The following is a 129194-nucleotide window of genomic DNA, read 5'->3' as shown; positions in this document are numbered from 1 at the left end:
TTATTATTTTATAAATATATTTTTTTTAAATACACAATTTGTTCCATGAATGAAACAAGTGTCAAGTGTCAATGTGAGTCATTGAATCATTCATGCAGATGAATAACTCAAAAAGGTACTCCTCTCAGAAAACGTACAAATAAAAAAAAAACAACATTTTATATGTTTAATTACTATTGGGAGCATTGGGATTGCTAGATGGCTAAATGAAAGTTTTCCACTTCTTTTGCCTGTAGCTCAAAATTAGAACTGTGCTCATTCATTCTTTATAAATGAACCACTGAATTTTCAATCATTCATTCAGCAGATTCAACCCTGTGGACATAAAAACAACCCACGGTAACCGTGTTAAAGTAGCCCAATTCCACCGGAAAACCACAGACTTGGCAAGCCTGATATTACTTGATAGATACTTCAACTGCATTACATGGCATGTGGATTGTGCGCTTGTATATGAATTTTAACATGGATAATACACACCATATGGGTATGTCACAAGCTGCTGTGTCTTGCTGCTACAAAAAAAAAAAAACATTCCTTGCCAGCAGCATTAAACACCTGCCATAGCACAAAAAGCTCTCACTCCTGGCAACCCAACTGTGTCCCATAAATAATCACAGAGACACACTACAGAGAACACGCATTTTCGAAACAATGTACTGTAATGTATGATCAAAAAGACAGAAAGAACAAGAGAGATGCAAAGGCTGAAATCTACTCCCTTATGAATCTGACGTCAACATCTTGTTCACGGCAGACATTACAAGATACAAGAAGTCTTGCTTGCAGGGTCAGCCATGTAAGAAAGCCCAAAGAGGCTATGCATTATTTATTTTTGTCAGTCTTCACAACTTAATTTTCTTTCTATTTTCTCTCTCAAGTCTTAAGAAACAATAAGCCTTTCCCCAGATGTTGCATACAATAAATAAACGGAAAGAGGCTTGATCTTTGTAGAAAAGGGAAGTATTTCTGTCTTGGTTTATGTTGATGTGTTGTCCTCACCCACTGGTGGCTGACAGCACGCTGTCTCTAATTGCACTGCAACACTGCTCAAACTGACATGTTAGAAAATAAGCTGTATGTTCACATCCCAGTTCAGAAAACAGCCAACCTACTACCGATCTGGGGGAAAACAAGGCCTTACTCAACCTCACTCCACACAATGTTTCCAACCACCTTAAAAGGAACGGTCAAGTAATGTGTTTATGCTAATGAGCTGCTGTTTGATTGGCGGCTAGCACTCCATAGCCAATTGAATCATTTTAAATTCGCTGCTTCACTCAACTCTGTCAAAAGGCTCATTTGAAATGTCAAGCACTTGCGATGTCAATCGGCTCTTCTTTGCACAGATGAATATATTTCATTTATTTGCTGCAGATTATGGATGCTTTTGAAATACTTGAATATGATAAACAAGTCAATGTGTCTAGAACTGAATTTGGTTATTTTGTCACTAGTATTTCAGCTTCCAGCTCCCACAGATGGTCTTTTAATTCATATTTAATATGAAGTGGGGTAAACTGCTGCCCCATGGTGAGCAGGAGGTCACATTTTGCCCACTTGAGCAGGAAAAAGGGCCATTTTGTTTATTTCATCCATTAAACTGGGCTTGTTTCTGAACGGGTGAGTTGATGGAAAAAACTGCTTACTACAAAAACGTTTGGCAGGCGCTTAGTGTGCATGCTATTTCTCGGCTCGATATTTACATGGTTGTTTTAAGTCCAACGTTTTTTAATCATTTATCCTTGTCAAAAGCAGCCCCCAAATGTCTGTTATGAATACAGTCTGTGCACCCAGGAGGGTTTTATATGGAAAACAGCACCTTTTACTATGGCTCATACTCTAGGATAGGAATCTGAACAAACTTCAAGGATAAAATATTAAACTCCGGCACATAATTCATACTTCACCAATTGTACATGAATAAAACCTCAAACACCTTGCTGGGGTTTTATTTTTACAAGCAGACTTTTTAAGCATTTTCTCTGACATGCGATGGAACAGATGGCAAAAAACTCTACCAAGTTGCACTGTAGGATGACAATCTTTTATTATATTAACATCAAGTATGAAAAAAAAAGTAAATTATCTGCAACAGTAAAATAACCTTGTCAGCACTGTCGACATGTAGCATCCTTGCGCTTTGAGCGTCCCGTGTTCGAGTCCCAGCAGATCTTTCCTGATACTGCCCCCCCCCACTTCGTTTCCTGACTAACTACTATCCTATCAAATGAAGGCAATACATTAAATACATAAAAAAAGCACTGAAATAAATACATTAAAGCTAAACTGAAAATATAAATATTGAAAGACTGCCAAAACTGCCAAAAGCAAATAACAATTACTAGAGCTAAATGTAAAAAAAAAAACTGAAAATCTCAGAATATTAAAATAATATTATAAAAGCCAATTCAAAATATCAATAAGTACTATTATAGTCTACTCTATAAATAATATATCAACACTGAAAACTATTTGGCTATTGAAAAATGTTTAGTAACAGATAACTAGTAACTGTCAAATATAAGTCATTATAGTATTAGTTGACTGTCTGCTTAATATTTGCTAACACTTTCTTTTGATAGTACGTAAGTTACTTTGCAAGTATGTTAAGTACTTCTACTAACCATAACCTAACACTACAAACACTCCAATGAGAGTTAGTAGACATGTAGTTGCAAATTAATGAATGTTAAGTCATTTGCAAACTAACTTATAATTAGAAGAACGTCTAAGTGCACTATCAAAATAAAGTTTTACCAAAAGTTACATTACATTATAGAAGTTTTGAATGCCATATTTACTGAAGCCTTCATTGTACCCTATAAAGTGTGGATTTTTGGCCATAATACTGCACATTTTTTGTTGCAGTGTTTTGGTCTGTCTGATCTCAAAGAACTTAAAAACCTTGGCATTGTGTGGTTAATAAGTTATCAAAGTAATTAAACAAAGTATTTAATAGAATTTAAAAAATACATTTGCAATACTGCACATTCTCTTACCTCCGCAATACTGTTGTGAATATCCACTGATTTATCTTCCCCCTTAAAAAACAAATAATAAAATAAAAAAAGCTTTGAATAGGAAAAAACGTTCTGTCGCATAACGACACAACAACCTTCACTGCAGCGGCAGGATATCTGAGTGACACTCCGACTAATTAAATTTCTCAAATATCATCAGCCTGACAGCAACAGCTTTCAACTCCTCTGATGAGGGGCTCTACTAGAAAGGTCCTTCTGTATGCAAAAGTGCGAAAAGATGCCTTCAGAAATCAATTGATCGATTAAAGTAACTGGGTCGTTTAGAGATCTGAGTGCTGGTTTAATTGCTTGTGAAAAAAAAAGGGGAAAAGAAAATGTCATCGTGATGATTTGGCACCAACACAATGATCAAGGGAAGACTAATTCTGAGTAATTGTGAAGTTAAATTCAGCGTCTGTTATGAATAAATAAATAAGGTTGACACTTTGAGGTAGCACTTTTGAAAAAACAGTCCAAGCCAGGTGCCAGCCGGAAAGACCTAATTTATTTTGAAACATATTTGTTTGGCTAAAATCTAGAACAGAGTGATAAAGCCAATCAGCAGATATGGGGATTGTTAGGACTCAATCATTGTCAAAGCCCAAATGGCAAATTTGGCTAAGATGCCAATGTCACACCTCTACTCTTTTTGAAAGACATCCTGGGATTTTTTAATGACCACAGAGAGTCAAAACCTCGGTTTAATGTCTCGTCTGAAGGATGGTGCTTTTTGACAGTAGAGTGTCCCCATCACTGAACTGGGCTGTTAAGACCCACACAGACCACAGGGTGTGGACCCCCTGCTGGTCTCACTAACACCTCTTTCAGCAACAACCTAGTTTTCCCAGGATGTCTCCAATCCTGGTACTGACCAAGCTCAACCCTGCTTAGCTTCAGTGGGTGACCAGTCTTGGGCTACAGGGTGATATGGCTGCCGAAATGAAAAAAAAAAAAAATAGTAAAAAATTAACTAATTAGTGATAATCTATTCAGAAAGCAAAACATTGGCTAAATATTTACATGATAATGGGATGATAAATACATCTAGAGATTTTCATCAATTCTGTGTAATTTCTATCCCTCCAGTTTAGATGAGCAAAAATGACTTTACATAAAACCCTAAATGACTCACAAAAACAGAAGAGACTTGCTCTCAATGCCTGTGCCTCTCTTTCTCTCTTATATTAATACATTATATGAAAATGTTGTATTTACAAAGACAATTAACATTAATAACACTTAATGCTCCCATTAAATGCCCAAGACATACTGTAGTCTTTGCTTCAAACAAAAATGTAAAAAAAAAAAAAAAAAAAAAAAAAAAGGCAACATACAGAGCATTTTTCAAACCAGACCAAAGCTGTTACCACAGAGTTGTGATAAAAACCACACAATGAGAAATACAAACCACTTATACCCTTGAGTAAACAGTATGTAAGCAGAGCTCTTTTCTCCTGAGCACCAGCAGGCGTTAAACTCAATAGGAGGCAAAAGTGTTGTGGGCAGCCTGAAGATCCTGCTGTTTGCCTGAGGGCCGTCTAGAGCTAAAGCAAACAGTATGTGTGTGAATGAGAGAGAAAGGAGACTGATAAAGGCCCCCAGCTCTATTCTTCATGCACCACTCATGATGTAATCCATACCACCGGCCTTCATTTCCATACTGATAAATATCACAGTCATTAGATACATTAGATTAAGATACTTAAAGACCGCAGATTAACCAAACAGAAGCTAATCAATCCACGGTAGTCATCAAGTGAACAAACAGAAAGTAATTCCAAGAAGAATTTAAGTTGCTATTCATGAATAATCTACATTACTAAACTGAGTCTGAATCATTCAGGTTTGTGAATTGATTCACTGTAATGATTCAACTCGAAATAAAGATCATGAATCACACATCCTTTTTATAAAAGCACCCAACAGAAACTAGGCCAGATGTTGAGGTTAATAGATAAAGATGGCTTAAATTACTGTTTGTTTCTCACACAAAGCTATCATATGAGTCTTATGAATCACCTCTAGACCTTTTTACTTGCATTATATTGAAAAGATATCCTGTTCACATGTCTCATCATGGTCATCTGGTCACTTATTACTCATTATGTTATCTTCAGACTGTATTGCATTACGATCATCATCCTCCTCTTAGGAAGTGGCCTTATCATGTTTATCATCATAATAATGATCCTAATTTCTAGATAATGACTCATTTATCCTGTTACCTTTTGGTTTACAGTCTATCTGGTTTCCTGTCCAGACACCCACCAACTGAATGACACCCAATATAAGAAAAACCTTCTTAGACGCTGACTGCATATTAAAACAGGGCAGCGTCAGACAAGAGAATCATGTCTCTTTAAAGACCTAAAGATACAGGCGTAGAAAGCTGATGGAAATAGGGCTTTCAGAAACAGATGTGAAACAGGAGGGATCGACAGAGAGTGAGAGAAAGAGAGAAAACGAACAATAGCGGATGGAAGTGAGAAATAATGAGGTGTGGGAAAACCAAACAAAACAACATAAAAAAAAAAAAAAAACGTACAATTATATCTGGGATTTTTGGTAGAGATTTCCACTTAAAGGGAAAGTACATGCAAAAATAAAAATCTGTCTCTTTTATGTTCACCCTCATATTGTTCCAAACTAATTTGCATTATTCTGTAGAATAAAAATTAAGTTTTATGCTTTAAAATTCTTGACTTTTTAAAGAAGCATATATATTTTCTCAAAATTACTGACAAATATATTGACTTTGTATTTATTTACCCAAATCTTGTTATTGTTTATTAGTTTATCAACATGTGTGCACATAAATCAATAAATACATAAAGACAAGTTTTGGGTGTACTGTTCCTTTAAGACTGTGTTTGAGTGTATATGTGTGCATAGGTGGATCTGATTAGCATGCCAATTATTCTGAGATTTCATGTTTGCATGCCTTCAGCATGTTTTTGACCATACTATTCATAAGCTAGCTCATGAATATTACCTTTATAATTACCCTCGGCTCCACTACAAACTGCAAGTGACTAGAGAACATAATCAAACTGAATATCTGTGCAAGGGTCCCACTTTGTACTCTGGGGCCCTCCGTCTTACATTGTTATTCACACAGAGACAGTGTTCATAAGGCAAAACGTGAACAGACAATAATTTAGTCCATTTAGCCTCCCCTTCAGTGCGTAGCAAACAAATTTCCACCTATAAATCAAGAAATGGAGGAGGAGGGAAATTATATTTATTTTGCAGTGCTTGGGTAATTCCACTGAATGCCTTAAAAAGCCAAAGGTAGAAAAGTAAGGCACCGTTAAAATGTGTTTGCTTTTCAGCACAAAGCAGCCATTTAGATACAAAGAGCTAAAGAACCTCCATAAAGACATATTTGCTCTTTTACAGCACTTGTAAAGATGGGAAAGTGGTATTATTACTAAATTTGAAGCACTTTGGGTGTTCGTAGACAAGGGGGCTTCACTTACTCGCAGTCTCTCTACAGACACAACAAGAGCAGCGCACACAGACATCGACCACCCGTGGCAAGAGCTGATAATTCTTAGACCGGTAAACAGTGGCATGTCCCAGTGGAGAGAGATTAAAGACCGAGAAACCGTGTGAGAAGTAGACCGAGAGAGTGAGAGTTGCACTGAGTGCCACTTGGATAAATGAAGTAAACTCCATACTGCAGTTGTCTCGATAAGAAAGGAGTGGAACTCACAATACTATCAAAATCATTCTGTCTACCAATATAACATCAGTCTGCCTCACTTCTGTTTTCCCCTGCTGATCTTGAGACATGGGATCAAACTTTACCAGCAATTAATTTTTAAAGTAGCAACATAGTAGCACTCTAATTAGTGAATTTTCTTAAAACCACATTGTCATGTTTTACCCATTGAAATATCCATCTGTTCTTAACAGTTCAAGTAGATTAAAAATAAATAAATAAAATGCATCCAATTAATTGCACACAATGCTGAATAAATTAACTGACTGTGTATATCAAGGTATGCTAAGAATGGAGATATTTTGACAGGCAACTACACTATTTTGAATGGACAAAAACATCTTTATTGACATTGATATCTTATTGTTGTTTAAAATACATTTTCACTTATTTATTTCCAAAAATAAATAAATGATGGTATCATCCACTACCCCTAAAACATAGATCTGTTCATGCAAAAAATGAAACATTGTTGAATCAATTTATATGCTATGCTCAATAGATTAATTGATTGTTCATATATATATATATATATATATATATATATATATATATATATATATATATATATATATATATATATATATATATATATATATATATATATATATATATATATATATATATATATATATATATATATATATATATATGTGTGTGTGTGTGTGTGTGCGTGTGTGTGTGTGTGTGTGTGTGTGTGTGTGTGATCAGAAAAACAGCTTTAAGGCTGTAGTTTAAAATAGATTAACTTCTTTATTTCCTAAAATTTCATAACATTACATAATCCCTAAAAAATCCATCTGTTCATGATGATTAAAATGACTAATTGTTAATCAATTAAAAAACAAATCCAATTAATTATATGCTATGGTCATTAGATAAATTGATGGTGTATATCAATATCCTCCCCAAGATTTTGGCAGGCAATTAAACTCTCTGAATGAATAAAAACAGCTTTAAATTTCAATATGTTGTGTTTTATTTGATATGATGTTTATTATCAGTCAATTTTGGAATCAAAACTATCTGTATGTGTTCTTGTAATCTGTCTGAAAAATTTTAATTATTGTACAAAGTGAGATTTTTGGCTTCTTTTATTAACTCTAATTGTTTTTCAGCAGCTTACACCGGTATTTTTTTCAAAGCTGTACTACTTTAAACTTGACACTTTAAACTTGATGTGCATTCGCCTGTGTCAAGTTTAAAGTAGTAGGCTACAGCTTTGAAAAATACATAAATTGCATATGTTTCCTCCAATAAGTTGATTTTGAACTTATGACTTGTGCCTGCTCTTACTAACTAAATTGTCAACCCTAATTCAAATAAATATGAACTTAAAAAAAAAAAAAAAAAAACTTAATCAAATATCCTTCAGAAACTGATTTCTAACACCTTTCCCCAACCTTTCTTCAATCCCCTACTGGTTTCAGGGTCCAGATTTAGACCCAGGAGCAGCACACTTCACATAAAAGCGGTCTCCATGGTAACCTGCAGCCCGCAGCCATCTGTGTGAGTATTGCATTAAGGTCCGTCGGTTCAGGAGTTTAGGGAGCTGGTAATTCATTCGACAGCAACAGGGACTGAACTACTGTGCGAGGTTAGACCCATAATCCCTCAAAAGGAATACCGGTGCTCTTTGACAGCGAGGGACAGGGATGAGGGAAATAAATCATGCCGACCATGCTTGAGCTGCATTTTGGAAATGAAGTGGCTGGTAAAGTACAAAAACTTCACCAGTCTCTATAAAGTTCACCCAAGGTGCCACAGACTCACAAGAAGTGATACTGCCATAGTGAAGGTGCCACTTTGTTGAGTGTCTAAGTGAACAACGGATGCTGAAAACACATTGAGCAATTAGCATGAACTGGTTTTCTGATTTATTTTTATTTTTTAAGCTTGACCAGACTAGAAGACCAGCTAAAACTGGCAGGTTGGTTTGTTAATGCAGGGTTTAAAAAGGGTGAATAATTCACCCAAACACAGCTGGGAAGTGAAAAGGTTGATTGCATGTTGACTTAAATCAAAGAAAATCAATGAAAACAAACCCATATTCTTCATATCACACAGATGCCCAAAACAAACACTGAACAAGAAGAAATAGAGCAAGAGCAATAAACAACTCCAATGTTTTGGTGATATTGATCATTGAAAGAAATGCCATTACAGCTCATTGATTTAACTTCTCAGCACCTATTAATCACGCATAAGGGTTTTTACTTCCGTCTGCATCTAAACTCTCATCAATCATCTCTCTTAAGCTTGCAGTCAACATTTAATTATAACCTAAATATTGGTCAACATCAGCAGTGAAGTTTATTGATCCTATAAGAAGCCTTCTGCAGCCATTTTCTTCCAATGAAAATAAATACATATTTCATTTCCTAAATAGCATGGATATGTGAATTCATTATTAAAGCTTGCATGAAAATTGCATGCACAGAGAACATTTTCTGAACGCTTCTTTGTGCCTTTTGTTCTAATGGAAGAGAATATTAAACTGCAGACATTAACACAAGCCCATTAGGATTCCCACACATTTTACTAATGACATTTCCAGTTGTTTGTGATTACCAGACAAGGATATTCAAATATCATTTTAAAGAGACTACACTCACAAAGAACAACTAGCTGATTAAATATTTTAGACCGGTTAAAATAACTAGAGAAATGCATGTTCCCTTCAAATATATATATGACTGCAAGACATGCAAATTCATAATAAATAAATAAATGTGTTTTTTTGCACCCTATATCCATACCTTCATTGTCTTTTATTGTAAAGTTAGGGTTGGCAGGAACTCCTCCAGGAAAAGAGAAGGAAAATCCCTTTCCATTGGCAAAATCATCTTTATCCACAGCCGTGATTGTCTGAATGACCTGCCATCAACAGAAACGAGAGAAGAAGAAAAAAGACATGAGAAACACTTTCCTTTTATAGTGACGTTTGTTAGCTTTGGTTTAGCTTTTGGGTGTCTATGGTGATGCTTGACTGATAAAGTTTTTATTAAGATGCCTGGATTGTAGAGTATATATGGATTCACCAGTTTCCCATGCGGAAAACCCACCATCCTAAATAAAAGTTTAATTAGCTGGGTTCAAAAGCTCAGAACATAGTTTTGCTTGATTCCTTCTGTTCCCTCACCCACCCCCTCTCGTTCTCTTCTGAAATCTCTGCTGGTATCTCAGCATCTGTGGGATTCTGAGTGCTTTGTGCATTAAAACCAGCTGGTTTGTTGGTCTGAGTTGTCTTGGAAACCCAACAGGCATTTGATTCCTTGAGTGTGGTCCATTATGAGTGGCACATCCCTGTGCTCTACTCCCTGCAAAGAGCGATAGCTTCCAACTGAACAGGTTCAGACTGAAGGAAACTTTAACTGGATTGCCTTTCATGTGTTTGAAACCAGTAATGATAAAAGTCTGACAAATTCCCAATGCTATTTGTTAAAGTTAATGCATGCACATTACTCTGTCTTTAAATCCTTTTGTGTGTGTGTGTTTATTGTGTTAAATTTGTTATATTTTATAAAATTATAAATTATTTTATAATTCGATTTTATAAAATACTTAAAAACATTATAAATTATTATAATATTGCTTTTGATAAATGCATTTATTTATTTTTTCCCCTTTATTTTTATTTTATTTATTATAGTAGGATTAAAAAAACTGTACACTGACATGTAAAATGTTACAATAGATAACAAAATAAAATTATATGTCGGTTTTCACAAAACTGTTAAGTACCAAACAACTGAGCACTGATGATAACTAATAATAAGCATGCAGCAAATCAGCATATTAGAATGATTTCTGAAGGAACGTGTGAACATATACTTGCACACGCTTCACCTTTAACACTGAGTAAACGTATAGTCGTATAAGCCGTAAATTTGCCCTTCTTATTAACATCAAACTTACAAGAACAGTTAAAACAGTTATATTTATTTATTACATCTTAAAGGGATACTCCACCCCACAAATGAACATTTTTTTCATTAATCACTTATCCCATGTTGTTCCTAACCCGTAAAAGCTTTGTTTGTCTTCTTTAATATTTTTTTGGACTTTAGGCTGATTTTGGCATAATGTCTAAACAGTGTTTAAACTGGCGCAGTCAAAACATTTACCTGTTTCTTTGAACCTAGACTCAGGCTCAGCATCACCAGATCAACAAATTATGTGACTCTTGGGACGGGACCATCTGTTTTTTCAACTAATGGTGGGCAGGGGAGTTTGCATCACCTGTTTGAAAATGGTCTTTATTTCTGAAGTCAGTTTGATGATTCTAGTGGTGCACAAAGTACACATTCCACTTAAATCACATGCAAAGTGCACAGAAGCACTTTAATTGGCTACTCCCGTAATGTAGTGTGGATAATTTCTGGAATTGGATGTACTGTTTTATGTTGGGAACACAGGGGATATTAAAATAGGCTCGACCTCATCTGTCCTTCATTTTCTCTCGCTCTCATCCCTCTCTTTCTTTGGGCTGCTGGTGAAAAACAGCATTTCAAAATTAAATGGAAAAGTGTGGGTAGGAAAATAGGAGTATGCTTTAGTGAGTCAGAGCTGTCACGCTTTGTTGATCAGATTTTTATTCTCATTGAGAGATGATTAGCATTCCTATAACCCCCTTCCATTTTTCTATTTCAGCCCCTCTAAATATTCACACTTTCTTCTCTACACCATTCATGGCAGGAAACTGTTCCTGTTTGTAAGGGACTTTTTGTTTTCTTTTTCGTGCAGACTGATATGTATTGATCAAAACCATATTATAATCTTTCAGATTACCAATTTAACAGTAACAGTAACAGTAACTGCTTGTATTTTAACCACATAAATACATATTTATGCATCACTTTCATATTAATAAGCTCTTTAATAAGTAAAATGATTAAAACAGCAGTTAGTTTCTGTACTTTAGCTGTTATGTTCTGTACGGCATTCCTTGTTTCTCTGCCAGGGAATGAAGGAGTCATGGAGAATGTGAGACAGAGAAACAGTTTGACCGTTGTGGGACTTGCCTGTCCTGCCCTGGTGCTTTCACAGATGATGATATCGTCTTCTGTGTTGATCATTGGAGGATTGTCGTTCACATCCAGGACCTGCACTGTAACGGGCACATGGCTCTGAAGACTGGGATTGTCTGATAACAAAAGAAAGCATTGCAGTATGTGGAAATCATCAGAAAAATATGTAAACAACAAGAAAAGTTCTTCAGGAACATCAATCAGCATTTTTGCAGTGAAGATAATGGTAATGGAGATTTGACTATCCATTAAAACATGAATTAGCCCACCGTCTCATTGATCCATCCTTTTATTTATACATTAAACCCATCTATGGTGACTTTAAAGTGCTTGAGCAAAAAAAAATCACTTGGAAAATCACACGAGAAGCATGACTTCTCAAAGTTCTTAGAAGGTTTTTCCACATTGTTTTCATTGATTTAAAAAAAAAAAAAATCAGAAGAAAATTAAATCAAGATAATTTGAGTTAACCACAGGTTCTGTGTGGACTGGGACATTAGTAAACTGGAACATAGTTTTGCTGAATATCAAGTGACATTAAAAATAACATGGCAATATCCAATTAATTCCTGATTAGCAAACACAGGTCATGCAAATTTCTATCAAGTCTGTCTCAAAAGAACACACATCTGAACTGTAACTTCTTAGAGAAAAGTACATTTGCATGCACTCCTCGATCCCTGGGTGGGATCCGGATAATTTTGCTTACAAATTGGCTAAATCATCTAATAGCAATTCTCAGTGAGTCGGACTCATACCGATTACATTAATTTGAATCAAAACACTATAAATGCAAAAACGCAGGAATTAACAAGACATTATAATGCTCATAAATTAAAAGCAGGTCCACAAGAAGGACATAAAAATATTCTGTGCAGTTACACATTGAGTAATTATCAAGACACATTACATTCTGTTAGGGTCTTTCCAAATTACTTGGAGATTTCTGTCAGACTGAGAATAGCCCCGAGTGCTCTCATAGACTTTCACACAAAGATCTTTTTTTTTTTTTTTCAAACTGCAGGCACTGCAATGCAATCTCTATGAGTTGTGGGAGGGCTTTCGTCATCATGCTTAACCTTAACTTGTGCAAGGATTGGCAGGAACAGTGACATCCAATAACATTCTAAAAATATTTTGAATTTTCACCAAAAAAAAAAAGAAGAAAAAAAGAAAAACTACTTTAATATCTTTATCAAATGTGAAAAAAAATAAACAGCTATGCCAACTCAAATTCAGTTGTCAGTTGAACTTGATCGACATCATGAGAACGTTACCTCAGCGCAGATGAATTCTATTGTGTCACTGAAATAAATATAATTCAGCCATCAAAGCAATAGGGATAAATTGGCAATTAAAGAATTACAGTAGAACCACCAAGACCTAATTTAAACAACAAACAAGCATCTAAAAATGGCAGGAAGTCAAATAAATGGGGATTTTCGAGGACAGTATAGTATGAGCAAAAAAAAAAAAAAGATCTCTAGTGTGCTGCGAGCTAGCTAATGCTTTTTGTTACCCCTGCATTGTTTTGCATTCCGACAGCGTGACACACATCGCATGGACAACTACAGGTGTAATGTAATAGTTACTTCTATTATTTACCGTATTTTACGGACTATAAGTCACACTTTTTTTTTTTCATAGTTTGGCTGGTCCTGCGACTTATAGTCAGGTGCGACTTATTTATCAAAATTAATTTGACATGAACCAAGAGAAATGAACTAAGAGAAATGAACCAAGGGAAAACATTACCGTCTACAGCCGCCAGAGGGCGCTCTATGCTTCCAGAGATGCTGCTCAGTGCTCCTGTAGTCTACACTGAACACATAGAGCGCCCTCTCGCGGCTGTAGACGGTAATGTTTTCTCTTGGTTCTTGATTCTAAATAAATGCGACTTATAGTCCAGTGCGACTTATAGTCCGAAAAATATAGTACGCAATATAACCATGAAAACAACCATCCCCCGCCTACTTTATTAACTTAACTAGCTTTATGTTTATTCCATAACTTAATGATTAATGAAGCTGCCTTCAAAACATAAACAAAACACGATGGTTCTGTTGACAGTGGTTTAGTTAAACATTTTCAGCAGTATTTAAATGCAGTTGTCACTCCCAGAATTTTACAGCGTGTATAAGGCCATATCTGATTCATCTTAAAGCTGGTTTGGTAGTGTCTTTAAGACATTTTGAACATTTTGTCTCTCACTGTTGTGCTTTATTGTGTTGTTATCAGACCATAGGTTGTCTAAGATCTGGCAAAAAATGCCACATCTATCAGTTTTATAATGCGAACACTTATGCACCACAACTGGCTAATAAAATAACATGCTATCTTGTCAATAGCACAACTACTGTTAAATGCAATATAATTGCTGAGACGTCTTATAAGCATCCAGGCCAAGTGAGTTCCTCTCCCTCGTCATCCTCACTAACGAGCACTCTAACATGAATTCACACCCACAGCGGGACCACAAACGAATATTTCTCAGACGGAAGCCTTTAACGGCAAAGCCATCGCCATGGCAACAAACTCACCATTAGTAAAAAAATAAATACAATTGACTTCCTTCCTTCAATGTATCTGTGATTGCATACAACAATGTTAAACACAAACGCATCAAAACAACATCAGAAATGTGATTTAGTGTTCTGTCATTTTCCGTATTTACCTTCAGGGATATTTGTTTTGTGTTTACACATTTTATTGCACTTTCATAGCTCAGATTTGATTGTGATTTTCAGAAATGTTCAATATCAAATTCAAATGAGACAACTGTTTACAAAAACTACAGTTTGTAGTATAGTGATACATATCTCAGATAATGTGGTTATGAAATATACCTTGAACACAGCAAAAACTAAAGCATCTGCTGAATGCATAGATGAATTGGATCTAAAATGTTGATGAACACAGATCTGAGCACAGTCTGAGAGAGTTAAGATGTCTTCTGAGCCTCTCCAGGAGATTAATGCATATCTCTGAGCAGCAGACTTATACAAAGTCTCCATTTGATCTCATTGTTGTCTAGGGAAAATAAGTCAGATATTAAAGCGATGTTTGAATTTTCATTACCATGCTGGATATCTGAACATGGTAGAATATGATTATCATATAGAAGACTGGATCTGTTTCATTGGTGCTGGGAGTAAGGGTAATTACTCTGATAAAATTTGCAGCAGGAGAGTCACATGACTCCATTTACATTACTGCCTGTGATTTTATCATCTGAGAGATTATATACAACCAATCTTTCACTGTTTTAGTTCTCTAGCATGAGTGGCTGCGTTAAAGGGCTATTTCACTCAAAAATTTCAAGTCTGTTGTCATTTCCTCACCCTCATTTTGTAGCTTCTCCGCCCAACACAAAAGGAGACTTTGAAGACTGTGCTGATCGCTATTTTCCATAAAAGCGCCATAATATGAAAGATCCAGTAATAAAACAGACTGAACTGGTTCTCAAATTTAACAATCAAAGATCTGGATACAGATGATTTTAATGATATTTTACAGTGCTTCTGGATCCATTTTGAAGTTTGAAAGCGATTGACCCCATTCATTTTAATTGCTTGGGAAAACAACAACAACAACAACAACAACTCATCTTTTTTTTTTCTCTTCCCACAGAAGAAAGTAAGTCACAATACGTTTGGAACAACACTAGGAGTGAGTAAATAACCACAATTTTCATTTTTGAGCTAACTTTTCCTTGTGTGCTAAGAGGTGCAATCTTTGACTATTAACAGGCCAGAAGAGTTGCTTTCACAGCAGCGGGAGGGCGAGCGATTTTCAAAGATAGAAAGCGAATGGCAGACTGTTTCTCATGAGTGCACGAGCCGTTTATTGCCGAGACTTTCTTGGCAAACCAATTTGCGAGTTATTAAAGCTCAACCAGCAGGGTTTCTGGTACCCACCTTCCTCTGTTGCCATGACAGTGATGTTGTGCCAGGGCGTATCCTCGCGGTCCAGGAGCTGAGTGGTTCTAATGACTCCGCTGATGGATTCGATATCGAAATACACCTCTTTGTCTTCTCTCCGCTCGATGAAATACCTAAATATAGAAGAGAGAGCATGAATACTGCATGAACTTTTCCATCTTTCACCCCTCTATATCATGGCAGTGGCATTAAGAGCAAAGACAGTCCATAATTGTCCTATAGCTTCTATTGCTAAACATGATTGGGATGTGAAACCCAGAAAGAAAGAAAGAAAGAAAGAAAGAAAGAAAGAAAGAAAGAAAGAAAGAAAGAAAGAGCAAGGAGAAAGAGCAAGGAGAAAAACTGCAGCAGAGAAGCATTAGTTGGACATAATTAACAAATCCAAAGTGACATGCTTGGTAGAGATGCTCAAAGGACTGTCAGATTCTCTTTCCAAGCATGAATGTGAAATTAAAACACATTTGCATTTCCTAAAAGAAATACTAGAGAGTGCAAGGCAGCCAAAATTAACGTTAACATTTAATGTAACCATAAGATTTGAGTTGTAGTTCTGGATAGTGGTTCTGCTATTTTGGTTTTGTGGCAAAGGAGTTAATCAAGGTTTACTGGTTAGCAGGGTTGGGTTAGCTAGTAGATACCAAAAGATTGTTTCTGGTTAACAGCAGTTAAAAAATCAATAATAACAGAAAGAAAAAAAAAACATAAAATAAAAAATATTTTATGTATATATATACATTTGGAGAAATTTTATATATCTCAATATGCCATTCAAATTATATATACTTGCTGAAAAAAAGGCATAAGTGTCTAAAATTTGTTTCTGTTTTTAGTTGCTTTCATCATGTTAACTAGGGAGAAATACAGGAAACACAAAAATATTCTCAAGAAAACAAAAAACTCATCCCGAAATCCTGTTAATGCACCACCAGGATGTCTACTGTGAAGAATATGCCTTTAAAAACCATTTTCCCTGCAAAGTCTCATGAGACAAATGCTTTACATGAAATATGATAATGATCAGATGCATCATTATAACAGTTAGGAACGAAACTAAGGAGATAACAGTGACCTTGTTTATTTTTCCATAACGCTAATGCTGATTCTCAAACTTCTATGCCATTTTATTTTTATGCTAATGCTGCAGTATAATTTATTTTATGGAAAAGAAATGCCGTTTTTTTTTTTTTTTTTTTTTTTTTCAGGGAAACAGAAATGCAATAAATGGACTGGGAAAAAAAGGAAAGTTTAGTGTTATCCTAAAAAAATGTAAAAAAAAATAGGCCAGGGATTTTTTATGAGACTTTTCTCTTGTTTTCTCTTATGCATTTTAATTATTTATTTATAGCAGTGATAAATGCTGATGTAAAAAACATTTGTATGAAACCGAGGATCTCACATTAACCAATGAGATTTGCAGCATTTGCATGAAGGCTAGAGTTACGTCCTCTCCGTCACGCATGGACTGTGCAGCTTCATTCAAAGATGGCTTGAATACACACGTCCTCAAACCACCAGTACAGAGAGACGCTAATAAACCATACAGGTCATATCTCATTACCACAAGAAAATGTGCACCGTCCTTGACTGCATGAGAGGAGATGAGGATTTTACACTTTAGGCCTTTTACTGCCAGAGAAAAGAACATTCTGACATTCTGACTTGCATGTCATCCAAAAATTATTTTCCCCATGTTCTGCAGACTATAATGTGCACAACATTTCATTTCATATTGAGAATCCTCATCATCTTGTGTTTACTAAACTTTAATTTATACATAGAATAATTCTTATGGACTTTTCACACTCGAAATACACTACCTTTGTGCTTTATTACACACTCTTCATACATTATCATTAGTCAGTAATTAATTCTGGGCAGTTAAATTTATTTATTTCTCACTGTGTGTTTCTAAACCCATGACTAATGCATATTGCATATTTGCATAATTATATACATATACATTTAAAACATTGATCTGTCAAGTACAGCCCAGAGCATGCAACATTACCTTTGTGCCATGTCTAGACTGGACTGCTTTTTTAATAGATGATTCTATCTGATTCAGTCTTCTCAATTTCCAATAATAATAATAATAATAATAATAATAATAATAATAATAATAATAATATATGTAAACATGTAAAAATTGTGAATATAATAATACAATTTAAATAATATAAAAATAAAATATAAAGATATCAAATTATTTCAAATTATTTTTTTCTCCCCCAAACTTTTGATTTTAGGTCACTAGGGCTGTCAGTCGATTAAAACATTTATCTAATTAATTGCATGATCTAATTAATTAATCACAAATTAAATTTGGCTGTGAAATTACCCACAAAAGACCAATTAAAGTCATTATTGTGTTATTATAAGTAGTATCTTTATAATTTTATTTTATTATTATTATTATTATTATTTATTTATTTTTTATTTTTTTTTTGATTAAGCATTAAATTTATTACACATACATGTTTAGAATACAATGGCCAAACATAAACTATGGAACCTAAAAAAAAAAAAAAAAATATATATATATATATATATATATATATATATCTTGAATTTTATGAGCATAACTGCATTTTTGCTGTTATTGTCCTGCATCATATGTGTCAACAGTCAACTGTGTGCACTGTAAAATGACGTACAGGTCTGTGGGCGGGGACAATGCATTGACTGCGTTAAAATGTTGTAATTGTGTAATTTTCACAACAAATTAATTAACGTTAAATCGACAGCCCTAATATATATAAAACAACAAAAAAAAAAAAAAAAAAAAAAAAAAAAAAAGACTGAATGAATGAATGAGGCATCAGTGATGCTGTGTTTTCCAAGTGTGATGAAACAGGAATTCTAGTTCATCTGAATCTCCATCAGCATCTCTGGGAGGCAGCATGATATCAGCACTGAAGCAATGATGTTTTTATGAGCTGGCCTGCTCACACCTCTCTTTCATTAGAGTGTGTGGAGGCAATTGAGCCTTTGGCAACAGTGTTTCACTACCATGCTAACATGGGGTGCCTTAACTACTCTAATTAACAATATCCTCCATAGACAGAGCAAGAGACAGAGAGAGAGAGTCAAAGCAGTAAAAGATGCTTGTATGTCATATCAACTCAATGTCATCCTATTAAATTTGACCTTTACAGAGAGATGTGAGAAATGGGAGGGCACGGAGGAGAGAGACAAATAATGTCAGATTTTGCTGTAGCATTGCATTTATGCACACACACCATGATTTAATAAAAACCTATACAAACAGTAGTGATTTGCTGGTGCAAATTCAAGCAAATTGTGTTTTATAGGTGTATTGCAGGTGACTTGCTATGAATTGCACAGATTGCTACACACACACACACACACACACACACACACACACACAATCTTACCTGACAGGACTGTTTTTGCTGTCTGGGTCTCTCGCTGTGACGGCTCCCACTTCAGTTCCTACCCTGGCGTTCTCATAGACCTCCATAATGTAATAATCCATTGAGAAAATGGGAGGCTCATTTACGTCTCCGACTGTGATCTTGAGCGTGGCGTCGTCTTTGAACGAGCTCAGATAGGAGAAGCGTGGATCCAAGTGCGTGTTCTCAGCAGAGATGTGAAGACTGTATTGCTTCTTCTTCTCATAGTTCAGTGGCTAGAGAAAAGAGGAAAATTAACTAATTACAAATAAGGGTTATTATCTTTAAATAAAAAACCTATTAAATCATAAAAATGAATAAAAAATAAAGCTTTACTGAAATAAATAAATAAATAAATATATATATATATATTTCAAATTTTTCATTAAGTTTAGATTGTAGTAAAATAAAAGAATTAAAACTAAATAAACAAAAAAAAAAAAAAAAAAAAAAACAAAAAAAAAAAAAACAGACATTTTTAAATACCAACAATTTAACCTCAATTAAAATAAAAACGGCAAATCTAAAAATAAAATCTAATTCAAAATATTAACAAAAACCATGAAAACAATATATGCTATAACAACGATACCAAAATAACACTGCAACAAACATACATAATTGGATCACAAATAAATCTGTTAACTAACACCTTGAAAAATGAACAAAATAAATTGAGTACTTTAATAATAATAATAATAAAAATTGAAATAAAATAACATGTTAAGTTTTCATTTCAGCTTATTTCTAATTTACACTTAACATATGCAATTAAAATGAAACCGAAAATGTAAAAATTAATTGTAAAGTAAAATATCATTGAAATTATTATAGTAAACACTTTATTATTCAAAGAATCCTGAAAAAAGTTTTTCGGGTTCCAAATAAATAAATAAATAAATAAATAAATAAGAAACTCAACTGTTTCCAACACTGATAAAAAATCGGCATATTGAAAATAAATCAAAAAAAAAAATCAAAAAAAAAAAAAAAATGACACTGAACACTGGAGTAATGACTGATGAAAATTCAACTTTGCATAACAGGAATAAGCTATATAATACAATAGAAAGCTTCTGTTTTACATTTTAATTATATTTTTCATATTATAGTTTTTCTGTATTTTTTATTAAATTAATACAACATTGATGAGCAAAATATATTTCTTGTGTACTTTGCTTTCAGTCAGTTTTAGCCACTTTCTTGGTGGTTTCTAGTGGTATTCCAAACAGTTAAGAGCTGAGATTATATCGAGGTCAGTGTTTTTTGCTTCCAGAGCACTGAAGTTAAATCGCTCTCTAGATGGGTTCGCGTCTGTAAACACCATGACACCTGCCCGACCTTCACAGCCATCTCGCCGGACAGATCTGGCAGGCATTTATTTACAAGATTGGCTTTTGGAAGACTCAGTATTCCCTGAATTCACAGCTTTCCTGACCCTCTGGACTGAGTGGGGAAGCTCAGAATACAGAAGAGAGAACATTAATGAGCATCTGAGCCCCAAAGAGCACCAGATGCCTGCTTGACCCAGTCTAGCTGCACAGATTACATATCTCTCAGTAATTTCGGTGTGAGCAGATTCAGATATTACGCTATTTGGACAACATCTTGACTTGGATATCTATGCCATCCTGTTTTGTTCTTTTGTTGATGGTCTGCAAGAAGCACCCGAGTGAAAAACTGAAAACCCCCTTTATAATCCAGGGGTTATTCAGAGTTGTGAACCTGTAAATGAGGTTTTGTGCATGACTGAAGATTTTTCCCGTTTACTTTTGTATTAGTTTTTTCTTTTTTTTTATTGTTTGTCATCTCTACAGGAGAAATCAAGCGTTTACGTCTTCTGAGATATTCACTCTAATAATAACAGAATAAAGATGTTCTACTCCCCAGATACAGCTTATGTCCTCTTCCAGTGCAAGTCTGGGATTTTTTGGCCCATTTTACCGCACACCTAGTGAAAGTTTGATTACTTAGAAAAGTAATAGCACACCTCTCCTCAATAAACCACAACATTTGAGACATCATTCATATCTGCAGCATCAGCACAATAACAAATGACAAGTTTAATAGTTGGGTTTTTCTACTACAGGACATTTTATTTCCCAGGGGCAATTTTTATTAAACTAAAATATTTTTTTATACAGATACAACTTTTTTTTTGTAATTATTTTTTATATGAAGTTCACAGAAATGAACTTGGAACTTTATATTACACACACACACACACACACACACACACATTTTTTGCCATTATTATTAGAATTATTAATGTTATGATTATTATTGTTTGCACAATAAAACTGACAGCAGCCAGTGCTTCAGTCAGAGATCTGTTCTCACCATCATCCAGTCTGTCTGGAATAACATAAAGAAACAGAACTAAATGAGACTAAATCCAGTAGAACTGTGGATACATCCAAGATGCTTCAAGAAACCTACCTCGCAAAGCTCCATTACTGTTAAAAGTTTTAGGCACTTGAGTAAAAATTTGCCTTTGTCCTAGGTGCACTTGCGCATTGTTTTCAGGCAGCTTTGCAGGTCGGTTTCTTTAAGCTTCTCAGACAAGTTGCAACAGTTCTTCTGGATTTAGAATGTGTCAATCTGTTCTATCTCTTATTGTTAAGGGTTCAGGAAAGCCTCTAACCCTAGAATGAGCAATAATAATAGTGATTCTTGCCTTGGAAAGCACCAATAGAAATGACAGCAATACCTTTCTCAGCGTGATCACACCCTCTCTAGTGTCTTTGTCTGTGGAGATGGAGAACATTCCGGCCCCCTCGGGGTTCAGGATGCTGTATTTGATCTCTGCATTGATTCCGATGTCCTCATCGTTAGCTTTGATCTTCCCCACTGGTTTCCCCACCTGTGCTGACTCCGGGACAAACACCTGGTAATTCTCTGCAGACACACACAAAAGCCTGCATGGAGGTTTGTTCGATTGGCTGGATGAGATTTTTGAAGCAACGCTATCATGATGCCTCGATCCGACCGTGCCTCTGAAAAAGCCATATTGAGCTACTCTGGAAGATTTCAATACAGCTGTCAGACCCCAAAAACAGCCACAACCACAGTCCCACACAACCTGATTAAAAAAGCTGGATGCAATGGAGATATTGTTCCAAAGTATTTCTGGGATATATATATATATATATATATATATATATATATATATATATATATATATATATATATATATATATATATATATATATATATATATATATATATATATAAATTATTAAAATATAAATTAAATGAATATTTACTATAAAATGCATACATAACATATAATTAACGAATAAACAAATAAACAAACATTGTAGCTATTTACAGAGATTTTAGTAAATAAAATAAGATTTAATAAAGTGGACTCATTTAAAGACTACAGAATGCATCTACAGAAGCACATACTGTGTCATTGCTTAGTCACAGAGCTCAGAGTCTTAAAAGGTTTCTATATTATTCTTAAAAATACTTTTTTTTTCTAGGGAGAAAGTGAGTGAAAGTGGGAAATTAATGTGATTTTACTTCCAGAACCCTGCTGTGGTGCTCTGCTTCTGTGGATAAAAATAAGACTACAAAAACTCAAGAAACAAGTCTCATAATTGGATGCTTATACACTATAACATGCTGGTCCTGCCTCTGTTCTCTTCATGCTAATTAATGGTAAAAAATTACAGCACAATGCACAATTTATATGTTGAACCATCTGAAAGCGAGACTGCATCTGAAGTATGTAAGGTATAATTCCATCTCTTCCATATAATTATGTAGTGTCCATAAGAAGCCCTTGAGAAAATTTTGAAACAATGCATGATAACCTACTTTGAGAGAGAAAATGTGCATTACAACAGCATACTGTATGGTTCACCTTCAAACAGTAATGAGGATTTTTGCAGCAGATCAAGAATTGGTAAAAAGCGAGGGCAAGCTATTTCAGTTCTTTTTGCCAAGATCTAAAGAATAATAATCAAGAAGTCCTTCAATGTCTCATCTATTCATTTAAGATTCAACCAGGACGGAGTGTTCAGGAGTGAATATCATTCTGTATCTTAAAATAACCCCAAGACCTTCAGTAAAAGACCAGCGTAAATCTGTGGCAGATCTGGAACTTTGTACATAGACAGCAATACAAATACTGCCTAACTAGTTTGTTGAATAGGCCTTGGAGCAGATGTCTGATGTCCATTCCAAACAATATGTTGCCACTCAGTTTTATTTTCACACTGGTTTCACATCACTCACTCTGGGGGAACTTGGGTGGGTTGTCATTGACGTCGGTCAGCGTGATGTTGACGGTGGTAGAGCCCGACAGCCCTCCCACCTGCCCCGCCATGTCTTTGGCTTGGATCACCACAGAGTAATGTTCTCTCGCCTCTCGATCCATGTCTGTCAGCGCTGTTCTGATGATTCCTGCAAAACACACACAAACAAACATAGGGCACACATTATGTACAACATTTGCACAATTAAAGCTATAAGCCATAAGCATTCGCGTTACAGTGCTTTATGAATATAATGACAAAAAACAGTGTTTAAAAAAGGCAACATTCTTCTTATGTATATACTAATAATACTAATAATAATAATAATAATAATAGTTACAATTATTAAACCATTTCTTGCATCATGTTATTATAAGAACAGCAATATGAATATTGTTATTATTATTCTTTGATATGATAATACTAATAATGTTTCTATTATTAAACTTTTTTTGCATCATGTTGTTTTTCTATTCTATCCTTTTTTTCTTTTTTATGTATTATATTATTTAAAAGCCCATTAAAAGCTACTTGTACTGCATCTAAGCTAACTGAGACTTGTTACAGCACTTATATATCATTGCTCTTTTGTTGATTTTGATTGCTTCCATTGTCCTCATTTGTCAGTTGCTTTGGATAAAAGCGTCTGCTAAATGACTAAATGTAAATGTAATTGATGTAACAGCAATATGATGCAATCTTTCTGTTGTTATTAATATTCTTAAACATCAACAAAAATAATAATAGCTATATTTAAATTTGTTTCTCGCATCATGTTGTTATAAGAACAGCAATATGAAGTACTTTATTGTGGTGTATTTGTTGTTATTGATATTATTTAGTAATAATAATAATAATAATAATAGTTTCTCATAATTGTTTTTTGTTTTGTTTTATTTTTTATTAAAAATGTAGCAGAAACGTGTGAATTTATATCACTGTGGCGAGTGGGGCGGGGCCGAGAGGCGTGGGAACGAGGAGTGAGGCCAGGTGTAGTGATTGGAGATGAGCTACACCTGCGCCCCACCGCTGGTATCGAGCCCCATGTAGGAGATGGACGGATATAACACTGGAGCGACTATAGTGAAGGACGAGAGATGACCAGGCCTGGGACATTATTTTATGTTTTGGCTTTTATTTGTGCGCGTCAGTCGCCGTGAGGGGCTGACGCGCTGTTTTGTTTATTTTCAATTATTAAAGTGTTTGGATTGTGCGCCGGTTCCCGCCTCCTTCTTCCCGATGAGTATGGAGATTTTATCATTACAATCACATTTATACACCACTGGCTCATATCTACACTTCATTCTTGGCTTTGTCTAATTTCAAATCAATTGTACGCAGCAGTGACAGTTAGTATGGTTTGTTCAAATAAAACAGATAAGCGCTCGGGTCTGTAAAGTATTTTCTGTGCCAAGGACAGTTTCTCTACTGGTCTGTTTTGAAATGAGACAAAGCCAAGGCTCACAAAGGTGCCACACGCGGCTGCTTCAGTGCTTGCCTCTCCAGTGTCTGTACTTTTTTTTTTTTTGTTTGTTTATCAAACACGATCAGTTTCACCAGGGATGAACTGCTGAACATTCGGCAGAACACACCACAACCTCTTATACCAGATTCCCATTATTCAGACATTTTACTGAATGTTGTAGTCGGTGGAGTGGCTGCGCTGATAAAGTGCTTCAAGGTGCGCAGACGGGGGAAGAGAGCCGGCGCACTCGTCAAGCTCAGAAAGCGTGGATTTTGAATGCCGTTGCCTAGCGTCCATCTGGAAAATCTCTGCTCTCTACCCAACAAAACGGACAAACTTGTTCCGCTCCCCGGACTAATAAAGATTTGTCACACTCTGCTGGTCTGTGTTTCACGGAAACCTGGCTGTATGATGCCATTCAGGTGTCTAGAGCAGATCGCGATGCAGAATCAATGGGGAAATTGTTCGGCAGCGGGACATGATTTTACATCAATGAACTGTGGTGTACAGATGTAACTGTGTTAAGGAAGATGTGCTTTCCTGATCTAGAAGCGCTCTTCATTAACTCCAAGCCGTTCTATTCGCCACAGGAGTTTCACTCATTCATTCTTGTTAGTGTTTTAATTCCTCCACAAGTGCACATGAGCTCAGCTTTACATAAACTTGCTGATCAGATCACAGAGACAGAAAACCAACACCCAGACTCTGTTTTAATGATTCTTGGGGACTTGGGGAACGCAAATCTTTCACGTGAACTATCAAAATATAGACAGCATGTTACACGTCCCACCAAAGACAGTAATATACTGGATTACTGATAGACAACAATAAATCTGATCACTGCCTGGTTTATCTCATACCGTCCTACATGCAGAAACTTAAATCTGCTAAACCTGTAGTAAAGACTGTAAAGAGATGGACCAATGAAACAGAGTGGGTTCAAAAAGCCTGTTTTGACCTCACTGAGTGGAGTGTTTTTGAAGCTGCTACCACCCATCTGGACGAACTTGCAGAGACTGTAACATCTAATCTTAGTTTCTGTGAGGATATATGTATTCCTACCAGAACTTATTAACATTCAACAATGATAAGCCAAGGTTTACAGCAAAACTCAAAACATCTTCGTCAGGCCAAAGAGAGTTTTGTACAATCAAGTCAGGAACACACTGAATAAAGAGAATAGAGTGGCTAAAAGACCTACACTAAAAAGTTGGAAGATCAGTTCACTTCCAATGACTCCACTTCAGTGTGGAAAGGTCTGAGAGGGATCACAAACTACAACACACCAACCCCCTGCACTGAGGTGAATCAACAACTTGCCAACGACCTGAACGAGTTTTATTGTTGATTTGAAACCCCCACACCCATTCTGACCATCTCTCCACCCAACCATTAACACCTCCTGCAATCCCCCTCTCCCCACGTTCTGCTCTTCAAATCAGTGAGTATGATGCATCCCAGGTCTTCAGGAAGAACAAAAGAAGAAAGGCACCAGACTATCTGAAAACCTGTGCTGACCAGCTGGCCCCCATCTTTTCACAGATCTTCAATAGATCTCTGCAGTTGTGTGAAGTCCCTTCCTGCTTCAAACGCTTCCCGTTCCAAAGAAACCCAAGATAACAGGATTAAACAACTACAGACCTGTGGCTCTAACGTCTGTCGTCATGAAGTCATTTGAAAAACTGGTTCTGGTTTATCTGAAGGACATCACTGGACCCTTACTGGACCCCCTGCAGTTTGTCTACCGATCAAACAGGTCCATGGATGATGCAGTAAACACGGGACTGCACTTCATCCTGCAACATCTAGACAAAACTGGGACTTATATGAGGATCCTGTTTGTGGACTTTAGTTCGGCTTTCAACACCATCATCAAAACAGCTCTCTAGAACAAACTGACCCAGCTCTCTGTTCCTAGCTCTATCCGTCAGTGGATCAACAGCTTTCAGACAGACAGGCAACAGCTAGTGAGAGTGGGGAAATTCATGTACAATGGCCGCTTCACCACCACTGGTGCCCCTCAGGGATGGGTTCTCTCCCCACTGCTCTTCTCCCTGTACACCAATGACTGCACCTCTAAAGACCCCTCTGTCAAGCTCCTGAAGGTTGCAGATGACACTACAGTCAAGAGGTTGAGCAGATGGCTGTCTGGTGCAATCTTAACAACCTGGAACTAATCATGCTCAAAACAGTGGAGATGATAGTGGACTTAAGGAGAAGTCCTCCTGCACTCCGCCCACTCACTATCATAGACAGAACTGTTCAGCTACAAAATCAGACATGAGAAGACTACAGAGAACAGTTCGGACTGCTGAAAGGATTATTGGTGATCCCCTGCCCACCCTTCAAGAACTGTTTACATCCAGAGTGAGGAAAAGGGCTCAGAAAAATCCCTCTCAGCGCTTCAGAGCTGCAAATACCAGGGCAGCCAGGCACAAGATCAGTTTCTTCCCCCAGGTAATCTACAGTACCTCATGAACAGTTAAATGTTCCCCACTTATGCAATATTTTTTTTTTATTTGTTACTACTTCCATCCAAGAACATCCCTACATCTCACTCTATTCTTTGTCATTATCATCTATAGCACAACTGTTCATACATTTTTTTTTTCAATTTATTTTTCAATATTTTTCACTGTATTTACTTTTTTTTCCTTGGTTTGTGTGTTGTTGTTGTCTCTGTGTACTGGAAGCTTACATCACCAAAACAAATTCCTTGTATGCGCAAGCATACTTGCCAATAAAAGCTCATTCTGATACTACCTTACACTAGCATTCAAAAAAAAAACAAAAAAACACTGAAGTACTGGTTAACTGAACCGGCATCATCTGCTGCCATTCAAATCACACACACACCTTAAAAATGACACAAGCGTGTAGTTACACAACATACACACAAACAGACTAACAGAATAGACATCAAACAATAGCTCCTCAAAATCATGTCTCCTAACTGTTTAAATTTTATTTAAATCATGCTTGTTTATGTAAAATGTAACCTCAGGATAACAAACTCATTTTTTACTCACAAAACTCACACTCACAAAAACATTTTTCTATTCCAGTGTAACATGCATAAAAGATAATATTGCTATTAGTTTTAATTTTATTAATTTGTTAATTAATATATATATATATATATATATATATATATATATATATATATATATATATATATATATATATATATATATATATATATATATATATATATATAATTATAATATATATTATAAATATATTTTTTATAAACAAACTTGAAATAGCCTAATTTTAAATATGAAAGCAAACCACTAGCAGACAGCAGCAAGTGACTGTCTTATTGAGTTAGTCATTGAGTCATTCATTCAAACAATTTGTTCAGACAGCTAGTTCATTCAAGAATGAACTAAAATGGGTAACTAAATCCTTGATTTGTTCAAATTGATACACTGAATCAATAAGTGACAACAAGTGTGTTTTTCAGACATATATGACAATTGCGATCTTTGTTCTGAACTATTTTTGTTCATTCGAGCACAAAAAGTCATCACTGACTGTGTTTCAAATGTAGCCTAAGTCACTCAATAAACTAGATAGTTGTTTGAACTCTTGCATAAAATCAAGGTTAAATTTGCAGTAGTTCAGGTTTTCAGGGTAAACTGCACTCATTTGGTTGTGTCAGTTTGCTTAACTAGGTTATATCACACGTTACAGAAATATAAAAGCTAAATTTTTACTGCAGTAGTGTGTTTCTTCTGTGTGCACTTGCATTCATTTGTTTTGCTATCTTCAGGAGATTCTTTCACACACAGACAGGCTGCATGAGCCTTTACTGCACAACCTTGTCAGTGCCAGTACATTATCCACTATTGCCATTTGCCCCAAATGTAATAAAATCAGAATCATTGTAGCTGAAATGTCTATGCTTCCCTATATATTTTTTAATCAAATTTGTTGTCCGGTCAGGCAAATAAAACTTTTTCCCTTGCCCATTAAAAAACTCCACTTGACCCAGACAAGCATTAATGTTGAGCTCTGCTACTGTATATAAATTAACCCACCGAAGTGGCTAGTGTTACTTGCCATTGCTAAAATATGGCAGGGGTTAATGTCAAGCCCTGCACACAATGTCTTTCCTCCATCCCGTTATATCACATGGTTTCTTTTTCTTTCTTTCTCTCTTTCTTTCTTTCTCTCTTTCTTTCTTTCTTTCTTTCTTTCTTTCTTTCTTTCTTTCTTTCTTTCTTTCTTTCTTTCCTTTCTTTTTCTCACACACACTCACAATAAAAGAAATGACTTCAGATAAACCAATAAAAAGGACTGCTTTCTGGCAAACCTTAGAAAAAGGCATTTTTTCCTGCGGAGGTCACGCATATTGCTCTAGAGAACTATGCTCACATTTTTTTCTTTTCTTTTTCAGTTTTTGAAAATTAGAGTCAAATTGACAATTTGTTTGTTTTGAGGAATTGCTTAAAAGTGGTGCCCAGAAGCAACATCGTGCCACAGTGTAACAGATATGATGCTGCATAAAAGAGAATATTGCTTTCTTTCTTTCTTTCTCTCACACACACTCACATCTGCCTCCATATCCTTCTCACCTTTGTTCTGTGTCTCAGACTAAAGTCCTTATTGATGAATAAACCTGCAGTCAGATGGAAATCAAAGATCCCAACTGCAGTAAAACCCAGAACTACATTTAAGTAACAAGGAATGACAGGTAACATTTAAGAATAATATTTTAGTTGATAATCTAGTCTGCAAAAAATGCTTTTCTAGCTTAGATGTTACAACATTATTTTTAAATAAAGAAGGATTTTATAGAGACAAGAAAAAAAAATGTCAAAATTAAGAGAGTTTTTGCTTGAAACAAGCATAATAATCTGCCAATGGGGTAAGCAAAATAATCTTGTTTTCTGTTTGAAAAAAAAAACAAAAACAAAAAAAAAAACGTAAGAATGAGAGTTATGTTATTCATTATATAGATATTCACTGCTGTTCGAAAGTTTGGGGTTGGACATATTTATTAATCCCTTAAAATAATTATTATGTTCTGCAAGGATTTATCTGATCAAAAATACCATACAGCAATATTTTATAATATTATTGTAATTCAAAATGTTTTCTGTTTTAATATTATTTAAAAATGAATTAAAACTCATTGTGATCGCAACACTGATTTTTCATCAGCCAGTCCTCCAATCTTCAGTGTCATAATCATTCTAATATGTTAAATCTGGTGCTCCAAAAATATTTATTCTCATAATTAATGCTGAAAGATTTGCTTCTTCTGTGATAACATCCCGACAGCCACAGAAACTCATCCAGATGGGCCAAATATGTTGATAATGTTCGATTTTATTTGTGTCAGATTTGAGGGATGTTCAGTCAAGGAGGAACGGCAGGAACAATCACTCTTTACAAAATGGAAGTGTTATCAGACAATCCAATCCTGCTTTATATTTGCTTGAAAACAATAGTGCTGGTAGCCTGCGGCTTCCTCTGATAGAGGGCTTCGACTGGGACACTCAGTCAATACACGCAAGCCATTAAAGAACAGATTACAGACTCATGAATAAACAGGCTGGGTGTTGGAGTTGGCCTCTAAACAGGACTTCAGCTTGCCGCTTGCATCCCTATAATTGACTGATCCATTTTTCACTTTAATTTATGAAGTACAACCAGAGAGAAAATATTGATTTGTCATTATTACAGTGAAAAGTGGTTTTGCATAGACCATAAATAACCATAGGGTTTTCCCGGTTATTGTCTAAAATCTTTTTTAAATGCTTGTTTGTTTCATTTCCCTCATGATAATGAAGAACCAAAATAAACACAGAAAATGAAGAGGATAGCATGTGAAGAGTGTCGGGTTGACAGCCTCAGGGTTAGCTGTGCGTAGGCAGGTTAGAACATTAGGTGTGGGTTGAGGCACGAGTGACCGCAGGCGATGGTATTAACATGCAGGGCAAGTTTAGATGACCATTCTCACTTGTCACACTCAGAGCAGGGCAAAGGCTGCTGAATGCACCAGGGACAGACCCAAATATCTTGTACAGTTCCAAAAATATCCAAGTGAAACACCATACAACTGAACTTTCTTGCTGGGTTTATACAGACAGTGTCAGCCAATACAAAACTGACCACCGTGATGCAAGGGCATTGAACATTGCTAGAATGTTAAAGTGGTTTCCAAGTGGCCCAAGTCAAACAAGATGACAGGAAATAAGGCCCATAGCATAAATAAATAAATAAATAAATAAATAAATATAATTTGATGATTAGACATGTGTTGCATTCAGTGGGGGCAATAAATACTTATTGTATAGACTTACACTGTCTTATTACATGTTGCTTTGCGTAAACATAATACCATATCTGCATTTGTGATTTAAGAAATAACAGACAACAAGCTTACTCATCACTGCTCTAAACTTGTGTATGAATCATCAGTGGCAAATTCTTTAAAAATGCAAACGTACTTAGACTGTGAGTCAGAAGCACCAGACTGTCCTTGCAAATATGGAACTGCCCCACTTTATATAAACAGACACCGGTTTCACAAGTTTGTCTTGCATGAAATAAAGTGAGAAAAATAATATGCATATTTGGCATGCTGCCTAAGGAGAGGGCTCCTAGCCTGGTATCAGCCCGAACGCTGAGCAGCCCCCCCACCACCCCCGGAATCGGTCGACAATAAGGAGTCGGGAGGTGGAGGGATGCTGGAAGACTAGAGAGAATGAAGGTAAGGCTGCTATGATTATTTATAGTGGTTCTTTCTCATGGTGAATGGATAGAGGATGTGATTACTGATGGCGAATTGGCCGCATTGATTATCTGCACATGGTTCTCTATCGAGGGGTTGGATTGATGGTGTGATTATTCAAAGTGAATTGGCCGCGTTGATTACCTGTGCATGTTCCTCCGGAAATTTGTTAATAAAAGATCACGTTGTAGTCTACTCTCACAGGAAACAGTCCCCATCCTCCGTAAAATGTGGTGCACACATATTTGGCTTTAACTGTTCTGGAACAGTGTTGTAAATCCAACTCAACCACTGATTTCTAGTTGTGTCCACTTTTGAAAGGCCATACAAAGACTTGGCATTGAATCATATGACCCCTTTAAGGAAACTCATCAGCACTTTTGTCAAGAGGAATTGGTGACATCAAAAGGTCGTGAAGGAAAGTCATTATACTCAATATGCACTACAAGTGAGTGTAGTGATGCAAGAAAACCAGATCACACCAGTTATTTTACTCAGAGAGAGAGAGAGAAAAAGAAAAAAAAAAAGAAAAATGCAAAGGTTCTAATAAGTACTAATATTTTTGCATCACTGATAAACTTTTATCATTTTTAAAGTCAAATTAAACCCTTCTGAACTTTTTAAAGTAAAAAATACTAAAAGTAAAAAAAAAAAATAATGACATAAATTACAATTAAAAATAAATATAAAACCACAATAAAAATAAATGAATAGATTAAAAATGTATTAATATTTTGAATCAGATTTAATTTTTATATTTTCCGTTCCCATTTAATGTAATTTAATTTCACTTAGGGTTTTTGAAATATTGTTAGTTTCTGTCCTTGTTTTGAATATATGTTTATAGTTTTTAATTGCAGTTAGTACAGTACTCCATAAAATAACTAAAAAAAAAGTATGATGATACATAAATTGATATATGGGCTGAACATATATATATATAATCTTCAGTGAATGCAAAAATCCCAAACCAAGTGCCCCCCCCCCCACACCCCACCATCAAACCAGTTGGATCTGTCACCAGCCCTTGTTCTGGGAGCTGATAAATTAGAGATGAGAAGAGGCATGAGATAAACAATGTCATAAATGCATCCAAATTGTCTTCTAATAAGCAAGTATATGCTGGAAGATTTCCCAGAATGCATCTCAGCGAACAAAAGCCTAGCACATTGGTACAAAAAGCGGTTTGTAAACTTTCCAAAATGAATCTTCCATCCATTTCTCCTGTTTTAAACGCCACAACTCCATTTCTTGTCTGCCAAGACTTGAGCCCGGCGGTGTAGCAGAGATATTACCCGAGCTGCAGCATTACTTAACCTAGGCTCCTAAGGCAACACAAGTCTCTGGCACAGAGCCATTCACTCCATTAAAACAACATAAAGACTAATGTTGTGACCTTTTCTTCATCCGTCAGGGGTGAGGGAGTGTCTCTCCGCAGCTATCACTCAAGTTTATTGTGTAGGATTGGTAAGTGCTCTTGAGGAAATATGAAACAAGCTTGCTGTAAATGAAGGAAAGTGTAGTATTTGTTATTAGGATGTACAAGAAGGCTTCCGGGAAGCCCCCAAATAACGAAAAGCCCCATGAAATACCATCCATCCTTCCATCAGAGGGCACTTTAGACCAGAGCCATTAAGAATCCCATAGTATTCTTGGAAGAAATCTCTATGGAAACCAGCGAGGAACAAGAAACAAGTGGCGAATCTGACCCAAGGTTAGCAGAGTGAGCAAAACCTTTTACTCATCTCTTCCTCACACCGTCTGTCAGTAATTTCCTATTGCTGCATCTTATTTCCTCTCGCTCCCTCACTTTTCGCAGCATGTGCTTTTATAGAGAAGGTCAGTCTAGGTGAGCAAAGAGGATTATGGGAAATTACCTTTGGCCCAAAAAAAAACAAAAACGTTTTGAATAATATTTATTTTGTTTTGTTTTGTCCAATGTCCAATGTTTTAAAACACCACAGGTTTCTATTGAATGGACAAAAAAAAAAAAAAAAAAAAAAACAGTGTTGTTATTTTTAACTGAAACAATTAAAAAATAATTGTAGTTCATTAAAAATAAATAAAAATAACTACAAAAAATACAATATTACACCCAAAAATCCCAAACTTATTTTTTTATTTATTTATGATTATTCTTTTAGTTTTATATAAAATAAAAAAAGGGTAAAAAAGTTTTAGAAAACTATTTAAAGATTTCAGAGGCCATTGATGTAAAGATTACAAAAAGCAATTTTACAATGCTTTTTTATATTTATAGTACTTATAGTACAGAATAACATGCATCAATGAATGGTACGTAATTAGACGGTTTTCTGATTTTAAGCTGATTTTAAAACAGTCTGGTGTGAACAGTAGAACACAAACTGCTAAACTTATAGGTTGTAGATGACAACACAAAAAGAAACAACTGCAACAAGAACAACTGCACCCAATTAAAAAAAAATGAAATGAAAACTTATGCACTCTTTTGTCTCTGGAGGTAAAAATAGTGCAGGAGGGCTTGGTTATATGTTGGAAAGCATTAGCGGCTGGGGAAGGCCTTGACAAACTGGCGTGCTTTTCTAAATTGATCAGAACAGGAAGTTGCACTAATCCTCTCTTTTAGAAAGTCCCTGATCTGTGTCAGAGAAGCTTGAAACTCACACACTGAAACCCTCCAGACTCCCTGATCAGCAGAGAAATTAGCCTACTTAACTGGCAGCATATGTGTGTGTGTACAAGAAAGAGAGATTGCTATGCTTTACCCATCATTGAGGACTCTGAAATCAGCAATCCTGATTACTCACTGGAACCTCTTACAAGAAAAGGGGTAGACGAAGATCTGACCTCACTTATTAACAAGCTTAAAGTCTGACTTGATGTGTGCCAGTGAGCGGGACGTGTTGGGCTTCTGCATTGCCACTAGCTTATAATGAGCTGTCTTCATAGAATGATGCTGGCTTTATTACTAAAGAATATGTTTAGTTTCAAATCATATATCAACATAAGGATGCAAACTTTCAAAGTGTGTGACGATTATCAGCATTGTTTGTAAGGGAAAAAAAAACATCACTATTACTGTTGCTCATAGTTTAGGCTATTGATTTAAACAAACTGTTTGTGCCACAGACAATGATAACTCAAATTGCACAGCTTGTTAGGAAAGGTACACTATACTGTTCAAAGTTTGATTTTTTTTAATGCTTTTGAAAGAAGTCTCTTATGCTTACCAAGGCTGCATCTATCTGATAAACACTAAAAGTAAAAACAGCAGTACTATGAAAAATTATTATCATTTGAAAGAAGTGTTTACTATTTGAATACATTTGTAAATGTAATTTATTTCTGTGATGCAAAGCAGTTTTTCCCCCAGCATCATTACTGCATTCTTTAGTCACCAAATCCTTCAGAAGGAAAAAAATAATGAATAAATAATTAATACATAATTTAGTGTTTAAGAAACATTTCTTATTATCAATGTTGAAAACATTTCTGCTTAATATTTTTGAAGAAACTGATTTTTTTTTTTATCTTCAGAAAGCTTAAACATGCAACTTTTTATAACTCTAATTCATACTTGCTGAATCAATTATTTGATTTCCATAAAAAAAAAAAAAAAAGAAAGAAAATTGTAATTGAAACAACAACAACAACAACAACAACAGTTTGATTTGACTTGTACTGAAGGAGAAACTTGAGAAGTCTACAAATCTTCCACTGGAGCATCATTTATTATTATCAATGTTGAAAACAGCTGTGCTGGTTAATTTGTTATTTATTGTTATTTTACTTACTATCACTGCAGAAACCATGAATACATTTAAAAAAAAAAAAGAAAAGAAAAAAAAAGAAAAGAAAAAAAGACTCGTAATTAGACAAATTAATGGACGGATGATTAAAGTGTTGAAAAAAAGAGTAAAAAATATAGACTTGTACTGAGGGAGAACTTCCAACCTCTGGAACAACTAAAACATACACAAGGATTCATCCAGAACACCTTATCAACCGCATTACAATGCCGGAAATGTTATGTGGCTTCAGCAAACCACACTTACTCTATTGCCTTACATCTAATTAATTATTCAAATTATTCATTAGAATGAATCACAATACTTGTTAACTGCTAGTTTATATGAGCAGAATAAATCCCAGCAGCTGACATTATATCTCCTCTATTGGAATGGAAATTAACTGACCAAATAAAGAAATCAAGCCATTGCTTTTAGTTAACCGCTCGCTATTTATTGGATTACAGAGGAATGTTGTGCACAAAGCCATAACCATGGCATTAAACTTGTTTACAGTGCCTCTATAACTGCCACCAGTTAGAGCTGAACTAAATTAAACCGTATATTACTAGTACAGCATTCTCCTCCTAAATGACATGTCCTTTTCTGGCTGTGACTTTGTTATTTTTTCTGGGTGCATCTGCTGACCTAATGACCACAATCATCTCATCCTGCTCAAAACAATACGGCTGCGCTTACCATATAATCAAAGCAAGATTGACTATTGACTAGCGCTCTCTCTGTTGAATTGATTCATGCAGGCTTCTCTTCTATCTCCCAGGGTGCTTTATCTAAAGTTTTTAATCCCCTTGTCGTCTATATTTGTGTTCTCTGACATCCATTTAACCGTCAATTACCAGTGAAGCCATTCACTAGCATATTAAATGGCGGAATAGCATCTCATTTCCAAGAGATGATTTGAGTTCGCCTGTAGCTCTGAGTTCACATTAGGCGTGTTGGAAATGAACAGTGTTCAACTTCCAAATTGGGAGTTTTCTGATTGAACATAAAAAAATGTCTTAACTGTACATGGAAACCAATAATTTCAGGGACTTTTAACCTGTGAATTATTCCACAATAATCCATTTAACACTAGTTTTGCTAAAACTTTCTTGCAACTATGACTCTGCATTCATATTTTGAATAGAACAGACAAAATAAATAAATCTAAGTTAAAATTATAAATTGCATAGTAATTCATAAACGGATAATATATAACATAATTTTACTTCAATCTCAGAAGGCTCTCTTTGAGGAGGAAGCCTTCACTGGAGCTTCTCACTGTGCCAGCCAGTGATTGTGCTCGCGAGTGTTTGCTTTCGGATCCGCTGGAAGGAATGTAGACGGGCAAGTCCCTATCTTCTTCCTTAACCACCAGATCCGGCACCCGCTCTCGTTAGATGTACAGGGGCTCTCGGGATGTAATTTCTCGTGTGAGAACATGTGTTTACCTCTCTTCCTCTGAGGAGGCTGCTGGGCGGACATGCCCTTTTCTGGCTATGACTTTGATATTCGTTTTGGGTGCATCTGCTGACATGATGACCATAATTGTCACAATCAGCCCCTCGTGCCAGGGGTGTCACTTTTTGTACTCCGCAGACGCTAGAGTCCCAGGCTGAAGGCTTCTAGTGGATAACATCCTGACGCCTAAGGCCTAGGACTTTTTGAGGGCCAGCTCCCTCTGGGGAAGAGCGGTGTACACCACATTACACGGTGCCCATCTCTCCTCAGTGCCCTCAGGACGATTGATCTGCCAACCCTGCCGGTGTTCCAGGGGGCAGCTGTGCTTCTCTCAGTTACCGCCCGGAAACGTAGCCGTGCTAAGAGGCTCTCTATGGAGGTCTCTAGAGCAGCTAGTACGGTTGTCCCCTGCCAATCAGCCACTTCAGGACGCCAAGCAAGTGGCTCTAGGCACACCAGAGGCCAGTCTTGTGAGACTGGTTCCCTTAGGAGGTCAAATGGCGGTGTGGGAGCCGCACGTCCTGATTTAGGCAAGTCCGATGTGTTCCTAGGTCAACATATTTTGTTGACCCTGGAACAACATTTTACTCCAAAAATATATTCTTAACCATATCCCTACACCTAAACCTAACCTTAACCATGAGTAATCCCTAAAATCAGTGGAAATGATAGATGAATGACACTGATGTACAAGCACCAAACACTGATTTTAAGCATAAACTTCAAAAAATCTATAAACTGGTTCTTTCAAATCTGATTGGTCAATCACAATGTTGTTCCAGGGTCAACAACGATGTTGTCCCAGGAACATGTCTCACTTGGTAAAATCAGGTTAGGCGTGGGAGCCCCTGCCAAGTGTGCTTCCTGGGGTCCTGCCCGAGCAGGCTCTGGTTAAGTCTTCCTAGTAGACGACGTGGGTCTGAGGACCGTCGTTTTTAGGAGTCTTCAGCTATGAGAGTCCTGATGCTGTGGCTCAGGACCTCAGAGGACAGGACCCTCTGGGGAAGAGCAGTTTACACCGCATTACACAGTGCCTCTCCTCAGTGCCCTCAGGAGATCGATCTGCCAACCCTGCCGGTGTTTCAGGGTGCAGCGGTTTCCAGCCAAGCGCTTCTCTCAGTTACCGCCCAGAAATGTAGCGGTGCTAAGAGTCTTGCGACCTCCTGGGAGGTTTCCAGAGCAGCTAGTTTGGACATCTCCTGCCAGTGCTCCGCTTCAGTGCACCGAACTGACTGCTCTGATGAAACCAGAGATCAGTCTTGAGAGGCTCAGTCCCTTAGTAGACTATTTGGCAGCTTGAAAAGTACTGCCAAATGTTTCTCTGTGGGTCCTGCACAGTGTAGTGAGAGGCCACATAATCCAGTTCTGGTGGGCTCCGAGCAGGCTCTGGTATTGGAACAGAAGTAGACACTCTGAGGACGGAAACCATCGAGGTGGTCCCTCCAGAGTCTGGGTCCAACAGCCGGAACTTCACTGTTCCAAGGAAGGATGAGGATATCATGTTTGTCAAGTCAAAGGTGTAACATGGCTCATAACTTCATGCTAAATTTCACAAGAGAAGTGTCAAAGAAATCCAGTCACAAAGAATTTAGAAAGAATTACAAAGAGTTGAGGTCGTTCACCTAGTACCATACACATTGAGGAAATCCAGAGAAATCACAGTACATGTGCAACTTAAACACTGTTACTCTAGAAGAAAGCGGACCCACTTTATATTAAGTGGCCTTAACTACTATGTACTTACATCTTAACCCACCCTTACACTTAACCATACCTCCAACCCTCTCCCTAACCTTACCCCTATCCCACCTCAATAGCAGCAAAAGTGTTTTACAATACAATATGAACACAATAAGTACATTGTACTTATTTTTTTATGTAAGTACATAGTAGTTAAGGCCACCTAATATAAAGTGGGACCATATATATATATATATATATATATATATATATATATATATATATATATACTAATACTACTAATAATAATAATCCAATAAAAATCCATAAAGACCCCACAATCACACCCAATACAGCAGAAAACATCAAGAAGAATCTATACATAAAAAAGCAACCCTCCTCCACTGTCTGTCAGAATATATTAAAAAGATGCAGATTATATGAAAGAAAAATCTCTAGAAAGTCTTGCTAACATGACCCCGGGCATCATGCATAAAACTTTGCATTACCTTCTTTAAATACATAGCAGAATCTGGATATACACCCACACCACTGGGTCACTGCTTCAGCAAAGCATCACCACAACAAACTCTTGACATGCACGTCAGAAGCAAAATGCTCTCTCAATCTAATACATCTATTCTCTCATCTCATCATGCCTTGCACACTTTGAGTTTTTTCAGCTGTCAGAGACTGTAAATCAGACGTCAGTGACAGTAATTATTTTCTACAGAGAGAATGGAAGAACTCTTCCATCTGATTAAAAGTGTTATGTTGAGTACTATATAAGCTGTCATTAGCAAATGCTTCTCCCGTTTGAAATACTTTAAGAAGTTCATTGAGATTTTGCCTGTACTGAGAGCAAAGTGCCATAAGAATGGAGTTCCTAGACTTATAATAAAACAATTCTAAATTATAATACTTTGATACACTGCATAAAGGTATAAATAAACACACACACACACACACACACAAACTGATGAATAATGCACAAAAAAAGCACCTTGAGAAAGAGAAAAGGGTAAATTACTATTCCATGTCACTTTCAAGGTATTCAAGATATGCGCTGCCACATCTCAGTATATTCATATACATCTCCAAATAGAAAATTTGAGTACACTACAGTATTAAATGTCTTGAAATATAGTTTGTGAGAGATTGAAAGTGAAGTATCACTAAAATACAATACACTAAAGCAAGGCTAAGTCAATCATTCTTGTCTTTTTCTCTTTCTCATACAACCCCCTAAATCGGTTCTCATGTCTCCTGTCTGAATGCATTAAGCCCTTGTACACCATCTAAAATAAACTCAGTCTGGCAAAAACTGATACTGTTTCTTGCCACAAATCCATTAAGCTTTTCATATCCAAAAACTCTCACCAAAGTCATTGATATGCTTTTCATCACTATGTCTGTGATATGAAAAGAAAAAAAAAAAAATTCCAAGAACTCACTAACACACCTGTTACAGCTGTTGACAACAGAAAACATCAGGAATAATCTATATAAAAAAGCAATCCTCCTCCACTGTCTGTCAGAATGTATCAACAATATGTAGATTATTCGAAAGGAAAATCTCTAGAAAGTCTTGCTAACATGACCCCGGGCATCATGCATAAAACTTTGCATTACCTTTTTTAAATACATAGAGTCTGCACATACACCCACACCACTGGGTCACGGCTTCAGCAGAGCATTGCACAAAAATATTTTAATATGAAAGGCTCAAAGTACAGAACGTCAGAAAGTGCTTATGCACATCCTGTGTGCAGAATGATGCACCTGATGCAACACGAGTCACAGCACTAGAGTTGGGTCCGAGTCCACCTTTGTCGAGTACGAGTCAAGACCAAGTCCACAAACATCGAGTCCGAGTCCGAGTCCGAGTCCAAAAGGGGCCGAGTTGGACTCAAGTGCGAGTTCTTAAAGGCCGAGTCCGAGTCGAGTCCGCCCGAGTCCAGAAAGTAATTAAATTAAAAAGATTATAAATTGGTATTGTAATTTTTTACATTCTATTAATATTTTAACCTTTCAACCCATTAAACCAATGGCAATATGAAAATGTAATAAAAAAATACCACTGTTACATGTAGTCATTGTCATTGAACATTTGTATTTTATGTCAACAGAACTAGTTTCCTATCAAAAAAGGTTTCAAAGGTTTTATTGTATTACAAGTGCATGAAAATACAAATGAACCTATTTTATTATTGTATCACACTATATTGTCCTCCAGTTAAAGATGACATTTCAGTTATTTAATGCCTCTCCCCCACATTTGACAGAAGTAAAGTGCAGCCAATGAGGAGATCCTTAATGATGACATTATGAATTTCTTGTTGTCTTGGAGAACTTGCATCATAAAGTTGCATTGCTTGTTTGGTCAGTTCTGGTCTTGCAAATCCTGCAATGCTGAGCTGTGCAGCATCTGTTGGTTGCTGGTGATGTCTTTGGTACTAGGTTGCATTGGTTTTCGGATCACCAGTACACTGAACCGAAAACCGTTTCTTTCGGAGGCGTCCGATTTGAGAACCGATGAACTGATGATACTGCGTGCGTGTAATTTTTCAAGTATTTTGTTAAACATCGGAAAGTGTGATAAAACTATATATATATATATATATATATATATATATATATATATATATATATATATATATATATATATATATATATACGTTTTTTTAAGATAGGGGCTACATGTTTCTAATCTGTATATTGTAGATTATGTATGGGCCAAAGGGGTTTTCAGGGAAGTTGGACAATAATTAAGACTCTAGACTCCATGTTTAATATGAATAAGGGATGATTTATGAAATATCTGTACTGTATTTATAGTTAATGATGACAGATTCACAAACTGAGTTTGTAGTAAACAGAACATGAACAGGAGTAGAGTAGCTGATGATACTGCGCAGCATGTGCCAGTGTCCTGACATTTTATCCTACCCTGTCAGATTTTCCTACCCCGGTTTTGAGCGATTCTCGTTCTCGAGTCAAGAACCGGTTGTATCAGTTTTCAGATCATCAGTAAACTGAACCGAAAACCGTTTCTTTCGGACGCGTCCGATTCGAGAACCGAGGAGCTGATGATACTGCGCATTCGTGATTCAGCATGAAGCCGAATGACTCACAGCGCGTCTGAACCGAACTGATTCTTTTGGTGATTGATTCTGAACTGATTTTGTGCTAATGTAATGAGTGCGGGTAAACCGAGGGCTTGAATGAAGGGCAATCTGACGAAACGTAAGTTCATTTAATAACAAATACATCGCAATGGATTATGTATCCGGTGAACTGTTTTTTTTTCAACCGGTTTATTGAATCAAACCGTCCGAAAGAACCGGTTCGCGGAAAAGAATCGAGCTTCCCATCACTAATCCACATTGATATCCAGTGAGTGGTGCGTGTGTTTCGTCTGCAAGCATGAGACTTCTGCCTGCCGGTGTGGTGCATTAAAATGACAGAAGGGGAGACATTCATTAATTTATAATTTCAATTTTATGCTGGTTTTATTGTTACACATGACGTGGACTCGACTGTACTCTGAATATTTTCCGAGTCCAAAATGTTCAAGTCCGTGTCAAGTCCGAGTACAAATTCTTCCGAGTGCGTGACAAGTCCGAGTTCATTCAAAATTGGACTCGAGTCCGGACTCGAGTCCGAGTCCAAGTTCGAGTACCCCAACTCTACACAGCACACAGCGCTCAACATAGAAAAGTTCAAAGCACAAAGGGAAGAGATACTGATGTGGTGTATTACATCTATGGATTAGTTTGAGCTGTTTCATTTAACAATTTTACATTTTAATTTTTTTTTATTTTTTATTCTTCACAGTTCCCCTGCAAAATGCTGCATTAGTCTTTAGTTAAGACCAAACATTTACAAACTGAGACGGTCTGCATTATCAAAACACTAGTTTGCCAGTACTGATGGAAGGGATTTTCAGGAGCCTGTGTGAAGGCTGTGAGATGTCTAGTGGTTATCATCAACAACAAATTATTTTATGCTTTTCTAGCAGTATTTTTCAAAATAGTCATTGTGTCATGACTATTCATTGCAGATGCTTGTGTGTGTGAGAGACTGGCAAAGTAGTGAAACATTGAGAGTTTCAGAACCATGGACAGTAACAGAAATTACAATAAAGGAGTGCAACATTTCAGGACCACGGACAGCGGCAGATAGTACCTCTTTGACAAATAAAATAAATATAACAGGATGTCATGTGAAACTGCATGTTAATTGTTACTTGCATAATGTCAGAGGTTGTGTGTAAATGTTTATTGCTTCAAGGCCAATGTGTTTGCAAACCATTTGACCGACTTTAAGGGGTCATCGGATGCCCATTTTCCACAGGTTGATATGATTCTTTAGGGTCTTAATGAAAATTCTGTAACATATTTTGATTAGAAGTTCACAATGGTAGTGTAAAACAACACCGTTTTTACCCTGTCAAAAACAGCTCTGTCTACAGCACGCTGTTTTATTGCATTCTGCTTTAAATGCAAGTTAGCTCTGCTCACCCCACCCCTCTCTTCCGAGCCGCTCTCTGAGAGACGATAAACTTTAGCTGCATTCATAATAAAACTTGCTAACTAGCACATTGTAAGTAAAGGTGAATTGCAAAGATTCATTAAAAAACCTTACATTAACTTTTCTAGACGTGAATCTAGATCACAAATGATTCATGCAAACATAGATGAATTTAGGTAGATCGGGGTCGCATTCCCTTCAGACACAAAGGTATTCCACTGCGTCTTCAGTGGCTCAGATTAAGTGGGTACATTACGACTGCTATGGTCATTATTACATCCAACAACAGCACACCTTGATCGCTTAACCTGTTAACTGTCACTCACATTTTTTAACATAGACTTTGATTGAACATAGAAGTGCATGATTCAAACCTAAATGTTTATAATTAATGACTGTAAACATTTTGTAATATGATTTTGATGTACAATTTTCATGATAATGCAATGTTTGAATTTAGAATGGGTTTCAAAGGATGAATTTTGAGATTTTAAATTTCCAAGTGATATATAATTTCTTTTGAAGTGTGAAAGACTTTTTTTTTTGACAAAGGTCAAAACTTCTGTTATGATGTATGGTTTTTGAGGTGCACTCTTGCCATACATTTATCTATTACTTTTCCTACATAATGTTTAACAAAAAAGATTGGTAAAATATCTATGTAAAAGTCTTAGACCTTTCCAAAGATATAGTTTGTCATGATTAGATTAGGATTTAATTGTAATAGAGTTAAGTACACATAGGCATACCACCGAGGGGACGGGTGACAGTTAAGAGGTTTTAAGAGTCAGTCTCATCAACATCTGCTCCGGCGGTGAAACAATGGCGAACTGATGACAGCTCACTTTGGTCACCAAGGTAAGATGCCAGTGTGTGCTGAAATGCTACTGTCAATCAAACAGTCATAGGAGGGGCCTTGAGATCGTGAGATCAGCTTGATTTGAGAGAGAGATAATTATTTAACGAGATAAAAAAATAAAATAAAAATCTTATCATAGGGTGGTTGTGTACACACACTGCCAACACACATTTCTGTTCAAACAGCTTGTAAAAGTGCATGTCACATTCGGTGACTCCTTTATCCTGGCATATCCAAGTGGGAGACTATTCCTTTTACACACAAAGCAGGATGCAATTATGTTTATTGAGAATAGGTTGGTTTTCAATCTTTCTGTCCTACATTTCTTTATTTTGTCTTTCTTTACTTCCTTTTGACTTTTTCCTTTTCCTTTTATCATTCCTTCCATCCGACCATTTTTTCTTTTTTCTTTTTCTAATACTGCCTTACTATCATTTGCTTTTTTATTGCTCTCCTTCGTTTATTAATTTGTCTGTTTCTTCCTTTATATTCTCTTACCTTCTATCACTTTGACTTGTCTTTCATTGCCCCTTTTCTGTTTAATCACTCCTTTGTTCATTTGTCTCCTTTGCTTCCTGCTGGCTTTTTCTTCCTTCCTCTTCACTTTTTTCCTTCCCAATCCATTTCCCATTCTTTTTTGCTTCCTTCTATGTTCCTTTCCTACAGTACAGTATATCTTACCCATCTCCCTTCCTTTTCTTCTTCCTGTCCTTACTTACTTGTCCTTCCTGTCTTTACATTTTCCTTATCTTTTTCATTTTCATTCCTTCCCATGTTCCTTTTTCTTTCCTTCTTTTTCTTCCTTTCTCATTCCCCCTTCCATTTTTTCTTATCTTTTATTTCTTAAATTCTGTCTTTCTCACTCCTTCCTCAATATATTTCCATCCTTATTTTTTCCCTTGATTTTATTCTGTACTGACTTATGACTTTCTTTTTCTTCCTTCTTTATATCTTGCCTTCTATCCTTTCTTTGTCTTTCCTGTTTTCTTTTATCTTCCATTCCTTATTTATCTGTCCTTCCTATATGACTTCTTCCATCCTTCCTTTGTCGTTCCTTTGTTGTTCTTCTCACTATCTTAACTTTTGCTTCTTGACACAAAACAAAATGTGTCTCCATTAACATTTAATAGTTCCTCGTAAAAACCCTCAAACAATGTCCACCTCTAATGAACACCAAATCCATCTCAAAGCACTCTGAATCTTGTTCTCTCTCCAACCGCCTGTCTTTATCCCTGAAAGCCTTTACACAATGTTCTCTCCACCTCATTCTCCAGGGATGCTCTCCATTATAGAGCCGGGATCCAAACAATGCAGCACACATGTCAAGCTTTATTTCTAAACAGTGAAGGGTGCCAGTGGTGAATTTTATTGCTCACAGCTGTATTCTGAGAAACTAACTTCACAGTCTAATGTGAAAAACTCATATGAAAAGCTAGGGAGTGTTGTTTTTAATTGTACAACTAAATGAAATGCGGCAGCAGTTTTAAACCTGCAAGCAATAAAAGCACTATTGATTCACTTTCACACACACAATGAAAAGAAGTAATACATTTACCAGTTTTGGGGTCAACGGAGAAGTATGGCTGTCCGTGCAGAACGCTGTACACCACCCGTGCACTGTTTCCATATGTAGGGTCATCTGCGTCGGTCGCTGTCACTTGAAAAACTGATGTACCTGCAGAAAGAGAAATAATAAAACATTGATTCTGTGAGTTTGAAGGGTGATTTGAATGTACCTAAAGGAATATCTTACACATTTTTAAATTGGATTGAAAATGTACTCAGTTTATCCAAGATTTAGATGAGTTTCTTCATCAGAACAAACAAATTAAATAAGTTTTTCATGAATGGATCCTTTGCAGTGAATGGGAGATGGGAGTCCGAAATCACGCAATAATCCACATGATTCCAGTACATACATTATTGTTGTGTTTAGAAAAAGTTGCATGTTTGTTCATGCTTGTAAACAGTGATTGGTCTGTATATATTTCTCTCCTGATTCAGATGGTAACAACTTATTTCCTGGAGAAAGCAATATTATGGATAGAAGACACATATCTTAACCAGAAGCAATGGATTAAGGTTAAAACATCTTGATGGGTGTGTTTATTATAAACACAAGACATTCATTAATGGTCTGAAGTCGTGTGGATGACTCATGTTTTTATCAGATGTTTGGACTCTCATTCTGAAGGCAACTTTTCACTGCAGAAAATTTACTGGTGAATAAATGACACTAAAAATTTCATTTTAATTTACATTTACATTTAAATTTAAATTTAGCAGATGCTTTTATCCAAAGCAACTTGGAAATGACGACAATAGAAGCAATCAAAACTAACAAATGAGCAACATGTACTGTAAGTGCAAATGACAAGTCCCAGTTAGCCTAACAAGCATTTATCTATGTGTAATACAATGAACTATATATATATATATATATATATATATATATATATATATATATATATATATATATATATATATATATATATATATTTGCCAATGTGCTGTGGAAAAAAAAAATACAATATTATTACAGCATATACTGTATGAACAAGATCAAAGACAAAAATAAAGACAAAAAACTGATTGATAAAATTATTTTCTGCAGTGTTCTCTTGTGGTGAGACCCAGTCAGAGCAAAGTCGAAAAGCCGTGTTCTCCCACAAAGACTTTCAAAAGATTTTCAATTATGGTCATCACTCAGCATAATACACACTAGAGAGACAAAGTTCACTGCTTTCTGCATAGTTCAACAGCATAAAGACCAGATAGCCGCAATTACTGTAACAACTACAGATAAGAGTAATTTTGGTTCTAATCCTGAAGCTTCAGTGGGTTAAATGAGTTATCTCACCCCTCTCTGTACCCTGTACAGCTCTCAGCTTCATTGAAAACATATCAGACTCTAGCAGCAGCTGGAAAGTTGCTGAAACAGCTTGTCTAGAATTTTCAGACGAGTGTCTCCTAGGACCAGCAGATGAACTGTTTGTGTGGAGGCAGTAATGTTTCTGCACGACTAATAAAGATATTGAGTTTTACTAACTCCTAATCAAAATCGTGCCCATATAAATAAATAAATAAATAAAAGTACAGTAAAATTGCAACGCAAGCAGTGAATGATAAGAGGGGAGCTGGGTAATATTTTGAAGTCAATACTGATCGTCTGCTGTTTAACATGGCTGTACACACTCAGCAGCCACTTTATTAGGTACTCCTGCTGAAAAAGACAAGCTTACACCAGCATGAATTTCCAGGCTGGCTTTGGTGCAGATTTTTCTACTTGTTTCTACGTGACTCAAAAGACACATTTACAAATCCTAAGATAATATGCTGACTTTCATAGACCTCTTATTTATATTTTCAAATAATATATAAGTGTATTTTGCTTTACTGCATTGGTGAAATTATTCATTAAAATACATTGATATTCAATATATAATTTCTTAAAAGAAGTATTAATATTTCATGCAGTTTCAAGTTATTTTGAGATAATTTACCTGGACCTTTTTAACCATTTTTACTATGCCTACACACCACAGTTATAGATATCACACTACAATGATAGATACGATAAATAGAATGACAGACAGACAGATAGACAGACAGATAGATAAATAAATGAATGGAAATCTCTTACATCTCTTACAGGTAACAGTTCGTTTGAATCACATGCAATTACTATTACCCACCCTGTTATCCACTTTGTAGTCCTTTATCATCCCCAAGGTCAACTGGGAAACTTCTTGAAGGAGTTGGATGTGTTACTATTAAGCTTTCCTGAGGATGGTACTCCTCTGTTACTGCTCGTTGACTTCAACATCCACCTAGAAAATCCCCAGGCTGATGACTTCAACACTCTGCTCGCCTCATTTTATCTCAAGCAAGCGTCTATTACAGCTCCTTATGTAACCAACTGGACCTCATCTACACACACTGTTGCTCCACGGACAACACTTTAGCTAATGCACTGCACACCTCAGACCACTTCCTCAACATTTCTAACTTCACAATTACTCCTGATACAGAACACATTCCTCCGCAGGTCACCTTTCGACACAACCTACCTTCACTCTCTCCCTCTCGTCTATCCTGTGTGGTTTCATCCTCACTTCCTTCAACCTCTCAATTTTCAGCACTGGACACAAACAGTGCTACTGACACTCTTTGCTCCACTCTAACCACAACTTTTGCCCAATGTCAGCCCAGCATGCACAAACCCACCAGCCCCCTGGCTGACCGATATTCTCCGTGAACACTGCTCTGAAGTTAGGGCTGCAGAGAGGAAATGGCACAAATCAAGAAACTCTACCGACCTCAGTGTGTATCAGTCACTCCTCAATTCCTTCTATGTAAATGTCTTCACTGCTAAAACAACATGCTATCACAACAGAATTAACAACTGTTCTGACTCTCACACACTTTTCAAAACTTTCTCTTCTCTGTTCTCCTCCCCCTCCTACTTCATCAACTCTTACAGCTGATGACTTTGCAGTTTTCTTCACAAATAAGACAAGAACCATCAGCGACCAATTCCCCACACCACAGACTGCATTCATAATGATTAATACACACACTCTCTCCTCCTTCTCTTCACTCTCGGAAATGGACATTTACAAACGTATTCTTTCCAATCATCCTACTTGTCCACTTGATCCTATCCTCACTCACCTCCTTCAGGCCATTTCTTCTTCAGATATATCTTCACTTACTCCCATTATTAATAGCTCTCTTTCCTCTGGTACATTTCCCACAGCATTTAAGGAGGCTCAGGTAAGCCCACTGCTTAATAAGAAACCATCTCTAAATCCAGCAGAAAACTACAGAACGGTAACACTTCTTCCATTCATTGCAAATTCACTTGAGTGAGTTGTGTTCAACCAACTCTCTATGTTTCTTGTACAGAACAACCTCGTGGACAGCAACCAATATGGCTTCAAAAGTGGCCTATCAACTGAGACTGCCCTGCTCTCTGCAACTGTATTCCTGCGACTGGCAAGAGCAGCTTCCAAATCCTCAGTACTTATCTTGCTGGATCTGTCTGCTGCTTTTGACAAAGTTAACCACCAGATTATCCTGTCCACCCTCAGAAAGATGGGCATCTCTGGAACCGCACACCTGTGGTTCAAATCTAACCTCTCAGGTAGGTCCTTCAAGGTGACTTAGAAGGGTGAAGTTTATAAGTTAGAGCTTTTTGCTACTGGGGTTCCTCAAGGCTCAGTGCTTGGACCACTTCTCTTCTCCATCTACCTGACGTCATGAAGATCTGTCATTCAGAAGCTGTCATTATCACTGCTATGCTGATGACACTCAACTCTACTTCTCATTCCAATCAGATGATCAGACTGTAGCTGCTCTCATTGCAGCCTGTCTGAGAGACATTTCTAGCTTGATGAAGGACCATCACTTTCAGCTCAACCTTACTAAGACACGACTGCTTGTGGGTCCAGCTAACCAATAATTTAATCACAACTACTCTATACAGATATGTTTGTCAACCATAACTCCTTCCAGGACAGCCAGAAACCAAGGAGTTGTGATCGATCATCAGTTATGCTTCACAGACCTTATTGCTAAAATGACCTGGTCATGCAGACTTTCTTCATACAACATTATGAAGAAATATACCCTTCCTGTCAGAGCAAGCCACACATCTTCTTGTCCAAGCTCTTGTTCTCTCCAGACTGGACTATTATAATGCTCTTGTGGCAGGCCTTCCTGCATGTTCTATCAAGCCTCTGCAATGGATCCAGAATGCAGCAGCTAGAGTTGTCTTTAATGAGCCAAAAAAGCTCATGTTACTCCTGTCCTCATCAGGTTACATTGGCTACCAGTATCCGCTTGCATCAAATTCAAGGTACTGATGCTTGCCTACAAAACGACCACTGGAGCTGCACCAATATACCTTAACTCACTAGTTTAAACTTATGCGCCCTCCAGAAGCTTGCGTTCTGCAAGTGAATGGTGCCTTGTGGTGCCATCCCAAACAGGTTCAAAATCACTATCAAGGACCTTTTCCTGGACTGTGCCCAGCTGATGGAATGACCTCCAAATCTCAGTTCGAACAGTTGAGTCTTTAGTCATTTTCAAAAAACATCTAAAGACACATCTTTTTTCACTAGCACTTGACCAAATAATACTAGTACTTACCTATTCTATTCTATTCTATTCTATTCTATTCTATTCTATTCTATTCTATTCTATTCTATTCTAGAATAAATTAACTAACTGAGACTTGCCATGGTAATTATATGCTGTTGTTGTCTTCTCGTTGGTCTGATTGCTTCTATTGTTCTCATTTGTAAGTCGCTTTGGACAAACACATCTGCTAAATGATTAAATGTATCTAAAATAGATATATATATATATATAGAGAGGTAGATAGATAGATGTGGAAGGTGGTATATGTTTGCAGTGGTGGTTCTTTCACAGCGCTTGGTACTAGTCTCTTAGAACTGAAGGTCTGGCTTTTATCCAGTCAATCAATTCAGACTGGCAGAGACAAACCATCAACACAGCTCTCCAACACACATTGAATATTGACATCACTGGACTAGTGCTGCATGGGGGCAGAAGTGTGAGCATCCAGACGGACTCAGTCAGCTCACAGATGATTACAGATAAACGCCTCCAAATGCTCAACTCCAGAATAAGAGGAAACAAGACTAATTATTCATTTGCCTCTCTTTCTGTCAATCCTTGTTACCAAGCATCTCTTCTCCACGTGTCTCATCAATACTAATCGACTGAGCATGTGTTCTTCGAGCTCAAACTGCCAGCCGAGGTGATGCTGTGCTGCTGGACCAACTCTGGCTTTGGTAAGTCTTACATTTCCAATAAAATGATAATGAAAAAGGTTTCACTGATAGTTTATATCCCTGTGAAACATACTGAGTGCTAATCCCAGTGCAAATGTTATATATTATTAAAAGTGGTTAGAATTTCAAACGTGGTTTTGGGTTCTGATTTTAAACAATTATTTAAAAATGTAATGGTATTTTGTAATATTACTGTTTTTTATAGTATTTTTGGTCATACACATATTTGTATATAATACATTAAAATAAAAATAATAGCTAAAATAAAAATTACTATAAAAGTGTGGCATCATAATATTTTCAATTGGGATAATACAATTGATACAAAAAAAATTCAACAATTTAAATTGTAATAATATTTTACTGTGTTGCTGTGCTTTTGACATAATTTTTGTTCATGTTAAAAATATTAAAACTACAATTTTTGAAATTACTACCACTGAACGGTTTAAATTAAATCAGAATGTTTTCCCAAACTTTATAAAACAAAAACATGGAAACGTACAGTATATTTATTATGTTACATTTCTGCTTAAAACAAGAACAATCACACATGTAATCTGTATTAAAATTCTAAATAATGAGACAATGTCAGGCTCGCAAATGGGAGTCATATGGAGCCGTACTTTGAATTTACAGTCACGGTCTTAATTCAAATCAAGTAGACCGCATTCATCTGTTTTTCAAATGGTGTATTTACAAGAGGAACAAATCTATCAGATTCCACTGACATCCTATGAAGGCAGAACATCAGCTCGAGAGAAAACTGTGATATGAAGTGGACAGTCCAGCAGCGTGTAATAGACTCCTTTAACACTGATTGCAGCTGGTACTCAAATCTTACGATACCACAAAGCATTGTATGGACTTCAGTTGCTATGGCAACAGCCAATTGGGACGTAAATAAACAATAAACAAACCTTTCTAAATCCACAGGCCATAATCTCCACTGAAAAGTGTTTCACACTGCCAAAATAAAAAGAAATATTTCATTTGTACAGCCAGGAATATATCTTTCAAGGCTCCCAGAGAGATTCAAAAACTGTATCTTGCGTGGCTGAGAGTGAGAACATAACATGTGACACAAAATATTTCACTTCTATTATATCAATAATATAATAGCCATTTTCTGGAAATCAACAGTGACATGCTATGTGTGGGCTGGAAGTGAGTTTACAGGAGAAACGTTCCTCTAAAGCAGTGGTTCATTACCTCTTCTGATCTGAACACAACGCGTTGTGCCATACAACTACTTTTGTAGGAGGATAAAATACATGGAGAAACAAATGTACAAAAGTAGCATGCTATTTACTGTGCTAAAATCTATATAAGCATTTGACAAATTTATATTTATATATATATATATATATATATATATATATATATATATATATATATATATATATATATATATATATATATATATATATATATATGAGAATGATGAGAAAAGTGTGAGTCGTTAATTTGAAATAAACGATGAAATGACTTTACCTTTGACAAGTGGCATTTTTATTTAGAAGGCGGGACTTATTATGCCATACAGTGCTTTGCAGTTTCTCCAATTTTTATAATAATATAATGAATGAACCATCTTGTTGTAATATCTAACATATTTGCTCAGGCTCGGCTTGGAGAGCACAGAGATGATAGCAATAAGTAAAGCTAACGTCAGAAGCAATGGCATTGGACGAGCAATCAAAAAATGCAAAACTGCAAATTCGCATTTGTCATCTGTCACCGTGACAGCAAGTAGAATTTTGAAGCTGGAATAATGAATTGATTGAGCATTTCAGTTGGCAAGAGAGGAATATGGATGGAACATGGATGGAACTTTCTTGGCAAGGAGGATTGTGTACATCATTGTCAGGAACAAGGGAGAAGGCTTCTTTCATTAGATAAGACAAAGTTTAAATTTCGCAAATTGTTTATCAATTTGTTAATAGCAATTTGCTGTGGAATATGAGCCGATTGGGTCCAATCAGGTCTGTGTCTTGCCAGCCTTGTTCAGGTCCAGCTTTCAAATAAGTGATGGTCCGCGTTGGTTCTGGGTCCATTTATGGGTCTCTTTGGGTTCGGGTTCAAAATTTTGGACCCGTGTAGATGTCTACCTGGTAAAACTGTGTTGTAAGGGAATCTCTCACTCTATTTCTCTCTGTATATATTTTCACTGTTTCTCCTAGTGGAAGTGGAGCGTTCTGGTGAAAGCAGGAGCACATAGTGCTCTCTAAGAGCTGTCGGGCTCCTGAGGGAACTCTAGCTGCAAAACACAAAACAACAGCATCAAAGCCATAGGCTGGATAGAAAAAAAAGCCAGCTGGAGTGAATCTGGGAGATCTGAATTAGAAGTGATGGATCTTAGAGAGTGACATCTTATGAGTTTGCATCAGTAAGCATCAGGTTAGAATATTTTCTGGACAGATATGCTTTAAAAATCCATTTAAATTTTCACTTTTGCACACAGACGGAAATGGACCGTATCACCTGAACCTGAGACATTTAAGTTGAGCAGTAAACAATTCACTTCTGCTAAAAGAAAAGAGCGAAACAATCTCATGGGTTTGGACACACAGAGCAGCATTTGTTCAGAACTACACTGGCACTATGTGGTTGCTGAGGTGTTCTGAGGAAAGATAACTTGTGGTATTTTGCAGCAACTTTTGTTTAGATCTGTAGTACAAATGGTGCTGGACGAGTTACACGCGAAATAATTCTCACAAACAATTTTGCTTCCATAATTTGGCATAATTTTAGTCTTAGTCCATTAACATCAGTCATCTTAGTCCATGGCTCCATGAACATGCAAAATTAAAGTCAATATTTTTGTTTTCATGTTGACATACATTACATAAATCACTAACTCTACACAAGAGCATAACTGCAAAACCACACCAAAAAGCATTAATAAGATTTAAATTTTATTTATTCATTTTTCATACTCAATTACCAGTTAAAAAAAAATTAAAAAATCAAAAAAAAAAAAAAAATTGCAGCCAGCATGGTGCTTCTGATCTGAAGGAGTCTTTACGCATCAAGTATTATCACCCCCTGGCCCCGCCTTCACAAACACGCTTCCCGACGTGTGTTATGTTCTCAGTCATGGTTCTCCTGTCTGATTTGAGGGCATCGGTGGTTCAACGCAAGTCATGGTGTTTACAGTTGCTGTTCTAGCCATAGATAGTGGATGTTGCAGTGGAGTTAAAAGTCTAAGGTGAAGTAGGCTAATGTCAAATTTCCATAATTTAGACAGGGCAACAAACACAAGTTAAAGAACGAACAAGGCTCAGAGTTAGACTTATTTAGAGTTAGAATTATTTGCAGGGTGGTATGTGGTATATCAGCTAGTCAATGAGGAATTCACCAAGGATATTTTCAAAAAAAATAAAATAATAATAATCACAATAAATTAAAAACGAAACAAAACTAACAACTGAAATAAAATATTAATTAGCAAAAATCAATAAACGTTTTCGTAATTAATAAGCTCTTTACTATGGCGGAAAATCTGGCCTGTGGCTGTTTAGGGAAATGCCTGTTCTAAGTTGCTGAGGCTATTAACTGCTCAATGAAGGACCGTAACTTTGAACACACGCTAACGTTGTTAGTCCTAAGCGGCTGATCATAAAGGATGCGTCTGTGGCAGTGAAATGGAAAATTACACAGGTTATGAGACAGAAGCTGAACTTTAAACTTGAGCACTGCATTTTTAGTTTATTGTGCGATACGCGGGTGCAACAGCAAAACAAGTCCATCAAGCACAAAACAAAAAAAACTTTATTGTAGTCTACTACTACTGTATGTTTGAGATGTCATATCTTTATGAAGGTTGACTGGCTGAAATGTGCTGTTATTATCTTTGATTTTTACAAAAAATTGCTAATAATATTATCATGCATGTGGAGACACATTTCCCCACAATGTAGAGAATACCAGGACAACACACACACAGGCACGCACGCACGTATACTTTAACTTGGTCATACCAAAGAAAAAAGAAAAATGTATCTGCCAAAACATTGACAAAAAAAGAAAAAGAAAAAAAAAGAAGCAATTTAAGATGCTTTCTATTAAAAGTTCTCATAGGACTTTTATCCTGTTTTATATATTTTTAGACATTTTAACTTTACAATGAAAGGAACTGCATGAATATAAGTTAAGAGTAATGTGTGACCCAAGACCACGAAACCAGTCATAAGGGTCAATTTTATGAAATTGAGATTTATACATAATCAGAAAGTGGAATAAATAAGCTTTCCATTGATGTATGGTTTGTTAGGATAAGACAATATTTGGCAGAGATAAAACTATTCGAAAATCTGGAATCTGAGGGTGCAAAAAAATCTAAATATTGAGAAAATCGCCTTTAAAGTTGTCCAACTGAAGTTCTTAGCAATGCATATTCCTTTTTATAGTAGGAAATTTACAAAAATATTTTCACGGAACATGATCTTTACTTAATATCGTAAAGACTTTTGCCATGAAATAAAATTCTATAATTTTGACCTATACAATGTATTTTTGGTGTGCTACAAATATACCCCAGAGATTAAAGTCTGGTTTGTGTGGTCCTTGGTCAGATAGGTTACATTTGTGTGCAGGACAAAAAAAGATCATAAGAAAAGAATGAAATCTCACCAACTTCTGCCATCTCAGGCACAGTTGTGACGAAGGGTCCGTCAGGGAATTTGGGGGCATTGTCATTAATATCCTGAACTTTTATAATGAACTCTGACTCTGGCTCCAGGGGTTTATTGGTGTTGATGTTGATGGCCTGCGCGTGAAGAACATAATGTGATTTCTTTTCCCGGTCCAGACTTTTGGTGGCGTGGATGTCTCCCGTTACCTCGTTGATGATGAAGATACTTCCTGCTCCTTCACCACTAAGGATGTACCTGACCGAACCGTCGCCTTTGTCTGAATTAGAATGTAGCTGAAATGAGAGACAAAGAAAAGTTGGTGTGTGACTGCCGATATGAATCAATATATTACAATATATTCAATAACCAGGTCTCATTAAGCACACAATGTTCCAACAAACCTTATATCTGCCTGATTTGCAAAAGTAAGTAAATTCTTTACATTTTTAGAGGAAAATGTGAGTGTCTTTTTGCCTGTGCAGTGATACTGGGCTGTTTGCTAGGATGCTAAGCAAACATACTCTTCAGGAAGTCAACCTACTAATTTCTTACCTATATTTGTTTCTGCACATTAAACTGGAACAGGATCAGGAATTTCTACTAAACACACACACACATAATGTTGGGCCAGTTTAACCCCAGGCAAAACACATTATTACAATTAGATAATAATAATAATCATAAATGTAAGGTCAAAAATTCTCCTGATATAGGCATGCTTCATACATTTAACAATTTATTATTTAACTTTTTTGTCATTACAATTAACATTCATTCATTCATTAATTGGGCAGAAATGTGCTTAGTTGTCATGAAAACAAAGTCAAGATTCCAAAAGTCTTAATATTATCCTACAAACTAGGCATAATTTTCTTCATGCATAAATAAAATGATGTATTCTTTTGTTGATTTGAGGGAGAAATTTGACCTGAGTACATTGTTTAAAGCTGTCATCATAAGATTCACCCACCTAACTGCCTTCTACACTTTCACGACTTCTTTGAGTCTTTGCTCTTACAGTTACCTCTCTTTGGGAACTGAACGAGTGATCAGACATGACAATGAACTGGTACATGTTGTGGGGGATGTCTGACTGCATTGCACAGCCTCTAGATGCGCCAGATAATAATTACGAAAGCCCTAAATAACAATACTGATATTCCCAAAACATGGCAAGAAATGACAAGAGCAGTTAATGTTTCAGGAAGGTGTAGTGTGAACCCATGGGATACCTGCTGTCTGAGCTCTGCACACAACAAGCAGTCTGCTCAATGCATGGTGTCTCAAGGCTCATTGGTTTTGTGATAAGGCAAAACATTGACAGAACACTCAAACCGCTGAAAGCCCTGGTTCTCCTGAGTGTTTTATTGTCACTATCCAATAAGTGTCAGATTGTGATCCGCTCAAACCCAGTTTAATGACTAGAGCAAACTGAAGCAAACAAACGCTTACAACTTGAGACATTTAGCATCTGTACTTGCTTAATAAACATAATTGTGCATATATCATCAGTGCAGAAATGACTGGATTATGATAACTAGTAGCCGAATGGGTGTTTTATTGTCACTATCCAATAAGTGTTGATTCGTGATCCACTTTAACTCAATTTATTGAACCTTTTTAACATTATAAACATCTTTACTGTGACATGTAGATTATTTTAATTCTTCATAGCTGTATTATAACTACTATTATAATAAATAATAATATCATAGCTATAAATTTAACTTATATTTAAGATTTATTAATAATTAAAAAACAATAATCTTTTTATGACACCAAAGTTTTGAATGGTAGTACACATGGAAATACAGTATATATATATATATATATATATATATATATATATATATATAATATATATATATATATATATATATATATATATATATATATATATATATATATATATATATATATATATATATATATATACACACACAAAAACAATCAAACAAATAAATGCTGATATCATAACTAATATGTATGAAATAATAATAATTTCATGAATGAATGAATTAACTATTTAATTAATGAAATGTTTAAAATGTATTTTGTCACTAATATTTATGAATAACTAATAGTTTCATAAATAAATAAATACTAATATCATAAATATCACCAACATCTATGAATTGCTAATCATTCAGCAGCAACTAAATGCATTTAGGCATCTAGATGTGGTGAAGACGACTTGCTGAAGATTAAACCGAGCATCAGAATGGGGAAGAAAGGGGTTTTAAGTGGCTTTAAAGGTGGAATAGTTATTGGTTCCAGACAGGCTGGTCTGAGTATTTCAAAAACTGCTGATCTACTGGGAATTTCATGCATAAACATCTTTAGGGTTTACAGACTATGGTCTTAAAAAGAGAAAATATCCAGTGAGTGTCAGTTGTGTGGATAAAAATGCCTTGTTGACGTCAAAGGAGAACGGGCAGACTGGTTAGAGATGATAGAAAGGCAACAGTAACTCAAATAGCCACTTGTTGCAACCAACACATCAAACCCTGAAGCAGGTTGGCTACAACAGCAGAAGACCACACCAGGTGCTGTTCCTTTCAGCTAAGAACAGGAAAAGGAGGCTACAATTCGCACAGGCTCACCAAAATTAGACAATAGAAGATTGTTAAAACATAATCTGGTCTGATGAGCCTTGATTTCTGCTGTGACATTCAGATGGTATGGTCAGAATTTGGTGTAAAGTACACGAAAGCATGGATTCATCCTGTCATGTCTCAATGAGTCAGGCTGCTGCTGGTGGTGTAATGGTGTGGGGGATATTTTCTTGGCACACAATTGGCCCCTTAGTGCCAATTGAGCATTGTTTAGAAGCCACAGCCTACCTGAGTATTGTTTCTTACCATATCCATCCCTTTATGACTACAGTGTACCCATCTTCTGATGGCTTCTTCCAGCAGGATAATGCACCATGTCACAAGGCTCAAATCATCTCAGATTGGTTTCTTGAACAGATCTCAGTCAGATCTCAGTCAAATAGAGCAACTTTGGGATGTGGTGGAATGGGAGATTCGCATCATGGATGTGCAGCCGACAAATCTTCAGCAACTGTGTGATGCTATCATATCAACATGGACCAAGATCTCTGAGGAATGCTTCCATATATACAAACTAGCCATTTGTATTACATTTTTTGCCTGAAATGCAGGTTTCTCCATTTAGTACAGCAGCACTCTTGCTGAAGCTAAATTGTAATCTAAAACCATCTTTTTACATCTTTATTTTTTTTTTTTTTTGAGAAGATAATGTAGAATAATTGGTGCAGATTCACTGTGGCTGCAACTGATTTTGTTTACAGGCTTCTAGCATAACGTCTCATTAACTTGTCTTCTGATTGGAGAGGTTCTAGGCCGAGTGTGAGCTCTGACCGTTCAGCTAATTACTGACTGCTCGCCTGAGTGCTCTGTTTACTGACACAAACGGACAGTTCACTCCCGCCGACGACCCGGCTGTGCAATCAGCCCACGCTCTCCTTTAATTACAAATTAATTTCAGCATAGCTGTTTGTATTACTGGCCACGGTTTACACAATTCTTGCCCTCAAACAGTCAAAACCCAGGAAATGAGTTTCACCCCTTCATATGATGGTGTGATTGAAGAGTCGAATGCCTTTTGTGACATTTTATTTGTCTGAATTTCCCATGACTGGGCTGCCAAGACAATACTGTGTCCTTGTAATGCGTTTTTATCAGATTATAACTTCATAATCGATGTCTGGGATCGTATTTGTGCTATCTAATGTACTTAAAGTGTTTCATTTGTGTTGTGTTGGCTACTTGCAGTTTAGAAAATGCCTTGAATGATCATTAGGCCAGTGTAAAACATTAAGATTAAATGAAGGGAATGTTTATTTTATTCAAACTGCACTTTTCTTCACAAATCGGAGCCCAGAGGAAAATTTGGTTGCTCAAACATTGTTCTTTTATGTGTTATAGGTTTTATATGTTGTGGAAAAGTTCATTTCAGTAATTCAACAAAAAAATTGAAACTTGTGTATTAAATAAATCCAGCGCACACAGACTGAAGTAGATTAAGTCTTTGGTTCTTTTAATTGTGATGATTTTGGGTCATATTTAACAAAAACCCATCTTAACAAATTATAATACTTGATGAGACCAATACAAAAAAAAACAAAAAAAAAAAAACACTAAAACAACAAAGTGATTTGTTGGCCTTCTGGAAAGCATGTACTTGGTAGGGGCTCCTTTTGCTTTAATGCCTCAATTCTGCGTGGCATGGAGGTGATCAGTTTGTAGCACTGCTGAAGTGGTTTGGAAGCTCAGGTTTCTTTGACAGTGGCCTTCAGCTCATCTGCATTTTTTGGTCTCTTGTTTCTCAAATTTCATTTGCAGGTGTTTTGAGTTGATTAGCTGATTGGCGTGTGACCATATTCTAATTTGATGAGATACTGCGAGATAAATGCGAGTCAAAATAACTACAAATAAAAGCAGCAAATACTTAAACTACTTCAGTCTGTGTGCTTTGAATTTCATTTGAATTAAGTTTCACAATTTAAGTAACATTTCTGAAATAAATTAACTTTTCCACGACATTCTAATTTTTTTGAGATGCAACTGTATACACACACACACACACACACACACACACACACACATGAATAAATGAATAAATGAATGAAAATAATATGTAAGAAAACAATCAGTCAAAATAACAAAACATTAAGACATCTAAAAATACACACTTCAAAAGTATTTTGTGTACTTTTAGTCTGGTGTTATTTGCTTTCTGCTGCTTTTGCAACAATAGCATTGTGATAATGGGTGCTGTTGGGATTACACACACACACACACACACGCCCCATGACAAATTAAACAGGATTCATTGTGAAATCCCAAATGCTACACGATCAGGACTGCTGAACCCAGCCCCATTCCTTTTACACTCCAGCTCTGCTGCTTCCAAATTTGGTCACAGCTACACAAGGGAACATAAATTTCACTTAACCTGCAGTCAGGCTTCTAATTTGGCCACTGACTTAGCTGGGCACAGGCTAATATATCACACTCTGTCTCTGCAGCAGCTCCACTGATGCTCAGTCAAGCCCTCACTAATGGCAGGAAATAAAAGTGGCACTGGGTCAATAGAGCCAAAACCATCCAGCTAAAACACAGGGTGGGCCATCATTCCTGGAGTGATAACAGAGTGCAAAGTATTAACTTTATCAATTAAATATAAGTGCCACAAATAAAACTGAATCCCATCTGTATCAACTATTTCAAGCCTACCAAACAAATGAAGCTAAAATATTAAAAAGCAAAGCAGATGTGACACTAAGAACATTGTGAGAAGAAACATCTCCTCCACTTTAACAAGCTCTTTAGGAAGAGAGAGAGAGAGAGAAAGTGAGAGAGAGAGAGAAAGTGAGAGAGAGAAAGTGAGAGAGAGAAAGTGAGAGAGAGAGAGAGACTCATGCATAGTGTGAGATCGATCTATCTATCTATCTATCTATCTATCTATCTATCTATCTATCTATCTATCTATCTATCTATCTATCTATCTATCTATCTATCTATCTATCTATCTATCTATCTATCTATCTATCTATCTATCTATAGAATACAGCATTTTATTTGATTCACAAATTGATAAGCCTAAATGATCACTTCACTGTTTTCAGTTATTCATTTCTTCAATTATTACAGCTGATATTACACTGACTTAAAGTTTGAGTTGAATATTGTACAACTTAAAAATGAAGTTGAAATATGTTTAATTATTATAAGTAAAAAAAAAAAAAAAAAAAAAAAAAATACAATTTAATCAACAAATGTCAAACTGTTTTTACCCATTACATTTACCATTGGACCCCCCCCCACCACCCATTTGGTTGATGTTAAAGGTGCTGTAGGGAACTTTTGTAAAAAAAAATATTTTTTTACATATTTGTTAAACCTGTCATTATGTCCTGACAGTAGAATATGAGACAGACAATCTGTGAAAAAATCAAGCTCCTCTGGCTCCTCCCAGTGTCCTATTGCCATTTGCAGAAATACATCCGCTCCCGTTAAGAAACAACCAATCAGAGCTGCGGTCCGTAGCTTTGTTTGTGTTCAAAATGTAGAAAAATGTATATAATAAGCGAGTACACCATGAATCCATTTTCCAAACCGTGTTTTTGGCTTGTCCTGAATCACTAGGGTGCACCTATAATAAGTGTTTATATTCGGACTATTTTATATTGCTTCGGGGGTACCGCGGTGGAGTAACCCAGTACCTTTGTGATTCTTCATAGACATAAACAGAGAGAAGTAGTTCCGGCTACGATGTTCTTCCGCAAGACGCAAGCAGTTCTGTTTATTAACCGCTAGAGCATCAAAAGTTCCCTACCGCAGCTTTAAAGGAAGGTCAACAAGGCTGTTGTGCTTTTTACACTTTTTGCGCAGAAACAGCAAGCTCTACCGATCTTCAAATATCACTATGCAAAATATCATCCAACATTCAAATTCAGAAGGGAGTAAAAAATAGGGAGCAACATCCATGCATATAAGGGTGCTTTCACACTAGCACTTTTGGTGCGCACCCGGGTTCGATTGCAGTCATAGTTCGGTTCGTTTGGATGATGTAAACGTTGTCTTCCGTACTCGGATGCGAACCCACGAGTCAGCTTAAAAACGGTGGTCTGGGGTACGCTTCATGTGAACTCTGATACGGTTCGCTGCTTATGTGAACGCAATCGTACCATATTGCGGAAGTGAACTGCTTTTAATGACAAATTATTTGATGAAAATGTGTGTTTCACTCACTTTCCTGATGAGTGACTGAGGCGCAACCGAACTCGGGTTCAGACCAGGCAAGTAAACAAAAGTTTGAAAGCACCCTAAATGTTTGCAAAGAACAATTTTCCAACATCCTGTTCAGACATCATTAAAATATAACAAAATATATTTTTTTATGTCAAAAAATAAAAAAATAAAGCATATTATGTAAATCTTTTATATGCCAAGTTAAGGAAAAAAAGATATATGAAATCAAACAGATAACTAAAATTTGACATAGAGCAGTAGAGAGACTATAAGTGTATAAATGAATATATACAAATAATACTTGATTAACTGAGTCCATAAAACTGTGAAAAATACTTGATGAAATGAGATATGGCAAAAGTAAAACTAAAATCAGAAGTTGTCATGAAATGCAATCATATTAAAAATCCTAGATGAATCATAGATTTGAATATACTGTGAGGATACATAACTGAATGATTTGATACAATACATAAATATATGAAAAGATAAGGAAACATAATCATATCAGAAAATGTGGATTCTCCAGCATCCAAAAATAAAATAAAATGCATTAAACACTATTATTTCATAAATAAATAATACCCATTCTCTTTCCATTCACTTTAACAGACTTTTCAGTCATTCGCTTATCAAAAATCTAATTATTTCTGGATTTTATCATCCGCACTCAGAATATCCGCCAAAAATGACACCTCAAATAAAGATTCTCACACTTGTACAGCAACATCCATTACCGGGACTGACTGTTACCTCTGAATAATGCTCACAGTAACCCTGTAACCTTGGAAACTCAGCAAATCAACTTCTTCACTTTTTTATTTTCCTCTGACAGAAGAAAGCAACTGACCCTTCGTCCAATTTAAGAGATTATTCCAAAATAAATTTGCCTATGCTTTTCAATAATTTTGCACTGTATAATTGACTAGACTTCAATAAACATACAAATGCTTAAAAGTATCATTTTGAAAAGTTAATACATAACTGGATGGAATTATGATTCACTTAATGGGTCTATTACTCATCTAATGTTTGCAGTCATATTACCTGGAGTAAAATCATCCAAAATTGCTGTAAAAATTTAGAAGCAAAATGAGTGAAGACAAGTCTCATTAAGTGTGAGTCAGGATGGATGGAGTGTGGGATAGAAAAAAGCCTCAATGACAGGACAGAAAGTCTTTGAGAATGAAGGAGAGGGAGATGGAGGGAGTATGAGGAGGAGCGAAGGAGAATGAGGTCAAAGAGTAAAATAAACTCATCAATCACCGCTGAGCTGTATATTCACAATTAGTAAGGTGGACTTGTCTCTGATTAAACATATCCTTTTTTAATCTCTAGAGCTTTTAATCAGTGTGTGTGTGTGTGTGTGTGTGTGTGTGTGTGTGTGTGTATGAACAGTGCCTTTGTTAGAGGTTCTTTAGGCCTCACTTTTCTAATCAGGTACATTTGATCAAAACTGCACCAAAAAAAAAAAAAAAAAAAAAAATGTGCAGCCTCTGCCCGGATGAAAATTACATTTCTCATAAGTTGATCTTTTATAGTTCAGGAGACTGCTTTCATATTTTGTTTGGTTCAGTACACACACTTGGTCTCATGTGTTCTCTTAAAATAAAATTAGACAAGTATATCTTAATTGATAATTGTTGAGTGTAGGATCATATAATAGAAGCCAACATTGAACTTACTGTTGTGTTGGGGTCAATTTGACCTCTCGAAATATTGGTTAAACTATTTATTTATTTCTGAAATCGGGGCAATATTACTAATTTAGGGTCATGAATGTGCTAGCTAAGTTTGGACATGCAAATGGTTTTCATGCAATTTGCCACAAATTAACACTTTTGAAAATATTGAAGAACACTTTAGCTTCCTCATCCTGCGTGGAAACAGTTCCTTGATTCTGCCAGGGGACCACCCATATATAACCATGAATAAAACATCCAAACACCTTTTGCATCAGAGGATGTCAAGACCTGTAACGCTGACAGAGCAGAACAGACACATTGAAGACTAGAAGGTTTTTGGGGAAATTATGTTGAAACATGTTCAAACCATTTTTGTAGAGGCAAAAATAAAAAAATAAAAAAATAAAAAAAGGATAGCCAGTGAAAACCACACATATACACAGTTATCAGCTTGTGTTTTCTTGCAAGCCAATTTTAGATCTTAATCACTAATTATTCAATGTAATATGTGTAATATTATGTGCATGTATCCAAGGCTATATATATGCAACCGTATCTATATGTAAATACATATACTATATCTACAATCATATGGACACGTGTGTGCATGTTTATAATAGCTATACTGTAGCTACATTAAAATGAATGCATTTACATTATATTTATATATTTGCATGTAGAGTTGAGTTTCTGCATGACTCCACAATGACACTCCATACTCTACAGAATTAGATGATCTCTCAAGACACTAATCCAGTCTAACTTTTTGGTTCCTACTGAAGAATCACAAGATTAAAAATGCAAGATTATGGAATCTGAGAAAGATTTTTGCTTGTACAGCTAAAGAGAGGACCACAGGACTCTGAGTCTGTCTCTTCTTACTCTTGGGTAATTTATGAGTGTCACACAGACCAAGTCTGAAGTTTTTCAAGGACCCTTCTGCAAAAAGAGACACTGCTAGAACTGCAGTTTTTTTTCCTTTCAAGGACTGACGATATATATAAAGCTGCACTGCCTTGAATATTCCGTCACCTCCACAAACATTATATATCATGCATGTTACACATGTGTCATGAAGCATGAGTTTGACTACTTTGACTACTGCAGTCAAGGACCTTGAAAGTCTTTATGCAAATTCATATACATGCTTGGTTAATTTAAATACTGGTACTTTGATTCAATATAAATGTAAAAATATATAATTACACCATATAAAAACAAGTCTTTCCACAGTGTACATACTGAATTTGGAACCTGGATGCTGTTACTTAACTGAGAAATGAGTGTAACTGTTTAAAAATGATTATTGTGTGTGTGTGTGTGGGCATGTTTTTGTGACATATCAGGACACAACTCTGTATAATGACATGGGTACGACACAGGTATTACAAGGAGAGGGTGACTTATGAGGACATAACCCATGTCCCAATTTTTCAAAACGCTTTTAAACCATACAGAATGAGTTTTTTTTTTTTAAAAAGTAAAAATGCACAAAGTTTCCTGTGAGGGTTAGGGTTAGGGGTAGGGTTGGTGAAGGGCGATAGAATATATAGTTTCTACATTATAAAAACCATTACGCCTATGGGATGTCCCCACTTTTCACAAAAACAAACATGTGTGTGTATATATATATATATATATATATATATATATATATATATATATATATAAATTAATGGATGCCAAGAACCACCCGACGTAAAGCTGTATATAAACAGTTTTAGTGGATACCTGCCAGCCAATAAGAACAGAGTATTCAGACAGACAGTAATTTTGAACATTATATATAACGAAGCATGTTTCTGTTGTATATTTAAAATAATTAAAAGGTAACTTTAAAATAAAGTCAAGATTAAATTTATTTATTTTTATATTCAATTAATTAATTTATATGAATAATTATTATGCAATGACAATTACACAAAAATAATGCATATATATATATATATATATATACATATATATATATATATATTTTATTATTTATTTTAACATAATATACTAACACAATTTTACTTAATTTAAATACATTTGTTTTTAATATTGTTTGATTTAGCACATATTTATGAAAGTCTGTTTTTGCTTGTGAGATGTGAAAAAAAGATCCGGACTTCCACACATATTTGATTTTGCTTTTCTCTCAATATTGGGGTTGAAGATTGTTAAATTGCACTGCTACTGATATTTTGGTATTGCAAAACTCTAATGAGTTGTTTACCCATAATACGTTGATTACAAAATCGCTTCATGGACCGCTGATGAGGTGATTACTCTAATCACATAGCACTTTGACCCCTAAAGACACGCGAGTCTCTTGACGAAACAGCTTTTCCGGTCTGTCTTCAAGTATAAGGATGCCACCAGTAAGACACTCAACCACACGAATACCAGAAAATAAAGAGTAATAGGAAGGAAGGGTCTATCATCTCAGTTAGTCCCTCACGGGAACCTTTCCTATGCTACTGCAAGCATCTGAAAGTTTAATTAAGTAAAGCCTCAGAATAAACACATCCACTCACACATACACACAAACGAAGGGGCTGAAGGATTAATTGTCTGGAGTCTTTGCCGATCTAATTAAGGGTCATTTCACATCATGGCCATATTTTACCAGCCCCTGTGATAGAGGCGGTAATTAAATATGAGGGAGTTAGCCGCACTAACGATCTTGGGACCTTGCCTTTTGCATGCGCATATCAAATTGAATCCCTCATAACAGCTTGCTCTTAATGGCATTTTATCGTTGAGGATTAGCATATTCTGTCTACGCTGTAAACTGGGTTCAGTTTTTGTAAACTGTTTGAGTACAGAGCACAGCAGTGGCCAGAGGGCTTCGGGGCATCTTAATCCAACCTGCCGGAGCCAGTAAACCAATCAGCGCTCTTCTGACGCGGCCGTGTAGATATGCTAATTAAAGACAAAAACGTAATTATTATTGCATGCAATTAGCAACCTGATAAGGCTCCATTTTGAAGTAATGCAATTTTAAATCACTGCCATCTGTTTAATATCCAATACAATGTATTGCAATTATATTGTTACAATGTCAAGGCCACACGAAAATAAATCGTCTAGTTCTTTCTGTCTCGCTGATATTGCCATTTATTTTATTTCATTTGAACACAAATTTTTATTCAATACAGTATAAATGCTCATCAAAAAAAAAAAAAGAGAAGTAAATATAGCCCTTTTTTTCCTCCCTCATCTCATTGTCACACAGATGCATTTTTGTACTGCATATTTTCTCTCACAGAGGCAATTTTCCATTGTTGCCTTCAAGTCCTCTTGGGAAGTTTGCACTTATGAGCTCAGAAGATGGAATTATACAGAGATGTGTATTCTAATTTAGGAGAGGAAAAGGGATGGCTGGGGACGCATTTACACTTGATCTGTATTTTATGATTTGTATAAATCATTCATGCACAGAGAATGATGGGAAATGTTGTCCGTCACAACATTAAACCAGCTAAATTAGTAGTATTTTCTGGTATAATATTCACTATAATAACAGGAAAAGCAGTATATTCTCCAAGAGTCAGGGACATTCATTGTCAAAAACTTTATTGGATAAATATTAATATTAAATAAATCAATATTTATATTTTTTTATTTAGATACATTTAATGTATTAAAACAAAAAAAATAAAAATGTATTTTTAATAATGTACTTAAATATCATATATACACACACACGCACACACACACACACACACACACACACACACACACACACACACACACACACACACACACACACACACACACACACACACACACACTTTACAATTTAAACTGAAAATATATATAAAAAAATAATTCAAAATAATAATAAAACACATACTTAACTTTGTACATGCAAAATTTTATCTAAAATTATTAAAAACAACTTGCTTAATCCATTATGGTTTCATAATTCAATTTAATTCAAGTAAGTAGCTGAATATTTAGACAAAACATGTTTTTGTTGCAATGGTTGTGATATGATTTCAGGCTCTGCAGCTTTTATTTTTTACAAATAAATAAATTCAACGCATAACAAATAATAATAAATCCAAAATGTAAAAACAAAACCTACTGCATACTTCCTGCAAGACACAAGCAGCTGCCATTAAGATGCATGTGAAGGCTAACAGATATCTTGCTCATTTTCCAACATATAATGCCCTTCCTGACCGCTCACCTCATAAATACCATCATCCAACACAGTTTGAAAGCACTAAGTGAGAAATAATGTATGTCACTTTCTCTTTTTCTCTGTGTGCACATTGGTTGCTCTTTTCCCTGCATTACCTTATGCTTGAGTACCCTGAATAATGATCAACTGCCACACATTTCCATATTTCTGAAGATAAGAGAAGTCAATCAGCACACAGACAACTTAACCAGCTTCCTGCGGCCTTATTGTGTGACGCTTCAGTAAAGAGACGTAAAGCACACGGACATGACCTGCTGAATCAATCTGCTTCAGAAAGAGAGACACACAAAAGGAATAAAAGGAGGACACTGGGATGGAGCAGCGCCCCCCGCTAACACTCTCACAGTACCCATTAAACAACGCTTATTGAATCAATTTACAATGCCTAATGCAGTTTTTGAGTACTGGGGAGTTCAAGGACAGTGACGGTGTGTCTTTCATTGGACTGCTACTGTTATGTGAAAAGGTTGTGATGATACAAATGGATTCTTCAATAAAAAATATATATTTTGTTCATATAATATATAAGTTTATTACATCTTATGCACTTTTTTTCAGCAATGCATTTCAATGGTTAGTGGAACAACGACGACGACGACGACGACGATGATAATAATAATAATAATAATATGAAATATTATTAAAAGCTAAAATTAACTTAGTTTAAATGACAGTAAATAATAATAATAATAATAAAAAAATTCCAAAAGTGCAAAAGTTACCATGTTGACTGCAGACGGACTTGCTAAAGCTGATAGATTCATGGCCCTATTTGCGATCTGGCATGGACACAAAATTCATGTTTCACAAGATCGACAAGCCCATGAGGCAAACACAGGAGAACCGGCATGACTCTAGCCAAAATGATGAAGGCTGTCAAATCTCAAACATGAACCAATAAGTCAAGCTACAGTCCTGAGCTGCTGTTTTGCTGTGCTAAGCTAACTCCATGCAAAGATGATATCGATCAAGGCCTGTGGGTGTAGACAAGTGATGGAATAAGGTCAGAGAAAGAGCAAAAGGTCACTTGCTTGATTTACAAATGTATGTTGTTCACAAGGGTCTAACATGTTTCAACATTAGACTGCTGTTATATCCATGTAAAAAAAAAAAAAAAAAAAAAAAAAAAAAAAACACTGACAAGCCCAATGTATGTGCTGCTCTTAAAGCCAGCCAACATGGTCAGGCTGGTCTATTTGATGGTTTTAAAGGTGTTTTGGACAACTTAATTCAGCTAAGACTACCAAACCAATTAAATTTTAAAGTTTAAACAATAATTAATAATAATAATAATAATAATAATAATAATAATAATAATAATAATAATAATAATAATAAATAAAAGTTTTTTTTTTGTTTTTTTTTTATATAGATCTGTTTAAAGTCCTACCCTTCAAGGAAAACAAACCAAAGACTTGTGCACTCCAATGTTTTGGTAAAGGTTAATGTATAAAATAAAATAATAATAATTCTCAATATGAATCACCCTACTTTCTTTTTCAACAGAAAATATAGAACAGGAAAGGAATATGCACATATTCTCTTCTCTTTGATTAATTCCACCACTGATGAAAAAAAACATGAATTAATTAATTAATGAACGAACAAACAAACTATTTAATAATTTATTTGCACAAACCAGGTAGACCAGCTTATATTGGACTAATTAGTTGGTAAGTTTGTCAACCTGGTCTGCCAGGATTGGCACGCTGGTTTAGCTAGTCGGCCAATCTTACAAATGCCCCAAAACCTGCAAACTGGACCAGGCAAACCAGATTATCAAACCAGAACTGAAAATGTCATGCTTACCTTTCCTACATATTGTGCCTCTGGACCAATGTGTTCCTCCAAGACAAAGAACTGGTTCCATATCCATCCTCGTTTGGGCCGATGGTGGACCTCTGTTTCCCCATCCTTAGTCTGGTTGTGGTTGTGAGTTGCATTGTGGCTCCTGGAAATGATTTTGGCTTGGCTGTGATGGCTCGCCTCATAACCCCTCTCCAGAAAACACAGGCACAAAAGTACAGGACACAAACAAGAGCTCGGGTTCACCTTCATGACTGCGAACAGGAGCCAAATTCCCAATATTCCAAAAGGATTCCAAAAACTACAGTGAAACTCCCAAAGTTCTGCGATATTCCAAACACACAGTGGTATTCCACAAATGGTATATTCCAAAGGATAAAGATGGCTTCCAAACCCCCCTCCTCCACCACCTCCTCGTCCTCCACCGCCACCAACCAGCAGCCACGTCTACTCCTTATTCCCCTCCTCGGATGTTCGTTTGAGGGGTTTGATTTAATCAGACGCTGGACCAGAGGTCCAGAAAGCTTGAATGAGGTTCATATTTCAGTCATTCATCTTGGAAAAACAGCAGAAATGCACTGACATCATGCACTCAAAGAGCACTCGAGGAAGAAAGCAACAGGTTCAAGCCTGGGTCCAACAAACACACAAGACGACAGCAGCAGCCATGTTGAATCTCCTGTGGAAAGATGAGATGGACAAACAATTTCAGTGTTTCATATGGTGAAAAATACCACAAGAAATGAAACATCTCAGAAAGAGAGACATTTAATTACGAGTAAGGCATCATTGCTTAATGGGCCTTTTTGTGAAGTTCAAGCCAACATGGGATCAAAATTGACCCTGTTTATTTTACTAATGCATGCTGTTGGTCTCACTGTAAAATATTCATCAGTGCATGTTATACCAAGAGAAATGGTTTGTTCTGAAATTAAGTTCCCTTGATAATATTAACCAATACCCAATTAGCTTCAAATCAGTTTCTACAATCACTGTGGCTTCTCTGCGATGGCTGACAACCACTCTTTACCATTTGTTTCTCCTTTAATATTTCCTTTCACTTTAAAAGATGTTACATTATACAATATAAAATGCAATTTACATGGAAATTCAACCAAAATGAACATTTGTCATCATCATTTACTCACAACATCCACCGTCATTGAATGGAAAAGAGTAGATTGGACAGTCCTTCATGCCATTTCATCTTTTATGAGAGTCAACCAACATGAGGGATGGGTAAATGAATACAGATTTTTCATTTTTGGGTGAACTATTCCATTAAAAGAAGTAATTTATGAAATCTCCTCCCAGAGACCCAAAACAACAGATGCTTGGCACAGTAAGTCTGTAACTAATTAGCTCCTAGTTATAATCAATATTTCGCTGTTTAACAAGGCTTGCCATAATGCGGTAACTTTAGAAACTTGCAGCTTCTGCGGTGGTGACAGAACACGTTTACAATGCAGTCAAATATGGTTTCTCATCCTAAATGAGCAGCATTTAATATGAAGATGTAAAAGCATATCTAATGCAAAATGATTATCTTTCAGGAGGATGAGTTGAGCTCGGGTAACCTAAAACACAAATTTTAGAGTGTTCTTGGTGATACAGAAGGTTGCTAAACCAGGCAAGCATAAGACACTTTAGTCATGCTTTGGTAATAAACTGAGCACAGACATTTAATCATGAAATAGTGTGGAGTTGCAAGAGACATTTTTAGTTTAATGAATGCAGAAATGCACCAACAGCACTCTCATCAAGGTTTAAAAAGGTCAGAAATGTTATAAAATATAATTAAATGTGAGAAATCTACAGGGTTCTGCATGCTGTCAATTACCACGGCAAGTAGACTTGACTAAATATGTCTATGCTTACATATAACAAATTATATTAAGGTCACCAGCAAATCCCCATTGATGCTGCATCAGATAATGTTATTTCAATGGGAATGATTCGTTTCAAAGATGCTGGAGAAAAATAAGACACAAATAAATGCTCAAGGATTTGCAAAACCAACAGTATTTCATGCAATCAAAAACTTATGAAACCAGTGTAATGCTGTAATGCTAAATTATTATACAATTGAATGAACAAAGGCCAAATTCTCAATAGATGATTTAACAATACATTTGCAATTGGCAATAAAGTTTGAATTGCATTATTACCTGTATTTTTAATTCTGGTTCAACTAATGAATCAACTACATTAGAGATGTTTGTGGTGTTTAAGTGCCTTAACTAATATAAATGACACATTCTGTATACTATATTGCTACACAATAGTTTTCATTGTACATGCATTCATTTATATTCTTATTGAATATATCTACAGTACCATATGCATCCAACAATTTGCAGAAGTTTCTTTAAAGCCAACTGATTTCAGGAAGACAGAAACATCCAACAACTAACTAACCACCGCCGGAGACATGCAAGCTCCCGATACTGCCATTGGCGTCAAAATCTTTAAAGTGTAAACAGTTTAAACCCACTTAAAAATGTACATATGTTCTGGATTCTTGGATTATCCTCATGTTTGATCAAGCTCTCTACCCAGGAAATAATGCAGCTAACATTTAGTCACCGGCAGGGGCGCTGCTGAGGATTTTGGGCCCCATGAAAAGAATCTTGACAGGGCCCCCAACACAGCTGAGAGTTTTTTCATATTAATTTACATAAAATCATGCTCTTTTATGGTATTTTGACTATCATTCTCATATATTTAAGTCAATCAGACAATTGAACTCCATCCCATGTCCATCCACACCTGTAATTTGTCCTCTGTAATACTGCACTACTTCAGTACTGTATAATGTATATACTGTGCATAGCTGTACATGTGTAATATAGTGTATTCACCACTGATCTATATATATAGATAGGTATTCACATATATTTATATTTGTATGAATATTTGTACTGTACACTGGCAATGACAATAAAGTTAATCTAATCTAACATGATATTTTTAACATGACAGTTGAAATGTAACGGAAACACTGAAGTGCGTTTGAGAAAATTGAGTTCCCTTATCATGCACTTTTAACATTCCAACAGCCACCAGCATTCATTTTAACCGCAACATTTAAACTTATGGTAATTATCTTTAACACTAGAATGAACATGGCATCATTTTGACCGTTTTGAAATTTGCATAGTCAGTAACTTTGTCTAAATGAATCACAAAGCCTTGCTGCTCCCTGACTTTTCCTAAAACTACACGAATTTTCATTAAAACTAGTTTAAATACTTATTGTGTGAATAAAAACAGAAATATAATAATTTCTATCTATAACGTCCACAGGCAGTGATTTTGCGCTGTTTAAATTGAGTTTTGCCGACGGTCTGGATCAGATAATGTGAAAGTATTATGTGAAGATGGTTGGCAGAGATGAATCATGCTGTATTTGACAATATAGGGGACAGTGTAGTAATACAACTCCACATCATCTTCAAGAGAGGCACTGAAACCTCACAAACAGCTGATAGTTCGAGTTCATGAAGTTACTGCTTGCAAGACAGGTGCAACAGCGTGGACCGCAGCAGGGTGCTGAAAGTGGGCGCCGCCTCGTACAAAGATGCCGACACTGGCTGCATGTGAGGCAAAGCTGTGCACCCTCTGCACCCTGCTCTATCGAAACGTGCCAACTTATCGAAAAATGCTACCGTAGAGACCTAGGGCCTCATGTACAAAGCGTGCGTACGCACAGAAAAGTGCCGTAGGTTACGATCATTGTCACGGGCGGTCCACTAACAATTTAGGCCTACTTACAAACCCACTTTTTTTCTTGTGAAATGTTGGGTAACATACTGTCGACCCTTTGCCTCTTTCACTTCTCTTATTTTTTTCTCTTTCCGTTTTTGACTTCCAGATTTTTCAGGCATTTTCACATCTTCTGTCAAGTTGAATCTGCCGGCGCTATTGTGTTCCCTTGGTTACTGGATACAATTTGGGCGGACTAAACCATTTTATGATAATCGAGAGGGGGAGAGGGGCCCACGGACGTTTGTGTTTCCTAAACAAATACATTTTTTGACACCAGGAAACCGCAAATAGAATAATTTAAAGTTAATAATTTTTACTATAAAATATTTTTTTTAGCACCACAATTTTATTGGGGGCTTCTCTGGGCCCCCTCTTAGTCATGGGCCCCGAGAATCGTCATCATTTACCCCCCCCCCTGACTCACCGGTGACGACTTTTTAAAGAGACTTGGTTGTTATACCTAAACATACTCATGTCTTACAGTCAGAAGTGTTAAACTCAATCAGTTAGCTGCTCACAACACTTCAACAAAAGTGTCCACAAACATGCACTGCATGCATTGGTTCTCAAAAGTGTGGGGTTATGCAGGAGACTTATAAATATATATATATATATATATATATATATATATATATATATATATATATATATATATATATATATATATATATATATATATATATATATATAAAAATAAAACTAATACAACAGAATACATTGTTTAGTGCATGATGACTCAAATTTTGATCTGGTCTTACACAAAGCAATCACATGGCTTCAGAAAATAGCACACAAGTTGCACTGGACGGTTTTTGTTGCACTTCTTTGTCCTTTTTGGACAATACTTGTCTCAGCGGTCAATAGCTATCTATCTCCTTTTGTGTTGCATGGACTCTTGTTCAATGTAGCTCCAGCAAAGCTGTATTTAAAACGGGGTTTACAAAAAAAGCTATTTCTATGAGCAGAAAATTCCACAAATATAATGAAAAAGGTATGCTTATATATATATATATATATATATATATATATATATATATATATATATATATATATATATATATATATATATATATATATATATATATATATCTACAGTATATATCTACAGTACCATATGCATCCAACAATTTGCAGAAGTTTCTTTAAAGCCAACTGATTTCAGGAAGACAGAAACATCCAACAACTAACTAATCACTGCCGGAGACATGCAAGCTCCCGATACTGCCATTGGCGTCAAAATCTTTAAAGTGTAAACAGTTTAAACCCACTTAAAAATGTACATATGTTCTGGATTCTTGGATTATCCTCATGTTTGATCAAGCTCTCTACCCAGGAAATAATGCAGCTAACATTTAGTCACCGTGATGACTTTTTAAAGAGACTTGGTTGTTATAACTAAACATACTCATGTCTTGCAGTCAGAAGTGTTAAACTCAATCAGTTAGCTGCTCACAACACTTCAACAAAAGTGTCCACAAACATGCACTGCATGCAGTGGTTCTCAAAAGTGTGGGGTTATGCAGGAGAATTATAAATAAAAAAAAAAAAAAATATATATATATATATATATATATATATATATATATATATATATATATATAAAACTAATTCATCAGAATACATTGTTTAGTGCATGATGACTCAAATTTTGATCTGGTCTTACACAAAGCAATCACATGGCTTCAGAAAATAGCACACAAGTTGCACTGGACTGTTTTTGTTGCACTTCTTTGTCCTTTTTGGACAATACTTGTCTCAGCGGTCAATAGCTATCTATCTCCTTTTGTGTTGCATGGACTCTTGCTCAATGTAGCTCCAGCAAAGCTGTATTTAAAACGGGGTTTACAAAAAAAGCTATTTTCTATGAGCAGAAAATTCCACAAATATAATGAAAAGGTATGTTTATATATATATATATATATATATATATATATATATGATAAATATTACTGTTTAATAATAATAATAATTATTATTATTATTATTATTATTATTAGAAATCATTATGGTCAATATGGGTGACCAAAGTACAGCATATCCCTTAAAATGTTTACTATTGTAAAAATTAGTAAATGAAAAAATAAAATGATGATAATAATAATAATAATAATAATAATAATAATAATAATAATAATAATAATAATAATAAAATGTGTTTAAAAATGTAAACCATTGCTCACTGTTGATTTGACATGTTACTGAGGCAGATTTTTTACAAATAGTTTTGGAGATTTCCATCTCTCCCCATTCAAATAGAAGCTGTACTGTATGCGTATTACCTACATAAAAAAGCATCCCTGAGACATTGCCAAGATGGCCCTGGGTGAACCAGCAGGCTTTACCCCCGGCACTGCTGTTTTCTGAGGTGAGGCGGTGGGGTATTAGCTACTGGACTGGATTTGACAAGGTATCTTCCGGATTTAAACTACTCCTGTGTGTATGTGTGTGTGTGTGTGTGTGTGTCTGCACCTTCTGAGTTGCTCTTCAATCAGAGGGCTGATGTAATGATTGTATTGCTGATTATAATTAAAACACCCTTTCAGTCCCTCTCCCTCCTCCACCCTCTTTTCTTTTGCTCTCAGTCCTCTGGTTACGGCTCACAGCTGTGTTCAATCAATGGCAGCTGGTCTCCAGTAGCGAGGCATTCATACAGCGGTGGGGACATTTTCTACCGTCTGATCAGAGAACAGCAGGATACACATTTCATGTTATAATGGTTTAGATTACAATATCAGCAATGGGTTCTGCTCCCAAATCTGTATTATGTATAGAAGCAAACTGTGTCATATATCACCTGTACCAATATCTCCAGTGGAACATAAGGTTTAGAACATTTGAGCAAAATAACAATGGACATTCTTCATGTTATTCATAGTCATATGGGATTTCAAATAAACACTGTTGAACTTATATATATATATATATATATATATATATATATATATATATATATATATATATATATAGGGGCTGTAAGTCGATTAAATTGTTTAATGTAATTAATTACATAATGTGGTGATTAATCAAATAAATTGCAAATTAAATTTGACTGTGAAAATACCCACAAAAGATTATTTAAAGCTATTTTGTGTTAAATGAGAATGTATTAAGTAGACATTACAAACTGTATCTTTGGAAAGAAAATGTATTGCAACTTTCTATATACACAACTCAGTATTTTTATTGCAGTTACATGATTTGTGGATGTTAAGGCTGATTTTCTATTTAGTTTAAAGTACTTTTATTGGCATAATTTGTGTGTACATTACCAAAGGATTAAACAAGATGAATAATGACGATTACAGTAATACACAATGCAATAACATCAAATATTATGATTCTGTATTGGGTCTGGGTTATATAAGGCTCAGGTGTGGCTCAGATTTGGGGATACTGGCTTACATAAGGCTTAGAATTGGTACCAATAATAAAACCTGTTTTGGCACTGTTTTGGTATTATTGGTACCAATTCTCAGTTAAGGGTGATTAACTGGCTGAGATTCGGGCTGGTTATAGCCCATGTGTGGCCCTTGTCTTCAGAGCCGTTATTCTTTGTGGTACTTGGGCCGAGGGAAAAGTGATTTTGTGACCCAGAGCTTGGCCAGAAAACATTTGTTATGTGGGATAATATCAACTTTTTATTTACTGCAATGTTGTATAAAATCAGATTGAAACTTGTGATATCCGGGATCAGCACTTGTGTTATAGCCTACTGCTACCCCTGCTCATGTGATATCAGATTATATAAATATGAGACAAAAACTCATACAGGGCATTTAATTATTGCACCATTATTTTGAATCTTGGGACATAACGACATTCATTGAGTTGTTGTCCTGCATCATATTTGTCAAGTCAACTGTATGGCTGTAAGATGACGGGTGGGGGCGGAGCCAGTCTGCTTGATCCGTTAAAATATTTTAATCACATTATGTTTTCCGTAACTAATTAATTAAGTTAAAAAGTTAAGCTGACAGCCCTAATATATATAAGTAGGAAACAGATATTTAGGCAGCTATTTAGAAAACCTGTCCGGATTGTGCTGAAGACAATAAAATATATGTGTGAACATTTACAAAAAGGAGTAAGACCGATAAGAACAAGTAAGACCAAAAAGTAGAGAGAGTGGATAAAACTAGAGCAGAGAAATGAGACAGCGATGAAGAGAATGAGGCCTTGTGTTGCCTGGGGCGAGTATTTCCATGACCTGCTGTGATTTCTCAGTTTGGACCCTCTGCTGATATCAAACTACAGAAGGAGAAAGGAGGGTACGAAGGGTCAAACTACCTACGGCAGAAGAGAGGAAGAATAATGATAACCGCTGGTAGAACACATTGTCAGGCAGATGGAAGAGTAATTGCTCTAACAGTGAAGTAGACCAATTACTATGGCATAGACTGGACATTCTTTCTAAAGAAATTCACTCTACTTATTTCAATAATGGTTTTTAATATTGGATCAATATAAATGGCATGATTTGCTAAGTCTCTACAATAGATCACGTGTCATTCACCGGTGAGAAAAGTGTATAGTACAGTTTTAGTAACAGTACTGCAATACCAGGAAAGAAGATCAGGTTGTTAATGTTTGCTTGCCATTCTCAATCTGTCTGCCCAGCGTATGTGAATGAACTGATGGTGTGTCCTGTCTGCACGAACCGGGTGCGCAGAGATATGTAAATACATGTTGACATAGAGGTAAGAAAGCCAATCAAAACCCATGGAACGAGCATTTTGATTGGATGAACATTTCTTGGTCCTACGCCTTCCACAGAGTATATAAATACAGATAAACACATTTAGACCACCTAACTTAACGATTGCTATCGGATTGTGAAGAGATTTTCAACAAGCATAACAAAAAATGTTTCTGAAGGTAATCACCTATTGGACATTTAATATTTAACAATAGATCAACCATAAATAAATACATAAATAAATAAAGCATTCATTTATATATATATATATATATAATGTATAATATGAGTAATATTACATTACTATAATTTTATAAATAATATTAAATAATTTTTATAATATAAAATGAAGATTATTCTTGTTTTATTTTTCTTCTAACCATTTCATTTATAAATTTGTTTGTTAAAAACTTTCTACATTAAGTTCAGCTATGTGTTAATATTTTTGTTGCTGTCCATATTCTGATATTGTACAAATGATCTTTGTCTATCCAAATGTACACCAATGTGTTTCCTGTACATATGAATACCTGTAAATGTTAATGAGATCACAGAGCCAAAAGCAGTGTGAAAGTGTGAAGTACTCCAATGTTTATAAGATGTTTGCACATTATATATTCTTAGAAAAGACATGTTTTATGATACATGAACAGTTTTAAAGCAACAGGACTGAAAGAGACTTTTGGGGAGGTGAGAAATATTAACAGGTTTGTTTTGTTTTTGTGAACGCTTAAATAATGTATGTACACTGACTGCCAAACGCTCCCAGCCTACATCATGAAATATACATAAAAGTTCAGAAAGATCAGATGCTCACCAATGAAAACACCCTCTCAGACACACACAAACACACTTAGCGAGAGGCTGGAATGATACTCGTACAACTGGAATTACATTGTGAACAAATCTCTCCTAACGCTCCTGAATATTCATTTAGTGGTGCAAGCCAATTTCCACTATCTTTTGGCAGCTGAAGGTGAGAAGACATTGTGTTTTCTAGTTGGCTGCTTTAAAATGTCAGAAAATTGCACGGCATCTGCAGGAAATGACAGTTTTGATTTTTATTTAAAAGTGAGAAAAGAGCTTGCTTCCGATTATTCATGATGCCATGCAGCAGCGGGCAGCTTGCTTTTTTCTTTTGGAGTTGAGCTCTGCAGCGTCATGCAGAGATGCCGGGTGGATGATCAGGCAAGTTTAATGTGAACTTTCAGACTTCTAACAATCACAAACGAGATTTTTCTTCCCTGGATGGCAATGAGATTACATAGAGAGACATTTGCTTCAGGCTACTGTTTCACTTTTTTTTTTTTTTTTTTTTTCTCCTGAGAAGCAAACCAAGTAATAAAAAGTAACACAAATACAGGAAATGGATACCAGTGAGAGCAGAGCTCTCAGTCTCTGTGAGAGCGGCTCAGATGAAAGGGGCGGGGTCAGCAGAGCTTTTTTGCATTAAAGGGAAAATTCTACAAAATGGCATACTCTGAAAAGAGCTGTTTTTGGCGGGTAAAATGGGTGTTGTTTTACACTACCATTGAGAAATTTTCACCAAACTATGTTACAGACTTTTCAGTAAGACCCTAAATAATCATATCAACTTGTGGAAAAAATTACCCCTTTTAAGACCATATTTTATGAGCTATATTACCGCTATATTACCCATTTTACTTGTGTGTAATATAGGTCTATACGCTTACTGTATGTCAACCATTTGTTTATCATTTGTATCTGTTCTGATTTCTCCACAAAAATGAGATCAGCTGAGAGCTAAACTGAAGATTCTGAATTCCCCCAACAGTCTTTCTTCTGACCACATTTCTTGTCCTTATTTCATAATTTTTTTTTCTTCTCTGTGTTGGATCATACATCCAGAGCAAAGTGACAGCTCTCTTGTTCTGTTCTTCTGACGCGTCTGCAGCCATTTTAGAGGACAAACCGAAGCCATGAAAGCCAGTGTAAACGACAATCTCTGCACGGCTTTAGTGGCCTAAATCACTCCTGAATCCCATCTGCCACGCGTTTGATGAAGAGATGGAGAAGGAGGGGAAGGAGAGAGAGGGAAAAAGAGAAGGGATTCTCCTGTCTTTCTCATCACAGAAGGAGGACACTGCCTCTGAGACAGTATCCATCTGCTGCACACTGCAGAGAGCCATTTTCACTCTGACAGTCTATTTACCTTTAAAACTCTCTTCATCTCTCTGTTTCTCTCTCTCCCATCTTATTCCCTTGCTGCATTGCAGCACACGTTGAGTTATGGTTTCACTGATATCATGTAGCAACAAAAAGCTCTTTACTGTGCAGTGCTGCCCAGGACAATCCTACGGTGTGTGGGGAAGGACAGCACCTCTGTCGGTTACACAGTTACTGAACAGAATATGGTTTCTGTAGACAGATTCATCTGGAAGATCTCAGTGTGCAGGACTGTTTCGCATCAGTTAAACAATGAGAGAATACAGTGCTGGATGTGACCCAAACAAGTCAAGACAAGGAAGAACTTTGCATACTATTGAATCCAGTGTAGTATAGAACTTACAGGTGCACAGTCACAGGTTTGTCTATAGATTAAACTGTTTACAAACAAAAGTTCAGTGGTAATGATAGAAAGAAAGAAAGAAAGAAAGAAAGAAAGAAAGAAAGAAAGAAAGAAAGAAAGAAAGAAAGAAGAGAAGAAAGAAAGAAAGAATAATTTTATGTTGAATAAAATAAAAAGACCAACCCACAGTAGTTTCACAACAACAACAACAAAAAAACAATTACAGTCCAAAGTAATTTTATAATAAAAAATAAACCTTAAAATGAAATAAAATCTAATATAAATTGTAATATAATAAATAATAATAATAAAAAATATATATATATATAAAAAACAACAACAACAACAACAACAACAACAAAAAAAAACAGTACTATACCGCTTTTTTGGTCAGTGCTGTGCCAACTTAAATAAGCTTAAAAAAATAATAAATAAAATAATAATAATAATAATAATAATAATAATAATAATAATAATAATAATAATAATAATAATAATAATGTTAATGAAAAAATATATACTGAATTTACATGATTAAAATACTTAATGTTTTTTTTTTTTTACTATTTTTTTTTTTTTTTTGTCCTAATCCTATGTGGTTTTACTATAACTTTTCTAATATCATGTGGATGAATGTCAAATAACATGCACACAGAGAAGCAAAACTAACTAACTAACTAACTGACTAACTTTAATAGTTATTATTTATTGGATACTAATTAAATAACTTCTAAATACGTATATCTTAATTGAATTAGTATTTTGATTAGTACTTAGTAATTTAATAGTTTTTTACTATAGTTTTTTAATAGTTTTTTACTACTATTTAATAATTTATGATCACGGCACATTGCTAAGTGTTTGTGATAACATCATCATGAAATTCTGATTGGCTAAACTTACCATTTCACATAAGGAGCTGCTGCTTCAGTACACAGTGTAATGGTCCATGAATATATTAATGGTCATTTCAGAAGCACTTTAAACCTGTAATGCATTATAAAAGTACTCATGTCTTTTTTATATTGCTACTGTGTGCAGATACAGGTGTGTATTTATTAGCATTTTAGAACTGCTTTAAACATGCCTAATTCAATCATATAAGACATAATAAATGCAGAGAAATGAATTAAGAAAACCTGTATGCAGCATTAGATACAGGCTTCAGGTTAGCTGACACTGCGGGATCTGATGTGTATTGAGCAGGGACAAACTCCACCATCTGACTGCTACAAAATGATGCTTCATCTCTAAAAAATGCAGAGTTTACTCTTCCCAAAAATGCCCCAAAGCCCAAACACAGATACACACAGATAAAAAAGTGAATAAAGTCTTCAGTCAAAGAACAAACAGTGAAAGCATCTGTGTGAGCCATACAACAACAACACTGAAACTTTCACTATGGCTCCTGTTCTAACTTCTCACACTTTTAATGAAATCAATTTTTCCCCCTCACATAACATCTCCAATATCACTCCTGATGTGTGACTCCTCTAACATCTTGTTCTCAGATCTGTGAGACTGAATTAGCACCTGTCTTTCTCTCATTTTTGTGTTTTAGTACAAGCGGTGAGCACCCTGCTTGGTTCTTGGAGGTCTTTAGCTGCATTTTGGTTTCTAGGAAACAGAACAGCATCATCAGAGTGGTTCCTCTATATGCATATATTCACACAAACTTATAAATTAGATTCTATGCATTAGATGTGCATATACAGTGTAATGGAAGAGGGTTTTGGTGCATAATACCGTGAAAGGGACTATTTTAAAAAGACCAAAAACTACACATCATCCTATTATTGCAGGGCTAGAAATAAATAAATATAATTATGTTTTGAGTAAAACATATATACCGAGATATATATACACAGTACAGACCAAAAGTTTGGACACACCTTCTCATTCGTTTCTTTATTTTCATGACTATGAAAATTGTCGAGTCACACCAAACGCTCATGCATCATTAGTTGTTGGCTTAGCCTAGTCTTATGGTCACCACTTATCTTCAGCATGTGAAATAAATAAATGATACCAAATGGAAAGACAGAGAAGGAGTGAACATAACGGAAGAAACTGAAAGGAAGCCCTGGGGTAGCATGCAGAAGTATAAAAATATGATTTGTCATTATGTCCAGGTAGGCTATTTAAAATACAGTCTATTCAAATTAAGAACAAACAGACACAAATATACAGTCAAGCAAGCACTTAAGCTCCTGATTTAGCTCTAGGACATAAACATTATAGTATTTCCCATTTTAAATAAACATGCCTTGCCTTTTTATAGCCCTCAGATCTTTCCAGTTTCAACAAGTCGCATCATTCTCTTTATGAGCGAGGAAAATGACTTATTAATGCACATAAAAATGTTTCCCTGGGTGACCCATGAGTGCCCGTTTTTTTCTCTGGAGAAGCTCGGTGGGGCACCGGTGCTTCTGGAAATGGAAACGGTCCCTTGTTTTTCAGCACAAAGAGCTCCCAGGTGCCTGCAGGTGATGATTTTCTGTTAAGAACTGTCCCTGATCTTCGGCTATATGCCATATATAATGTATAAATAGCCGGTGAGCAGTTTGAATCGTCATGCTTCTGCCCTTTGCCATTGTAATAGTTCGCACAGGTTTAGATGGACACTGCGAGTCAAATGGTCACAAACAGGAACAATACTATTGATTAATACAACCGTCCGAGAACCCCTAACGTTACATCCTGACAAGCGATAATGTTTGATCAATGGCTCTCAGTGCTGCTCCGGGTTGAAACCGATTTGATGATTTTTATGATCTTCACACACAGCTGCTGTCTACTGTGTCAGTGATTCTCAAAAGTAACGGTTTCGAAAAGGGTTTTGCGGCCATTTGCATTCACAGGAGAAGCTTTAGACAAAGACATGACTCATTAGAAACTATCTACACATTTGCATTTCAAGAAAATAATTTTTTTTGTTAGTTTTTTTTTTTTGTAAGCAATACATCAGCATCAATATCTGTTTTCATTTGCATTGTAAAAGCTATTTTGCAAATATAGTAAATATATATATTGTAAATATAACAAGTCTTATTAGAGCATGTTTTACAAGAATTACCATTTTAGTTTTTCTCATTCAAAATAATAATAATAATAATAATAATAATAATAATAATAATAATAATAATAATAATAATAATAATAATAATAATAAGTTTAATTTGACGTGTTGCTGTTAATTAATAAATTGTGTTATGCACCATTTTAACATTTACTAGCAGTTTCTGAGTGAAAATGTATCATGTATCTATATCATGTTTTTCATAATTGGTAAAATACTGTATAACCAGCTTGAATGATACAACTGAAATTAATCTTGAATGTATTTTCATTGGCCCTTGTCAAATGACCTCTTACAGTATTTTTTCCTTAGGCTGTATATATGTATGTGTATATATAAATATAAACATTGAACAACCACTAAGTGGATATTTTTACATGTCCAAGCCACAGCAAGTGTTGCACGCAACAGTCTGACAGATGAGAAAAGATTGATTTGGAAACGGACGGATCAGTGAAAAAAAGCAGCGCTAACTGGTCATGCTTCCCTCTAATCCAGTCTACCCTACCTAGGGGTCACTCTGTCTGGTTTAAGCTGGGTAGTACAGTCTCAACTTAATTATTGGGGAAGTTACTTTGAAACTACCCTGTAGCTTTCAAAACAAGTTAATCTACAACAACTGTGTTAGAAATCATTTTAACCCCAAGATGATTCTTCTTCTTTTTTTTTTCCTTATACAGTTAAAATATCTAAATATCCTTGAAACAAGATAATTTTACTTGAAGCAACACTTCTTCTATTAAGACTTTTTTCTTTTCTTTTTTTTTTTACCGATAATATCATTTCACTATATTACTGTTTTTCCTGTATTTTGGCACAAATAAATAAAGCCTGGTCAAGCATAAGAGACATGTTTTAAAAACATTAAATAGGTCTAAATCCAAACTTCATCATAAAAATAAAAGACTGGATAATTTATTTAAATGGCTAACACTGCTCTGTAACAAAATGGCCAATATGTTAAATGCTGTTTTGAGTTTCATGGTAATCGAAAGAGATGACCGTGGTCTTTAAAATAATCGACATCACTGCAGTGTAATAGGCTCCCTAATCTATTCTAACCTCCATATCTCTCCTTTTACACTGTGATGCTCACAGAACATTTCCCAGAGCAGCTCATTCACATTTCTGCTGCTTCTCTGCATGTTTCCTATTCTGTATATCTATCTATTACCTTTGCATGAAACTTTCCCCTGGGTATGATTTTGGGCACACTCCCCATATGCATCTTTGTTTCTCTTTCTTTGCTTTGTCACCCTCCGCAGCCTGTTCTCATCTAGTCGCAGGTGGGTGTACGTGTTTGGATGAGAGTGGTATTTCAAAGCAATTAGCATGAATGCACGTTTCCCCTGCAGTCTAATTTACTGCGTGATGTGTGAAGTGGCTTTTGTGTCCCGTGAGTGTATGGGATGAGTGTTAGTGTGTGTGAGAAAGGATGATCTTATTGAGCATTATTAATGAAATGTTTATCTCGGCTGCCTTTTTCCTCTAGTCAGTCAATCAAGAGGTCATTCCAGTTCGACAAGACTCTGCAATAAGAAACTGCATGACAATAACAGAAAGATACTGGGGCAAAAGCAATAAACCGTATTTTAGCACGGATCAAATTCATTAGCCATTCACAAACTAGTTTAGCAGGTGCTAAATGCGCTGAAAAGGCCTTCACTTTGCATTAAGTCATTCTTGTCCTTTTATGGGCAAACATAGTTAATGTGTCAATGTGGTATATATATATATATATATATATATATATATATATATATATATATATATATATATATATATATATATATATATATTAGGGGTGTAACGATACGCGTATTCGTATTGAACCGTTCGGTACGACGCTTTCGGTTCGGTACGCGGTACGCATTATGCATACCGAACGGTTCGTTGGACTAATTAATTATATTTGAAAAAAAAAAGAGAAATATAATGATATGCGTTCAACAAGGTAGCCCAATAACCCAAACGACGTAACAGGCAACGCCCCTGACACTCCCGAAGAAGAAAAAAACACCAACTTATGTTTATGTTATGTTATGACTCAGTCAGGCGCTCGCTCACTCAGTACGCGCTGAAGGCTCGTTGCAAAATGGCCAATGCGTTTAACAGACTAGAAAAAGAAGATGACTCTCAAACATATTGTTTGAGATGCATGATTCCATCTATGAGCTGCTCGATCAGAGTGACATGAGAGCCCCTCCTTAGAACATTATTTGTAAATCCATGTTATGGTAAGTGTGCACGTGAAGTCTTTGCACACTTTCTGAAATCCACACTGTGGTAAGTTTGCACACTACACTAGTGCTCTGCATTCTTTCTAAAATCCTATATAGTGAGGGCTTCGCGCGGTTGCTTCATTGCTTTAAAAAAAAAAAACACCAGCGTGAATACTTGAAACATGTCAACTCATTTACGCCGACATCACCTTATTGTGTCAGTATCTGGGAAAAGACGAAAAAAAGGAGAAACATGCACGCAACAAACTATGCCTGCAGCATTTAGACACCAGTATTATAGCTTACAGGGAATCCAAAGTGCACCCAAACACCAGACCTGTTGGTTATTTTAGGATCTTATATTTCTGGTCTGTTAAATGCATTAGACATTTTGCAATGAGCCTTCAGCGCGTGCTGAGTGAGCGAGCGCCTTAGGGTCCGTTCACATATCGCTCCTAAAAACGCGTGGAAAACGCTAAGCACGTCTTTCTCCTCCTTTCCAAAGCGCTCGGGCAGAAGCGCTCATGAGGCGTCTGTCTTTGCTAAGCAACAATGACGTGCTCTCTCCATGAGACGCGGAAATTTCAGCGAAGGATAAATGGATTTGCAGCTCTAAAAATCGCTTGCAGTAGCTCTGCTACTAAATTTATTTCAAAATTGCAATCCATATACAACTATAATCAGCTGTTCCTTCATCTTGGCTGAGTTTTCAACGTTGTTATGGGAAAGGATGAAGCTGATTGGTTAGTTCTTGTCACATGACCCGCGGTGCGCTTGCGGCATTCTGAAAAGTTGAGATGTTTTTGCATTTTGCTGTATCTAAAACGTACCGAACCGAACCGAACCGAACCGTGACATCAGTGTATCGTATCGAACCGAACCGTGAATTTTGTGAACCGTTACACCCCTAATATATATATATATATATATATATATATATATATATATATATATATATTCAAGTTACATTATTACCATGCATCATGTAATAAGGTATTTAAACATGGTAATGTGTGCATTTCTATTAATCCTGTGACAAGTTATTCATCAAATGTTGAAGAAGAGCATTATAACCTGGAATGCATTCAGTTTTTCTACATTTTAAACAGTTGATTTAGGTTTCTGGATCACTGGTGAAGCTGTGATGTACATTTAATGTAAAGTACAGCAGATTACAGTAGTCCGCTGTATCTTCTGAATTTCACCATTACTGATATGTACCATTTCTTTAGTGAACTGGGCACTAAAATGAGACATTGCAAGCAAGTAAATAGTGCTATCATTGTGTGCAATTCATTCTTAGTGAATCCTCCCTCTGTGTATTTGAGAGAGAGAAGGATTATTGACTTGCATGAGTCTACGAGTATGTGTTTTAAAAGGAGCCATATTCTGTTTAACTGAATTCTGTCTCTCTCATAACTTGTTCTGTCAGGAGAGCTACTGAGGAGTGAAGCTCATGGGAAATACTGAGGTGGGAGACCAGACAAAGATGCACACATGCTAGGAGATTTCAGAAATGACAGACTGAGAGTTATAAAGTGATAGAGAGATAAAGGAGGTGATATAACCCCTGGTGCGGTAAACAAATCAGCTTTATGAATATAGTACATCCATAAAATACTAATGGTGTCATGAAATGCCTTAAAGTCCTTAAATGTGCCACAAGAAATGAGAAAATGATGGTTTGAGAAATGAAAGGACTGGGAAAGTGGGAGGAAAAAGCAAAGCAAAGGAGAGGGAAAGATAAGGAAAGAAAGGGAAAGGGAAATATGGTAGGAATTATGAGAATGGAAAGTCAAAAGGAAGAGGAAATGAAACTGAAGGAGAAAGGGACAATAAAAACAAGAAAGGGAAATGGAAAAGGGAAAGGTAGGATATGAAAGGTAAAAGGAAATGCAAGTAGAAGAGTAATAATTAAGCAAAAGGACAGGGGAAAAATTGGGAAAGGAAAAGGGGGATGAGGAAAGGGAAGAACAAAGGATATAAAAGTGGAAGATAAAACCTAGGGGCAAAGGGAAAAGAGAAACAAGGGAAAGGCAAATGGAAAGGGAATGAACTAGGAATATGAGGGAAAGGGAATATGGCAAGAAATGAAAGGGGAAGGAAAAGGAGAAGGGAAAAATCAAGAAGGGAAACATGGAAAGGGTCGGAAAAATGGGAAGGGGAAATGAAAAAATTAAAGAAGATAGAAAAAGTGTAATGGGTGAGAAGAGAAATTCAAGTAGAATGGAAATGAGGGGAATGGGAAAATAAAACTGTAGGCCAGAGGAGAGGAAAAAAGGAACAAGAAAAGGCAAATGGAAAAAAGGAAAAGGGAAAGGGTTATAAAGGATGTGGAAATGAAAATGAAAGCAAAAGGGTTAAAGAAAGGTCACAGAAAGAAGAGGAAGAAGAAAGAGAAAGTACAAAAAGGGAAGACTGAAAGGGCACAAAAACAAAAGGGAATGGGGCAGTGAAAAAAAGGGGGGAATAAAGAAGGAAGGGGAAACGCAAAGAGAATGGACAGAAAGAACAGGAAAAGGGACAATATAAAAAGAGAACATAGGGAAATGGAAAGTGATGAGATGAGATGAGTTGAGATGGGAAAGGGAAGAGTAAAAATGAAGTGAAGAAATAAAGAAGAGGAAGAGGAAAAGGGAAGATACAAGAAGAGAAAATGGAAAGAGAAAAGGGAAGGCATGAGATGGGAAAGGGAAAAGGAAAATAAATGAAAGTGGTAGGAGAGAGTGACATGAGAGAAAGGGAAATGGTAAAGGAAGTAGAATGGAAATTAAAGAGGAAGGAGGAAATAAAAGTGAAAAGACACGTAAACAAGAGGAAAGGAGATGATTTAGGGTGGGAAAGAAAGAAAGGTACAATGATATTCAAGATAGAGAAGCAAGGAAAAGAGAGAAGAAAGACGACAAACCAAAGGAACAGTAGACAAGTAAACAATGCAAGGATGAAGACTGCATGCGCCATCACAGCCTGTCTGTGATCCACGCTCATGTTCCTTCACACATTCTTCTCTCTTTACTGAGGCAAATCGCTACCTTCATGACAACTATAAGCATCCTTAACAATCTCACACAGTAGGATAATCACTTCATTGCAGGCTTTTTTTGTTTGTTTCCCTAACGATGTTTCTCTCCTCGAAGTGCTGTTTGAGATCACTGCTTCAACACTTAGCAATAAGCCACACTGTATTTGTCTTGCGCAGATATGCTAACACAACACACAGAGAATCATAGACATTAGCCTCCTGCAGGCAAAGCCAAATCAGCTTCCAATGCTAGTTTATTTCATGGTATTAATGACTTTCTGTGAACTGTGAAACAGGCAGCTTTTAGCATCAAGAGTATTTGCTTAATTAAAGGGCTACAGGAAGTAATGAGCTGTCTGGACTAGATAGCTGTGTATTCTACTCTATTAGGTCGAGTCAGTTGTGCAGAGGATGAATTAGAGGAGCAGTATCACAAGTTTAAAGGTTATGATGCCTCAAGTGTTTCATTCACTTATTGACACTTAGGTTTTCTGCTTTATTCAGCCTGAACCACATTTTGAGAGTTTAACAGGGTGACAGTAATGTAGACTCCATTTAACACAGCATGTTCTCATCAGAAAACCCTTCAAAGATGAACCCTTCTCACAGTTAAGTATTTAAAAGGCTGTGGGTATGGGTAGTATGAAGTCACATATTCCAGATGGATATGGATTCAATCTTTGAACCTTCACCCTGTTTGTAATTTATTATTATTATTATTATTATTATTATTATTATTATTATTATTATTAATCTTATATTTTATTAGTTTTTTATATGTTGTTTTATTTATAAATATTTAAATATTTGATTTACATAGTAAAATAATTCATGGCATTACAATTATTATTGTCTTTATATAATCTAGTAATGATAATAATAATAATAATAATAATAATAATAATAATAATAATAATAATTATTATTATTATTATTATTATTATTATTATTATTATTATGTTTGTGTTATGTTTAATTTATATTTTTTATATTTTATGTGGTTTATATAAATATTTTAAGTAAAAAAAAAATCTGTTTTAACTTGAACTAATCAGGCTAAGACTGCTCAAAAAATATTGTCATGATTATATAATGTAATAATAATTATTATTTTATTTTATTTTATTTTACTTTTTTATTTTTATAAAAAAGAATCAGAAAATATGTTGGTGCCATGACTTAGTAAATCCTATAGTCCATATAGTCCAGAAATGCTGAGCTGTGGTGCTCATGCTGAACATGCAGGTTTGAATCTGCCCTTTCATTCGTTTTTGACAAAAAAGTGGCCCCAGATACACCTCACATAGCAAAGGCACTCATGTCATACAAGGCTCAGGAATCAGAATGAATCAACAAAATCTGCAACCAAATGGTTCATGAGGAAGAGCTCTGTTATGCATTGTCAACAGTATGTGAAGAGTCACTATATTTTCCTGTTGGAAACATTGACATCATCTCCATACATAACTAGGCCGGTATGTCAACGGTCTGAGAGTGATTTATACAGATGAATGCTGCTGCTCTCTAGAGAGAATCAAATACCTCTCAAATCCTACAACCAACTCCTCTGCAAAGTGGTCCAGATTGAATCATTTCAGAAGAAGGAGCCGGGAAATGAACGCTTTCCACACACGGCAGACTCAGAATGCTTGCTTTATCTCTTTCCCCATCATTCTCTTTCTGTCTTATGAAATCTCCCATTTAACCCCCTGACAGCATAACAGCACAAGCTCTGTATAGAACCACAACCATCCTTTTAGGGGTTGTAATAGAGCAACTCTGTGTCTCAAACACTAAACAGATTTGTGTGCTCGTCTCTGTGTGTGCAAGGAAAATATACCAATAAGAAGCTGCCTCTGAAAAAAAAAAGTGACAAGCTTCACACCACACATTCAGATGTGCTTCAAAAACTTCTTCTTCTCTGGCAGTGGAATCTACCCAAACATTATTAGCATTCATCTTCCGCCTCTGATCCCCCCTCTCCTTTCGTCTGGATGAAGGCGCGACCCCGGCTCAGAGCTCCAGCCTAGCGGTGGATTTTAAGTGCGGCTGTAAGAAGATAAGCCTTATAAGCTGCAGACATGCACCTCTCAGCTGCGTCTGGCAATCTGATGAAGCGCACATCATTGAATACACGGCTGAACAGCGTCGGTTTACTTCACGCAGCGCAGGAGGAGATACTCAACAGATACCGCACACTGAATACAGATCCCCTTTATCCTGATGTTGACTTCTTGTCTCATGCATGCTGGAAAATAAAGTGGCATTACTCACTTTCTCTAGTCGAATGATGCACAGCAACTTCCTTCAGATAACTCACTGACTCTCTGCCTAAATGCTTTACAAAACACATTTGGTACGATGCAGGAAAATAGAAAATAATTCACATTACCTAATGATATAAGTCCACAAATGTGCATCGGGAGCGTGTGGTAAAGTTTCCAAACAGACTATCTGTCCCATGCATACCATTGTCACCGCATGTCTGCGCTCCCTTGTCGAGCGTATGCTGCTCTGGATGCTTGTGTGTGCGTGTGTGTGGAAGAATCCTCTCTCACTCCTCCGCTGCAGCAGCTTGGGCAAGCTGAGTGCTCTGATTGGCCATCTCAGATCTCACGGAGCGTCCGTCATATGTGAGCCAGCCCTCGCTGCTTCCCTCGCTCTCTCTCTTTGACTCGATTTCTCACATGCCTACTATCATTGTTATTACTTCTCATATGGAGTTAATTTCATTTTTTTCTTCTTTTTTATCACATTCATATCATCACCACTAGTATTTGATTTTCTTCATTGCACACTACTGGTTGTTTGTGTTTTGTTTCCCTTTATTTCTAGAAACATGCTGTATTGCTTTCTACACCAGGCTGCATTGGCACAGTGAAACAAGCTTTTTCATGGACATTTTTGACACACCAAATCAATTGTAAATCAAATGTGTTTCATAATTTATAAACCCTGCAGCATTGAGACCGTAATTGAACTGACCTGAATCAACTTTGAACTGATGACACAATTGCAGTGTATATATATATATATATATATATATATATATATATATATATATATATATATATATATATATACATACATACATATACACACTCCCACACGCAGGAGCAGGAGGAGCCAGGCGGAGGTCCAGAGACCAGTGAGGACGAGGCACCAGGGCGGTGTGGAGAGAGGGAGGAGTCATGGTGGTAAAGGAGCTGACAACACCAGGGGGCTGACTGATGGAAACTGAGCTGCTGGAGGTGGAGACCCAGGTGGAGCCGAGCAGACAGAGAGCGAGGGAGACACACAAGATGGAGCTGAAGGCTCAGGTGAATGAGGTTGACCATAATACTGCTTTTACATTATTTTTTTGGATTAAATAAATGCAGCCTTTGTGAGCAAAAGAGACTTTTTTCAAAAACAAAAAATCTTACAAATGCATCTGAAGTCATATGATCCACAATGCACCACAGACCTAAGAACTAAACAAACCTAAACCCATGACAGTCACACAATCCATACATTTCATCAATGAGCTTTATGAGGCCAAACAGCCCAAACGACTACTCACAAACCTACTCAACTGACTTGAACAGCATGCATAAATATTGACACAAATCAACTAGAGAGAAGCAAACAAAACCATTTACTCATCCATATCCACAGACAACAGAGTGCAGAACATTTTGAAATGCATCGCAGCAATTTTAAAGCAACCTGTCTGTTGTGTCTAAAAAGTAAACAGAATACAAACAGAAAATAAATTGGATGTACCATACATCAAACTATCAGATGTGCAGGGTAAATGCAGCCAAACATCTCACAGCTTATACTTTTCATTTTATTATATCGGTTTGTCATCCCTCGCTCATTTTCTTCTCTCGCTCCTGCAGGTGGGTTGAAGTCCAGCAGCGTACCTTTTCTCTCTGTCTTCTATCTGGGGCTTTGAAGGGAACTTAATGAATAATGAAGAAAAGAACAGACGTAGTGGAGGAGGGAGAGAAAAAAAAACGAGCTGAGGAGATGGGGAGTGGGAATGAGAGGCCCTTGATGAGCCTCCATCGCCTTTGAAAGGATAGATAGAAAAAAAAGATAGAAAAGAAGTGAAGGCCTTACCAGCGTGTTCAGCCATCAATTAGACAGACAGCAGGAGGAGGTGTGGAAGAGAGGGGAGCATGACGTGGAGCGCGTGAAGTGTTGGACGATTAAACCGGTGAGAATGAGAGGTGAAGGCTGAGGAAAAGAGGACTGCTGAAAGACAGCAGGGACACCAGACAGTCCTGACTTCTCAACTTCACTCATTCCAGCCATTTATCATTGGCACAGGCTCCATGTCTTGTCCCCGGAGAGCAAGTGCTAACGTTTGCCACACACACAGGACTGGACTGTTGAAGAGTTTCGACTCCAATGTGTTTGTGGTAAAATCAATGATGACCTTTCAACCATGACTGTTCAGTGTTACACAGCTGGAACCTCAGAACCGTCCAAACTAAGGCAAACTACTACTGCTATCAGGCTTTCTTGAACTTAACAGAACCAACAAACAGTCCATCAATTTCCCCAGAACAGAAGGACTTAAACTGAACTGTTACACTGCCTTAGTAAACCCTAGTACATTAGTTAACATGAACTAACATGAAATAATTTTAGAGCATTAATTAATCATAGTAAAATTCAACAAGCATTTATTCTAAAGCATCAATTAATCATTGTTAATGTTAATTTAAACATGTAATGCTAACATGAAGAAACAGAACAAACTGAGAAAGACTCAATCCAGAAGAACTGGGCCAATGTCTCCAAGACACTTCAAGAAAACCTACTGCAAAGCTACCGGAAAATCAATGCGCAAGTGTACCTAGAACACAACCTATTTTTTTTTTTTCTTTTTTTTTTACGCATGGTGTGGTCACACTAAATGTTGATTTATTTTAGTTAATTTATGTCATTATTTTTGGCAGAATCCTCACTTTCCAGCATTTTTTTTTTCAAATGTTACAAACAGACTAAAGCTAAATTAAGAAATTAAAATAAATAAATAAATAAAATGTCAAAGTATTCACTTTTAGGAGAATACTTGCATACAGAAGACCTCAGAGAAAATATACATGAGCAAAACCCTCAAAATGTAATGTTACTGGTCCAAAATGCAGTAAAAAAATAAAATAAAGTAAAATAAGAAAAATAAATCTCAACAAATTAAACACTAAATTTAATGAAACAAAAGTTTATTTTATTTAATTCAAATCTGAGTAATGGTTTGATGTGTGTGTGAAGTTTAAATTCTATGTGAATATTGCTGACTAGCATACAGAAGATTATATATATATATAAAAGTAAAATAAATTAAAATACCACCACCACCACCACCAACAATAAAAATATATTAATTAAACAAATTAAAAAATTGAAAATAAATAAAATAATGGTCTGTGTATTATATTAAATATTTCTGAAAATATTTGCATAGAAATGCAACAAATTAGTGAAGAATATCTGTGTCCAGAACACGATGCCTTATATTTCATAGTGAAGCAGTAAAGAAAACAAGTGTGGTTGCAGCTTTAAAATAAAAACATCCCCTAAAGACAGTGCATGATTTCTCTTTCCATTTTGTTGATAAAATCTGCAGAGCTTTATCCCAGTCCAGAGCTGTTAGTAGTTTATGATCACCCGCCCCAGAGCATGCATCATATATGTTGGTCTTCATTAAAGCTGTTATAGTGGCAACATAATATATATTTACCAGTAGCATTTACGGTCAGTCCATTATCAAGTTATATTAATAGACACATCTGAGTATGTTTACCTGAGGCAATGAGAATGCAGGATCCTGTGGATGCTGTTAGTGATATGATGGACTGACTGCTTGGCACACATTGACGAGGTCAGACTTTAGCAGTATGATTTTTATGATGCGTTAACTACAAGAGAGCCCTTGTAGTTCGTTTTTATAGTGGCTGTGACTGACATATTGATCTGGAAAAAAGCTTATTTTCCCCTTGGTGTCTTCAAATAATGAAGCTAAAAAAATGATTTACCAGCAGCCAATCACCCACAGGACAGAAAGAAATCAAAAAGTTTGTTGCAACCAGACAACGATGAGATTAAATACAGATCAAACTTTAACTCCAATTTTTTTTCTTCTTAAAAAAACACCTGTATATCAGCAACCTCAATGGTTTATTTTTATTTTTCATGTATTTTAGTAAAGTAACTTGATTAATGAACACTAAGTACCATGAATAAGTTCCATAAATAAGTACCATGCTAACAGATTGGAATTTAGAATCAATGTTATTAATGTATAAAATGTATCACTATATTAATGTTAAAGCTAAACACCACTATTTTAGGAGTTGATATGTTTAAATGCTTCTTTTAATCAAGAATAAGGATTTTTTTTTAAAGATTATTGTTTTATAAATTCAATAAATAAGTACCATGAAAACATACTCAAATATAAACTCTATTTCATTAATGTATAAAGTTTATCCCTATATTAAATAATAACAACAACAGAATGAAAGAAAGCAGCAGCTTGTGACATTTTAACAATGAATCAGATTAATGGTTTTGTCTTAGTTTGCCTCTCAAATGAATTTGAATACAGGAAGGTTCGCAGAAGGCCAGATATATCCTGGCCAAGCAGCACCTCCAGCATAAACAGCAGCACCATATCTGTGGAAAATGGGAATGCGATTGGCCGTGTGATCGGGGATTGTCCGAGGCGGCAGAGAGTCGCCTGTTCAGGCAATTAATCTACGTCGAGCTCAATGGAGAGAGATTATGCAGTCAAGTGAATCTCATTTCAAGCTGCTGCTCTGGTGGGAGGGTATGCGTGGGCTACTCCGTGACACAAAGACAAATGACCAGCGAGCGGTCCAGTGTGAGAGGAAGATTGGAGAACCAAAGGGGAAGCTGTACGAATTCTGTCAAAGTCCATGATCCACTGCTGCTCTTGAGAAGGCAACGATTATACATTTCTGCACCGTTAAATAACCATGGGCACTAGCAACGCCAAGGTCATGGGTTCAATTCCCAAAGCAAACTGGCAAATGTATAAATGCTAATCATCAGGGCCCTATGACTTGTTTTGAACATGAACTTCATCTCCAGAGCTGCTCTGAGAGTCACTTCACCAACATTTCACCATTTCTTTAGATTAAACTATTGTCAGATATGCACAAAACCAGCCAAAATAAACGTTCAGCCTAACAGAAATGGCAAAATCTATAGAAATTACATATAAAGGGATTATTATTTATTTTTTTACAATGTCTTAATGTAAATTGTATTAAAAATCTAAGTAATTGCTCAAATTTAATTTAATAACATTGAAAGATAAATTTTCTGAGTTTTAAGCATTTTGATAATGTTTAATTAAATCATAAACCACAGAATAAAAAAAAGTTTTATGAATTTTTATTAAATCATAAAACTCATACTCCATACAAATTCATACAGTCAAAACAGCAATTCTGAAAATAAATAAATAAATAAACAAACAAACATTAATTTCATCGGGCGCTGTCATTCTGCATAGCAACATGCCTGCCCATATATGGCAAAAATGAGAGTGTTTAATTATATGTTGAGCTTCATAAGTAATTGTTAGCTTCTCAAATAAGACCTTTCTCCTATAACACAAAATAACAAAGAAAAACAACAAAACACTGGATAAACACAAAACACATAGTAAATTCTGGTTGAATCTATTCTCAGAATGCAATTGTTGTCTTGTCCCAGAGTATGACAGGAGTGAATAGAGCCCAAAACTGAATATTCTTATGGAATTACAACAGAAGCAACATCTCAAAAGCAATATCTCCATGATTCCCCTCATGCATATTCACAGAAGCTTTAGAACTGGTGACAAACGTCTCCCAGCAGGAAGGATGGTCTCCCCGGACAGCCGTGTAAGACACTCAGGCAATTAAACCAGTCACAGGATCCATACAAACCACGGCTCCCGCTGCCAGAGGCGGAAACTCGACAATAAAACTCTGAAACAGGTGCCATTCCAGACAGCCGAATAGAGTAGTAGCTTTTACTTCCACCATATTTTTCTACGAGTACAAATCACAGAAGCACTTGTGCTGGAAATTACAGCTAACATCCAATTTTTCAACCATCATTCCCTGAGATGAAGTCCAGAACAGATGAGGACTTGGTTGGCTGTAAATCCATTTATATGTAGATCTTGTTTGGCAGACAAAGTCATGTGCTGGCATTTATGAAGGAGAACATGTTAAATTTATTTGATACCATTTGTAAGTCAAGACCAAAAAGATGTGGGAAATACATTGTGGGTTTACTAAATAGAGTTGGGAAATGCATATAGAAATCACTTCAGACGTCGCTCACTCAGACCAGATCCATCATTAAGCATGTGATGATGATAGACCTGGATGATGGATAGAGATCATAGGCAGAGGGTGAACCAAGGCTAAAAGCAGCCACATCTATTAAACATCATAAAACCCATCTTTTAAGCCAAGAACCAGACATGGGTGTCCTGTAGGTGAAAAAACAAAACAAAAACAAACATAAAAAAAGTTTAAGGCGACTGAATTTGTATTTAACGTGATTGCAGTTTAATAAAAACATTAGAAATTGATAATTGCGACGTTTCCTTTCCACGGTTATTCAAGCAGCGAACATATAGCCTATAGAAACTAACATTGATCTATCGTGAGTTTAAGCACTCTCAAAAAAGCAAAACTATCTTCATAATCACTGAAGATGTACACACTAAATTAATCTCTTACTTGCATTGTATTTACAGTACATCTACGCTTTGTTATTTATGATGAGAAAATTCGCAAGAGGCCGGAATTCAGTCAGCGAACGCACGCGCACTCACGCCTAATCTGTTTCAATGATGACCCGTCTGAACTCCTCTGATTGGCCACTGATTCCTATGCTTAAAAATATTTTGTGTGATTGGTTCAAATGTTCAACACTGTAAAAATTGAAATATGTAATTGAAATATGATGGTTAAAGAACCACATTACAGTTCATAATGAACTTTATAATAATATATACAAATATATAATACACACACAGAGAGACACACACACAGACACAACGCAAACTGTTCAAATCAAATTCAACAGATTTCCTTAGGGGTATTTCAATAACATGAGCTCCAACATATGTACTTAATCAAATTATGCATATAAACGCAACCACTGATGTCATTCATTTTCACCTCCAAACAACAGAATGCAAGTGCAACAAATCCATAAAGCACCCCTGCATTCATACTTGGAAATAATACAACTATAAAAAGCACCAAAATAATTACAGGCATCTAAATTGACTGAGCAAACAGCAGTCTAAATCTAGATACAATAAGCACAGTACAATAAATCACTGCTAGGTCAGGCTCATTCAGAGATAAATATGGAACATCCATCACTGATAATTAGAGGTAACATTATAAAAGTAGGCCAAAGCGTTCACGTCTACTCATCTTTAAAGCAACTGAAATGTGGTTAAATTCACACTTTATTTTTCAGGAAAAAGGAAATGTAGGCCATCAGATCTACCATGACAATAAGACAAAACTGACAACAACAACATCATATCTGGCATTTAGAATATGACACTCAGAACAGATCAGTAATTCAAAACATTTCAAAGCAAAACATATGTTAATTATCATATGCTTCTGCAGTCTGCTTTTCACAAAAACAAGCTCTGGTGATTGTATCAGAGGCTTCCTGCTTTCATTTGAGGTTTTGGTTTCCCAGAACAAAGAGCAGAGACATCACTTCAGAGGTGCCTCATCTAACGACCTTGAAATTTCCCTCAGTAGACTCCAAAATCTAAGCTATAATGCTCACATTTCTACTGTAGCTTAAGGCTGTGGGTCAAAGGTCCCCCAGTGGGAGCCCATTACATCCTTTCAGAGACATTTCAGTGACCTTCATCATCATCTCCCCGAGCAACAGAGGAATAACAATTATAACCGCAGGAAAATGTCCTTCAGTTATTATGCGATCCTAATCAAACCAGCCCCCTTTACATAATCAATGCTACTCGAGCAGGACATGTCATCTTTGTGATTTCTTACTATTTCAAGTTTTAAATTACAAAATTGTATTTAAATGACTAAATTTAAAGGGTTACTCCAAGCCAAAACATAACATTTTGTCATTAATAACTCACCCTAATGTTGTTCCAAATCCGTGAGATCTCTGTTCATCTTCAGAATGCATATTAAGAAATAAACGTAGAAAACGTATCCGTGTGGTGCAGTTGAAACAAAACACCCTACGGTGTTTTATGTATATGAACCCTAACCAGTATGGCATCAAATGACTGTTTGAATGAGTGAGTCATTTAGTCCTTCATTCAACAGATTTGTACAAATAGCTGATTCATTCAGAAACTACGTAAGTGACTAATGTCTTTATGAGTGGGTTACTGAATCATTGATTCACTTGATTAACACAAAACAGTTCTTCTGTAGCTTTAATTTGAACTATTTATCATATATATATATATATATATATATATATATATATATATATATATATATATATATATATATATATATATATATATATATATATATATATATATAGTTGGGCTCGAATGTTTTGGCACCCTTTGCAGAATTTTTCAAAAAATAAGAGAGATCATACTAAATGCATGTTATATTTTATTTAGTACTGTCCTGAGTAAGATATTGTACATAAAAGATATTAACATTTAGTCCACAAGACAAAAAAATGCTGAAATTATTAAAATAACCCCACTCAAAAGTTTGGGAACCCTTGGTTCTTAGTACTGTGTTCTGTTACCTGATGATCCTCGACTGTCTTTCTGTTTTGTGATGGTTGTGCATGAGTCCCTTGTTTGTTCTGAACAGTCAAACTGAGCAGCGCTCTTCAGAAAAATCTTTAAGGTCCAGCATCTTTGCATATTTGAACCCTTTACAGCAGTGACTTTATGATTTTGAGATGCATCTTATCACACTGAGGACATTTGAGGGACTCAAACACAACTATTTAAAAAGATTCAAACATTCACTGATGCTCCAGAAGGAAACAAGATGCATTAAGACTTGGGGGGGGGGGGGGGTGCCCAAACTTTCGAGCCCCACTGTGTGTGTGTGTATGTGTGTGTGTATATATATATATATATATATATATATATATATATATATATATATATATATATATATATATATATATATATATATATATATATATACACACACACACACACTTTAATACTGTCTATCGCCAGTCACCGGTCCAGGCTGATCAAAACCTGCTACTTCTGGTCCCTGGCCAGTCGATCGGTGCATCTCTAGTTCTATCTTATGGCATCTTGTCAGTCATCACCTAGCTATGACTAGTCCTCCAGTTTGTATAATCCAACAATAATATGACACACTCTCAGTCTAATCATGATTTATGTGCCACATAGTCTTCTTTTGTCATACTACTGCTACTTTTATACAACAGCGATACATGAACATGATCAAAAGTGACAGTAAAGACATTACCATTCAAATACCTCTTTTAATAAATAATGCTCTTTTAGAATTTATATTAAAAGAATAGAATAGAATACATGTTCTACCACACTTTAAACGCAACACTTTATAATTATAGTTACATTATTAAAGAAAACTATCCAAGCTAAAGTTACTAATGACAGTGTAAAGTGAAGTGATGAACACCTGTCTAAGGTGTTTCAGGAATATCAAATTAGAATTTTAATTAGTTCTGTCTTTAATTGTGTCTCATATGCAACTTTTATTCTCCAGGCAGTATTTTTAGCCATATAATATTCAGCATACTAATGTGAACAGCAGGTTAGAGTAAACCAGAATGAAACATTAAGGTACAACCAGATCTTAGTCTCTCTGAACTGATCATAAATACTCCCTGTGTATGCATTCATGCAATTATTATGTGGAGACTAATGGAATCTTGTGCCTGTACATGATGCACAGGATCAATATTCACCCTGAGTGGAGTAGTTTTTATGTCTGCAGATGAAATCTGACACAGATATCAAAGGGTGGGGGACGCAGCCCTGTCTATGTAACCGAACACATCTACCCAGTGTCTGACAAGATATCAACACAACATGAGCCAGAGAGACACACAAGAAATGCTCTTGTCTAAGAATGTATGGCATTATGTCTGCAATGTATACACATATGCGAACAATAGGGAAAAGAGGAAAACATGAACCCTAACAACTTAAAAACATTACTTTTTGTATTTGGTGTTTAAGTCAAATCTATAAATTTTGCAACATAATACAATATAAACAGTTTTGTATCATTTCAGTAGTTTAACTTTTTAATGACCAAATCACAGTTATACAGCTAAACTAATTACACTTAAGACAATTAAAAAAATAAGAAGGCAATCAACATTCTAATATAATGTTATTAAAAACACCTCAGACAGACACAAACCCGCACACACTGGACATATGAGCATGTAAAACTTTTAAAATACAATGTTTTTGACACATACATACAAAAAACAAAAAAAAAAAAAAAAAAAAAAAAACTCTTATAATCTTACAGAAGATCAAATAAAAGTTGTTGATAGAATTTTATATTCATGAAAATTCCTAAAAATAAAATAAAAATAAATAAAAATAAATATTCAGCATTTATTTTGATTATTTATATAAACTCTGATAATAAGAAATTTATCTTGAGCAGCAAATAAGAATTTCAGAAATGTTTATAGAAAACATTTAAATTCAGTTTCAATTAATTACTATTTATACTTAATTTCTGCTCATATAAATGCAGCTCGGTTGAAGATAAAAGTTGTTAAAATGATCTTTTTTTTGTCTTTTTTTTCAAGTAGGTTATTTTTTGTGTAGAATGTCAATTCCCAATGTCACATAGCACCTGGTTATCATCACTGATAACAACTGTGTAAATTAAGCTTGAAAACACTGAAACTGCATGACCTAATTAAATATTCATGCCCTGGTGCATGCTGGGAATACGCACAGCTTGAGAAACCAGTATCCCATGTACATCAACACCTCAAACCTCCCAACTACACAAAAACCTGTCACAGTAACCAATTTAATTTAAAACAGGTTTCCAGGGTATTAGCTTTTTGATAGTATGTGTCAAACTGCATATAATATCATGTTAGCTAGATTTGACTTTTATATCACTGAAATTTACTCTGTGAATAATCTGTGAATAAATACATTGGCATCAACACTTAAATCACTGCAAATAATACAGTGTAGTCCTTACAAGTAATTAGTAATATTTACTTTAAGACAGAGCATATTCTGTGCTTGAACTGAGTGCCCATAATAAAAATAATAATAATAAATAAAATAATAATAAATACATCTACTTAATATTTACAACTTATTCAAATGTAAATTCTTCCCCTCACACATTTGTCCTTTTTTTTTCTCCAGTGTGCAAAAACAACAAACAACCTCCAGCTACAGCAGCGTAAAGATACATTTAACTTTGTCTGCTCCAGGCAGCCGTGGATCCATGGTTTTGCTCATTTGTTGCACTTCCTTTAATACTTTAAACCAACCGGTTGCTCTGGGCACGCCTGCATTAGTTTTGTTTTGTTTCAGTTTGGCCTGAAGATCAAGTGCACTCTACAAAATCCACTTTTGAGTAAGACATTAATTCTTATGTTACTTCTTCCTCCGAGGATGCATTGATACTAGAACACGGGACCTGATGCTTCAGGCATCGCATCTGTAATGGGGCTTGAAAACTCACTGACCTCCGTCTTGTTCCCTTTTGTCACATTACAAAGTCCATCAAAATTGGTCTTCATAAAAAATTTAAACTACGATGCTTTAAAGAAATACTTCTGCCATAATGGGGAATACACTCACTGGCCACTTTATTTGGTACACCTTTTTAGTATCGGGTTGGACCCCCTTTTGCCTTCAGAACTGCCTTTGTGCCATAGATTCAACAAGGTGTTGGAAACATTCCTCAAAGATCTTGGTCCATATTGATATGATAGCATCACACAGTTGCTGCGAATCTCCCATTCCAAAACATCCCAAAGATGCTCTATTGGACTGAGAACTGGTGACTTATGGAGGCCATTTGAGTAAAGTGAACTCATTTCCATGTTCAAGAAACCAATCGGAGATGATTTGAGATTTATGACATGGTGAATTATCCTGCTGGAAGTAGCCATCAGAAGATGGGTACACTGTAGTCATAAAGGGATGGACATGGTCAGTAACAATACTCAGGTAGGCTGTGGCGTTTAAACAATGCTCAGTTGGTACTGAGGGACCCAAAGTGTGCCAAGAAATTACACCCCACACCATTACACCACAACCACTCTGAACTGTTGAGACAAAGCAGTATGGAGCCATGCTTTCATGTTCTTCATGCCAGATTCTTACCCTACCATCTGAATGTAGGAGCAGAAATCAAGACTCATCAGACCAGGCAACGTTTTTTTCCAATCTTCTACGGTCCAATTTTGGTGAGCCTGTGCAAATTGTAGCCTCTGTCTCCTGTTCTTAGCTGAAGGAGCAGCACCTGGTGTGGTCTTCTGCTGCTGTAGCCCATCTGCGTCAGGGTTCGACATGTTGTGCATTCAGAGATGTTATTCTGCATACCTTGGTTGTAAAGTGGTTATTTGAGTTACTGTTGCCTTTCTATCATCTTCAACCAGTCTGCCAATTCTCCACTGACCCCTGACATCAACAAAGCATTTTTGTCCACACAACTTTTCTGACCATCCTCTGTAAACCCCAGAGATGGTTGTGCATAAAAATCCCAGTAGAACAGCAGTTTTTGAAATACTCAGACCAGCCTGTCTGGCAACCATTCCACATCCAAAGTCACTTAAATCCCCTTTCTTCCCCATTCTGATGCTCGGTTTAAACTTCAGCAAGTTGTCTTCACCACATCTAGATGCACCGAGTTACTATCATGTGATTGGCTGATTAGCAATTTGTGTTACCAAACAATTGAACAGGTGTACTTTATAAAGTGGTCGGTGAATGTTTATATATGTGTGTGTGTGTGTGTGTGTGTGTGTGTGTGTTTACACACACACACACACACACACACACACACACATTGCATAGTTATTGCTTTTTGTTTTTTGATGCCATTGATTGCCTAAAATTATCAAACAGAATTATTTATATTTGAAAGGTACTGGTAATCTCACTTTCCAAGTGTTTGCCAAAGAATAGACCTCTGAGACAAGCAAAAACTCTTGCTAACTTTGTTACAAAAAAACTAAAAATCTCTAAATCATCAGATGCTGGACATTCAAAGGTTTAAAATCTCTGCAAACTACTGGGCTGGTGTTCCATTTATCCGCCCACTACCCCTTTGTGGATTACTCTTTAAAATTTAAACCAAGCATAAAACCAGCTCAGGGAGTACTTGCAAAATCCCTTGTCAGCCCCCATCCAATTACTCTGCGCGGGTTCAGTGGACATCAATGACAAATTCCTCTGTTCGGCAATAATTAAAACAGATAGGTTTGATGCCCTAGCATTGTCTATACTCTGCTCATCAAAGAGCACAAAATCTATATCTTATTACTTTGCCTCTTTCTAATTGTTGTGCAATCCGTAGAATACATATTAGAAGACCAAATTTTCATTTTTAGGGAAACTATTCTTTCAACCATCTTTTTCTCTTTGTTAGACTCTGCCACGTCTATGTCATGATGTGGAAATATTTGCATAATCCCAACCAAATGTTCACTCAAAGAAAGACAGCATGGTTTTAGTGACCGCAGTTAGTGTTGACGCAGCCATGGCAGTGAGATGCTGTCTGTATCTAGGGGAAAGCAAAAGCACTTTATTTGGCCTACCGAAAGTAGATGGGTGCGCGTGAGAGAAAGAGACAGGGTCAATCACATAACAGTGGAATCAGCCGTCTTAACCGTCCATGGCTTGTGTACTGCAAACACATACGAGTTTCATCACTGCGTCTGTCAACCCACTCCGTTTCCCTTCCGGGTTTGAACTGATTGTACAACATTATTAACTGTCTTTACATTTATTTTGAAAAATGACGCTTGCGATTATGGAAAGGGGCATTACATTTGAGTGAGGACAGGCATAGAGGACCTACAATAATGTACAGTATTAAAAAAATAATGTGTTTTTTGAACATTAAAGCATGTCAACATATTCTGTTACACAAATACACAAAAAAATGATCTTTAAAATAGCATCATATGAGCCCTTTAAGAGTGTATGATTTTGTGGTGCAAGCATGCTAATATTGAAAAAGTCTACTTTACATTGCAGCAAATTCTAACCAAAAACTGCATATCTAGACAAGAGTTGATTGTTTTAATGCAATGTGACCAACCAAAGTTGTTTTAAGTGACACTTGATTGGTTTAACCTAACATAACAGAAGTATATTTTACAGCTTTTCTCATTTACTTTGGTACATTTCTCGAATTATCCTTGAGATTTGCAAAACAGTAAGTGCATTTCTCAAAACAACTCGTACAAATAGCAAAACACATTGGATTGCCTGCAAAAGCCAGTCTCTTGCTCAAAATCCTTGCTCAAAAAAAAAAAAAAAGTTACTGAGAAAAACTGTAAAGCAGACCTTTACATTTAGCAAAGTGCAGCTATAACTCTGATCAAATACTCTTCAACCAGCTGATGAAGAGCTTCAAGAAGACTTCAAGGTCAAAGGTGTTCATCACCCCCATCAGCCCATCAGGGTTGGGACTGAATTGCGCAGGTAAGTAAATCTCCAGAAACAGAAAGGTATAATAAATATAAGGATGGATGGATGAAACGACATAAAGGAACAATAGAACAATAGATGCATGGAACAACAGAATGACTGAACAATGCATGTATGGATGGATGAATGCTTGGATGGACATTTGGATGGAAAAAGAAAGCAAACAACAGGATGAATAGATGGAATAATAGAACAATGGACAGATAGATGGAACAAGAGAACAAACAAAATGGATGGGACATATAGAACAATGTATGGATAGATGGAATGATAGAATAATGAATGGATGGATGTATGGATGAAACATCAGATCGAACAAAAGAATGAATGAACAGAAATTGGAACAATGGATGGGATGACAGAATGATGGATGGATGGAACAGATACAACAGTGGATGGATGGACAGTTGGATGGAACAGGATAACGAACAACAGAATGGATGGAACAAAAAAGAGCAATGGAGGGTTCAATGGATGAATGATGGATGGAATTAAAGAACAATGGATGAATTGATGGAACAACAGATCAAATAAAAGAATAAATAGAACAACAGAATGACAAAACAACGGATAGAAGGATGGATGGATAGGTAAAATGACTGAAAGAATGAACAACCAATTAAATGTCCATTCTGGTCCAATTTTATTTATACTAGTTTGTTGCTTATCCATATTATTCACCAGCAAAGGCTGAAAAGCACTGGAAGGCCAACTGTATAAACTAGTTAAGAGGCCTAATAGGAACAGCCAGCATATCTGGTGAACAGCAATGCAGGGGTATCACATCTGCTGGGGTTAAGAATAGCAAGCAATGACATAAGTTATCCTCTTTGGGAATATTTGGATACGACGTCTTCAGAGACGGCTGTGATAGGATCTGTAATTGAGCCAAAATGAGTTTTGATCTCATCCGACCTCACACTGCTTTAATCCGTCCGTCTCCACTGCCTCTGCTGTTTTAGTCTATCAGGTGGTGTTTGTGAGAAGCCGAGTCACCTCCAGATACACCTGCGTGCTCTTGGTACTGTATCTTCACAGTGACAGCGGAGCTAATGGCAGCTGATGCGGCCCCCTCGCTGTGACATGAAGTGTCTGTAGAGCAGCAGACAGCGACGTCTCAAAGGACTAGATTCACAGTCACAGTCAGTGAGTGAGTGAAGAGTGGACACAAACACGCACATACACGCAAAGACGTGCAAAAGATCTGTAGTGATTTACACGAGTGCCCACGCATGCAATCACATATACAGTATGTCATATTCACACTGTTTTTACTATAATATCAGCTAGTTGTAATAATAACAATACCTTTTATTTATAGGCACCTTTCAAGACACTCAAGGACACTGTATAAACAAATAAAATAAAACAAAACAATAAAACAAAACATAAAATGCAAGCATTATAATAACACATTAAACAAGCAAATCATTAAAAGCAATTCTAAACAAATACGTTTTACCACCAAAGGAACTATCTCAAAGAGAACAAAGGAGTGTACAAATGGAGAAGATCTGAAAGACAGTGAGGTGCCAAATTATGAAGAGCTTTGTAGGTAAGAAGCAACGTTTTGTAATGTACACGATAATGAACAGGAAGCCAATGCAACTTAAAAAGAATAGTTATGTGATCGAAAGTACATGAACAGGTAACTATCCTAGCTGCTGAATTCTGAATTAACTGTAATCGATAAAGTTGTTTTTCAGGAATGCCAAATAAAAGAGAATTACATAAATTATCATTAACAATAATAATAATAAAAATAATAATAATAATAATAATAATACAACTTAATTTAAATGACCAATTATATATATGCAAATAAAGCAAAAGCAAATGCAAATGTAAATGCAAAATAAATAAATAAATTAATAATGATGATAATAATAATAATAATAATAATAATAATAATAATAATAATAATAAATCTAATTACAGTCAGAACATACTATAAACTAAACTAACGTCAGAATGTGACATTTATAAGAATACATATCAAAGGTTTACACAAGCTGTTCAGCTTTTTTAAGGGGCTAAAACATCATACTGAGAGAGAGAGAGCGAGAGAAATGCATTTTTTATTTTCCTTGACAAGTGAAATGAAGCTTTTGTCGTTTAACAAGGCAGTCAGTGGCTGGCAGCGAGCGATTGCTCAGTTAGTCGGGGTACAAGCTTATAATCTTCCTCAACCTTGCTGCTGGAAAATGAGCCTGCCTGTCACGTTTCCTTCTCTTTGCCCACTCTCAGAGACAACCTTGACTCTTTTTTCCTGAACACAATCACTCATTGCACTGACAAGAGAGGATGAAGTCGACTTCATGTGGTGTCATTTGTGTTGCCAGCTTTGGTGAACTGATTATGTTTTTCAGACTCCTGGGGCCTCATGTATAAAACTTTCCGTAGATTTCACACTACATATGCACAAAAGCTAGATTTGGCATACGCACAAAAGTGTTCAGAATTATAAAATCATGCGTACGCCAAAATCACTATGTATGGAGCTTACAACACCAAGTTTTACTATGCATAACCTCATCTGCATATCATTCCCATGCATATCCCCATCCATGTGACACCATATTTAACATCGTCAAAGCTACGAGACAAAATATGACATGCAGTCTAAAAATGCAATTTGTAAGGTACATCTCATTGCTAAAAAAAAAAAAAAATCATTCACCGTCCTTGTCTCGTTTTCGAATAAATATATCAAAATTAATGTAAAAACAGAATGATATAAAATAGATCTTGGCTGCATTCACTCTTCTGTGTCAGCCGCGCCACAAGGATGAGCTCATCCAGAGTGTATGCAGCCTGCGCTACGGTTTTGTGAGGAGAGACAAAGAAGACGAATTATTGAGTAAAGTCGTTATTTTTGGTTTCTTCTTGTACAAAAGTATTCTCATCCCTTCATAACATTACGGTTGAACCATTGATGGCAGATGGACTATTCTGACGATGCTTTTCATACTTTTCTGGACCTTGACAGCATAAGTTACTTGGCAGTCTATGGGACAGTCACAAGCCTCCTGGTTTACAATGAGATCTGCAGTTTAAAGAAACATTACTGTGTGCCTAGCACTCCTTGCTGTCATTAAAACAGCATGCAACAAGAAAAGTTATCTAACATTTGAATAGTGACTATATTTAAATGTCAATGCTTAATTCCATTAATGAGCAGAATATTTAATCTGAATGTGTATATTGAAAGTAAAATACAGTCTGAAATCATTAGTCTTTGTTATTACACCAGTAAAAAATTGCATATGCACAGGCTAGAGTACCCATATGGTGCGCACATATTTATGGCAAGTTAATTTTTTATAAATCCAAATAAGTACGTGGAAAATTGCGTACGTACATTTCTATGCCTGTTTAGTGCATATGCAGGGTTTATAAATAAGACCCCTGGTCTTATAGGTTACAGGCTCGGTCAAAAATGTAATGTTTGCCACACCTGTCTGATTTTACCAGCTAAAGTATTTCTTATCACACTATATTTAGTGTATTTTAAATAAATAAAATAAAAATCACAACTAATAAAAAAGTCCCCTCAACTTAATAGCACTATATATTAAGTCAAGGACATCAGATAAACTTCTCTTTGAAAAAAAGATTTCACTGTTGTAGAAGTTCTGACAATGACTATATCATGTTTTTGTTGCTGTGTTTAATTATACTGAATGGATCCGTGTACTGTATTAGCCTACATACTGTATATGCAGTCAGCAGGCGCTTGGTTTACATATTGGTCTATATATTTTTTGTGTCTCCTTATTTCATTTGGTTCTTTTGTGTCCTTTTGGAGATTCTAAGTGTATCTAAATGTATCTTGAAAAAAGCTTGCAGAAAATACAGAATTTTGAGAATAACCCTTTAATCTTTTCATTTACTTTGCTAGATATAGCAAATGATGACAAATAAACATTTGAAACAAGATAAATGGTCTATACTTAATTTCATTTCAAGAATAACACTGGGAGTTTTAAAGGAGGTTTTATTATTATTATTTTTTAGTGGACACAGTTGGTTTGGCTAGAGTTAACTTGAGACCAGAATGATGTTGTGGGTGAGGTGTCATGTGCGTATTTGACAGATCTGACATGAGGTGCGTGGAAGACTCAGAAATCTGTCTGGTCATAATTCATTTTATAATAGGTGCAGTAAAATGGTGGTGGTTTAAAAACCCCTAACTATTATTAACAGCAATGCTTGCAGTAACACACTTCACTAAAAGCTGACAGTAGTCAACCCAAGCCTCATTCAGATGCAAACTGTCCTTTGTAATAAGCTAAATCAATGATATGGGGTCATGCTGTCTATCCTCTGCACTGATAGACAAAGCGATGTTTACAATGCAAGTCTAATTATTGCGGTGTTTGACTTCAGTCTGGAAGATAAACAGGTTTGCAACCAGCATGGACTTCCACAGGAAGAGTAAAAGAGACATGGCTGAATCTGGATTAGCTAGTGATGCAGAGAAAATAAGCGTTCCACAGTACTGTGTTTATCTCCTACTGATGTACACACTCTTTCACACAAAGTGTCTTTGGTCTGTTGAATGTGCGGTAATCCAGGGCTAGGAAACACTCTCCCATGGTGAAGAGAGGCAGATCACGAATGTTCTCTGCCTGTGGATCTGCATGTGGGCCCATTTCAGAGCCCTCTCTCTCACACCGCTTTATCCCTGTCTCTTCCTGTTTTTATTTTTTCTTCTTTTCTTTTTCAACCTCCTTCTTTCAGTACTGTGTGAGCTGAACAGAATAGCAGCATTAAACGCCCTTCCATTTTGGACCACTGGATCTGTGTCGTGACCAAATTCATAATGTTACGATTACTCTTAAAGCAATAGCTCACCCAAAAAATGTTAATTTGGTAAAAATGTACTCAAAAATGTCAGATCATAAAAGATTCTTCATCAGAACAGATTTGGAGAAAATTAGCGTTACATCACTTGCTAACCAGTGGATCATATGCAGCGAATGGGTGCCGTCAGAATGAGAGTCCAAACAAAAATGATCACAAAAACATCACAGTAAATATATAAACTATTGTTACATCACTTACTATCGTGTTAAAATATGCATATAAAATTATGCACAAATTAACCCTCTCAGGCTCAAATTAAGTTTTAGTAACTTAGTAACTTTAGTAACCTTTAGTAAAGTTTTTAGTACTCCAGATACATAAAATATGTATCTGGAGTAATACGGTTTTTTAGTTACTTTACTTTTGCAAATCTGCAACGCCTGCCTTGAGAGGGTTAATATGAACCCACATTATACTGACATTTATAAGAATCATTCATTCAGCTTTAAGTGCGCCACGATGATCTCCTCATGTTAGACAATGTTCTCTCATTACATTCCTTCAAATGAACATCCAGAGAAGGACTGCTCTAATCTAGCATACCTTGGTAAATCCTGTTCCCCAGTGTAAGCTTGTAATAGCAGGTGTTCACTGGTGTACAGTATCCCTGGGTTTTCTGAGTGTAGGTGTGTGTGGTGTTTGATTTCTGTTTGAAGGATTAACAAAGAGCCAGAGAAACACTTCTGTAATCCACAGGTCAAACATGGAAGTAGGTAAATGTGAGTGTGCTCTAAATACGGCCGGCTTACAACAGCGCCTGGCCATGCTGAGTGTGTGGGCACCTGTTTTAGACACAGAAAATCTTCTTTCAGGTTGAATGCCATGGCCAGGTCAATTGGAGAGAGGCCAAGAGCAGCAGAAATATCACATGACAAAGAATGCTCACACATAGCTTGACAAATAAAAATATAAAAAATGAAAATCAATATTTCTTGCATTGAAAGCAATGAGGGATTTGAGCGATATATAGACAGAGAATAGACAAAACACCTGGTAACCTCCCAGAATACCTTAGAAACAGGAAAGTACTAAAAACTCACAGATCTCCTTAGCAACTAATGACAACACCCTAGCAACATAGCAGCAAGTTGTGCATAAGCAAAAACCCACAGGGGTATTGAGCTGTCGAAAAGCAAATACAAAACTCATGTTAAGTGCTTCACTGGAGGGAATGCAAGAAACAAAACGTGCTACATTAGATAAAAGATCAGATAAAAGAACAGATTTTCCACACCAAGATGCATTGAGTCATTTACTACACATATTAAACAGAGTCCCCACACCGTTTTGTTAAAACATTGTAATCAAACAATTTAGAGCCCCACACACCCACACACACACACACACACACGCACACACACACACACACACATGGACATATATGTACATATATTTTAGCAAAAAAGCATGAAATATATCTAAAGTAAGAGTAAAGACATTTGTAAATGTAAAAAAATATATATATATATAATCCCAACAAATACTGTTTGAAGTCTGTTCAAAGACCACCCCGCCAAAACAAATAAAAATAAATAAATAAATAAATAAATAATACTACTACTAATAATAATAAATGTATCAAGGTTTCCACCCAAAAAAATAAAAATAAAAATATAAAAATACTTTAATTGTTATAGGGTTATGAGGTATGGGGGTTCAAAGGCACTAGATGTAGAGAATGCTTTGATCCTCTGAGACGTAATTATTTGAAAGAGGCTACCTGGTAAACAAGAACAGCTTTGTAGTCTCTGCCTAGACTGCTCTACTTCATCTGGAGTGATCTATGAATTCTACACATTCAAGACACTTCTGAAGGTCATCTGCATAATATTAAATTAGTCTGACATTTAGCAACAGCGTATCGCATACAATGAGACGGAGGCCGCCCACAGTTAATGACATCGGGCATTTAGTACAAAATTGCTGTTTTAAGGTTAAAGGGTAGTAAAACAATTCAAACTACGTAATAATTTACTCACCCTATATACATATAGAAATGCCAATTAACAGAAATAAGATGGAGTAACAATATTAATAAAAACTGAAATAAGTGTATAAATCAATAAAACAAAACTAAAAACTAAAATAAAATAAAAAAATAATTTAAAATGTAAAATATAAAAAATACCATAAAAGTTCATGTAAATACAAATAACCTATCCCTAAAACCATGCAAACAATAAAATAACACTTTTTAAGCACTTTCTTTGAACTAAACCAAAACTGCAATACCAAAAATAAATAAATAAATAAATAAATGGGTAAATAATATAATATAATATAATATAATATAATATAATATAATATAATATAATATAATATAATATAATATAATATAATATAATTCTAATCAATTTTGTAATTCAAGTCAACAAGAGTGAATCTGCTACAACAACTGTAAAATGTATTTATCTCTGATTTACAGTCATTAGCATCTACCCTTCACCCCTCTCTGCTGTCTGCTTCAGATGAACTGCAGGCAGAGACAACGATGGCTTGATGAAAAAAAGATCACTGTGAATCCCTGCGCATGCTAATGGAGGAAGGATGACATGCTAATCACTTACCTCATTAGCCTGTGTAACGGGATAATACAGGGCAAACTAGTCAAATGTGGCTCCCTTTGTCACCACTACAACAGCGATTTTAGTATGCGTGATAAATCGTGAACTAGTTAGCATCCTCATTCTACCAAGCAGACGTGCATTCTGGGAAGTGACATGTTGCAGGTAAAGGCTGGCTGCTAATTCTTAAGTAATCCCTCTTTATCATCTTAAGGAGAAGAAATCACATTAAAGGGATTGCGTCACTTATACAAGATTTCAACCACGTCTTTTCAATAAAGGTGTCTGAGCCGTGTCAGTTTCTATTATACTGCCTGCAGGACTATTATATTTTATATTTTGTGTTAATTTGACCTTTAGTACAAGAGGAATCTGTAGTTGAAATCTTAAATGTTATAATGCAATTGCAGTCTTTCATAATTGTAAACAGATTGATAACTTGACTTTGTTTATCTGCTCATTTCACATTTGCAATTCTTTAAAAGACCTGTATTTTATTATTATTATTATTATTTATTTATTTTTACTCTTAATTATGCTTAGTTCTCAGAACATCTATTGAGTTTATTTTAAAGCTCCCAGCATTTTGTGTAAAAATTACACTTTTGCACGGCAGAGTCTAATGTAACTGCACTTGGTATGAGCACTTAATTAAGAACTATGGGGGAAAACGTTTAGAGAGCCGTCAGGTTCCTTCCTGAAAAGCTGCTCGGAAAGACTCACAATTGTTTGGGGCTTTTGGAGTGCAGAGGAAGCGCTTCTAATAGGATTTGGGATCGATGTTTGTGTCAGGCAGGCTTGATGAGGTTAGAGGGGTTAAAACAAGAGAAAACAACTAAAAATATGTTTCTGACATATTGGAGACAGTGAATGCATGAGCAAACAGTGAAGAAAACAGTTGGCAAAAACACCAGCAAGGCACATTCACGATAATGCGTACTTGCATGCATTTTCACATCATCACACTGACCATGAGTCTGTACTGTATGTAATTATTTGTGCCTTAAAGTAAAAATGCAGCTAATACCATAAGATACTTATACCTATTAGGTACCTATTAGGTTTAGGTACCTTATTAGTGTTCCTGTAGCTCAACTGGTAGAGTTTTGCATTAGCAAGCAAGCTAGCACAAGGTTGGGGGTTTGATTTCCAGGGAACACATGATAGGTAAAAATTGATAGCCTGAATGCACTGTAAGTCGCTTTGGATAAAAGCGTCTGCTAAATGCGTAAATTAAATTTTTTTAATTTTAAAATGTAAATTTAATACCTGATCTAATACTTACAAAATACTAATATATATAAAAAAAAAATACTTAAAAAATAAAACCTAACATAGCTGAGCTGATTAATTCTTGTTAAATGTCTTAAGCATAAATATTGTCTTTTAGCATTGAGGTAATCTAGCATACACAACCTCAAATAATTAAATTAAATTAAATTAAACATGTTTTACATTCTTAAGTTAAAAGATGCTAGGTAAAAAATTTTTATATATTATTGTACATTTCTGTGCAATTAAATGCTCATTTTGTAATTCTTTTCTAAACTAAATGCGCTAATAATGTCCCTACCCCTGAAACCACCTGACTGACTGGCAATAACAAGTAAGTTCATTCCACAGATGTGATAAAAGCCTGCTTCCTATGGGATATTTCCAACCTCAGCCTTGAAACACTCTAAAACACAAAAGAAAACTACACACATCAACCATATTTCAGTCTTGAACTATGCAGACCCAAGTGTCCTCATCACGAGTTAATTCTTCACCCAACCCACACAAATCCATTCATCTGTTTTTACTGTCCCATCGCTTCTCTTCTCAACCTCTAAGCTCTGCCTGCCAGATCCTCCCCCGGGTTTTCCAGGGAAGCACCGTAGACCCCTGTCCCCAGGCAGAGTGATCCCTCCTGAACAGCCCCGAAGCAGACAAACATGGGCAGCACTCCATTCCCGAATCTCCTTCACCACTGGGTTTAAACATAGACACAGCTCTGTATGTTCGCCTTCCAGCAAACAGGGCCTCTGTGGCAATCTGGCAAACAGACTTCGCCAGCATTTCCATCTACCCAGAATGCCTGCACTGTGCCCGTGTAGTCAAGCAAGAATGAGTCTGTGTATGTGTCATCGGTGCACCTGGGACTAATCAATTATGCTGCTACGGACAGATTCGCCCTTGTGTTACAAATCGCAAACACTAGGGACTCTCAAAAGTGCACATGGGCAGTAAAAGAGTGCCGGCACTGTCTGTGTCATAATTCACAGTGGCCAGTGTCTAGCACGCTCGGGCAGATGGCACATAACTACAGCAAGATTAGCCGGCCTTACTGCCATCTGTGAACAAAGCACGTACCTGTGATCAATGAAGAAAAGGCTGCATGTGAAAGACGATGCAAACACAGCTGCAATTAACACTTTAGTACCATGTTTACAATGTTTTATCATCGGCCGAGATGCAGTGTGATTTATCTACACCTGCATGAACAGAACAATGATGTGAATATGGGTGACAAGGGTTGAGAAAAGAAAATCTATTCTAAACATGTTGGTTTGTTACCCATGCTGACTTTAAGCCATATGATGACCATTCATTAGAAGAGCGCTTATGAATGGCAAAAATAACAACAGGAAACTTTTCTTAAAGACTTTCCAACATGGGGGCGTTGTGTGTATGGTCTATATATAGTTGATGGTATGGTGGTTTTGGTCATATATGCTAACCGTATTAGCACACATATATAATTTCTGCATTCAAACGATGTTGGCTGTTTTAAATAACCAGTCTAACCCATCCATTTTGTTCAGACCAAAAAATTTTGTGTAGATGTTATAATCATTACGTCTGTCAAATCCATAGACTTCCTCAAGTGCTCACCATGCAAGCACATCTTTGTTTCTAGTTGTACACCACATATTCTCCAAGTTTTATAAGTTCATTCAACCAATCTAACCGCAACTGCTGATTTTCTGCTACTGCTCATAATTCTGTGTTGAACACATATCAGACAGTCCGCAAACAGACGGTTGGTGGTCTGAGGGGTTTGGTCTGATGCTGAAACTCGAATTTCCCAGGAGGATTGGAAGGCACTAGTAGATTCTAAGACTGATGTTATTACAACCACCCAACACTGAACAGCAAAGTTCTCAAAAGAGAAAAGAATATCAGACTCAGTTAAAAAAAGAAAAGAAAAAAGAAACACTATATACACTAAAAATGCAGTCCACTTAGACTAAAGCTTAATTGCTTCTTATGGTTTTAAGTGCAATTGAAGTGTGTTTAATTTACCACTTAGTGTGTTCCGTTAATTGCACTTTATACATTGGCTCTGAACTTCCTTGTAATGAACAAGATCAAGTTAAAACTCTGAAAACCCAAATTAAATACATTATTGTGAAAGGTTGAGGGATATTTCACCCAAAAATGACGATAATATCTTAATTTATAAGTCTTGCCCTTATGTTGTTACAAAACCACATTTTATCATTTTTTCCCTGGGTGAATTTCTACTGTCCGATATAATGTCCAATTATTTTTACAGTGACTAAGGAGCTCATGTTGTTACAAAACCATATTTTATCAGTTTTTCCACCGGTGAATTTCTACTGTCCAATATAATGTCCAATTATTTTTACAGTGGTACTAAGGCGCTATTGGTCCAAAATAAAAACAAATAAAAAATAAAAAAAACAACAACAAAAAAAAAATCTAAAAATAAAATAAAAGAGGTAGCATGATAGGATCAGAAATTGACTTATAGACATACTGTGTACTTATATAATAAAAAGTGGCCAAGATATTTCTAAAAAATAATCAACTTAATGGAATTAAAAATAATTAATAATAATATGGACTTAGAATTACAACATGAACATGACAAAATGTTCATATTTAAGTGAACAGCCCTATAATTGGTTTTCTTCATACAAATCTATCTATCTATCTATCTAGAAACTATTATCTTGAGTGCATATCCATCTGCTAAAAATGTGCATACATTAAAGCACATAATATTAAATCAATAGTCTGATAAAATACAATTATAAGGAGCAAATGTGTTTTTTTTATAAGGAGACTGAGCATAAAATGAACCACTTTGAACACATTAAGAGAGAGAGGGACTGTTACAGAAAAGTGCCATTAACCAAGTTAGCAGTAAATGAATGTCGGAGCACTAATGATTTGAGTGCTCTATTTAATTGAATACTGGAATATTAATTGTACCGCGGCCTCGATCTAATCTGTTGGTCCTGGTAGATTTGAGCCTGTGTTTCACCTCTATATGTGAGCATATGGCAGCCACCGGTGGAATCTGCCGGTAAGCTGAGGTTTGCGACCTAACACATATGGGTGCACCCGTAACATCTGCTCTGATACGGCACCATGATATGCTTGTAATCGCTAAAAATGAACACAAACTGACTTAAGCCACACATAAACATATAAATATGATTCTTAGAAGCGCATTTATTTTACTACATGCATCATAGTGCTGTTCTTTTCATGTGTTTGTGATACATTACTAGTGCTTATAGTAGTACACTCTATGTTACTATGACACATAATGTCTTTTAAATCAAAAGGTTTGAATTTTCAAAAAAAAAAAAAAAAAAAAAATCAAAGCTTTTCTGTTTAACCTAAGGAGAAAAGAAATGTATTTCTTCCAGGAGTCGTGATATGATAAATCAAATTCTCCTTGATCTTTTGAAAGTAAAAGAGTTCATTGTACTGTGAAAACCTACCGTAACTCAAGTTGCTTTTCACACTGTGCACTAAGACTTGTTTGACATTGGACATTGGAGTTTGGTTCGTTTGGATGATATGAACAATGTTTTCAGAGCTCTTATTCGATACTGGCGTGCGGTTAGGTAAATTTCAGTACAGTTAACTGTACAGTTAACTTTTTTCCTAAATTGTGGAAGTGGACCTTTGCTGGAGTGCAAAAGTTGGGTTTCAGAAGTCAAAATGCCATTAATTTTCTCTATACGGAAGACGATTTTTTATAAATCTCATAAACCTTTAAAGACAGACATACCGTGAGCTGTGAAGGTGATCGTTTTTTTTTTATTTTTTTTTATTTTTTTTTTATAAGACCACCAGTTTGTATTAGTTCACATTATCTTTTACGAAAAACCCGAGCACAGTGTGTGATGTTGTCGAGATACTAAACTTGTAAGTCCTTTCTAGAGTGTTTTGAAAATTTGGTGTATACAATGCTGGACATTGAAGATACATTTCAACATTTAAACTAGTGACCATTGATATTCTGCTATTCTGCTATTTAAATGACAGTTTTAGTATTTACAATATTAGTAAAAGTGTAATGTTTCTTCTAAAATAAAACCGAAAACATCTTAAAGCTGATAATGAGACATATAAGAGAGGCAGCCGTTAGTATCCTGAGCATAGTAACCTCTGTCAGAGCCATATCCTTGTGGGCAGCACATCGATGTGGAGGCACAACTGCACCTCAGACAACATGGGTTTAAATCCCAGCTAAAGGTACTTTCCTGCTCTTGTTCAATTCTTACCTGTCTGATTGTTTCCTGTCTCGATCCAACTGTCCTGACCATTAAAGGTGAAAAACTCCACAAAAAAAAAAAAAAAAAAAAGCAACCACTGAGCAATATATCTTTTTTCTTTCTTATGGGTGCTCTACTCCTATGAAGCACTACAAATAACTTAATAAAAATTGGTGTTTGCTTTGTGTTGAATCTATATAACCATGCAATTTCCCAATGTAAAGAAAGTGTGCCTCAGGAACATTTTTAACAAGGACCCTAATTAAGCAATTCAAATGAGCCTGTACACTATTTAAAACTGAAGAGGTCGTATAATTATGGTATTCCTGCATAATGAACCCTTATGTTTATATACTGAAATGGGACATATCACAGAGAACAGGAGTTCCCTTGCTCCTCTTAAAAAATTTTATGTACTAGCACACAATAATGAACCTTGCAAGACCACCTTGAATCTTTCTCCACTGCAAAAATGGGTCATTCACAACATGTGACGGTTATGATGTCAGAAGTATCAGCACATTAACACATGACCGCACAAGTTCACATATGAACTATTCTAAGCTTAACACTGCATTTTTAACCGAGGTCATTTAAAGGCATTGCAAAAACCCTTTATTCATAAAGGACAAAAAAGAGTGGAAAACAGTCAAATGTATATATTTTTTTTTACATGAAAAAAAATATGCACGGATGGATATGTTCCATATCTGGAACATGCTTTAATAATAATAATAACAATAACAACAATAACAATAACAACCACAACAACAACAACAACAACAACAATAATAATAATAATAATAATAATAATAAATAAATAAATACCAATTTTGTGAAAAGTACAATTAAAATCACAAAGTGAACAGTTGTTCATTTAATTGGTTAACTTCCTAATTACCAACAAAATATCTCTAATAGAGTAAACACAAAAACAGGATTTTCACTGATTTATGTTCAGGCAAAGAAATTTTATATGGGGTTATCTGTACAATAGGCCCATCCAAAGCTGTATTTCTCAAGCAAAATCTAAAGTTTAACGCAACAAAACCAGCCTAACATCAGTTGCAAAGAGCCAACAGCAGGGTACGGGATGCTCTGGAGGTGAACGCTTTTCCTTAGCAAATAACAGAGCCGAGGGGACGGAGGGAGGCAAAGAGTAATTGGAGCCTTGTGGAGGATAGTTTTTAGACTGTTGGCTTCAAGGCCACAGCAAATGATAAATGAATAAAAGAGGGGTTTGATAAGGGCTTTGGAAATAGTTTTCCAAGGCTGAGATAAGGCTCATATTCAACAGAATTATTTTAGGGCTGGTACAGTTTGTTCAGGTGACGCATTGCAGACATTAATTCAATCGGTTCTTCTTCTTTCCCTCCTTCCTCGGTTATGGACATCAAAGTCTGAGCAAAACAAAGAACCATCACGGCTTCAAGAATCCTTGGGCATTGGCACCGCTGCTTCAGCAAATCTTTTTTTTTTTTTTTTTGCCACCAATGTGCCTTCCAAAGATCAAAGAAGGGTCTATACATAGCATGCCAATGTGTGAATAAAAAACAAATATATATATATATATATATATATATATATATATATATATATATATATATATATAATAATAATAATAATAATAATAAAAATAAAAATGGAGTGTGCCTCCAAATGGAGTGTGTTCAGCCCAGTTTCATACTTTTCAATACTACATGCACAATACCAAAAAAGTAATTCCCTCACTCTTATGTCTTTTGAAAACCAAACTGACTTTTTATTCAGTGAACACAAAATTAGATGCTGGCGAGGATGTTCATGCTGCTCTTTTCCATTCAAGGAAAACCCTAAACAGTGACCACAGTGTTCTTTACACAAAGCTATTGAATGACTATAAGTAGTGTATAAGTATGAATACTGTTACTGTGCCCCATTCACTTTTACTGAGAAACCAGAGTGAACACTGTTAAATGTCTCCTTTTGTGGTCCACAGGAGGAAGTCAAGTCATGCAGTTTTAAAAAAGGACTAAAATTTCACTTTTTCTTCCTTTAACATGTATAATTTAACAAGCTACCTAATTTGATATAAACCACTTAGAAATATCACTGAACATAATTAAAGTCAGATGAAAACACAGTTTCATTAAAAGTCCAATGCGGAAAAACCTTTTGGGATCCAAAAGTCTGTGCACAACATCATAATCGTAAAAAATTGATTAATAATAACTGAACTTTTCGTGTCAGGACTCAAACAACATAAACACGTAACTTTTGGGTCTAAAAAGTACACTACTTTAAATACTTTAAATTGATATTCAGCTTACTGTCAAGAAAAAAAATATATATATAATGGTATCGATTATAACCCAAACAATCCATCAAATTTCTCAATTATGTAAAAACTACCATTGCTCACCCTTGTTTTAGGCCATTATCTGTATCTGTGTATTTTAGCAAGAATTTAAATTGCATTTGGGTAAAAGAATCCAATTATAATTTTTTCTACACTGGCTAAACACTCTATGGCTCTCTTTTTAAAGTTTGAAATAAATTAATTATTGATTGTTATCAGATTTTAAATAGATTTTCAACCAGTAGCTATGACAAAAAATACTCTTGAGCAATTGTGATATTTTTTTTTTATCTATAAGCAGCCACAATTAAAATTAGGTGAATCAACTTGAAAAAACAAAAACAAACTAAAAAAACAAAAACAAATCAAGCTTGGCCCAGCAAACATGCCATCAGATTCACCCCTGCAGAAAATGAACAGACAACACACTCTGAATCTGCCCCAGGCAACATCCATTCCTCTAACCTTCTACAGTCAGACATACTTTATGGGCAGCAACGGAGAACTTGGAAAAACAACCTGAAACAAATTCCCCCCAGTGTCACTTTCTCAGGTCATAAACTAGCATTGAATTCTATGGACCGCTTGTGTAGAAATAAATCTATCAAGTTCCTTTCTGCTTTGTACAATCGATCAAAGGCAAGCAGATTCATAAAAGACCTTGAAAAAAAACAACAAAAAACAGTAGTGACTTTATTGATTTCATCTAGTAAGACGTTTCAAAATACTCAGGTTGTTTTTGGAGTGCTTCAAAAGACAATTGTCATACAACAGTATGTGTATCCTGATTTGTTTTGGCTAATCACAGGTGCATCTCAAATTAGAATGTCGTGGAAAATTTAATTTATTTCACTAACTCAACTCACATTGTGAAACTCGTATATTTAAATATATTTAATGCACACAGCCTGTTTAAGTCTTTGGTTCTTTTAAGTGCAATGATTTTGGTTCACATTTAACAAAAATCTCAACAAATTATAATACTTCATAAGACCAAAAAACAAAACATTTTTTGTGAATTGTTGGCCTTCTGGAAAGTATGTTAATTTACTGTACATTTACTCAATACTTTGCTTTAATGACTGCCTCAATTCTGCGTGGCATGGAGGTGATCAGTTTGTGGTACTGCTGAGGTGGTTTGGAAGCACAGGTTTCTTTCACAGTGGCCTTCAGCTCATCTGCATTTTTTGGTCTCTTGTTTCTCATTTTCCTCTTGACAACAAATATTCTCTCTAGGGTTCAGGTCTGGTGAGTTTGCTGGCCAGTCAAGCACACCAACACTACGGTCATTAAATTTTTTTTGCGCTTTTGGCAGTGTGGGCAGGTGCCAAATCCTGCTGGAAATTGAAATAAGCATCTTCAAAAAGCTGGTCAGCAGAAGGAAGCATGAAGTGCTCCAAAATTTCTTGGTAAACAGGTGTAGTGACTTCGGTTCTTAAAAAACACAATGGACCAACACCAGCAGATGACATTGCACCCCAAATCATCACAGACTGTGGAAAACATTTTAGAGAGAGACAATGCCATGCTTAGTTCTGTTTCTGTTCAGTTTCTGTGTTACTGTTCACCTGTGTTCCCCTGTTAATCTTTTCCCTTATGACGAGTTCACATTGCATGACTTTAGCCGTGATTTTCACTCAGCGACAGTTTTTATTTCGAAATCATCGAAATTTTGGGAATATTGGAGTCAAATCGATGCTCGTTCACGCAAGTGACAATCATGTCATGTGAATGATCAAAGACTCAATCGGAGAGAATTGCCGATAGTGTCATCGACGCCCGTTATATTACATATTGTAAAAAGGGACATATTATGTCTCCTTTAAAATAATCACATTATACCTTACGTATTATATTATACAAGCAAGGAGAATAAAACAAGCTCTGCTGCATGTCAGCAATGTCTAAAACCTCCCCTTAATGAATAAATGTTTGCCCAAAAAATATCAGTCTGACAGCTTTCATAAAAGTCGAACCTGTGCTTTGACCCCCAAGAAAGCCTCGGGTAGGGCTAAACTTATTGAATTTCACAATCTACTTTAAGGAACAGGTTTGGTTTTAATACTGGCAGACACATTTTAAAAATCAATCAAACTATAGTGTTCGCATACACAGTGAAATTGCCAATCATTTGTTTTGTCACCTTTTGTTAAATAAAAACATCCAAATGGAGTTTGATAACTTTATTTAGAATGCTGTCTAGCATAAATGCACTTTAAACTGTTTAAAATCAATTTGACTTCTTTGCATCCATTTTTTAAATGTGCAAGTCAACATCTAAATGCTCTAAACTGTAAACTGTAAGAAACATAAGAGTCTATCTATCCATCCATCCATCCATCCATGTTGAAGTCATGAATAAAGCCAGTAGCAGCATGTATTCTAGTAACAAAACACCACATGGGTGTTTTGAGCACTTCCATAATTATACCTATAATAATACCCTGTAATCACTCCTTGTGTTGATTCAGACTTTCTGTGTTTGCAAACAATAATATAATCTGCATGCTAAACAAATCAAACACAGGTATAACAGAGCAACACCAGTGCAATACATTTTGAAATGAAAAAGACTGTGGTTACATACGGAAGTTCTAAGCGGCCATCCATTATAATATTTTTTCTTCTTGTTTTCTCATTATAACGACTTAATTTTCTCGTTATCTCGACATAACGAAGTTTGTTTTCTCGTTATAACGACTTCATTTTCTCGTTTTCTCGACATAACGAAGTTCGTTTTCTCGTTATAACGAATTAATTTTCTCTAAGAAGTTACAAAACTGTGGCACTATAGACCTGAATATAACTGATAGGGTGTTGTACACTATCCACTTTACTGTACGCGGACCTTCCTCGTAATCGCTATAATTTGTGCAGTCTTCATTACTGACATTTAATTAATTCATAAATGTTAAATGCTTGAATCAATATGAATATTTTGTGTATTAAGTTCCTGCTAGATGCATGAGTTTCACCAACGCGTTCTGTGTCATAAAATAACTGCTTATCAAAACCAAGGTTGACATCACTGTATTCTGTTTATCTACAGTAGGACGGGATTTAACGATGCAGGCTGATGTGCTTCTTTTCCTTATAACTAATCTTTATTGTTAACCATATTGATGAGAAATGTGATGTATATGTAAAATCCATAGGCTAATTCAATTCAGTTTTGTTCTATAAATGTTGTAATCGTTTTTTTTCTACACACACACACACACACACACACTACACATGAACGCTCTTTTCAAACAGAAGCTTGTAACACACATGATATCTGCCACATCATATAATGACTACTACAAATTACAAATTATATATAATTTTATTTCAAATAAAGGGAAAATGAAAAGTGAGTTTAATCCAAGCAGCTCTAATTTCGCGGTGTTGCCATTTTAACGTTAATTACAAAAACAAAACGTTCGTTGTACTGTCTCTGGAAAAATCAACAGTGATTGATCAGCCTTTATTTATATACAGTATTGTAGACCTTATTACCTAGGCAAAACTAAATTTGCTGAAAAATAGGCTACAGTAAGAGCACTTGCATGGTTGTCCATCAGATGCCTGTCAAAGTTGAGTTCGTTACTATAGCAACAGCAAAACTGTCATGTCGTTATAACTAGAAAACAAACTTCGTTATGTATAGATAACGAGAAAAAAAAGTCGTTACAACGAGAAAACGACTTTCGTTATGTCGAGATAACAAGAAAATTAAAGGGGGGGTGAAATGCTATTTCATGCATACTGAGTTTTTTACACTGTTAAAGAGTTGGATTCCCATGCTAAACATGGACAAAGTTTCAAAAATTAAGTTGTACGTTTGAAGGAGTATTTTTGTTCCCAAAATACTCCTTCCGGTTTGTCACAAGTTTCGGAAAGTTTTTTTCGAGTATGGCTCTGTGTGACATTAGATGGAGCGGAATTTCCTTATATGGGTCCTGAGGGCGCTTCTGCCGGAAGAGCGCGCGCTCCTGTATAGCGAGGCTGAGCAGCACAGACATTTCACTGATCAGAGCGATTCACTGATCAGAGCGAGAGCGTCGCGAAAAGTCACAAAAGAAGTGTGTTCTTGGTTGCCAGGGCAAGACAACCCTGCACAGATTACCAAAAAAAAAAGTATACTGTATTACTGACTGTAAGCCATGGTTTGTTTTGGATGATGGGTTTTCCCTCACGGTAATGTCACAGCTTCCACATGCTCTCAACGCAAAAGCCTATTCGCACTCGTGATTCTTTAGCTCCGCCCACACGTCACGCCTCCAGCCGGTCGTGTTTTTCCGGGAAAAATCGGTACAGACTATCTTTCTCTTATGAATATAATAAAACTAAAGACTTTTTGGATTTATGAAGGATGCAGTACTACTCTATATGTACTCAAGATTAACAGGATATTGAGTGAAAACGAGCATTTCACCCCCCCCCCCTTTAAGTCGTTATTACGAGAAAATAAAAAGGAAAAAAAAATTATAATGCATGGCCGCTTAGAACTTCTGTAGTTACCTCTGAGCCAACGTAAAATGCTTTCGGCTTGTAAAATCATTACAACTATTCAACATGAGCCACGATTACACTGGAGGTCTGCTGCATCACGCAACAGACGCCAATAATCTAGCGGTTTTGAACGCATGTGGATGGTGTCCTGTGTGAATGGCACCTCAGGGTGCTTTCACAATCAAGGCTTTTTCTGCGGATCCGAATCAGTTTGACACTTAATGTTGCACTGAAAAAAAAAAAAAAAAAGTGTTTCATAAACTCAAATGTGTTAAAACTTTTGGAGGTAAAACAAAGGCAAAACTAATAACACTAAAAAATTGTATAGTGTGTATATTTAAAGCAATAACCAGCTGCTTAATAAACAGTATGCAAACATACTGTGATTTAGACCCAACATTATGAAGAGAGACCTGTAGAGATAAAGGTTTATGTCTACAGGTTTCATCCTGCTGAAAATCCAATGACATTTCACTTGCAAATGCATAAAAGCTGTTGCTGATATGAATATGCATGAGAGTACCACACGCTGGAAATAAAGCCAGGCACTTAAATATCAATAGCAGTGGAGGTCTCTGGAAGTCTTGTTATAATTAGCTTTTAACGAAGACACAAGTGTCTGCCGGCATTTGAGGCATAAAGGAATGGAGGAATACTGAATAGAGTTGCATTCTCGCGCCGTAGACTTCATTACGCCAACTGCCAAGCATGAATAGGACTTATCGAAAAATACATTTTTTCACACCCCTCATGAATAAAGAAAGATGTTTTGCTCCCTGAAACATAAAATCCTAATCAGCCTCAATCTTTGGACCCCATGTGACAGTAAAACAGAAGAAAACATTCATTTGCATAGTAAACGTTGAATAAGATGGGCATAAAATGGCTACAAAATGTATAGACTTAAGAATTTGCATTTGAATAATTTCCCAATGAGACGATTAAAAGAATGGTCATGCTGATCTTTTCATATTGAAAATATGAAATATTCCAGCTATTAGAAATGAATATTTAAATTAATGAATTGAAATATATTCATATACACAAATAATATATATATATATATATATATATATATATATATATATATATATAATTTGTGTGTATATATATATATATATATATAATTTGTGTATATATATATATATATATATATATATATAAATAACTATATATATATATATATATATATGTAAATTTATATTATAAAGTGTTATTATTAGTAGTAGTATTATAAAATACTGTTAATAAAAAAAAAAAAAAAAGTATATTAAAAAAATTATAATCAACGGCTACGTCAACTGTTTGGTTACCAATATTCTTCCAAATGTCTTATTTTAGGTTCAACAGAAGACAGAAAGTTAAACAAAATGAGGTTTGCATAAATAAATGACAGAATTTTCATTTGTGGGTGAACTATCCCTTTAGACGGAGAGGAACATAAGAAACTAAATGGTCCAGAAATGAGTCTGTGATACTCAAACCCATTCTGAACTTAATCCAAAGTGCTTTATCATGCTTTATATATATATATATATATATATATATATATATATATATATATATATATATATATAATATATATATATATATATATATATATAAATGACCTTACATCACCTCTCATCTCCATGGAAGAAGTGAGAAACTATAGTTGGCCTTTTGCACTTCCTCTTATCGTCACAGAATAAAAAAAAAAAAAAAAAAAAACTTCTGTATAATTAAATGAAAGTCCTTTTCGGCCTGTGCAGTACATTACATTCTTGTATTCTGGCCAATACAATCTTGGAAAATCACAATTTGCCTTCAAAACAACTTGATCGCACTACTAGAGCGGAGGAAATTCAATAGCAAATATAATAGAGTCTTTTTTTTTAGCCAGGCATCTTGAATGCACATTTATCAGCACATATACAGTATGTGTGTGTGTGTGTGTGTTGGGGGTGGGGTGGGGGGTGGGGGGGGTGGGGGGTTCTTACATTATGAAGACCAAGTATAGCAATAGCATAAAACATTGTCACCTAAACCAAACAGCAAAAGACAATTTAAATAAGTAAATAAATAATGCAAAGCTTCACAAAAATAAGGTTGATGAAATAATGTTACATCTTCAATGTTAATGAAAATGTAAAAAAAAAAAAAAAAAAGAGGGTTAAAAGGGATTCCCCAAAAATGTTGATATGTAGAAAATAATTAATGTCATGGCATGTCATAAATTTTGCACAGTTTGCAAAGTTTTCAGTATTTGTAGATTATTTTTCCACATGATTATGGTATACTGAAAAACAATGATAAGCATATCATACGTTTTAAAGACTTTTACAATAAAAAAATATATTCATACCCTGAATTTCGCTCTGGCATGCTGGATATTAGCTGACACTTATGGGTCAAATTTTATGATGATCCATTCTTTCCGTATCAGTTCTCAGAGTTTCTGCTTGTCCACTCACCTTTTGTTGACTGACCACAGGTTCTCTATGGGATTGAGATCAGATCCAAAATTCCAATGTAATGAATTTGATATGAGGTTCCAGTGGCTTATATAGAGCACAATCTAATTAATATGATGGTGATTTTACCTGCCTAGTACTCATTCACACTTTATTAACTTACGCACTTATTTATCATGAATCAATCATGGTATGACCTCTTCAGAAAAAAAGATGTTGCTAACATGACCACCACAATCACATCTGTCCAACATGAGCGATTAACACAGAAACATTCACAGTGGCCTAACACAAGACTTATGGCGTTTTCAGCAGATGTAATCAGAAGTACACCTCCTCTGATGCGCTTTATGACTGCACGCTCACGTTAATAACACACATTCATCTAGCGTTTCTGAGCCCATGCAGCACACACCACCTTCCCATCATCTACAGCTGAACAATGCGCTTTTTATTCCTGTAATGTGATTTGGATTGCCAACGGGACTTTACTGCTTATAACGCTGTTCGCTGATGGACCATTTCACTTAGTGATTGATCCAGGTATTACGATCGGTATGTGCATAGCATTGTGGGATGTGATGTGGCACTAATGCTTACGCAGTCATTACAGTTTAATGCTTCATAGGTCATTGGCTTGTCTCACTTGACCTGCTCACGATGCACAAAAGGTCAAGTTATCACAGAGGCCAACTATGAACAGTTGAAAACACACCAATCCATCAAGAAATCAATGAGCAAATCATTAAAAAGAGGAAGTATTGCTTGAATGTGATGTATTGGGGTTGTTGTGGTGCCTATGAAAGGTTTATTTTGTATTTAACTCTTTGTTCTAAATCAAGAGACTGTAAAAGGCAAAGCATTGTGTAAATCCAGTATAGCGTAGGTAAAGCCACTTTTGCTGTTCAACAGAGCAAGATGCATAGAAAAAATGAGATGTATTGTCCGTAAAGCATCGGTTACTTTACAAACGACAAAACAGAATGGCCAGAGGTGTGTTTTATTATATATATATATATATATATATATATATATATATATATATATATATATATATATATATATATATATAT

At 35.8% G+C, this 129194-nt stretch overlaps 1 protein-coding gene across 1 annotated transcript; it reads right to left on the bottom strand.

Moving 5' to 3' along the window:
• Positions 1–9506: 9506 nt before the first annotated feature.
• Positions 9507–91979, bottom strand: LOC113099043 (cadherin-18-like; the record flags this gene model as incomplete). The annotated part of the gene is made up of 11 exons (XM_026264093.1): positions 91545–91979; positions 69839–70514; positions 55574–55660; positions 55366–55501; positions 45465–45584; positions 23377–23544; positions 21842–22029; positions 19114–19367; positions 15695–15831; positions 11772–11893; positions 9507–9624 (listed from the first exon to the last, which is right to left on the bottom strand). Coding segments are annotated over exons 2-11 (1579 nt in total), but the record flags the coding sequence as incomplete, so codon positions are not given.
• Positions 91980–129194: the final 37215 nt, after the last annotated feature.

Source organism: Carassius auratus, unplaced genomic scaffold (assembly GCF_003368295.1).
Source record: "Carassius auratus strain Wakin unplaced genomic scaffold, ASM336829v1 scaf_tig00216846, whole genome shotgun sequence".
Taxonomy (NCBI): domain Eukaryota; kingdom Metazoa; phylum Chordata; class Actinopteri; order Cypriniformes; family Cyprinidae; genus Carassius; species Carassius auratus.
Note: the sequence above shows the minus strand (reverse complement) of the source record. Positions and strands in the feature narration are given on the sequence as shown.